Here is a 114,756-nt window from a genome sequence, read left to right on the forward strand (position 1 = left end):
GGCAGGGCTATATTATGCCTCCTTTGAGAGGAAGGGGGCGATCCAGCCTTGACTGGGGGTTGGTGCTGCTGCCAGCCCGAAAACGGGGAGAAGAGCCCAGCCACGGGATGCCTGCGTTACCTTCACTGAGCCAGGAGCTGGTTTACGGGAGAGAGGAAAAAGACAGCAGTCTGGAGCTGTCTCAAACCGCTCTGAGCAAGCGTGGTTTGTATGCGAGGGACCGTCCGTGGCTTCCCTGCACTCAAACACCGCTTCCAGCAGCAGGTGCTATCGGCTCCGCAGGGATGCTCCGGGCCAGGGAAAAATGCCCGGGGCGGGGCGGGGCTGGGGCGAGTGGGGCTTCCCCGAGCCTCCTTCCCCGTGGGGGTTCGTAGGCTGGGGCGGTCGTGCCCCACTGGGGAATGGAGCGGGGCTGGGAGGATGGAGGGAGCGGGGGGTGGGTGCGGGGTGGGTAGTTGAGTGGATTGGGGAGGATGGCTGGAGGGGGGGAAAGGATGGAGAGGAGGGAAGCGTGGACGGGAGGAAAAGGATGAAGAGGGGTAAAAGGATAGCAGGGGAAAGGATGAAGAGGGAAAGGATAGATGGAGGGGATGGAAGGAGGAGGGGGGGACGGAGGAGATATGGGGGGGGAGAAGGCGGGAGGAGGAATGGGGGAGGAGGGCGAGGAAGGCGCAAAGAGGGACCAAGGGCACTGGAAAGGGAGTGGGGGATACGAAAGGGGGGGCACGCGAAAGGCGGGGGCGGAGGACAGGGCAGCCCGCTGCGCCTTTAAATGTTCGCGACTTAGGCTTCCGTGCTGCTTCCACTCCCCACCCCCCCACCCCCCCGGAGCCACCGGCATTGCTCCGCGGCAGAGGATGCCTGCGCGCGCCCGCCCCGCCCCGCCCCGGCCGGCCCGGCCCGGCCCAGCCCAGCTCCGCGCGCCTCCGGCCGTGCGGGGCCCCGGCGCCGGGCGCCGCCACCGCCCCCCGACGGGCCGCGCGCGGGGCAGGGCGGGGGCGCGCCGCGGCGCTGACCGTCCCCGAGCCGGCACCGCCGCCTGCCCAGCCCGCTGCTCCGGGTCCGGCTGCCACGCCCGCGCTCCCGTGCCCCTGGAGGGGCTTGTAGGGCCGGGCTCGTTCGCGAGGGGCGAAGGCGGCGGCGGCCCCCCGGGACCATGCTCTGAGCGCCCGGGGCAGCCAGCGAGCGAAGTTGCGGTGGAAGATGAACAACGCCGGTAAGTGCGCGGGTCCGCCGGGATGGCTGTCCGTCTCCGGACATCTTTTTCCCCAGGGCCGGCAAACGCCGGGCGGGTTTCCTTCCTCCGGTACCGGCACCCTCCTTCGCTCGGGCCGGCACGCCCCGTCCCCGGGGCCAGTATCACTGGGATGGCACCCCTCGTCCAGGCTCTGCTTCTCCGGGGCTTGCACGCGCACAGCCCCCTGCCCCGTCCCGGCACCCCTCCCTCGGGGCCGGCAGCTCCTGGGCCGTGCCACCGGGACTGGCACCTTTGCTCCAGGCCCTCCTCATCCCCCGGCTCAGCAGGTGCTCGCTGGCTCTCCGCGGGGCGCCGCGCACCCCGGGGCTGTGCATCCCCATCGCTCTCCCCGCCGGGACGGGCACAAGCAGCAAGCCCGGGCGCGGCGCGGGTTCCGGGGACAACCAGGCTGGCGGCTCGGGAGGGCTGCGCCCGCTGAGGGCTGCGGCTCTGTGCCCGCTCATGCCTCGGACACACTCAACGAAGCCCTCAGGGTATTTGCTGTGACTTTCTTTCCGAAAGTCTGGGTTTTGAGGAGGTAATGTTTTTTGCAGAATTTTCTCTCCAAGGCAAACCCAGACCCCTCCTCCTTTCTTCTGTGAACTTCCCAGAATTTTTCCTTGATAGAAACTGGGAAGGTGAAAGAGATGGGACGAGAAGGGAGCAGATATGAAAGACAGGACGTTTAACAGTTAAACATTAAAAGAAGTCACTGGAAAATCGGGGCAAACCTTAAATTCTCCATCAACACTTTCTGATATTCAGGGGTGAGGCATGTGTGTAAAAAAGATAAGAATCCAGCAAACAATTATTACTAACGCAGGAGTTACTTAGAAAAATCTAGTGCTGCATCTAGAACTAGAGAGGAAGGGGAATGGTCTTTTTGTGTTAGCCCTGAAATTTTCCGCTTTGTTTAGTTCCAGAAGGTGAATGTTGCTGGGCATCTCACTTGCACAGGTACTTCCCAAAGCCCAGAGATTTCACCGCTACATACCTTGCCCTACAACTGTTGTGTTGGGAGACTGAATCATTGTTTGCCAAAGTGCAGGGAACATAGGATTGGAAAGGATCTTTTAGGTCAAAGCTAGCCCTCTGCTGTTGTATCAGTGTGTCATACCACTCCTCTGAGTTTAAAGCAAAAGGTTCTTTTTCCCCTTGGAGCGGAGAGCAAGACACTCTCCTACCCCAAAAGTGGTGACATTTCCATTCTGTTTTCTGATTCTGTCTGGACTGGACCCTGTCCCTCCATTTGAAAGCTAAGTGAGCCAGCCAAAAATTGCTTGAGCTGTGATGCTCCAACCTCTCTTTCTTCATCTCTCCGTTATTTAGAACTGACTGGCTCAATCTGATCCTGTTGTCTGTGGATGTGCAGTGTAAGGAATATCGGATGTATCCATTTGTAAAGACTTGAATTTCACTAGCAGCTTTTATTTTTCAGAAAGGTAGGACTGAACAGGACTACCTTCGTTACCAAAAGCAGTACCTGTTGTTACAGAACACAAAGTCCATATTACTCCTTCTATTAATTCACCAAATTATATCTTCAGCTAGAACTTTTTAGGTAGCTCTCCTGATAGTCCTCTCACAAAACTGAGAACCTCTTTCCACTGCTAGTTCTAGTTTCCAGACCAGATCCATCTCCATTTATTCTTGTGATTACATTGTCCTTTTGCTTAAAAATAGTTCTTTTCCTCCTCTGGTGTTTACCTCCTGGTTGTATTTATAGAGTGCTCATATCCCTTCTCAGCCTTTTTGTTTTGTACATTCACACAATGCAAGGAATGTCTCTCCCATCAGTGCAAAGCAGAACTTCCTACTGAATCTGGAGGAGAGGGCTATTTATTAACTGGGACAACTCAGGGACCAGCATTAGTGATCTTTGTATTACAGTAAGTAATACATAGCCCCAGTAAGCAGAGTCGTATCTGCACGCGTATATGGTAGCCTTGATCCCACAGAAGTTGAAATAACAGCAGACAGAAAACAGGAAGGGAGATATGGATTATCCTCAGAGATGCGGAACTGATATGAAAAGAAAGATGAAGCAATCCACCCAAGGTCACAGGAAATCTGTGGTAAGAGACAAGAGACAGACCCCCATCTCTCAGCCTCATACATAGGACCTTCCAGCCTCTAAGCACCGACTTGTTTGCCAGGTGCTGAGACGATGCTGCCCATAGGAAGAATGTACAGATGTTAGACTACAGATTGTTCAGAGGTGTAAGCAGACTGTATATTCTTTCAGCTGCTACTGAAAATGTTATAGGAAAAGCTGCCATATGTACCTGTCAGAGAGTTTTAACCAGTATCTTCTTTGGCTCCTAGGAGGCAATATATGAAACAACAGGTGAATATAAGCTGTCCACTGTAGTGTAAAGTTCCTGTTGTGAAGTCATAGCCAAATTGCAAACATCACAAACACTTACAGTTACATTAAAAAGAAATAAAAGCCAGTAGTTTAGAACCAAGATTATTTTGTTGTTGTGTACCTGCAGTTTTTCATAACCAAGTCCCCCAGTCCTACCAAAACTTGTATGTACAGTCTGCTAGAGACAGTGAAAATGCCAGAGAATTTTCAGGATCAAGATTTTTTTGGGTCAAAATCCATCCTTTTCTGATTATATTGTCTTTAGATTTTTTTTTCCCTTCCTCAGCAGTGTTTCTCTGTGAGGTGTTACGCTGTTGTATTATATTTACAGATGTCTGCAATAAAGTTATATAGTAAGAGGAATTTGTAAGCTATTGATCTGGTATCCCAGAGTCATAATGCATTGATCTAATCATAGAGGATGGATTCCAGTAACTGTACAGAACAGCATTTTATTTCTGCAGAGAGGGATGTGCTCGACAGCCCAGTTGTTAATAGTTCAATTAAGATTTGTAAGAAGACAAAAATCCCATGGGATAGTTACTACTGACTATAGGTCTGTCTTCACACTGGTGGAGCCTTCTTGCTATATACAGAGTACTTTTGATCACACATTTGAATAAGAGAGGATAGATGTTTTTAAATATATGAGACTTAAGCAGAAGCTGAAATGCCATTTTCACAAATGCCTGAGGCATTTAGGGGCCAATGATCTGCTGACTTTGAACAGGGTTTCATATCTCAAGTGCCTAAAGTCCCAGTTTTCAGAAGACACTTAAGTACCTGATTCCTGTTCAAGTCAAAGTGGGAGCTGATACCTAAATCTGGACTGAGTTCCCATTTGGAAAGAAGACTTGCACTCCTACATTATTAGAAAATCTGAGTCTAAATACCTTTTCCATTTCAAGTGACTCCCATGCAACTGCTTTCATTTCTTATTTAACTTTCATAATTTCAGACTTTTCTCTGATCATGTGAAGTGATGCATTTACATGCTGTAAAACAAAGAGAACTACTTTTGCAGCTCATACTGCAAAATTAATGATATCTTGGTTATTTATAGTACATTCTGAGATCCTACGAGTAACAGCACTGGTGTTTTATGAGTTGAACCCCTCAAAAGGGTTTATACTTTCCTTGTAAATCATGCTACCTCATCTATTTAATCTCTAACATACTGAAGCAGGTTGCACAGCTTATGCTGGGTACTTAATTCAGAATGACATTGCAGTGGCTTATCTATATAGGCAGCTTTACACACCCTCACTGTCTGACTTGGACAGCTGGCAGAATTGTAATTACAGGTTGGAACCTACTGCTTCTTGTACTGGAAATGTAATACATGAGTTTTAGGAGAGACTCTGCTTGGCTTGCCTTACGTTCCTAGTAGCATTACAATAGTGGTTGGTGCCCATGTTTTGGCCAGGTCCAAAGCCAGCTCTTCCTCTGAAAAGAAGAGCTGTCCATTTCACTTACAGTGAAGCTCCATGTGTTACTTTGATAGGAAGCTCTTGTCTACCACTCTCTCAGTAAGGAGTAAGCACCATGGTCAAAACACAAACCAGCCTGTTAGACAAGCTGCAATAGACACAGGTATAGAATTTCCTCTCTGTCCTGCTTTGTAAGAGCTTGGTGGTGTTTGGTAGCTGAGGTATGGAAGCTTCTACCTATGACTGTACAGTGCAGTCACACTGTTTCCATGAGTTTCTGGGTTTGTGCAGCATTTGGCACATGTGGCTTTTGTCAATGGTATGAGCTCTTAGCACTGTCATGCTTTGACGTGAGAGGAAGTGTGAACATGTTGGCTGCTGGTACAGGGTAGGTTCTTTGTTGTTTCATCTTGTTGCCTGGTTCATAAAATAGAAATGCTACCATGAAATAACTTCTGTCCTTCCTGGTCCGAAGAATTTTTATGTCTGTCATAGTGTTTTGGCAAGTGACATGTAAATTAATTCCTCTATTTGCTGCTGTTCTTATGGTTGCTTATTCCCTCAGTGGTGGGACTTTGCTTTCTTCAAACAGGGAATTTGATCCCAGTCTTTGGAAGAAGTTACAGACTTTCTTGATAAAGGCAACGGTATAGATACAAAGACATACATTGATGCCTATGTAGTATTTTAGTAGCACATTCGGATTTAAAAGAAAAGCATTTATATAACAGAAATAAAGTCTGCTAATTGGCAGTAGTGAATTTCTGTAGTAGTTCTCTCTGTAACGTTATCAAATGGTGGTATGCACAGTCCTGGGACCAAGATTATGTTGATACTGTCCAACATTTCCTTGGTAGGAAAGCAAACAGAAAAGCATCAGATGACAAAGTTCACTTTATGATGTGAAGATTGGTGAAAAGGTAATTAACATAGGAGGCAGGGCAATTATATAAACAGATCTGGATCATTAAGTTGGATCCATTCTAACAAATTACACTTATTGCATATTATAAAGCTATCAGTTTAGAGGCAATGAACAGGTAACACAGCCTTGGGAACACTTTAGAGGTCATAATGGACAAGCAATTTAACCTTATAAAGTAACAAGCTAAAATGGAGAATAGTGAGAACTGGATCTAAGAAAGTACTGAACTCTGTAGACAGCATTATCAGTACCCACTGTGAAATTCATCCCGTAGGTCTGCCCTGTGTATTTTATAGGGGCTATTGGAAAATTGGAAAAGGTTCAGAAAAAATCCAAAAGAAAAGACTGCAAAGATCTAACGAGTTAATTTGTTTAGTTTACCAGAAAGAAGAATGTACCAAGACATAGCTGTAGGGAAGTATAGGTCTTCCCTAAAGAAATACCGAATAATAAAAAGAGTCTTCAACTCAGTGGAAGAAACAATAACAGATGTTGGAGATAGAAGCCAGGCAGCACTAACTGGAAATAAGAGCTTTATTTTAAAAATGAGCAATTTATTACAGGAATCAGATAAGGATGATATTAAGGTATATAGTCCACCTTTTGCTGACTTCAGACCAAAGCTGTGTAGATGGCAAGTTTTAATATAGCTCGGTGAAATTCTACAGCTCCTGATCAGAGCTGAATAAGTCTTTCTGATGCCCTTGTCTGGCTGTTCTCCTTCTACCTCCTGTTTCTTAGGCACTTTCCATCTGTGGATTTCAGTCCCTTCCTCCTGGTCAGAAGCAGTGACAAACAGGACTTGTGTGCATTGGTTCCCACTGGGATTCTAGGTTTGGTGCAGTCTCATCCCACTGTTGCAGTGTGGTCCCTCCACCTGCGTTGTCACTTCCATCCATAAGCTCTGTAGATCCCTGAACTATGCAGTGCATTTCTGTCCTTTGTCCTCAGTGTCTCTCCTATTTTAACATATGTCTGAGCTGAATTAATGCCAAAGGCCTGAAGAAAACACAGGTCTACAAAAGTTTGTTGGTTAGAAAAAGCTACTTTCAGCAACTTAAGAGATGCCTGAACTGAATTGTGGCACCACCCAAGGCTGGAACTAGTATCTGCAGTGTAGAGCTGAGTAATTTCCTGGGCAACTATCAAAACCCATGGGCCTGGGGCATGTCTACAAATATTCCTGCAAATGTGAAATCTCAGTGTTTAACTAGGTCTTCACCCAAAAACCAGCTGCTTGATAGGGGTGTGTTGGTGTTAGTACATATGGTCCCTTAAAAGCCTTAATTAAATTCTAGGCTAATTCCTAAATCTGGAGAACATTTCAAAGTGGGTAGTTGCAGTGTCTCAGGCAATACCCCACTACAAAATGTTTATTGTTTCTAATAAACGCTTTGAACAGTGAGGGCTGTATGGGTTGATTGTCATTCCAGGAGAGCTGCTAGGCTACTTTTCACCGCTTAGAAACTTGGTGGGGAGGAGAGTAATGTCATTTCATATGGGCCATGGCAGGAATGGAACCATGCTGAAGTGCAGTTTTGCCTGAAGGAAGGTGGGTAAGGAGAGGAAAAGGTCCTTGTCAGTACAAGGAAGCATCGAACAATAAGGGGAGGAGCAGGCTAAAGAAATTCCTATTCCCTAAGAGTTTCCTTTTAAGCACAAGGTGGGTGTGTCTCCCTCCAACATAAACCACATCCTAAAATAAACATGCACAATTATTTGTGAACATACACATTCCTTATGGTGCAGTGTTGTTTTGTGTCCATTTGGAAGTTACAGCCAGAACCTTTCAAGTGCCTCAGACAACAAAAGAAGCAGAAATTTAAGCAGAATGAAATTGAGTTGATAAAAGGCAAAGAGCTGTGCTTTCTTTTCAGTAATTGGGTTATTTTTTTAAACAAACACTTGTACTCTTCCCACTGCCTCCCCCTTCCCCTAAAAAAAACAAACACCCCCCCCCCCAAAAAAAACCCCAAAACCAAAAAAAACACAACCAAAAAAAAAAAAAAAGAAAAAACTTGGTTAAGGAGCCTCGTGAAAGAAGGGCAAGATCAATGCACGGAACAGTTAGGAAAAAACTGGAAGGAATCAGTAGTGACCAGTAGCTGGCACAAGTGGGTCAGAGTAGGACATCACAATGCCTATTATTACCGTACTATGAAAGGGTCCATTACCATAAGTGCTCTTCTTCTAGCAATGTTACTGAAGGTAGCAGAAGGAAAAACTCAGGATTACTTGGTTCCTTTTGCTGTATAAAATTATCACTGGAGGGAAAGTAAGTAACTGTGTTTAAGCTATTTATTTTTTTAAGTGTGTCTGCATGGTTATTTTACATAAAGAAAATGACTTCATTACATTATTTTATTTCAAATTTGTTCCTAAGACAAAGCCTGGGAGATCCTAGCATTCTCTGCAGTCCAGTCTTTTTCTTATTACTCAGTGTTTCAGTACAGACACTCCATCTGACAAGAGGATGGGAATGCAGAGACTGTGCTCAAGCCTTGTCACATCCCAGGAATGGAGTAGGTATATTTGTGTCCTGCTCTTGGACAGACATTCCTAGGAAAAGCCAGACACTGTAGGAAGTGGTGTAATACCTCCAAAGTGATTTTTCTTCCTTGAGGTTAGTCCTAAAAATGCCTCATTATGGTGCTAAGGGGTGCATTGCACATTTCTGGTGGAAAAGGTGTAAGGAATCAGTTCTAGCTAATCAAAATTTCATGCATTTTACTACCAGAAAGTTAGTTTAGGATGTTCAGTCATTGCAATAACTGATTTAAAAATCCAAAAGGTAGATCTGGCTGGGGAGCCAGGCTTACAAGACACTCAGCCCACTTCAATTCCTTCCCTGTGTTTTAACAGTTTTCAGCACTCTGCAGCCTTTAATTGCTGCAGACTTGCTGCTGGCTGCAACAGAAGCAACGGTACTTCAGCAGTGGTGGAGTGTTTGGCATGTAACATTTCTGAAATAATCTGGAGGGAAAGATTAGCTACCCATTCTGTGATTTCAATAGTTAGACAGATACTGTGCAGCTCAAAGCAGCAGTGGATACTGTGAAACAAGAGTACACACTACAGTACTGGAGACTGACGAATACGCGGTTCTCTCCCTCCTTTTCCACAAGTTGTTTTAAGCCTCCCACATTTGAAGCTGGATCAGATAAAACCCCAGATACAGAATAATTCTTAATCAGTATATGCAATAAGGTGCCTTATTAGAACAGACTTTTCATTCCTGGGCTGAGCTGAGCTCACTGACTCAGTTTTTAGCTTACATGAAATCTCTCTGGTGTCTCATAATTCTAGAAACACTGTGGTCTGGTTTATCAGAATGCCAAATTGCCAGCATCTTTCTGAGTATTGGAAGAAATTTCAGCAAGGTTAAGAAGATCTGAAGAAACAGCCTCTTGTATCTCCCAGAGTAATGAAACAAGTATGCCAGTATTAGTTCAATAAAAATTACTTCAGTCGGACTAAGATAAAAATAGGAAAAGTACTGTGACACCAAATATCATAACAATCAGAAAATAATTTTTAAGCAGTTTGTATTCAGTATTACTCTGTTATTAGTATGAAGCACAGCTGAATTGTAATTGTTTTCAGTTCCAGATGTCAAAAGTCTGCATTCCAAAATACTCAAAATGTAACAGCACAGTAGCTACACTTTCTGAAACATGATTTAGGATAGGATTTCACACAGGAACCGTGTCCTAAATGGTATCTCTTGAGATGCTGTTTCCTTATTTCCTGTGTGTAGGGCATGAGGATTTTGCACAAGGACTTGTTCCTGGCTCTCATGATGAAACTGTCCTGTGCTTTTCCTTGCAATGGGGAGCTCCCCTTTTTCCACTAAAATGTGTTAATTAAAATTATAAAAAGATATTTCTGATTAATTAACTATGTAATTACCTATTGATGGCTAGGAGACATTATAAGAGCAAAACCCCTTCTCTTTACTTGTTACCATCTGTAACCATTTGGTGCACTGGCTTCTTTACATATTTCATCTCATCTAAAATCTCATGAGGGAGGATCCCTATTGTTGCCTATTTTTGCAGCCTTTCAGCATTTCATTTAGTTAGTTAAAGAATATAAATTTCAGGACCAAGACAGCGGGAAATGGCTGTGGCACATAAACTGTACTGTGAGTAAAATGGCCATACATGACGTAATTAATCTAGTTTCAATCTAGTTTATTGTCAATCTATTTGAATTCCCCTACATGTGTCAGCACTTCCGCTAGAAATAGTTAAGAGACTCTGGCTGGCCTTATTTTGCACGATAATTCACTTTTTTAACAGCATATTTTGACATTCAGAGAAGATTATACCTGCAAGGGGTCCTGGCATTTACAGGAGGATGGGAGACCTTTTGACTGAAGAAAGGACTGAAGAAGCTGTATACTGAAAACTGAACTTAAGTTTAAACCAGTAACTCTTTTCATGTTTTGGGCTGAAGTATTTCATTCAGTGCATTGTAACTCAGCTACATAATCAATGGAAAGTATTAGCTGAGCTTTCAGCAGACCATCTTACGCCTTATGATTATGTTGTTTGACAAATAAAATGTAACTCCATATTTTGTTCCATGGTAGTGGCGGATGGGAAGGCTGTGTGTCTGGGCACCAAGCGCTCACTTGAATTTAGCTGAAGAACTCCTTCATTTCCCTTTTCAGAGCTGAGCATTTTATTGGCTGGAATCCTTCTGCATTAGAAGTCATTGGTATAAGATAAAGTGTGATGTAGGATATATTCTGATGGCTTTTTTAAGAAACCAAGATGACTAACATGGCTTTTCTCTCTTTTCTCCAGAAATCACAAAGCCACCACTAGCACCGAAACCAAAGATTATTGGTCATCTTTCTCCAGTAGCTGTCTCCAAATTTTCTCCTTCACTGCCAAGGGCTGATACTCTTCATAACCTGAGCTCTATGTCTAGGGGTCCCAAACCACCTATTGCTCCCAAGCCAAAATTCTCAGCTGACAGTGAGGGCAAATCCAGTGTTTATACCAACAATAACTTAAATAAATGCTCAAATGGGAAACTGGTGTGTCTTGATGGAGAGCTGTATGAAGGAAACCAGTGCAATGCTGATTGCCCAGAATCTGAGGCGGATAATGAATACATTGTAGTTCCTGAAACTCAGCTGACCAGCAAAGACTGTAATGACTTGGAACATGAGCATGATCTGAACCTAGATTCCTCTGAGGAAAATGAAGTCTTGGAAACTCCAGAAGAGGTAGGGAGGGAAAAGGATAACATTGCTAATGATGAGGATACCAGCAATCGAGACGTTACCGAAGATGAGCACTGTAACTCTTCAGATATTGCTGAACCAATGGAACCAGACTCTGAAGAGTCAACCAGAGACTGTGACCAGTCTGAAGCACTTTGTGAGGAGTCCTCAGATGCCCCCGATGGGGATAAAGATGCTTTCAAGAATGTAGATGAAGATGAGGATGTTGTAAGTGATTGTAGTGAAACAAAAAACAAGGAGGCAACTCCTAACAACCTGGAACTCTTTACAGACAACAGTGATTGTAAGACTGACAGTGATAACATTTTGAGTAGAGATGAGGAACTAAAGGGTGATATCTGTAAAGATACAATTTTAATGCCACTACCTGAAGATGAATCGATCCCAGGTTGTGAGAAGGCAGGGCAGGAAGAACGGCCCGCGATTTTAGAAAAGGGAGATGAGTGTCTAGCACATGATGGTGACCACGGTGTGCATGCAGAGCTTGATTTGAACATGGAGGGGGAGTTAGAAAATGATGACTGTGCAAGCCCTGACGTGCTGCCTGATGAGGCCAGTGAAGAAGCAGCTCCTGGCTTAGAACCATGTGAAAATCAACCCAGCACTGAAAATGGTTTAGGAGAATCCATCCATCAAGCAGCAGCCGAAGAGGAGGAAGCAGACACAGATGAGCACAGTAATACAAACACAGGAAATGCCAGTGATACCTGCCAGATCACTGAGAGGAGAGGTGAGGAGAAGACACCAGAGGTAGCCTGTGAAGCAAGCGAAGACTCTGGGAAAGAGGAGGAAGAAACTGTGAATGCAGAGAATACGGATGCTGCCTGTCAGATTGCTCCTTGTGAGAATGAATGTGGTGAGGGAGTACCCATGGAACATTCAGATGAGAATCTTCAAACAGAAGGGACCTCTCTGGATGAAGAGGGTGTGATCTCCAATAGTCTACCTAGTAGTCCAGGGATGGACCCAGAGCTGGAAGATACGCCTGCTGAAGAGCACAGTGAAAATATTGTGGAAACCTCTAAGTCAGATGAGCTGCAACTTGAAGACAATGAGTTGGAAGCAAACAGCCTCAGCAAACGTGTCCCAAGTCCACCTCAACAGGTCCCACTTGAGGAAGAGTTAGAAGTCCGTAAGCATGGGAAAATGAATGCAGAATGTGGGACCAAACACATCTTGCATGAAAATCTAGCAGTCCCTGAAGTGGTCATTGTGCCTGAAGATTCAGAGGAAAGAGAAACTAGCAGTGATTCCTTAGATGACCCTTATGTGCTTCCTGCAGAAAATGAAATTGCTCATGATGGGCAGACTGATTTAGGAACTGATTACAGTAAAAGGGATGGATTGGGCATGGATGGTGAAAACAACTTGCTGCCCGTTGATTGTAAAAGCATTGTCACTAGAACACGGTCGCTCTCTGGGAAAATGCCAGGCTATGTCCCAGAAACTGTTCCAGAAGAAGCTGGACCTGAAACTGATTTACCATCTTCCTGCAATGGCTCTGGGACAGAAGTTGTAAGCAATAATTTACTGTCAGTGGAAGGAAAACCAACGGAAGCCAACAGAGCATTACCAACCAAGTCAAGACGTTTCATTTTATATCCTCGATCTTATTCTGTTGAAGGGAGAGAGATACCTGTCTCTGTTTACAGAGAAAGTGATGGCTGTGTACTGGATGATGGTAGAATAAAAAGGACAGAAGACAACTTGTCTTTGCCTTGTGTCAATGGTTCCTCAGGTAGTTTTTCCCAGAGAAATCACCTTTCATCATGTGGCTTATCTACTCCATCCTCAGTTGTTGATATACCACCTCCTTTTGAACTTGCCTACATCACCAAAAAGCCAATCACTAAAAGTTCCCCTTCACTTTTGATAGAGAATGACTCACCTGATAAGTATTCCAAGAAAAAGAAATCTTCCTTTAAGAGGTTCCTCACTCTAAAATTCAAGAAGAAAACTGAAAGTAAAGTCCATGTAGATGTTAATGTTTCCTCTTCAAGGTCCTCGTCAGAGTCCAGCTATCACGGGCCTCCAAGGCTGATGGACCTGGACAGGAGGAGCCTAAGTAGTTCACCTCAACTAAAATCACATGTGGGGAAGCTCCGTGCATCTGAGTCTCCCTCAGCTGTTCTTTTCTATAAGGATGGTAAAAGAAAAGGAACGCCCAAGTCCTTCAGCAAGAGTGTTTCAAGGGTGGAGTCCTTTGAGGACAGGTCCAGGCCTCCTTTCATGCCACTCCCATTAACAAAACCTAGGTCCATTTCTTTTCCCAATGCTGACACATCTGACTATGAGAACATTCCTGCTATGAGCTCTGACTATGAAAACATACAGATTCCTCCTCGAAGATCCACCAGAGCAGGAACTTTTACTGAGTTTTTTGAAGATCCCAGCAGGGCATTGTCTGCTGCTAATGAGAATGACGGCTATGTGGATATGAGCAGCTTTACTGGCTTTGAGAACAAGCAGCAAACCACAGACCAGGAAACAGAAAGGTACTGTAATAAATTATTATGTAAGACCTGCTAACCCTGGCCAAACAGGCAAGGCCTCCCCTGCTAGGTGTCATAGGCAGGTCCTCCATGTTGCTTGGCTTATACCCCTTCTCAGGAAATGCTTACAAGACAGTTTGGAAGAACACAAGATAAGCCTTTTTCAGTGAAAATAAAAAGACACCAGATTAACTCTTTACCTTGTAAATGTATGCTAGCAAGTCCAGTGGATCTGGACCCTATGGTTTATAAATACAAACCAAAGAATGTTTAAAAACATTTATTTTATCCAACGGATCTAATTTTTTGTGGCTTGTGGGGTGGGGGCAGGGGGAAAAGCTTGCTTTGTTCTTCAGTAAGAAACATTTCTGTCTTGACTGAATGAAAAAAGAGCCTATTTGCTGGAAGGGTTCCTGCTTCAATTTTTCATTCCTGTCAATTTCTCAAAGCAACACTATATATGTAACTTCTCTTTCCAAGTACATCAGTTAAGTGTAGACCAGAAAACCCCAAATCATGAACTAAGACTAGACAATTTTAGAAGTTGCTTTAAAACCTATCATTATGCCCCTTTGACAGAGCTGCTGGTTTATAAATTAATTAAATAGCTCTGTCTGAAATCACATTCATTGCTAACATTAATAACAATCTGTGATCCTATTCCATTAGATTATTTGCAAACAATAAAATGTCCTTTTCATAGTTACACAGGAGCAATGCATTCAAGACCTTTGAATTTGTCATCAGATTATAGCATATAATCAGTGGAGTGCAGAGGTGTAAGAAGAGTGTTTTCCATTAAGTTCATGTTAAACAGGTAATGAGAAAACAAGGTGCAAAGCAAATGAATGAAAAGGAATGTCTTTAATGCAGTTATATTTTGTTAGAGCTGTGTAAAAAAGATAAAACATCTTAAAAGCAAGGTTTTCCTGTCCATTTTCATCTATAATTCTAAAGATTTAATACTCCTGCTTTTTTGCAACATTTATTTTTTCTGCTCCTCTCCCTTGTCATTATGAATGGAAAAAACCATGGGCATTTCACACATCCCTCTTTTGATATTTCAGACTTGGGGAGTAAAAGAACTTTTCTTTAACACCTCTGAGTGAGTCTTGCAAACCATTCCTAAAACAAGAATGATGTACAGTGCTTTGTCTTTCTGAGAGGCAAGAACTGGCAGGGGAGGGGGAGGTATGACAAAGGGACAGAGATTGCATCAGTGGTTAAGCTGTCGATCAAAACATGTCTGAAGCTGAGGGGTCTGGGATGCAGGTCTGTGGTTTAGCTTCGGAGATGTTGGCTGCCTCCAGCGTTGGGAGCCCCAGTGGTGTTGACACTGGGACATGGTGGGGTACAGTGCAGCTTCACAAAGCACACAGCTACATCCCTAGAGCTCTGCTTGGAAAAGCCGGTCAGTTCTTTGTGTCCATTAAATGCCACCCATTTTAGGTAGTTCTTGAAGAACCAAGTTTAAAATATTAAAACTATGTCAGTTGCTGTGACTTGGGCCCATTTATGAACTTCTGGTGGAAGCCTGTTTTTTCAAAGGGAGAGCCAATCCAAACTGGTTCAGGAAGCCTCAAGGTCAAAAAGTGAACATAGTTTTTCAGTCTGCTGCTTGTTGTGCATGTAGTTTTTGCTGTTGGGGGAGAAATGAAGGCTAGGCTCCTGAACAACCCCTTTATCAAGATAATCAGGATGGAGGGGAAGAACATCAGGCAGGCAGCGATATACGTGCATTGCTGCTGAGGTACCTCTTATTTGCTGTATTTGTTGGGATGTTTCGGCCAGAGACATACCTGAAAAGGTTTGATGAAATGTAAATGGGTAATACACATCCAGTGGCATAATATACTTGGAGAAACAGTGTATGGTCTAATCGTAAAGCAAAGCAAACTGTACAAGTGCACGTACATGAACCTATTTACACATGCATATATGATGTATAGACATGGATGTTTTATTTCCTGCTAAGGCAGTTCTGCCTAAAATCTCTCTCAATGGATTTGAGCTTTCTAATATGAATGCCTATCAAACACAGCTCTACCACAACCACACCGGGATAAAAGTTACTTTGAACTCAAGCCTCGGGATATGAGCAGGCTGATTTCAACCATTTGAGAGTACAAGTGTGTTGGATTAAACCGTTGCAATACATGAGACTTGAGCCCATGAACTTCCCTTTGGTGCATTCACCTGCAGAGCCCTGGTGTTTAGCATCTGCTGATACCTTGTGGAATTGCTACGTTTTTGATGAATGGCCAAGTACAACTCTTTTTATTACACTTCAGAGAACAGAATGTGAGAGTGCTATTAAAGATTATAATAATATGGGAACCTCCACTACTGTGTGTGATTGGGGAAAAGCGGGGCAAGTGGGGGCCTTACATAAATTGACAGAATGAGAAGAGTCACTGTTCAATTTTCTTGCTTAAAAGGAAAGACCACGTGGAGTAGATTTAAGATAATTTCTAATTAGAGGCAATCAAGTTTATAGAAAAAGTCAATAGCAAAAGGGTTCTAGAAATATATCTTAGAATTACCATTGCCAGAATAGAACTTGGAATATTGTCCCCTGAAGGGCAGTTATTGTGTATCCCCAAAATTTAGTTATCTGGTATTAACAATTAAACTCTGATTTGAGTGTATGACAATATAGGTAATCATTAGTATTCTGTACAGTGAAGAAATAATGGGACAGAAGTGGAATTGGACAAAATTCCCCTGATCTTTCCCCAGTCCACATAGCCTATATCAGACTCAATTTTCATTTGTTTTTGAAAAGTCACTTTCCAGCCCCCTTTCTCTGAAGAGCTGCCCTACAAAGTACAAAGCAACACAAACCAGTTGTTCAGGCTGAAAGCAAGACAGCTGTGCCCCACCTCTGGAACAGCACACTGTAAACTGTAGCATTGCCTTGACCCTCAACAGCTACAAGTCAGAGCAATTTCACCAAAGTTACTTGCTAAACTTTCATCGGATGAGAGTCAGTTAGAATTAAAGTACTCTGGCACGTCTTAAAAAATTGCTTCACTAACCCAGCTTGACCTTCAGAGCATTAGCTGCGCATATGGCAGTGTGATAAACATCAAGGGGATGGGAAAGCGATACCTCAAACACTTATTTCATAGTCTACCACAGTACCATTTCCAGTGCTTTTAGGAGAGATTGAGAGAGTCTTTTATCAGGGTTTAGATAAGATCAGGAAGATGGCATGGGTTGGGTGTTTTCAGTTCATTTCCCCTTTTTGCTTTCTACTTAGTCCATGATTTGGATTTACCAGGTGTGCTAAGTCTCAATCCTTCTTTCTGCTAAGATGCTCAAAACCCAGAAAGGAAAAAAGATAGGGAGAAGAGAGGAATAAAAGGAATATACCTGCAGTTCCACAGATAATGCCACTGTGATGTTGAACATTCATAAGAAATGAGCTAAAAGCCCATGTTGCTGTTACCTGTACAGTCCTATACCCTTCTACATAAAATGGTCATCTATACATACTAGAAGAACCTCAGTCTCATCATTGTACTTAAACAACAGCAGGACTTGATTAGACTTTGACTGTCAAGGGAATTCTTGAGGGCCAGTGTGGGGATTCCAGTGCTCTGTGCAATGACACGAAGGCTCATGGTAATTCCCAGTAAGTCTCTAGTCTCATGCCTTGCAGTCTTATGCCTGTAAATTACTCCCAAGGCTCTGACTTTCCACTCCTTTTCAAGACATATGGTACCTGATTCTTCTCAGCTTTAGTACAGTCAAGAAAACTGATAACCTCTTCAGTATCCTGTTCCTTTGTAAATGTGTTTTATTCCCAAGGCATGTGCTTCTTTAAGGAAAAGATGGAGAAAAATTTGTCTTTGGTAGAAAGTCAGGGAAAAAACACAGTTTATGCGTGTCAGGCAAGTGATACTTTTCCTTTAATTTGGCCAGACAAAGCAGGAATGCACAGGTGCTTAGAGACTGATAGAACACTGTCAGTACCTGAACTGCTAGCGTTGGAGAGGATGCTTCATGGGTAAGCAGCTACATTAAAAGATTTGTAAGCAACCCTCTTTGCACACAGCCATAGTCAGTCTGCGCTTCTGCCAGGCCTACGCACAAGATCACAGATTATATCAGTGCAGATCAATTCCAAAATGTATACCAAAATTGTATTATAGATAGACAGCAATAGAACCACTGCCTGTGGTTGATGGGCCATAGAGAGTTCAAATACCCCTCCTTTAAAAGGAGAAAAATCCAGTGGATGAGCAGTTACTTCTCCTCCAATGAGTATTTAGCTGTCCCCTTGCTCACAACTGGATTCATCAACCTGCGTTCTGTCAAATTATGCCACTTAAATGATTATATCCTCTGTGCTGCCTGCAGGTCATCAGTCACTGATCAGCTCCAAGACTGCAGTCAGGGACAGTCTGTATGACCATCTATTCTCTACCCTTCTGTAACATACACCAAAAAAAGCCTAACAAAAGCTAAGCATAATCAACATCTTCAAACATGAATTCTCCACCTAAAAATGGTCTGAATAATATGCTACTCAGACCTTCATATGCCCTTAAGCTTAAGGTGAAAATTAAACCATTAGAGTCAATTTCCTCCAAAACAGTACATGTTTTTAACCAATAAAATCAAGATGTCATATTCCTGGCGCGCTCTGCTCCTTCAAATGAGAAGCACATATGTTATATAAGATTAAATCACCAGCACTTAAGAGAGGCACAGTGTGGTATCTAGGCACAGTGTAGGAAGGATAAGGTGAAAGTCTAGAGATAATTATGTAATGGAAGCTTCAGTATAAATAGTTCACACATCAAAATAATAGTGACCAAGAAAAGACAATCAGTGTTGTCATGTTTAAAATACACAGAAATGTACAGGAATATTAATTCATCTTTTGTTAAAATTGTGAATCAATGTCATTTATATAACTTCAAGAAAATTCACAGTGCTCTAATTTACATAAAAGACCAATAAGTTTCCAAATAAAAAGAAAGTTCTTAGAAAATCCAACACAGCAATACTGTTTGTCAAAGTGGCAGCATGTCAGAGGTGCTCAGATACTGTAGTGAAAGACAGATGGGCAAGCCAGAAGAGAGATGCTTATTTGAGGAGAAACGCTTATGAAGTTCATAAGTGTACCTGATGTGATTTGAGAATAACTATGGAAAGAATTCATCAACTCTTCGACAAAGGCGGATGCAGAATTGAGCTCTGCTCTTGATCCACATCTCTAACGTTTAAAAATTAAGTTCTTGCTGAGCTAAGGCTCAGTAAGGGTGTCAGTTAACCTACAAGGCTGATATTTAATGCTTAGCGCAGAGAGGCACAATTTGAAAGTCTGATGCATACAAGGGCAGAAGCAAAACTTCAGGACCATTCTATGAAGTCCAGCGGAGTAAAGTGAATTAAACCTGCATGCACCCATTAAAGCAGGGGGAAACTGAAGATGCCGCCTCTTCATTTCTTTAAATTCGTTGAATAAATCAGGTTTTCTTCACCAGTTTCTTCACCTTACTGTCCTCCATTTTCTTTCAATTATTGAAGACATTTGAAACAATATAACTTCTAAATAATACCCGCACCAGAGTGTTAAATCTCCAAGCATGATATGACTGAAGCCTTTAAGAGTGTCTGCTTTCAAATGCCTGCCATAGATCATAGTCTTTGTATACTTTCCTCATTGCCAAAAAGTTGTGGAAATAAGTATGTTGGAAGGTTGTGGCTCACATATTCCATCAGTCATTCAAGAAAATGTAGCTATGATTGTGGTTCATAAAACAACTCTGTTCTCCTATTAGAAAAAAACCCAGAACTGTTTCTAAAAAGGTGGGTTGTTTTACTGCTACTTCATATTCTTCAAATTCACACACTTAAGCCCATTCCAAGCTTATGAGAAAGCTGGAAGTGTTTCTCTAAAGGATACTAGAAGAGTTTAGGAAGTCTCTAAGTCTCTTCACAATTGGTTAGAGATCTCTTTCATTCAAATATTGATCAGACAATCAACAAAGAATTAAAAGGATTTTAGTGAAGATGGCTGAGATTAGAGTCTGGCTCAGTGGATCTCTATTGCTTGTAAGCAGAAAGCACTTTTTTTTATAATAAATGTCATTACCATTCTTTTCCGTTAAAGACTTTTACCCTTTAATAAGAGGGTAAGTAGACAAAACTTTCCTCCCCAATGGTGATCACTGGCCCCCATGTGCTGTTGTCACAGATAGGCAAGTTTGTAAAAGCCTATGTAAGAAGATGGGTGAGAAAGAAAAAGTGCATAGATTAAAAGAGGAGATCATCTGCGTGCTAGGGAATTAATTGTTGAGCTAATACCGTCCAGTGTCTATGGCTGAACTATGTGGCACTCAAAAGTCCTTAAATACAAAACACAGTCTGTCAGTAAAACATGAACATAGAGATGCTAACTCCCTGCTACTTTGAATGCAGTGATGAGTAGCTGAGCTTGGCCCTCAGACAGTCATTCTTCTATAGACACTTGAAGTTTGGACAGTCAGTGGAGCTGATGGTGGAGTGGAGATTTTGCCTGTGTTTCTGTCAGGAACACTGTGTGCAACTCTGGAGCACAGAATCAAGCTTTTCGACAGGTTTCAGTGAATGCATCTTGCCAAATGCAAAAACATCTTCCCACTGTCTCTTGTGGTTTATATTGCATTTGGAAGGGAAGTGCCAATTTGTGACCTGATTTAAATAAGGCAAAGGGCAAGAGGTAAAACAGCCAGATACAGTGATCTGACCTTAGATCATTGTCTAAGTAAGGACTTTTCAGGTAAGAAAGCAGGTAGATGTGCCCTCTGCAGGCGACCATGCTGCTTTCCCAAATAATTCTTGTTGCAATTTGTGTTTCCCTGTCATTCTGGGGACATTAACTGCGGATCCCAGCACACACCGAAGTTTTTGGGGAGATCACTGGGGTAAGGGAGCAAAAAGCCTTTCCAAGACAGTAATTGTAGTTGCACATTAGTTTTACTGTTACTGCTGAACTCCCAGGCTCAGGGAAGGAGTGGTCCTTAAAATTGTGCATTTACTGACCCCATATACCATCTCGATTGCAGATCAAAAGTTCCCCATGACCACTCCCTGAGGGTGTGGCAGGTTATTGTCTGTGTAGGTCCTGTTTCTCCCCTGGTGTCTGATTCTTGCAGCAGTTCTACAGTGCACAGGCTTTCTGTGAAAACAAAGGAGCAGGTAGAGTGGGTCCAAGCAGGAGTCACCACTTTGGCAAAGAACATAATTGCTTATCACAAAAGGATTACAGCTTTTTGGTAAAGTCTAACCAAGTAGCACAAGCAGATATGACAATGGTTTAGCATTTGAAGTGTGCTACTACGCAGCTGGCAGAAGAATCCTAACAGCAATGTCACCATTTTGATCAATTCTGAGAAATACAGCTGTGATATTGCAACAGATAAGCACGGCAAATAGCCACTAGAAACTCCTGAAGCCTTTCACTCCTTGGATAAATGCAGCAGCAATAGGTATGGCTAAAGCACCTGATTGCTTTTGATACAGATGCAACCTGCCCCTTCCATTGATAATTAATTCAGTTGAACTGTGGCCCTAAGAAAACCATAAGGCTATGGTTGTTTCTGCCTCAGCAAAGAGCAAACGAGGGGGAAGAAATCTAAAGAGAGAAGCAAGAGAGTCTCATACACAAGGAAGACTTGTGAAAGGAGAAGCAGCACCAAATTTCCAGATGTTTCTGACATTTTCTAGAAGACAGAGGCAGAAGAAAGGCACATGATTTGTTAGCCAAAGAACAAGATTTGCTCTGTAATATGCTTGCCCATATGTTGCCCATATCCATACTATTCTCATCCCAAAGAGCAGCCCAGTTACTTGTTTCTTGCCAAGGGTAAAACTCAAAGATAATTTTCTCAAGAAGATAAAATCAACTCATGCTTTGTTTTTTCTACTTGTCCCAGCTAGAGCTACTCAGTACAGGCATGACTGTCAGAGAGTATCCAGAAAAGACCCCCATTTTCAACACTGTTCAAACTGTCTTTTGGCTTACTGCTGTATACAATAATACCAATGCTACCGATAGTTCATGCTGTTTTACTCTGCATTTGGAGCAGGAGCAAGGTAATTCTAGGCTAGACCTGGAGACAAACCTAAGCAAAGTAGCCTCTCAAGGCACCTGGATTTGGGAGGAAAGTTAAGCCCAGAGCTACAGATTCAGCCTGGATTTCAGATAATTGTTTTAGGAAAGATGTTTCCATCCTTTCCTCTTTTTGCTTTCTCAGAGAAACAAATCCTGGCTGCTGATGCTACTAATTTCCTAGTTCTCTGCCCCATAAAGCCCTGCCCTGTGCCTACATTAAGCTAGCATGCACCCGTAGCAGTGATGAGAAGCTTTACAAGGGGGAGAATTTCCTTTTTGTAGGTCGAGTGCTTCCTAGGGCGGGTGACAATGTTAATTATGTAGGTAGGACAGAAGTGGTCTACTACTGGGGCTCAGGTCCCTTAAAGACCTGTATGGGTCTATTGTGTGGAATTCTGCTGACAGTTTTTAAGCCAAGGAGAAATGTGGTGATCATAGGCATTGTGATAAGGTATTTAAAGAAACATAATTTATTTTTACAAAATTATACATATATATAAAAATATACGTACCTTTTCATTATGTCAGTGTGGAACACATGCGGTGCTCTGGATCGGTGCAGTTGGGAGAAAGTCCCATAAAAATGCTGTAACAGAGGGAAGGAGGATCAGGGGATTGAGCCTAGAGACCAGGGAAAGAGACATTTTCACTTCTGAGCTGGTGAACATGATGGAAAATAAAATCTCAGAAGTTTTCATCAGTTGTTGCATTTTGCAGCATAAAGCTGAAACAAAGTTTTTTAACTTAATTGCAGAGCAAGGGATCCCAGTGCTATACCTTAACTTCAGGCTGTGCACAGCCTATTGAAATTCTTGACAATAGCCACAGCCAGCTCTGAAATGAGTCATGTCTTTATTTCTGTTTACTTTAGTATTGTCTGAATTGCCACAGGGAGTTAGAAGGTGATAGTGGTTCACGCAGGATTTCCAGCTGCTCAGAGACAGGGAGCAGTCTGTGGGAGATAACCCGTCGCTGCTTAGGTCTGGGCACAAGGCATGCTTCACCTTGTATGTTCAGGCAAGAGAGGAGTGGGGAACTGCCTTTCCAAGACAGCAAGGACAGAAAAACAGCTTTGGTGGTGGAGCTTTTCAAACAAGCACCTTTGAGAAGTGTCTTTGGGCAGTATTGTTAATGTCTTGTTAATACTGAAGAAGGAGAGATTTTAATACATTGTCCAGATTTAGGTAATAATCTTGCAGCAGCTCCATGCCTGCTCTCCTGTTTCCTCATATCCATGGAGCTGTTTGTCCTGGTTCAAGCTGAGGCTGCAGGTATGGGGAGAGAGTACAGTCAGGAAGACAATATGATCCCCCGTCAGAGTTTTGCCTTGCACCTCACCATCACACAGTAGGTGCATCCCAACATAGCCTCCGAGGGCTGCCACTGCTCAGCCACAACATGCTGAATCTAACTCTGGCTTTGTTTATCATAGAATCACAGTCCCATATACCTCCCAGGAAATGGTCCCAAGTCCTCAGTAGATGTTGGCTTTATTAGCAGCTGGACTCTATTCTGATGACTACTTTTCTGATCAAATTACAGTGCAGAGGAGGAATGTATACATGTGGCCATCTTTATGTCCTGAGGGCTTATATGCCTAGGTAGAGTTCTTTGTCTTCTATTTCCATTACATGAACCAAAAATGTATTTCAGTGGAGTTACACAAGAGGAGAGAGTCTGCTGTGTATTGCAGGTTTGCCCTGGATGATGTTTATGGGGCACAGAAGTGATACTGGTGAGATTTAAGCATTCCTGGCACCACAGAAAAAAAAGCATGCACTGCAGACAGGGTGGTGAGAGTACAGATTGGCAAAATGCAGCCTGTTCGAAATGGTCGGGTCTTTTACTGTCAATGAGTGTTCTATGTATGCCTTTCTCCTCTCCCACCCCCACCCTGAGCCTTACTGAGAAGATTTATTGAATGAGAGATTGCACATTACAATTCTGCAGCCTTTCCAGAATCCACTGCTCAATGATATGGGGTATGTCTCTAGATTAGATTTGTAACAAACCCAACAGAATGCTATAGCATTTTAAATGCAAATCTAATCTAGTAGTTTATGGTTTGTTGTGTCACCCAGCAAAGTTATTTATAATGTACAGTGCATTTTTAATTATCCTACAAGAATTCTTCTTTTACAGGACCCAAAGGCAGTTAATGTAAAAACTGCCTTAAAGATTTGCTGTTTGGTGGCATACAACAATTAATTTTATCTTAATCGACCAATTAGAGTTAACAGATGGAAGAACATAAGTAAGAGGCACTGTGTTTTGCCAGGACCCCTCTTAAAGAGCTTATCTATAAAAGGACCCTTTCACTTGGATTAATTAGATGCTATCTTTCAAAGGCCTAGAGTAAGCAGTTTTAGACCTACCATCAGTGAACACCTTGTGGTGTTCTGACTCATGCTACACCAGCTTTATCAGTATCACAGGGATGCCCTCAGACTTCTTTTTCTCAAAGGAAATACAGCTAGGTACTGATGAACTGAGACACGTGATAGTTGCTTGGGTCTGTGTTCAGCAGTCTCCATCCAGCCATTCTCAGCTGTTTCAAATTAAATACCCCTTCAGTCTGTTGGCACTTCATCCTTATGTCTTGAATACATTTAGTAAATTTGGACCAAGAACTCGGGTGTTAACCCACTGCATCTCCCTGATGGGTCCTCTAGGCAGGCAGACCTATTAAAAATAGCCAGTTTGGCGTTTCTGATGAAAGTTTCTCAGTGAGGCTCGTTGACCCTCTTACATTTCAGGTATCAGACTGCATTCTTAGTTCTGAGAGTTGGCTAGGAGAGCTCAGAAAGGTTGCAGAAAGTAATGGATTGTATACAGCATGACATATCTTTGAAGTCAAATCTTCTGGTCCTTAAATAGATAAGGACAATATGTGAGCTAAAACTGAGCACCTCAAAATCCTTCCTTTAAACTTTTTGCTTTCACATTGTCAGGCTTAAAAAGTCCATACAATGGCAGTGAAATAAAAACACATCACAGTAAATACACTCAGGCTAAAGAGCCACAATGAAAGTGACATATCGTAAGATGACAAAAATGTAAAAACATATTATAATCTGTGCTGGACAAACAATTTATCATGCCATTTGATTGCAGTTCTAAGGAAAAGCATTGCTTCAGTGGCTTCACGAGAAATGAAATATGTGTGCCTAACTGAAAAGGCCATGAAAAAAACCCCAGCAAACAAAGGAATTCTGTAGTTCCCAACATTTTTTCTGATTGTTTAATTTGCAAGTAAAGAAAAAAAAAGAGATACTGAAGTAAATTGTGAACTAAAACATACTTTTGAATTGCAGAATTAAGATGGTTTTGATTTTCCAGAATTGGGGGGGCTGGGGGGGGGTGAGAATTAATTAATAGTTTATAATCCCAGCCAAATGTCACATATCTATGTGATTTTCAGTCACGACAAGCCTCGTTTCTCAACTAAAAAAGCCTCAGCCAAGCAGAAGTTCAGCCAGCTCTGATTTTAATCTGGGAACTGAAACTGATGTTTTAGGAGACAGAGGAGAGCCAATGAGCAGATTCATTCAGCCCGATGTATTAGCAGTTAAACTCTGTTTCTCTCTTTCTGGAAATACTCTGCTTTAACAACCGAGTGAATCTCTAAAATGCAAAACAATTCAGTTCACTTGATATTTCCCCCAAACATCAGGGAAGAAAAGCCAGATACAAGGTCTTGGTTAGTTTAGAATTCCAGGAGCTCTGTTTCCTGGTAGGTCTGCAGGATAACTGAGTTTCAAATCCAGTATGCGCATTCAAGTCCAAAGGGAATACCTGCTGGAAGGACAACCATGAATATAAGAGGTTTCTTAGTAGTGTCAGTTCCTTTCATATGTCCTCAGATCTCTCTGAAAACTGATAGGAAAAGCTGCCAAACCTCCCTGCCCTTCTGATAGGGAGGTGTTTTTGCACACTCAGCTTGCAGGAGCTCAGAAACTTTAAAACCCAAGAGACTGGGCACTGCTTTGTTCAGGACTCATTTTTGTTTGGGGGAGAGCAGCATTCTGGACAGTCTCCCTCACACTGTCTGAGGTCACTGACACTTGCAGTACCAGCACTAAGAAACACTATTAAAATGATGCAGGAAAAAAATCGCACTTTTCAGTGTTTTCCTACCACACGACCAAATGACAGGACAAGCATATGCTGGCCTTAGAGCAACAGACAGCTGTTTTCAACTTGTGTTTCAAGGGATCTGCTATCCAAAACTCCCCAACTGTTCCCTTGTAGGAAAATGATGTTGAGGTCTTTGCATGAGGCTAAGGCATATTTAGCACAAATTGCCACTGCTTCAGAAAGTCTCTGTGGGAGGGATTTAGCCCAGGGCTGACCATTCATAAAAATGGCCCTCAAGAGTAAAGGACATTTTTATCGATAGCAAGAAAGGTTGAATAATCTGCACAAATGCCTTTGTGGCTCTGGCAACACAAACAGCTGGAGTAATGCTGCCAGCAGTAAGAGGGGTGTTCGTTGGGTCTCACTCCAGTCAAAAATACTTTGTTCTATTGTTTGGTTTTTTTTAATAGGGAATATTACTTCTGTCATCTAGACAGGTTTCCTTCTGATCTAGCTTCACTGCATTTTTCCCCTGGTTTGTTACCAGAACCTAGCTACATGGTATTGGTAAAGCAGCTGATCCTGCTAGTACAAGGAAATGACAACTCCCCTTCTACGTTAAGAGTCCTGCAAAGCAGCATGGTGTTCATTATGTTGAATTTACTGTGAGTATTTTCCATGAAAAGTATGGAATAATGAACTGGCAATAAAATGAAAATAGAACATAAAGACTCTGGTTCCAAGTTTTCGTGACTATGTTACACTGCCAAAAATAAACAAAGAAAGAATAATCAGGATCATCCCCTTGATTTCTGACCTACAATATGTGCCATGTCATCAGACAGTTTCTTTTTGTGTCATGTATCATCTTTTTCTAACTAGATCCAGAACTCATAGTCAGAAAACCATTTTTAAATGTATCATAGTCAGAAAAGTTCCGATATAAGTGGAATCTGGATAAGAAAACGATACTGTGTCAGATGCTTATTTGGGGTACAGGGCTATACTCTGTTGATTTGTACATCTGAGGATCTGAACAGCTGTTTATGATTTGATTGCCCTGATAATTCAGACTACCACCTGAAAACAGAGTACGCTGAAACATTTTCCGAAAGGGAAGAATTCACAAAAGCATTCTGTGTGAACAATGTGTCTATTTTGACAAACTCTAAGGGAAACTCCTATATGCTGTAGCCTAAGATACAGAAAACCCAGCCTCTGCTTCTCCCAGGTCTGGTTTTCATCCCAGATCACTTTCAATCAGTCAGCTCTGGGAGTTAGATTCTGAGTTTCTCACAACTCAGTGCCTAAAACACCAGTCACAGAGAGAAAGAAATACTCACCGGTTTTGATCTCAGGACAATCAAAACCGGACACAGTTCTTCTTCATTTCTAGAACATCTGAAATAATTTATTTTCAGTTTTCTGAGGCTCAAAAATTTTTTCTAAGCTTCTGGTGTGCACCAAAGAAAAACAGTTGTCTCCTGGTAAAGTCCTCTACAAATTGAACAGTTCAGATTCTGCCGTAATCAGTTTGCCATTCTACATGTAGCAGATAAAATACTTTTTTCATCACTGCTTTAAGCTGTAAAGGAGTTCAGAGTGTTTGACTTTCAGAATCTGTGTAAAAGTAAGTGTCTCAGATGAAAAGCTGTGTGAATGTGATGACAATTCAACCAAAAAGCTTCAAGGCATAAAGAGGAGCAATACTATAGCAGGATGCTATTCTAAAAGATATCTGAGGACTTTTCACATAGGTCAACATGGCATCACTTGAACCATGAAATCTGTGTGACAGACCAGAGAATTCAGAGAAGGGGACCATGACAGGAAGTTGGGAAGATTTGTTGGAAAGTCTTGAAGCATGTCCTACTTAAAGGTACTGATTTTCATTTCAGTGATAAGTGAACAGATTGTTTAGGGCAGAGAACAGCATACCTGCTGCAAAACATCATGCTATACTATATGGTACTGGGCCAGACAAGATCTTTTGAGTGGTTAGAGTTATCTCGTGACCTTTCACAACCTTTTTTTTGCCAGTGGCTCCAACACCACAGTCTATAAAGCAATGCCTGCCTTCAAAGGGGTTGTTGAGCACATCAGTGATTTCCCCATGTCAGCCAGCTATTTTCCTATGTCAGTCATGTAGCCAACCTACTGGGAGTGTATGAATCACTCACTCAGGTTACCACATCACTTATTCTGCCAGTGTACCTTCATTCCCAGAGTAGGGAGACAACTAACATCCATGCTTTGATACAGCAGGCAGAGGCAGCTGCAGAGAACGACCAACACCAAATGGTAACAAGGCATACCTGGATACTTTCAAATCTGTAAAGAGACTAGGCAGCTTCACTGCATTTTCCACAGCTCATATGGATCCTATCTTTCCTTGCACTAGTCTCCTTCCTGATGCACTGTAGGATACAGGTCTTCATGCCCACAGTGTACTCTTAAAAGTAAACGGCACAAAGTGGTTGCAGAATACACTGCAGTGGTAAGCAGGACTGTGCACACACCAGGACATACTGGTGTGTGTATACCCCCATGGCTCCATGGACTTGTGCACCCCACATTAAAGTCCAGACTATGGTGTTAAAACAATTTAAGCTAATATATTCTGCTACTGCCTAGTCCATCCTCCTCCTTGACCCTCACCATGTCCTCTTCCTCTACATTGTTCCAGGGGCTTGTTTCACCCTGTTCAGAAAGCTAAATAGGCAAAACCTATTCACTCTTCTGGTGCTGAGCTAGTTTCAGGTTGAGGGCCCAGGCCATGCACACTAGCTTTATTGGTCAAATGGAAATGGAAGAACAGCCTGACTCTCCATCCTACAGCTATGCTGTCAGATGTCTGACTGTAATATACACATACAAAGAGAAAGTGTTTTGCCCCCTGGAAAGTGAAACAATAAATGTGGAGCAGATCCTAAATCTGCCTGTACATAGAACACTTTATTACAGAGATAGAAGCGAGATTAAGCCACAGAAAACCGCTTGATGAGGGCCAGCTCTTGTCTTTTGTATCCCTGCTTCAAGCTGTCATAACTGGGCCATGGCTTCTGGCCACATCATTACACAACCTCCCTGGGATGACAGTTCTGATGCTGTGTATATTGCTGGCTGCTTCTTCTTGCCCCCAGAGCAGAAGCCTGGGCTACACTTTCCACACTGGTCTGCTGCTGAGCTCTCTGCAACGTCAGCAAAGAATCAGTGCTAGTTTAGCCTGTGTGGGAGGTGTAAGGACAGGATGATTTGATCTGGAGGGGGACAGAGGAACACTGTCAGTCTCTCTATAGAGTCTAGAGGAATAAGGGAGGCTGTATTTAAAATGGTTCTGAGGCTTGTTCCTCTACTCTTCTTGCATGGAGTGCTGTTTCATAACACAGCTCATTCCTCATCTTTTCTTGTTCTTTCACAGTTTATAAGACGTGATTTTACTTGTCTTAGTCCTAGGTCAAGAAGTCTGCCACAAATTGTCTGTCTGTCTAGGCATTTAGACTTGTTTGTTGCCTTAATACATACAGTAGAGGAAAGTTCTAGCCACCACTTGAAAAGATTCCCTGACACATTTAACATACAAGCATTAAGGTTTCAAGTTTTGGGAATTTTTTCTATGTCAGTATTCCAGTTCTGGAGCTCAACAGTAAAGATGCAGGAGTGCTAAACATCTGATTTCAAGCAACAAGGTTTTGTGTACCTGTGTCATTGTAATCTGCTTGTTATTTGAGAGCCATGAAAAAATCTCTTTCCATTTTCCATTAAAATTTGATGTCAAGCAAACATACAGATCAAAATAGATAGAAATTTTTTACCTTCTCACATTACTCTAGCAACTTTGATGGACTTGACAGTTTTGAGGAAAATGTAGAATATGGCTATTAGGGCTTGAATTTGAAAGGAATAGGCTAATAGGTTTACAGTATTTTATCCTGAAATTTTTAAATGTCACTTTGGGGCCCCACCCAAACTGAAATTCTTGGATTTAAAATTAGCACCTGAACTTCATCCTATAAATCCACCTCATTATGGCTTTTTTTCTATGAAGTTTACTTCTGAGGTCCATAAAGTTTATTTTTAGGGTCCATTAATAATTTGGAACCTTAAATCATTCATCAAGCCTCAGGAAGCCTGAGAGAGCCCAACCAAATTATTGTTTCGTTTTATTGTAAATTGAAGCCAGTCCCATACACATATGTACAATCCTGCATGGGAGCTACTGGTTCATTCTTTCTTTTTCTGCAGAGTTGGTAGCTTGGGATGCAGTTTGACACCTTATCAGCATCCACTGTTCCTATACTTTTCCCTTAACTCCCCTCTAACCTCAGTACCATTCTCAGCCTGAGGCACATGTCAAATGAAAGGTTTATGCTGAGTTACTGAAAGGTTAATTCTTTGTGGGACAGTAATATGTAAATCACTGTGACATCCCCTTGCGTGCTGCTACCGAAGGCACTCACACTGCACACTTGGGCACTCTTGTACTGCTGGGTCTGAAAGACTGATGTCACTGCGTTGAAAGGGACACCTTAATTGACATACATTACAAGCACTTTGGAAATGGCAGTTACAAATCACAAGTATCCTACTGTTCCTAATACCGCTTTTGAAATTGCGTGTTCTGCCCTTACTCCCCCATGTGCATAACCAACTGTTATTCTACTTATGCACAAATGAAATTGAAATCAGTAGTGCTATGAAAATGCTTAGAGAAAACTCTCATATTTGAACTCATCATGTAAGTTGTTTGTAACTTCTAAGCAAGGCAGTACTTGCAAGAAATTTGTGTATTGTCTGAATATTGTAGCAGATTCGGACTTTGTGAAGTTATAGTGGTGCTAATTAGCTGCTACTTCTCCTAATTTAAGAACAAAATCTGTGTTTTTTTAAAAAAAAAGAACTGAAAACTGTCATTACCAGCTTTAGAAGTATAATTTTCTCTGTTATCTAAAAGGCTTTAGGAATACTAATTTTAAGTCTTTTCCTGACATAACTCCAGAAAACTTAAAAAAAAATCCAAGAGTGTTTCCCACAACAAAACCAAGCCCTCTGTCTTCCACCAGTTCTGCTGTCTTTTGGAATCCGGTGCCAAGAATTCATATTTCTATTAATAAGTAGATCACTAAAAATTCTGGGTGCAGCAGATGATGATTGATTCAAGTTCAGTTTTCTGTTTGTCTTTCACTGACACCATTTCCAAGCTGGCATCCTCCTTTGAGTGTTCACTTCTATTATCACTTAAGAATTATGCTAAACTGGATCTTCTCAAAGGATTGTAATGAGTTGGATCCATGCACCGCTGTAATGATCACATTTGCCTAATTGACACCTAATCACATCTCAGTCCAGGCTAGATTCCAGAATCAATAGTTTAGTCCCAGCTGTACTCTTGAGTCTCAGGACTGTATGTGCAGAAGTACAGAGCAGCTGCTGTATTGTACAAACCTAAAGACACTAAGGAGTAGGACTTGTAAAGATATTCTAGGTCTGTGTAGCTCAGCTCATTGTGCAGCCATGAGACTCATCTGGACCCAGATTCTTACATATTTAAAACTTTAAAACTCTATTATGCTTGTAAGACAGGAGAGCCCACTGTGTGTAACAAACATGCCTTTGTTCTGCCTAGCTCCATTTGCAAAACTCCCACAGCATGATTTATCCAGACCTTTTTGTAAAGGGTCTACCCACCATTTTTTTATAAATTGCAATTCCTTGCGCAAGTGGCACTACCTCAATCTTCCATTGTTGGTGTTCTTCTCCAGTGTGTGCCATTGTGCAGAAATCATGCCAGCTTGGCTGCTTGAAAGCAACTGAGAGGCTGTAACTCGAGAACACACACCCCCAGCAGAAAACAGCAACGCTAGCAAACATGACTGTTAAATAGTTCCAGGTAGATCTCTGCATCTCAGCTTGGCTACAAGAATGTATACATTATTCTATGCCTTAATTTAAATAAGCATGGGCATGATTCTGGGGGTACCCAACCCTCGTTGACTTAAGGGCTGGACCATAATAGTGAAATCCTTTTTAGTTTGCAATCAACAGGAAGAACAGAAGCAAAACTGTATCCTAAGGGAGATGAACTGAGCAGTTCTGTTTTAGATGCTGGTAGGGATCTACAGTGTCCAAAGCCTTCAGTCTTAGCTGTATTTTAAATATATTACTCTGGGATTAACCATTTACACAAATGACAGCCAATGCACAAAGAATTTAAGAAACATGTCGAAGATAATAACAAAGAATTTGTAGTAGGGCAGGGGTTTCAGCTTTGCTTCCCAGATGGTGGTCTCCCCACAGAGGTGTATGTCTCAGAGTCTGAGATGACTACCAGGTGACTAGCTGAAGATCACTTCTTACAGAGGACATCTTTCCTTTCTCCTTATTAATGCAGTTCTAGGTGGTTGGCTTATTCTGTCACTGATCTATGAGAGGAATAAATCTTACAGAGGATTCAGAGTGAAATCAGAGGGTCTTATTCTGCTCAAAGATCACAAGTATAAATATAAAGTGACTCCACTGGAGTCAGGATGAATTCCTCCCAGTTTTACACCACTGCATCCAAAGTCAGACTGTCACTAAGATAAGTCATTTTATAGAGGCAAACAGGGCAAAAGTGCTGACTGGTTTAATTGTCAGGCCATTTGTGCTGTGACTAGGAGTTGCTCAGCAAATCACTTGAAACCCATCCTGATGATTAGTGGATGTTTTCCTTATCTTCTGTCTCTTGACAGATGTGCAGTATGGAAAGTTTCAACATGATGCAGATATATGGCCTGCATGGTCTGGGAAGGAAGAAGAGTTTCACAGCACAAAATGGAGACTTTTGTCATTGCCAAGCACTCAGGTCTTCATTTTGCCCCTCTTGGTTCAGGTTTCCAAGCATTGCAAGGATTCAACATAGCATAGGTTACCCAAGATGGGAAACAATAGGGTGCTGAAGAATAACAGGGCTGTGATTCAGCAAGGGAAAGAAGAAAAAGAGAAGCCTAAAGAAGAGCTGTGCTGATGCCTTAAGGAAAACCTCTGCTGGTGCTGTTTTATGGAAAACTTCTAGGTGCCTATGAAGTTAATGATTTAGTGAAAGTAAAAGCTCTGTGGTGGCTCACATGCGATGTAAATAATGTGCTCAAAGCAGTCTATAAACAGCAGGGCTGCCTTTCATAACCTATTATGTATTATCAGCCTCCCCATCGTACCTTCTGGCATGGTGGGGCGTTGGGTGCGGTGCAGCTGAGCGTCAGCCCTTGCTAGTTCATTGCCAGGTCATCTCTGGGGAGGAAGTGTTCCCTGTTTACAGGAAATGCAGGACAAGGGCCGGAGGGCCAGGCTGAGCGCAGGCTGAGGCCACCACAGCTTACTGCCTCTCCAGCGTGCCTGGGAGGGCAGGGAGGGGGTGTGCCACTTGTCCAAGGCCCAAGGACACTGTGTTTTGTTTTCAGGCATGTCCAGCTTTTACTGTTGCTTTGTTTTTTCTAGTGGTTTAAAGCCACAGGATTAGGGAGGGGAATGGTGCTTGCAGACAGTGGTTCACCCCAGGGTACATGTGGCTGAGCCTGAAACATCAGGTTCATCCATCCCAGCACATCTGGGACATGGCTAGTGAAACCTCACCATCAGGTTTTCTCTTATCCCTCCTCTACTTACACTGCCCCACGCTGGGACAGAGAACACTCCCTAAGATGAAGCCCAAAGCCCTGTGTGCACCTCACTGCCTGCATTCCCTTCCAGAACTAGACCTTCACTAGCACCATTGTTCTGTGAGTATGTCTAGGAGCAGTAGTTGAAGGTGGGAGAGTTTTGTACCTAAAGTTGTCCAGAACAGAGTAAAAGCCTTACACACCTGAGCAAAAATCCTCTTCCCCTCTGCTATATCCTGCACCACACCAATGGAAGAAAGAGCAAAATTCAAGCTGAAACATTTGTGGCATGAGGAAAAACTCCTTTCTGGCCTTGACAGGAAAACAGCTATTGCCTCAGAGTGTGAAATGTCATTATTCCTGCATTACCTTGCCTTGTCTGGCTATGTATGTTTTTAGCATGCATCATGTCTTTCCTGCCCTTTTCATACTTCAGCTGCAATACTTGCTTTGATGATCTGCCATAACAGGGAACTGATGGCTAAACACATGCTGCAGTAATAAGCATTTCCTTTTATTGGCTTAAATGCATTTGGACTTTAATTTCCTTTAGTAATGAGTCATTCTTTTGCAGAATGAAATAAAAAAATAATTTACAAATGGATACAAGAAAATAAATAATCAGTTTTAATAAAACAGGGTCATTCAGCACGTTGTTGCCTCTCCCAATTACCATCACTACACTGAGTTCATATTACTTTAATTTTTTGCAGTAAGGATGTCACTGTTCAAGAAAGACGGTTTGAACTAGTAACTGCTGGGCATGTGACCTGAAATAAAGCCAGGGATAGGGGTACTGCATGTAGAAAAAAGTTGCATTCAATCCATTTGTTTCAATAATAGAGGAGGAGTTTGGAGGCTTTTTTTGTGGAGGTTTTTTTCCCTCCCCAGTGGATGGAGCGGATTTTATATATGTGCATAACCCAACTGTGTCCAGGTGAGATTCTTGTCTCCATCTCGTATATATAAATCCAGTATATTATATCCAGCTATAAGCTAAGATCCCTGTGACAGAGGAGTCAGAACGGACACAAGCTGGGGTCTGTGGATGCAGAGGTTATGGCAGCAATTAACTAGTCATTTGTAAACTGGGCATGTCTGAATCTGAGTTGAGATATAGATACCTCACCACTCGGCTTCAGGGAGGTTATACTTGCAGAGGGCATACCCCACAGAGAGAGAATAACTGTACCTTCCTAGGTAGTTCATACAAACCTGATTTGCTGACTTAAGTCAAATAATTGCCAATGCAATCACCAATACACATAGAAAAATATTTAGGGTCATAACTGACATTCATTTCAGAGCTTTGGTGGATCTAGGCATAACTATATGCAACACCACTGCCTCTCTTTAGCAAAGAACTGAAAGAATTGTCTCTTAGCAATTCAGAATTGTGGTTTTGCTAATGAATGGATGAAACATCCTAAAAAAAAAATTATGTCCCCCACAAAAGGCAGAGCAGAAGTCAGCATTTACTCCAGAAACCCAGAGAGTTCACTTCCTATTCCCACTGTATGGAAACAGTGAATATGGTGAGCCATGTGTTGATAATTAGTGGCAAAATCAGATTTTAATAGCAGTTGTTCCACTGTAAGAATGGGACCCAAGGATGTGGTTTCTAGTCTTTCTACTGCTTTCTTCATCTTGTGGTGACATTTTGGACCAAGTACTGCTTTCATCTTTACTTGCAGGCACTTTTGAAACCATAAGAAGAAATTTTCAGAAAATAAACCAGGGGGCTCTTTGGCTCTTCAAGTATGTTAATGGTGCTTAAGTTGCATCATGTAATTTGCAGTTTGCAACAGATGCAAAGAAAAGAAATTAGCAGGATCTCTAGAAAAAAAGGTTCTGTTCTCCTCCCATGTGTCCCCTCACCCCCCAGTTAAAGACAGTGTCAAATATTCTTCTCTCTTTCTCTGTCCTGGCACTGACTGGGGATGTAGAGTGAAGGACAACAAGGAGGTGGCAGGGAGCTAATCCAGTTGTCATTAACTGAATGCTGCCACAATGGTTAAAACCTGAGCAATCCCTAGACTCTGTTTCTGGAAATCATTAAGCAAGGTATCCTTTGCCTGACCTCTAAGTATTATTAGCTGTATATTTACACTATATATACCTTATGGAGACAAATTATGGGTTCAGTTCAAATATGAACACAGCAGAGGTTCCTTAAGTCCTCCACTTGTTCATACCATTCTTTAAACTGGAAGTATGTTGAAACTGACTTCCAAAAGAAACAAATTTACTCCAAGGAACATAACTCAGGCTGGCTGGTGATGGTGTGTCACACTCCTGAGATTAATGATAAGCCACCCAGTCTCGTTGTCCAGAAACTGCATTTTGGAATACTGAAATCCAATTTTAGAAGAAGTCCTCTGTCCATGAAGGGACACATGAAAATGAAGGAGGTGCTCAGGAGCTGCAATGAGGCAGTCTGGATGTCTTCACTGGCCACATCACACTTGCTTTGCCCTGGAGATGGGTCCAGTCACAGGAGTATCCCACTGGCCCACTCCATCCCATATGATTAACATGCGGGGAATCACTGTGGCACTAAAACTGCACAGCATCTGAATGCTACCCAAATGCTTATGGCTACAGGGAGATGCTGAACTGCTTTTGACTGACCAACAAATTTCTAGCACATTTACACTGTCTGAGCAGGTTCAGTTGCAAGGCAGAAGTACATTTTAAGTCTGTCCCAACACACATGATCATACCTTATAGACACTGTGATGGATCTACTGCACTGGCATTTGAAGGGGCATTGCCAGCACATCTTAACAGCCTAACCAGCTTCATTTCAGATGTATAAAGAGCCACTTGATGGAAAGGATGGATACTCCAATTCCACAGGTATCATAAAGCATAACTGAGAGCTCCAGGGATATATTAATATAAATACCCTACAGGAAAGAGCACTCCCTTTCTCCCCTCCTGATCAGTGCTGAAGCATAGACCATGAAGCAAAAGGCAAATCACTTTTGTGAGCCTTTCTCTAGGATGCATCACTTGATGCACAAATTTATCGAAAGCAAACTGCAGGCAATCTAATCCTTACTGGTAGAGAGGACTTACATCAAGTGGGGGAAGTGACAGACCTTAAGTCTGAATTTCCACCAACTCAGCTTATGTGTATGGCCAAGAGACGAGCCTATAGCTAAGAGCATTTGTGGTGTTATGCAAAAAAAAAATCATGGTCTTCCTTGGCTTTTATTATAATAACCTTGGCTGGGTATTTTGCCACTGTTAAATTTCCCAGTTAAATTCTTACATCACTAATGCTGACTGAATAACTTCTGAAAATCCTAAATAATTGATGTGATCATTGCTGAGGAATGGGGTAAAACTTGCATGGTCATTTGAAGGATAGGTGCAGAATTAAAAAAATGGCAAGTAACTCTTTGAGAATTGCACATTCAAGCTAGACAAAATACAGTATTTGTCAGGCTGTGAATCATGAGCTGTCACACCTGTTGTATATCTCCACAGTGGTCCATCACTAACCTTGCACATACCATCTGTGCTCAGACTTGTCCCAACCTGTGCTATGGAGGGATCATAGGTAGCAGAGACTTGTGTCTTGACTTCATTAACGAAGGAGCTAGCACTATTGCAATGATCAGTTCAGCTTCCCTCCTTGATAGTTTCATCCTCCACTTAGTTCACAGATCCTTTGCCTTTGAGATAAAATGTAAACATCACTATAGGGGCAGGATAACCAGAGAGTCTGTAGACTCCAGAACACCTTTTTCCAGATGTACCAATACGTGTTCACAGGTGAAGGTACATAGATAATGGCTTCTCCCTACTCTGTACGTAATCAGCAGCTGTGCTAATTTCAATGTAGCTGGTACTAAGTAAAAGACTTGTGTTGCACTGCATCCTCCTGCATTTATTCAGTTAATTTAAGGTTAGACTGTCCCAGAAGGCCCATTGCTTTCTTTTTCCTGCTGGCTAACTCCTGGAATGACTACAGACAATTGCTGGAGGAGCAGCAGGTAATGTGTCTGCACACTGCTCTTACTCAGCCATGTCATTGCTACAAGGAAGAGAGTTGGGAATTACCTTGTCTGTTGAGAGACCAGGGACTCAGGCTATTTCTCCCTTTATTCTTCACACCCACACTTCTATTAGCATCTTCCATTGCATTAAAGTTTGTTGCTTGCAGCATGTTTATTTAGCAGTGTTTTTAATGAGCTAAATATGATTTAGCAGAATAAAGAAACACAAGGTTTTGAACATTTATGACATATATATAATTACAGATTATATATGCATAATCTGTATAATTATAATGGTTAAATGTATAGAAAACCTTAGCCTTGTTGCAGGTTAGTTTCAGGTAATGAATTTAGCATGGTGTCATCTTACATGCCCTTAGATAGACCCTGTAAGTCATATAAAGTGCTAGGATACATTTGGACTCAGGGACGAGGAGAAAACTGCTGTAGCTGATGAACAACAGGGTAGTTTCAATAAACACTGATGTGATTAAAGGTACTGGGTCTTGAGGAGGAATAAGAAGGAAAATGAAGGTAAGGTTTCCCTGAATAGGTTGAGAAAAGACAGAAGGGAAGTTCTTAATGAGCTGTCAGGGGGTAGCGGTGTCCTGCTTGATCTGGATTCAAGGGAAGAAGCAAAAATGAAATTGCAAGTGACTAGGACAACAACTAGCAATTTGTTGTGTCCCAGGTTTATGCAAGAGGCAGAGTTCGTAGTTCAGACCGCTGAGACTTGCTGGTGAGGTGCATAACTACATTCTTTACTGATCATGTCTGCAGCTCTACCTGTGCACACTTCACTCCTTCTATCAAACTCCTCCACTTATTCCTGCCCAGTCAAGGCAGGAACAGACAGGCAATCATTATGAAATCTGGCCTGTATCCCCAGTTGCAATGACCTAATCACTGATTTAGAGGTAGTTTCCCTTATTGTGTTCTGTCTGTGATTTTTTTTAGTTCTAGACCCTACTAACCACAGGAACATTACTGAGAGTTTCAGCACAAAACTAGACAAAAGCACCTTCAGCAGTGTAAGCTTGCACTACCAGACATTTAAACGAACTGAAAATCAATGGGATTTTAGTGCTTAACTGCCTTAGGTTACTTTGCAAATCCCACCTGCACTTTCCTGTTACCAGTAGAGAAGCAGCATCAGCATTAGAATCTTTTGCCTGTATCTGTTTTCCCCATTTTCCTGCAATATACTAAAAATAGCTGAACAAATTCTGGGATTTCTATCAGGATGTGCATTGGGCTGGAAGATGCTTTAGTAGGGCCTGTTGTGATAGGACAAGGGGTAATGGTTTTAAACTAAAAGATTTAGACTAGATATAAGGAAGAAAGTTTTTGCAATGAGGGTCATGAAACCCTGGAACAGGTTGCCCAGAGAAGTGGTAGATGCCCCATCCCTGGAAACATTCAAGGTCAGGTTGGACAGGGCTTTGAGCAACCTGATCTAGTTGAAGATGCCCCTGCTTCCTGCAGGAGGGCTGGACTAGGGCACCTTTAAAGGTCCCATCCAACCCAAACTATTCTGTGATTCTACGATTTCCATTCTTTGTTCATGAGATCACTGCACCCATCACTCTTCTTTCCTAGTCTATATCATCTTACAGTTTCATAGGGTCTTTTATTCAAGAGCGTGTTAGGAACTCATAGGCAAAGATCACACAGTTTCTGAAATGAAGCTTCTCAAATACAACAGTTGTTTTAATTCAGCATTTGTGTATCCTCTTACAAAAAGTAATATCTCTTCTCAGTTTGTGTGCATTTTTAAGATTGCGTACTAATGGTGCTCTCAGAAACTGCCATTGCAAGCCAGTAAGTACCATCTGTGGCTGTGGGGTTTGTGGTCTGGATACGTGTCCTGAGGGAGATGGGCTGGCAATCCCTGTCCTGTCCAGCAGAGTTCTCTCCTTGTGCTATCCTGGATTGCAGTTTGCAATTTAACACAGTGATTCTGCTTTACCACAGCTTTATAAAGTTAGGTTACTCTTTGTCCATAAAAGGGTTATTCTTTGCAAAACCACACTGAAAGGTACTTCACAGACACCTAAAATCAAGGTGCCCAGAGGACGGCTAATGGTATCCTGGGCTGCATTAGACAAAGTGTTGCCAGCAGGTTGAGGGAGGGGATCCTTCCCCTCTACTCAGCACTGGTGAGGCCACATCTGAAATGCTGTGTCCGGTGTCAGGCTCCCCAGTACATACTGGAGAGGGTCCAACAAAGGCCATGAAGATGATGAAGGGACTGGAGCAGGTCTCCTGTGAGGAAACGCTGAGAGAGCTGGGACTGTTCAGCCTGGAGAAGCGAAGGCTCAGGGGGGATCTCATCGATGTATGTAAATACCTGAAGGGAGGGTACAAAGAAGATGGAGCCAGGTTGTTTCTCAGTGGTGCCCAGTGACAGGACCAGAGGCAATAGGCACAAACTGAAACACAGGAGGTTCTCTCAAACATCAGGAAACACTTTTTTTTTTTTTTTGTCACTCTGAGGGTGACTGAGCACTGGCACACATTGCCCTGGGAGCTTGTGGAGTCTCCATCCTTGGAGATACTCAAAAGCTGCTGGACATGGTCCTGGGCAGCTGGCCCTGGGTGGCCCTGCAAAGGCAGGAGGGTTGGACCAGATGGCCTTCAGAGGCCCCTTCCAACCTCAGCTAGTCTGTAATCCTGTGATCAATGGAGATTCAACTGCTTTAGAAGAACTGTAGTGCATGAAGTTGACTGTGACCACTTCCCTAGTATTAGAAATGGACTCTTGTCATGATCAGTGGTTACAGCTCATTAATCTCAATGACTCTATTATATTAAGAAAGCAGTTTATTTTTCTGTTCTCAAACATCAAGTTGGAAGGTTCCTCCAGTATTAGCAGTTTACCAACATCAAAAGTAACCTACATAGTCTCTTGGAAAATGCTAAAATATATACAGCTCGTTTTCACAGGGTGCATGCACAGAAGCTTGTACTAGATAAAAGACCAAAGCCTTTTATCTTAGTGCATACCATAACTGCAGATATGGTAACTGTCTGGGCATACTTGAAGGGTTTGTTTTGTGGGTAAGACCTTGCCCTGCATTATTCTTCATACTGTCCTTTTATAAAATTTCCCAAAACCTATTGTGCCTTAGAAGTCACCTGCCACCTATCTCTGCATCGTTGGTGTCTTCTTTCAGGCACCTGGCAGTGGGATCAGTGAAGACCAAGCTGCCCAGGGCACCTTCACCTGGTGACCAGTTCCTAGGCTTAGTTCAAGTATTCAGGAGCTAGGATTGCTAGGAGACTGCAAGAGCATAGACATATAAAATGAATAAAAGGATGTGAATTTGTTGGAGTAAAACACATGCTGGGTGTCAGGAAAGGTGTACTGCCCAGGAGCTCTATGCCAATATAGAAGAGTCTCAGAAGTGAAGACCTGCATGCTGCGGAAGTGGCTGGAGAAGGGCAGGATGGGGAGGGTGGCACAAAAATGCCCGTGCCCATTCTATGTGCAAATGAGAAACGTAACATTTCAGGACTTCTCTTTAAACACAAACCAGTGCCACTGGACCACAGGCCTACTATAAATGAAGCCCATGCAACAGTTCAGCAATATGGCAAGTTTTGCTGCTGTATGAGTCTTTAATAATGCCATTCATAATGATTACCAGACTAATATATGGAGGCGTTCTTCCCAAATTATAATGTGTTCTTACATTAACATAATGCAGTTATTATCGGAGAGAGAAGGAGGGAGAGAGGGAGGGAGGGACTTAATTTCACATCTGCTGGGGCAAACAATTACAAATTGCAGAAACGCTGTGCAAGTAAGGAAGGAGACTGGCTAAACTATTAATAAGCCTCCCAAGCTGTTCCTGTATCTGCCTTGCTCTTGCTTTCACTTGTGCTGAGGCCCCTTTGTTGTTGTAGCTAGGCAGGTTTTCGGAAGTGCTGTGATGCTGCCCACACTGGAAAACTGCAGACACTAGTAACAAACAAGAGAAGGCAATGGTGAGGAACAGTGCTGCTGCTTGGCCCTTTGCCCAGCCGTAGCAAATGCACCGGGCAGCTTCCAAGAGCTCCTTGACTCTGAGTGTGAAGGAAAAGCTGGCAACATCAAAGAAAGGCTGGCAGCCGCACCTCCATGGGGAGACACAGAGCCCTGTTTGCAGTTTGGAAGTGTATGCAGATATGAAGGGAGTTTCCTTCCCAAGAGGAAATACAAATCTAGTCAGTGCCTGTGGGAGTCTCTTTGTTCGTTGCTCTGCCAATTACATTAACGCAACTTTGCCCAGCCTCCTATCACTCTATCATTGGCTTTGAAGCTTCTGGTTTGTTCATATCTGGGATCCCCAAGTGGGAGATCAAACAAAAATAAAGAGATGAGGCAGAACTGTGAAAGTAATGAAAAATATTTCAGAGGAAATGAGAAGAAGCCATATACACTGAGAAAGCTAGGCCCACATTACAGACTGACCTGGCTGGCCAAGATGTCTACTGGAACACATGGAGATGTTAGATTTTGTTTCTCAAGACAACAGACTTGCCCTGTTGGCTGAATGCTGGAACTTACCTCCAGAAATGTAAAAGGCTTGGGGCCACTGTGGTGTATAATCTGTATATAAGCTCCCAGAATGATAGTGTGGCCAAAAATACTGATCTGATCCTTGAATGTAAAAACACAGTAAAGTCAGGTAGGAATAGATGGGTATTACTACTGGTATACTTGACACTATTTTGCCAGTGCCAGAATATTGAGTTTTATTTTGCAGTACCAAGAACAGCACTAAAACTGGCTGGTAGTAAAAACTGGTGCTAAAATGGTTAGTAAATTCATTAATGCTAATGGATAACTGAATAAAGTTCAGAGATTTTAGAACAGTTACATGATATGAGGCATGACATAGTAAGACACCAAGACCTTCACCTATTTCATACAAAAGACAAATTGAGAGGACAACCTGAACCAGCCTGTGAGTACCTGCACAGTAAGAAAATTTGGAAGACTGCCTCCAATTCAGCAGACTAAGATTCAGTATCTGGAATTTAGAGGTAGGCATATTCAGCATATTCAGCCATAAAAGACAACTTTCTAAGGTAAAGGGCCAGCACCACCTGGAGAACCTACCTCTAGTCATGCTTTGTGGAAGTTTTGGAATCACTGGCAACTTTAATTAAAAAAAATTAATATTTTTTTTCTGAAAGGAAATGTTGGGAAGCCACTGGCCCATATTATACACCAGATCCAGTACATGGCTTTCTCTGGGTTTGTGGAGCTGAATTCAGACTTCCTTGAAACAACTCAAGGATTCTGAGATCTGACTAGCTTGTGCTTTGATTGATGCTATTGGTCTTACAATTACACTTTTCTCATCCTTTTGATGTTTTCCCAGAAAAGCCATTGTTACAATATCTTAACTTCTATTTTTAATGAGCACTGAGATGTTAGTATGATTTTATTACATCCATTTTGAGGGGTTGACTAGGGAGGAACAAAGCAGTTCTGGTTGCAACTAAACATGAACTTTTTACTCCAAACTGAGCCAGAACATTGATCTTTTAGGGTAGCCTGAACAAGTTCAGTTAACTTCCCACTGTTCATTTCAGATCCTTCTACTTGCCTAAATGGTTGCTGTTGAACCTGGCAGGAAAAAGCCAAAGCCTGAGAAATCTTGTTTTCCAAGCCCAGCAGGTCTGCAGGGATTCCCTGCCCCTGACTGGTTACCTCTGGGAAATGTGTGGATTCATTATGTCTGAGCAATACCGAGTGTCTGGGAATAACACCAGTGAGCTAGTTTATTCTTTCTCTCTGCAGTGCCTATACTGAGCCGTACAAAGTGTGCCCAGTGTCTGTGATACCAATGGAGGTCGTCACATCAGATGAGGAACAGAAGAGTTCAGAAGATGACGAGACCAGCCCAGGTGATTCCAGCCTCATCAACAAGGTAAAAGAGCTGAAAATGGGGAATGTGTGAAATCTGGAGAGGGAGAAACAATGTACAGAAGAACCTGGATTCTCAGATCTCTCTGCTTATTGCCTGGTGCTCATTTAGAAATGCCAGAGCCGTTGATCCTTTACTCCCCCAGTGCACCAGCAACAATTTGCCCCTATAACGTGCAAAGCCAAAGACCTGGAGTCTTAAGATGGACAGCAGAGGCAACAGCCAGCAGGAAAGGCCTTACTTGAATGTCAGGAAAAATGTCTCACTCAGAAGAGAGATATAGCTGTGATCTTGAGAATTTTAAAACTACGTTGAATAAAACAATGAGAAATAACATACTGGGACCAGTTCTGTGTTGGCTGGGAGATGGAGTAAATTGTCTAACAGGTCTCTGCCATCTCAAAATTCTCTCATCATGGGAAAATGTACTCGTGTTTGGGTTTATTTTACTGATGTCTAATGAGTACAACAGATCTTAAACAAATTATGGAGAAGACCATGGAAATGTGACCACAGCTTAAGACCATACGAGGCTGTTTTCTCCAGAACAGTTCAGTGGCTAAAGAAATGGAATTGAGTATCTTTGTTTTTCACAGATCTGTGTGAGTGTGTGTGTGTTCTTAAAACCAGGACCCTAAGAATCTAATAATGTGTCTCTGAGTACAAGCACCCCAGTGCATAGCCCATTTGGTATGCATGCAGCAAAGGGATATGTTCTTCTGAAGTCTTCCAATTTGAGACCCAGGAACTAAGGCTGCATAGGAAAATAGCAAATCTTCATTTCCTACACCTCTCTCTGTCTTTCACTTTGGCCTGGTCTCTCAGTGTCAGCACAGCTATGTGGCTTCCTTATTGTAGATGGCTTGTATCTGGTCATGGATGCGTGTCAGAACCTGCAAAGGTCTGTGCACATGCCCCTTCAAAATCAAGTGATGGCTGAGTGAGGGTAAACTCTTGTCAAGAAGCATAAGTACATTGATTCTAGGAAGATTAGATCTCTTCAAGTGTTTCCAGAATGTGAAGCTTTATTCAAGGGCAGCTATAGAGAGTGGGGAGCAGAATTTTCCCCTTACAAGGACACCATTTCTTGAGAAACAGAAAAAGAAACTGCAAGCTGAATGACAGTGAAAACAAAGGAAATTGCTGTTGCTCTTATCTCTGAGGGAGAATAGCTTCCTTTGATTTCCCTGTATGCTGTACCACTTTCAAGTCTACTCTGCGTGGTGCTGAGCTGCCTCTGGTACCAGTGGAAAAAACTGGTTTGATCTTCTAACTGACATGAAACAAATTAAACAATTGCAAAAACCCTTCTTTCCTCTAAAATTCATGAAATTTTGTTGTTTGTTTTCACTTTTTTTCCGAAAGGGAAAAGACTTCAAATTTCTGACATTCCCTGTTAAATGAAAAATATTTTTCCTTTCAGTTATATTAGCTGACAAACCACTAGCACTTATAGAGCATGCACTCGTGTGTTATTTAAGCTGGTCAGGTTTCTCAGCATCTCTTAGTTGTGATGCCGGTGGAGAATTGACAAGAAAATTGTGACTTGAGTTCACAAGGGTTATGCACACAAGTGCTGTGCACTTGGAAGCAAATTCAAGACTGCTAAAACCAATTTTATTGCCATTTTTGTAGGGGTTTACTCAAGACACTAGGATATTACAGTTTTCTAAATGTCTCCTTTACTGCATCTCATGTATTTTAATTATACTGTTGTGCTGGGACAACCAACTGTGTGGCTGTCACAGAGGAAGTCAGGACTCAGAGAACAAGCATGTGCTTCCGAGTCTGACTGGAGGTATCCCTCTCACTCTTCAGGTGAACACAAACAAAATATCTGTACAGACCTGAGAAAGAACATCAGAACAGGTCTGGTGGTTTGGTTGGCCTTTGCTTACCAAACTAATTGTCAGCAAGGAACACAGTACCCAGGACCAGCCTTTCACAAGCTCCTGGGGAGCTTTCTTAAAACAGCTCCATCTGAGTACAGGCCATATTTCCAAGCTGGCTGATGAATTAGTGCACATGGCTATTCACCTTGCCAAGAAGCAGGCCAGGAAAGCAGACATAACCTGATGTGCCTGTTATAATTCTGGCTGTAGGAACATCACCCCCTCTGCAATCTACTGGGCTCTAGCTACAGACTCTAAAAAGGGGCTGAAGCAGCAATAATTTCATGCCTGGATAAGCTATTTGCTTAGTAAGCCAAGTCAGGGGGGCTATGCATGTATGTGGGACCAAGAGAAGATCTAGAGATGACAAGTGGCACTGAGACACCTTAGAGCATCTTTGTTCTTGTAGCCTCATTAGGGCACACATCCCTTTGGACAAACTAAAGGGTCCTGGGAACCATCCTGTCAAACCTTGCATGTCCCAGATGTCCCCAGGATCCAATCTGTTAAAGGAGACACCTGATTTGGGCTGTCAGAGGTCACCTAGCATCAGGACTCTTGCTACTCTGTGACAGTCTCAGAATCATGGCTGCAGGCTGTGTGAAGCAATAATGAAAAGATGGACAGGGAAGACTCAATTTCTGAGGGAAGACAGTGCAGGTTCTGACATGAAGGATGCAATATATTTAACTGTTGTCTGCTCCCTATGTTCAGATACATGATTTTCATTTGCGTTGAGCTGGATTCTACCTGCTGCCTTTCACTGTCATGAACAAATTCCTGTATCAAAATGCAAGCAGCATGCTTTCATTTATCTCACCTGCTTTCTCCCAGCCTGCTTGCTAGAGAACTGCCAGACTTCCAGTTTGCAGAATTTTTTCCTCTGGTGTTTCTTTTTAAGGCTCATTTTTATAAGTAAATATAATTCTAAAAATCAGCTTTGTACACACATTTCCTGTTATTGTTTCAACAGCTCTTCTCCTTTAAACCCCTGCTCTCCTGGTGACCAGATTCACATGAGCGTGGCAAAATTTTTAGGGCATACTGGAATCCGTTCTGTAAACAATTTGAGAATCATAGCCAATAATATATGTTGAGGTATTTTTTACATTATTTGCTTTATTTTAAAGAGCAAACAAAGACAGGCTTTCATCTCCATTGGGTTACAGGAATTTTTATTACTAAAAACCTACTGGAATGGGACAAGTATACAAATGTAAAAGAGGAGGTGGGTTTCAAATTTTTGCCTTTATTCCACTTGGGAGTACCTCAAACCCTGAGAAGCTGAGCATTTCTCATCAGAAGTCACCTGGTGGTTTTTATTCTTCTATACAGAACTAAGAGTGAAAATTCATTCTTTCTGGTTAAATAAGCACTTTATTTCCTTCCTTTCAGTCCACTGGCATATGATAACAATCTAGAGAACTCAGAGGCAGGGAATGCTGTAAGTTCTCTCAACCTTTGTGATTCTGCTTGGTTATATTACAAAAAGCAATGCCCTCCACTTACACTACTGATAGAGATTCACTCTTTTTCTTCCTGCTAAGCTAATTTAGAAGAACTCCTGGACCATCTCTCATTCATGCATCTTTTATATATGTTCATTTAATTAAATTCCTCCCAGCTTATCAGAAGGTGACACATGACTTTCCTGTATTGGGCTCTGAAGGTTATATGATGGCATCTGAGCTATCTACAGGAAAAAAAAAAACCACCACAAAACAAAACAAAACAAAGGAATTAGGGATTTCAGTTAGGGACAAAAAACTTCTATCAAATAAAATAAGGACCTTCTCTTTATCTCCTGCCTCTGAACCATCACTCGTTAGACAAATGTTCAAAGTCCAGGATGCAGAACCCCGGATTTTTTCTCTCATCATTGACCTGGATTTAAGCCTGAATTTTGTGATTGTTTTTTACTGCTAAAACCAGGTAAATCCATCTTGGACACACCCAGCTAAGAAGCATTAAAGGAATTAAAGGGGAAATGAGCGTAATAGTTCAGATTTGACTAGACACCAACTTCAAACCAAGTTCCCTTTGGCAGAACTTAGTTTTTGTAGCAGTCTCAGAAATTCCAGTTTTAAAAAGTTCACAAACAGAGACAATATAATCTTGAAAGTCTGCTTTAAGAAGCTCAGCTCCATGGTTTGAAATGGACTAAAATTAACACATGCTGGTCAGTTTCACCTGTTGCTGGTTATGATCTGAGTTTTTTAATTGCCTCAGTAGTTTGAAGAAGATGCTGCATCAACTACCCCTCCATAGCTTCTACCTCTCATTTTATTGTCAGAATCTTCAAGCAAGAGTCTTCAGACAGTTCCTTTCTTGTAGGTACGTTTTAGGACTGGATCTTCTGGCCGGTTGGTCCCTTTTGTCACTAACCTCCTACAACTTCCAATTGTTACAAAACTGAAAGGAGCTCCAAGACAATTATTTTACCACATGTATCTGTCTGACTGAAGACAGGACCCAGAAGGGAGGAGTGATTTTTATGCTGTCTTCAGAGGAGGGACAGCTGATGCAGATTAGAGATCAGATGTGCAGACAAGGCAGAAAGCTAGCTGCTAGCCTTTAGGTTCATTGTGGGAACATCAAGCCTTTCAAGGGATTCAGTGAGCTGATAGCATCAGGAATGCATCTGCCTTCCTACTACATTAACGGCTCTACTTGGGGATGTAGGTTAGGCTTGGTGAAGGGCACAAACGTTTGGGACAAACCACAGCAGGGAGATGCAGCAGAGGCCCCATGGTGGTGCAAAGATTTTCTGAAAAAATACACGGAAATGAAGCACAGGTTTTGGGTTCTGTGGGGATGGGTAAGGGGCAGGAACCCATCCACTAATTTAAGAATTTGTTTTTCCAGCATCTTGCAGAGCACCATGCAGACAGTCCTGTAACACTGCTATAAAACATTGCCTTGGACTGGACTTCAAGAGCTATATCCATCACACTGCTTGATCCAGACTGTGTCACACACATGATAAAGTTATGATGATCAAACAAAATGACAGGCTTAAAAATAACCCCAATAGTAAATGGAAGGCATTTAGACTGCAATCAATTGCACAGTTTGCACCACAGTGATAATAGACTGAGTCTTCCTTTACAGAGTGCCTTTGGAAGGAGAAAGCAGTGGCTGGGTAAATGTGGTGCTAGGAATATTGTAGCAACGTCAGCTATTTTAAGAACTCTCTTATAGTTAGGAATGTCATATAGCAAACCCTACATTAAGCTACTAGGCAAAGGAACAATTAAAAATGCTGTTTGTAAACACAGGAGGGAGTTTGATCTGAAGAACTGAGTGGAATCTCAGAAGAATAGTAAGAAAAGAATGTGATTAATCTGTGTGAATACCTGTAATTATTACAGTCTATAAAGCATTCAGGAAATAAATTAATACAAATCCTAGACAAGTAATAAAGCCATAGCTAGAACACAAAGACATTTCTTTCATCCAGAACACAGATCTGTTTGCCAGTTAACCGTATGGGAAATCCAAAAGTATATGAATCTGTACGCAAATACTACTGAATTCAGTCTAAAACCAGCAATGTGTTACAAGGAACTGTATACAGCCAGCGTACAAGAGATGTGATCTTACCCTGGTGGCAAAATGTGAAAGTCTGTAATGAGGTGAATAGCCTGTAACCAGAGTAACATGGTATAAAAGAAAGGGAATTCAGACCAGATGTGGCTGGATTGTAGGCCAGTGAAAACCCAAAGCATTCTGGCTAGTCATTTAGGGCTTTAGGTTTAATATATCTAGTACTAGCCAGACTGGAGGGGTGCTTATTACCATTATATGGGGATGTGCTGGGGCAGGGGGGAGCATGAAGGGGAACTTCATACAGAAACATCCCTAATGCTGTGCTTGTGAGAGGGCAGCACTAGAGGCAAGATGCTCCACCCTTCTCCCAGGTATCAAAATAAAAGGCAGTGGATGAAAAGGGGTCAGCGACCCAGTATGGCAGATAGAGGGGACCTGCACCCCACACAAACAGGGAACACTAAGCTTAGCCACAAACGTCTTGCAACAAACAAGGCAGCTACTGACGCATGGCAGCGGCACATAAAATTGCCTTTGCTGCACTTTATCCATTTCCACTGGGTGGGCTTGGTTTTCAGACTCTACATTAATCATTCTGTTTTGCAAACCTTTAACTTTCATATATTAAAACAAACAAACACACACACAAACTGAAACATGCTGGAGCTGGGAATGACAGATTTGTGTGCTTTGAGGAAGCACCTAATTCAGATGCCTTTTCAAGGGACAGCTCTTGATTGACATAATTCCCCAGGAGAGCTGCAATCTAGCTCTTCAAGGAAGGGGCCTCAGAGACAGGAGGTGTGGACTGCTTTTCCTTCTCTCTCACTGATTCACAGAGCCAGCCTGAAAAAGTCACTTGTTCTTGTGTTGCCTCAGTTTACTGTTGGCACCACTGTGACATCACTGTGAACTGCTACATAGTTCATAATAATACAAAAAGGGTATTATGAAGTCGTTCAGCTCAGAGGCTGAAGCTTGGAGGCTGCTGTCAGCCTCTGACTGTGACAGAAGTGCTCCTGTGCTGGGTACCATCCAGCTGCAATGCACCTGTCTTGAGGAGTCTGTGAAATAAGACACATACACATAGGAAAATGGACGAAGAGATGCAGTTTGTCCACATCAGCATGGCAAGCCAGTGGCACACAGAAGAAGGGAGCTGCTGCTTCTGTGTCTTGTTAATCTGCTTTTCAAATGCAAGGGGTTACTCCTGCATTGTATCTGGAGTACTCCAGATTAGTGACTTGGACAGTACTAATGCTTTAGTTTTAGTGAGCTGTTCTGTGAACTACTTGTGCTGCTTTTAGGCCATACAAGCTCATTCCAGCCTCACGGAGAGAGATTCGCCCCTGGCCCACAATTTTTTAAGCTGGATCAGGAGACCACTCTGGTTCTGATCAAGGTCCTGCAAACATCTGGGTCAGCACAACTGAGAGTTGGCACTGGACTCATAGGGAAGTGACTGGCACTGTCAATAAAGTACCATCTAATGAAAGCATGGCCTGTTAGGGCCCACCTAACCCTAACCCACCCCTACATTAATGGGATCACTACTACACAGAGAAGGGAATCCTGCAACAGTGAAGTGCCATATTAGCACACTCAGCATGGGCCATTAGCCACCTTTCTCCACTGTTCACTGTTTCCCCCTTCTCAGCCCAAATGTTTGTTCTGTTAGAAGGCACAAAAGGGATGTGAAAGCTAAAGTTTCTCAGTTTGAACTGCCTAAGACTAGTACTTAACTGCAGCTGTGCTCATACATGTGCCCTGTAAAGAGCTGCAGGCTTTTAGGTATTTATTGTTCTGAACAAAAGCTTTCTGGTGGTGGTGTGCTTCATTATATATTGGGAAACATCAGCTGTTGGAGAAGGAGAAACTGTGCAAGTCACAAGTCATCTCTAGGTCTTAGTTTTCAATTTGGAGGTATGCATTTGGAGGAGGGCTGTAGGGCTTAATTTGTTAGTCAATGGAGAGATGATTGCACAGTATCATCTTTGCTTCACAAATTACGCTAATCAGCTGAGCTGCAGCAACTGTACAAGCTTCTAACCTGGTTGAAGTGCTTTTGTGTTTGTGACCTTCCTGACACCAGCATGTTCTTCAGAATGGAGAGAATGGGGAGATACTTCAGTTACATATTGCAATTTTACATTGTATATTGCAAGCATTTTATTAAGCATTTGGGTTTGGGGAGGATGGGGTGATGAGGCTATAAGACAAGAAGACTAAGTGAAGCAGAAAGCCATGGGTCATCACATGGCTCCATGGCCTCCATCTGCTAAGCAGAGGCATGCAGTAAGGCCTGGAAACTGGAAAGGAACCATACTGCGAGGCTGGACACAAGACCGGGTGTGCAGGGAATAAAGATTACTGAAACGGTTGCAGCTTGGCAGTGTTATAATAATCACTTGGACTTAAGTTTCAGAAACTTGGTGCTTGAGGGACCTGCACCCTCTCTATCCCCAATTCCCAGAAGTCTGTCTCCAGACACTGTCGTCAATCTCAGAGTTCATTTCCTGGTTAAACAAACAGCAATTAAATAACACAAGACAGGCAACGCCTAGAGACACTGTCTCAAACTTGCCCTAGACAGGCCATGTGACACTGGGGTCCCTGTGTTTTCTCTCTTGGCCAAGATGTATTAATCATAAGAGGAATTACAGAGTGTGACAATGTGTATATGCAAAGGGAAAGTGGGCCTGGCCTGCTGGGGAAATGCACTCTGCTTCTTGGCACTCCAAAGCCAGGCTTGTCTACAGAAGATGTGTTGAGCAGCAAGCATTGGGCCACGTGACCCGGAAGGAAACACACCCCTTTCAGCTGTTCTGCTATGCCTATGTAGAGAAAATAAGAGAGAACAGAAAACTCAGTGCCTCTAGTGTGTTCCTACAGCAGTTGGGACAACCAGGAGAGGCACACCATTCTCTTCAAGAGGTGTTCACAAAGTCGAACCGGGGGAAAAGGGGCAATCAAATATTTCCTCCCAGCAGGAAAGTGAAACTAGGGAAAAAATGTAAGATCTTTCTAGTGCATGCTACAAAACTGTAGTGTAGTTCTCCAGAAGTAAGTGATTCAAAGCATGCTCCTTGGCACCCATCAGCCAGAAGGAACAAAGTACCAGGGGACATACCCTCAGACTCCTGGTGCTAAAGGAAAGATGGGTTAGACATCTAAGACTGATGAATAGTTCACTCTGTATCTCATTTGGCTTTTGCAATTTTCAGTTGCCTCCCAGCAAAAGTACACAGAAATAAAGATGAAAAAGAGGTCACTGTGACCCTTCATTTTCTATACATAAACGTCATTCATTTAACCCATCATCATCAGGATTCAAGAACTTTTTCACTCATACTGACTATTGACTAGATCATAATCCTCCTTGGGGTCCATCACTCCCAGGGTGAAAACTCACAGAGCAGCAAGGGATCTTGCTTGTGTGCAGTCAGTACTGGCATCTATTTGCAACATGCTTTTACTGGCCCCTGGTTCCTCTGAAATAGACAGTGGTGATTTCATTTGCTGGTGCTTGAATTCCTTGCTTTTGTAATGAATGCCTGAAGTTATTAAAACTGGAAGAATCTTAAAAATGTAACTTCTGTTCCATCACATATTCCTCTTCTAATTTACAGATGTTGGGCAGTGAAATAGCTTCAATTATGTTTCAGTTGACCTTGCTACTGGGTTTGTTACACTCGAGGTATCCACATGACTGAATTCAGCTTCCAGCGCTTCAGGGAATGTTTCGTTCTTTCCTACACTATTTGCAGCTTACTGCAGGCAGAATGAACCAGAAGCTTAGAGAGGGAAAGAAAATCCTGAAATCCAGAAACTGATCCCTCTGTAGAGACAAATGGTGCAGATGGTTCACTGTGATGATGAAATGGGACTTCGAGCAACTCAGATACTTCTATCATGTTCCAGAACACCTGCATCCCAAGGGGATGCTAATGATGAGGAAGGACAGAGAGTAAAACGCCTATAGTACATTTACTTGAAAGCACTTAGGCATTTTTTACTGCTCAGTCTCTGCTATGAAAATCCCAATCATGTAACTGATCTATCAGGTGTGATTTGGGAAGTCAGCATTTGTGGGAAGTCAAATTTGGGTTTAGGGTCCCATCAATACTTTTTATGAGAGGTCCCAATTAAGCTTTGCGCTCCCTGACCCCTAGCAGCCCTCTCATGCAGAATTTATGGAGGAAATAACAGCCACAAACTTCCCACCTGACTCATATCATTGTACCTCAGCAAGTCCCAGTATCTCCTAAGTAGGCTTTCAGAAACAGATTGGTAAGCAATGAGTTTCCAGCATACCTGGTCTGGCAAACAACGTCGCAAAGTCTTGCTGCTGAACCCATCTACCCAGAGTCCACTTTAGGTCACTGAGGGCTGCTTTTCTTTACTACTACTAGACTATTGTTTTAGTTCCCTACTTCACCATTGCTAAATATGTCAAACACTTCCCAGTTGATTTCTTTCAGTGAATATTGCCATGCTTTGGTTCTTTCTTACTTAAGGACAAGTCATGAATAGGAGCAAAGTATCCGGATTAGCCATTTGCACCTCAAAGCCATACGCTTTGCTTCTTTCCTACCAGTTAAGTAGATACCACTGAGATTTCAGACAATGTTGTCTGCTGGAGTACTGAACTGTTTGCTTTCTGGAGATATTTATGGCCATTTAGCTTAGATATTTTGTTTAGCATGCAATAAAGCCCTTCGCCCCATTTGCATCCACAGGTCTCTCAGCAGTCAGAACAGTTTGGAATATGACCATGATAAAGTACTCCATTTTTCATGTTATTAAGAGTACTAAATACATGGTATGAGCCTCAACAGCCAAGAGGCTATTCAAAGCTAAGCACTTTCTGCTTCTCTGATAAATTTTGGACCTGTGAAAAATCAACAGAAAATTCCTCTCCTTCTTCAATAAGAACACATTTTTCAAACTTGACATCTGCCTTAGCAGCTACTATATTGTACTATATTACTGGTATTTGAATAGCGGAAACACCCTGTCATGGAAAGGACTCCAGGATGCTAGAAACTGAACAGCAAAGAATAAAAGCCTGGTCACTGTTTTTACTGAAGGAATATGTCAGTTTAAAGTGTTCTCTAACTCTGCTTTACTTCTTGGAATGAGACATCCCTTAACTGTCTCTGGTTTTTGCTGTTGACAGAAAGAAGGCCAGTCCAGAGCTTACCTCATTGCCCAGGAGCTGATGTCTTCAGAAAAAGTGTGAGTTCATTGTTATGACCTATCTGTTGCTCTCCTAAAAGTGAAGCTATGCAGTCCACCCTTCAACAATGATTTGATGGCAATTAATAAAAGTTTGTCTCTTTCCTCAGATACGTGGAGATGCTCCAACTGTTACATACGGTAAGTAAATAATTTTAATCACTGAAATCTAATTGCCCTTTCACTTAGCTGCAATTTAGAAGACATAAAAGCACTGAAGGGATTGACATGAATTTGAGGAGGAATGGCTTACTGTGAACCATTGCAAAGGAATATGACTGCCACTAATCTGCTCTTGCTACAGATCCTCAAATCTAGCATTTGTCATCCACAGGGAAGAGTGTCGGCCAACAGTGTTGCTGAGGCTCTGAGACTGGTGTAAGATGCAGAATAAGCCTAGCACAAAGAAGGAGATGGTGATAAAGAGGGGTGAACCCTGTCTCTTCAGAGAGAGAGAGACAGGAGAAGAGCTATGAAGAATGGGGATTTGGTTTGAATGGATTCACTCTGCTTCCTTTTAATCTTCTTTTTTCTGATACTACAATATCAGTAATATCTAGCATGGCCTGAATATCCACAGGTAGTCACCATGGACAAAATACAGACTCAGTGTCAGAAACTCATGAGGGAACACACGAAGAATCACTGGAAGTGCCTGTTAGAGAGCTCTTGCATGGTATAAACCCACCGGTGGCTTTGTCTCAGAAGACTTTGTGCCCCTTTAACAGAGCTGCCACTGCTTTCCTGGAGACTGGTAAACAGCTTAGGTAGCCTTGCTCCCAACATCTTTCTTGGCTATTAGTTGCAAGGCAGTAGGGAATATAGCCGCCACACAAAGCATGCCCCTTACTGCTTGGGAAGAAATTACCTGAGAAGGCAAAAAGTAGCCTCAGGTTGTCCTTGGAGTACACCCCAAACCCTAGCAGCAAACAGGAACTCTGATGGAGAGAAAAGTAACGAGGTCAGCACTGTATGGCTGCCTGCTCATTGTGCCTCTCAAGCAGCCTGCTAAAGCTTAAGAGCCTTCTCAAGCTTGGGCAGAAGAAGCAGGAGAGGAGCCTTAAATGTGACAATCACCTTGCAGTCAGTTGCATTTCAACGAATCAGAAAGTGCCAAGCTGGTCAGCTCGGAACCAAACACTTTAAGGGGCGTAGCTGGAGTCTGCCAAGATTTTGATAAATTGATGATAACCTGCCCAGCCATTTGCCTCATCTGTCCTGGCTTTCCTCTGGTTTTTGCACAGCTAAACACATTATTTGACACAAGTGAGACATAGTTGTAGTTATATTGACATCTGGGGAAGCCAGAGTGGTTTCTTCACCTGCGGACTACAGGGCTTCTGGTTATTAAGAATACCCACAAACCTTACTGAAATCAAGATTTCCAAAGGTATCCTCAAGAAAAAAAAAGAGGAAAGGCTCTGTCAGCTTCTAAATCAAAATAGAAGAGAAATATACACACAGGAAATCACCATGCACAGAGAGTATTAGCCACTCTGCATCTTTGTTAGATGCATCTAATTAAAACATACTTAATGTATTTAATTTTCCATTTCCAAGTACATTTGTATTTTGGTACATTATGGACAGCATGTAAAGGCAGGGTTGAACTGGAATGCATGTACAGTGCACTGTATTTAGTGGAGGTGTCTAGGAGAGGCCTTTCCTTTGCATTGTATCCTAGCATTTTCCATATACCTCTAGGACATAAAAGTGTCTCACTAACATAGCCTGAAAAATCTTCAAAATATAGACCCAGATCTTGCAATGCACTTCAGCAGCTTTAGCCACAGAATGAATGGCTGCGCAGCCTCATGGCTGCTATAGCATCATGTTACTGTCAGGCTGCCTTACCTATGCTGTTGCTGGGCCAGAAAAGGGATGCTTCAGAACTTTCCCAGTCCTTTCAGGACTTACTTTGCCCTTTTCTCCCTCCTCTGTTAAATCCCTGTGTAGTGAATTTGGCTCTGAAGCTATATGTGTAAATGAGAAATTTTCACAATAATCCTATTTTCTGCCTGTAGAAATCATGTGGAAGGAACAGGAAATGTCATTGTTTGCTCTCTTTTCCAAGCTGACAACTTGGGAATGGGACAGGGATTCTGGTTTATATCTTTGCTAATTTTTTTTTAGTTTAGAAACACTTGTGCATGCAAGTGCGTGCTGCTCCCCTCCAGCTGGATGGACTCCAAACTGTTGGTAATCCCTTATGAAAAGAACCTTCACAAAAATTACAGCTCATAGGTTAGTTAGGGAAAAACTCTGCTCAACTGCTAATTTTATCTAACGCAGTGCTCCAGAGCCGGCTCAAAGATATGAGGGAATGAAAACAGAGTTTTCCTGGCTTGACTCAAAAATGTAACTACTCCCTGCTCTCCTGTTGGGGAACTCAAGACACTTTCTAAGCAGAAATGTTTATTACAGAAAATAAGAAACATTACCTGGAGCTTCACCTGACAATTCTGGAATTAAGGTTTCAAGGCATGAGGGAAATTGGCTCTGTTTTAATCATACTTATCATTAGGTTTGGATCAGCTGATTAATATATCAGGGCAAAGATACCAGTAATAGCATTTCTATGACTAGGTAAGTTCTTCTGTTTCTGTCAGTCAATTGTAATTGAAAGCACTTGTTTGTTTTTTACATATGTTTCAGTCCTGTAACGGAATATTCCACTGAATCCTGTTTTGCTGGGATTTTGTTTCCCTGACTGTGCATCCCACTAAAGTGATAGGATTTTATGAGTGGTTTGCATATGCTTATTATTTCCTTAATTATGAAAGTTAGTGCACCAAAAGAGGAGTTAAAATTTCAAATTAAAAAAAGAGATGGGCCCAAATTAAACCCTTGAATGAATGCATTGGTTTGCAAAGTTAAGCCAGTTGTAGGTCATGTAATGTCAGAATTACTGTAACCATGCACTCTTCACTTTCCTTTTCCTAGTTCCCACTGTCTCAAGTCAGAAAGTTCAGAAAGATCTGCATCAATTTTAGGATGAGATTTTGGGTGCAAAATTTTGATTAATGATTTTCTTCTGCAGAGGAAAAATACCCTTCTTGCCCCATCACCAAATGCATACACTCCTTTAGAGCCTACTGAAGGTTTTTTTCAGCAGTCAACAAGCAAGCTTCTCAAGTAAGATTTAATCGTTCTATGAATTGGCTTTTTAAGTAGTGAGGATGTATGAATGCACCTGGGTTAGAGACTGAGGGAGAAGAGAGGAACAGCTGGTCTGTTTTCACACTTGACTGCTAGTTCAGGTACTTCTTAGTTTAGCCAAGATCAAAAATCTTTACAGGAACACGATCAGAGGGTTCATTTCTGTGTTTTGTCAGGTGCCTATAGCCCTAGCATATCCCATCTCCAGTGCTACAGACTGATGTTGGCATGATAGCTACCTACTGCAGTGGCATTCAGAAACACTCTGCAGGTTTCTCTGTTGTAATCATGTTCGATCTAGAAAGCCACAGTCCCAGCACTGTTATGTTTCCCACCCCAACTACTGTTGGATCTTTATATTCACCTCTTGCCCAGTGTACTACTGTGGAAATCTAGAGAAACCATTACCAATTTCACAACTTAGAAGTCCCTCAGACTATGGGGGTATTTTCTTTTCAATACTGTGATAGTGCAAAAAGTTACAATGAACTAATTACTCCTATTTGCATATTTGAATAGTGTTAGGAATAGCCATATCAGTAAAAAATTGTGCTTCACTGTCCACTCACTGTTGACACCAGTCCCACTGGCAGATGTCACAAGCAACCACCAGCGATGACAGTCGCCAAACTGTCCTCAAAGTACAACACCCCATTCATGGCCAGTTAGAACCAAAGGCTTCCTCGACAGCATACCTCACCTCAGGCAAACATTCCTCTCTGTTTTCCATCACCAGCTTTCTCAAGAAAGCAGTTTCTAAATGCTCATCTTTAGGTCTCAAGCCCCATCTTCTTATATAAATCCAAATGTAGTAAGAAAGGCAAGGAACTAAGCCACACCCTATCTGGTTTCAGAAAGAAAAAAAAAGGTTTTTCTTAAGTCTGCAGCAGGAGCAGTTTCCCATCTCATTTCCAGGCTTGGCTGGAGCTGCTATTCATTCAGCATAACAGAATCTGTTTGGCCTTTCAGCAGAGACTTTAATAAATTGATTGATTGCCAAAACGATGACATTTCCATACACCCACTCTGCTATTGAACTGAAAGAGTGGAAACATTGTGTTAGCTCGCAAATTCGGTATCAGTTGGTGTGGTAGTAGTGATAATAATCTAAAGGGTTAGCTGTTATTTGCCCTACTCAAAGGTAATGCAATTCTCTGGAGCAGGGAGTTCAGAACTCATTCTGGACTGAGCAGATGGGACTGGCAGGGCCTTGCAGTCCAAGTCCCTGATCTCTTGGTACTCACAATTTAGTTTTCCACAGTTGATTAGTCTCTGTGTTGCCTTCAGGATCACTTAATCCTCAAACTTTGTCATTCTTTTCTCCTATTTTAATTCCCCAGTAATGCAGTCTGCACTTGTCATCTTTTTCTTAGTGCTTGCTCCTGAACTAAAATGCTGCAGGTTGCTTTCTCAGCCTAATGTTTCACATATCACCTTTGAGGACCAAGAATCCAGTTTATTCCCTTCCCTTCAGCCAGTCTGTTTCAAATTACTTTACTAGATGCACACAAATCAAACTCAGTGTGGCTCTGCCTCATGATCCCAGCCAGTATGGGATCAAGCATTTGCTTAATAGCGTACTATGTTCACATTTATTTTGTCTTTGGCTTTTGTACATAAAATAACCTTTTTCTCTGCATAAACCTCTTTGAAGTCATTATTAGTTCCCTCTGAGGCATTTACTGAATTAAGGTACCTAAAAGGACAGCTGTGCACTGAAAAAACACCAGCCCCAACACAACCCTGTTCAAAGAAAGCTGATCCTGGTTCCTGTTTTCTATTTCTTCATAACAATGGGCCACAATTCTTAGAAGCACCAAGACTCAGATTTATGGTTCCTCAGCATTTGAAAATATGGGTATGGATACGACATGAACAGATATAACATCTGCCAGTTCTCCAGCCTTTGGAGCAGTTTGGGTTCCAACACTGCACTTGGCATCCCAAGGCTTCTGATGATAAAGTGTATCTTCAGAAATAAAAAAGAACAGAATCATCTCAGTGCTTAAGTCACTAACTCAAAGGTACCTAAATGCGTATTATCATGAAGTCAGGCTCACTGGTTAAACTCTACTTTCAGAAGTCTTGTGGGCAGCAAGTTCTCAAGAAGAAAAAATAAACATCTAATTTAGGAGCCAGTATTACATGTTAGACAAAACAGAACTCCATCTTTCTAATTATTTACACTTCCAGTGAATGATTGGCTGAGACTTTTTTACTACTGTGAATTTCTTGGATGATATTCAAAGTTCTGCTGGACAAACCAAGTCATTACTTCCCTAATTAAATGCTTTAGTGAATGGAACATGCTGGCTAAATGAAGAGCAAGCTCACTGTCAGACCCTCTGAAGCTTTTATAAAAGGCTGAAGATGCACTGTTACAAAAGAATAGTCTGCCCTCACAGTAGGCTGGGGGTTTTTCTCATTTATTTATTCATTGTCATCTTCATCGGCAGTGGGAAAATAGCTATGTATTGGACAGGGAGCTTCTGCAGTGGGAATGTTGAGCCAAAGTAGCTTTCAGATAATCTGTATATCTCTTAAAAAGAGAGGGAAGTCACACTAGCACATTTGGCATCAAGACAATTCCCTGGTAACAAGCCCCACAGATACAGTATTTGCAATGCATACTCTACAGCTTGCCAGTTCTGAATGATCATTATTTTCTGCTGTTCATCTGGTGTTGTTTCTGCTGACCTCAGTAATGAGAAATTTGGGAAGATCACTGTTCAGTGCAGATCAAGGGTCGCTCACTCCACTGCAGGAGATGTGCCACTTTTTAATTCAGGGGTGCCACTTTCACTTTCATCATTAGGCTCTCCTAATCATTAGGAACTCCTAATCATTAGGCTGCTGGCCGTAATGAAGTTACCTCCAAGAACCACCCGTGAGTCACATGTACATACTGTATAGCATCTCCTGCCTTCATTCAGCTTTAATATAGACTTTCTTCTCCTCCTTTGAACTCTTCAGCCTCCCCTCAGGTGTAATGCCTAGATGTCCAAAAGAGCCTAGAATCCTGCAATCTTCAGTATCTGTTGAATCCACCTTCATTTTAGAAGTGAAAGTGGTTGTAATAGGCTGCACCATTTTACACAATCCATGTAGACTTCAGTGGTCTTAAGTTTGGGCTTGCAGTAAGACTTCCTGTTGTCCTCCCTGGCCCACTCACTGAGGGGTCAAATGCTTACTTCCCAATATTACCAGTTCATTAAAATACCAGCTTGACTCAGGAAGCAATTACAATTCTAATACACAGGCAAAATGATTTTTGGATGCATGTGTGTTTCATTATTTATTGAAAACTATAGAAGTCTAGATGCTAGGTGGGAGTTATGGCATGAGCAAGGTGAATATGCTCTGTGCAGGCATAATTTCTGCAGCTGAAGTGCCAGTATCCCCACCTGGGGACTGAGACAGAAAAATGGCCGTGGTTTTCCACCAAGGCATCTGCTCTGTACACTCCCTTTTTAGTTTTTTCCCTCAGCTCCATTCCATAATGGAAATTCACACATTTCCCCAGCCAGAATTCTCCTTGAAAACTGTAGAAATACCCTAGGTGAATTTACTCACCTTCAGTCCTTTCCTGTTCTTAACACAGGGTAGAGGTATAAGCAGGGAAGGTGATTCAGCCACAAAAGCATTAGAGGTCAGACCTTTGGTTGGTATAAATTTACATAGTTTTTCTCTGGCAGGTGACTGAAAGAACAGCAGGTGATTAGCTTCTTTAAAGCACTGCATTAGACTCATTTTCAGTTAAGATTTCTTTCCCTCATTGTCAACATCATTAAGATACTTCAGAATCTAGGAAGCAGTTGAACTTTAGTCTGCTATGTACATAATTGCAGGCAATTCCTGCAATTCCTGTGAAACAATGCAACAACACAGAGCGGGCAGAGACTTTGCTTCAACACCCAACATTTGAACATACTACTTAGAATGCAAGGCATTCAGAGTTCTTCTAATCCAGCCACAGAGTCTAGCAATCTGGTCCTTCTAGTATAAAGCGCACTTTTTGGTCACAGAAATACTTTTCCTTTCAGATATTTCTCTTGAACTGTTGAAGTGTGGCTTTGCTCTACAATCACCATCTGCTACTAGAAATTCACAATTTCTGGCGCAAGTGCAGGCCTAATGCTGGGAACAGAGTGCTGAGCGCCACTGAGAAGGAACCTTCCATTCCCATCTACAGAACAACTGCTAGTCAAACTGTAGGACTATAAATTACTATTGGCAAAGCAAATATAATGGTGTACTCCTGTCTCCTTCTGTTCTCCTGCCGTTGTAGTCAATACACAAGAACTAGGATTTCCATTATGAATGGATCAGTATCTTATACATTGCTGCTTTAGAAGAGGAAGAAATAACAACAGAAAACTAAGAAATAAATCTAACAACTGATCAGCATTTCTTGTCCAATTTTAGAAGGTTTTCTTTCAAATAGAGCTATCTGTTTTGCTAAACCTTTGAGTCAAAATCTTGACATTCTCTCCTACAGTCTACTCACCTTTCTACATAGCTGCTTTCAGCCTGTTGCAGGTGGCAGAACCATCAGCTTTTTACAGTGAAGGTAGAAACTGATTTCAGTCCTGTATTTCCTAACTGCCCTTACTAGACTGGTTGCAGTAGCCCCTGGTTCCCCAGGGATCCACATGCCATTGGATGAACTGATCTAACTTGGCCTATTCTGTTATACACAGAAAAAGCAAACAGATATTCTAGATCCAGACTGAATTACTGTGCTCTGGATTATTTTCAAGTAGAAGTTAAAGAAGAGAAATCACCCAACATAACAAATATATATATATACACACATCAAGGTTTTTCTCCTGGGTAAACTAGTGGCCTGAAGCAGTAGTTTAGCTGACAAAAGATTAGTTTTCCATCCTTTCAATAGTGTCCTTCAAGGTTAAATGTTCTCAGGCTAATAAAGGCTAAAGGACCACAGTATGTATGGGATGTATCCCATCTTGCAAAATGGTTGTTGATATGCATACAGGATTGCTACAATTGATTTTTGCAGCTGGACTCCAAAGCATATTCAGCCCAATTGTTGGAGAGATTTAATACACAATCTCACTGTTTCTGCATCTGCTTACAAAATCCTGGAAGTAAAATCCAGAACTAACTCTTGTCCCATTAACTGCCCCTTTTGCCTTTGTATTAGAATATCACATTTCACATAGATGTTGACTCCTGCAGCGAACTTCCTTGCTTAGTGTTCTACCAAAAACCTCTGGCTGCTGGCATTGTTGACTCCTTTGAAAGAGTCCCTGTAGACAATTACCTGCTACAAAGGTTTCCACGTTGCTGATCCCAGGTAAATTGGGCTGTCTTTCTGTAGCCCTGAGTCAGGTAACCAAGTATTTTTTTTTCCAGCACTTTCCTGTAATCACTGTTTCCTCTCAGCGCTGGCAGGCACTGCCAGCCTCTCTAAAGCATCTCATAGCCCAGCACCCTACAGTAAGCCTCATCACCTCACAGAGGGTATCAGATTCCAGGAGCCAAGCATGTGACAGTTAGGCAGTGCTCCACATAAACTGTAAGATCTTGTTGAAGCTAACCCTGCATTCCTTCTTGTCTCATGCCCTATAACAAGCTCCAGGTTACAGTCCCCATTTCTAGCAGAGAACAGAAGTTCTTCAGAGGCCTTTTTGGGTAAAAAAATATGAAGTGTGTGTGTTAGTGATGGGCACAAACAAAAGAAAGGAAAAAAAAACCAACCAGCTTTTGTGGCTGTGGGTTTTGATCCTATTTGTTTCACTTAATTATTTGTAGGGCTTATTTCAGGGACGTTAGGGATTTGGCCGTTGCATGGCTATAAAAGGCTTATTTATGGGTGCCCAAAATGTAATGAGAAGTTTTATGTTTCAAAAATGTATTTTTATGTCACAGTTCCTAATCTTCTGTGCCACCTAGCCAGCTTGGGTTATGCTTTTACATGCGCACACAAACACTGCTGCAGGTATAGGCATAAGACAGGAGTGAGATCAGTAGGCTTATATGCCCCTGGATGAGACTGAACTCTGTGGCCATCAGAGCCTTGAACTTGAATGACTTCAGTTCATGCTGCTCTTTTCAGAAAGTTTTAACCCAGCAGGGAATTATATGAACTCAGCATTTGGTACCCTCTGTTTTTAGACATGGGGACTGGGGGACAGACTTGCAGACCTTCAGGTGCCATGATTGATTAGAGTTAGGGAGACTGCAAAAGCACTTTGCATTTGATTAATGGCTTCCCAAGCACTCAGCATTTTCAAGTGACTTTTTTTTTAATGGATGTTTATAGTGATTACTGTTATGCTGCAAGTTTTTTATTAATCATTAGGAAGCTGGCTATCCACGCAACTGGAATGAAATAATTTGTCTGAGAATTCATTATAATCAAAGGGGCAGGCAATTAATGACTGATTAAATCCACTGAGATCCTGTGGGAAAGGGGTGTTAATCTTGTTGCTCAGCTATGGTGGAAAGTGGGCAGATAAAGAACTGTTTGATGTTAACTTGGAAAAGATGACATTTCTGTAACATAGTAGGTTACTTCAGTAGTGAACTAGTAGTGAACTAGTAGGCACATCAGTAGTGAACTTACTACAGCTATTCACTTCCCCAGACACAATAAGCTGAAAGAACCCTTTGGATTCTTTCCCTTTCCCCAATCTGGATTAATTACGATGGCTGAGGACTTCGAAAAGTTGCAGATTCCTTTAAGTTAGAAAAAGCATTGTGAGGATGGATTGACTGTTTTAGTTGGATGGAAAGCATCTGGAGCACACACTGGCTGAAATATGTAGTTACAAAGGCTTACTCACACACCAGAAAAAATAGGAGCTGCAGTAGCATAACATGGGCATTATTTGTGGTACCAGGGCAGACACATTGTGGAAACCAGACCCAGGTAATTAGGAAACACAATAATACTCCTTAAAAAAAAAAATTATGATCTTGTTTTATCCATTATATACTTAGTCAAAAGGAAAATTGTCATCATGATCTTTTTTTTACCTAATTACAGTGGCTTTTCAGAAAACAAATGCTTCATCTGACACAATTGCTAAAAAAACATAGTGTATGTGTGACTTTCCTTTCAGCTAGTATCTATTAGATTTTCCAGTCATTCCAGTTCATAGTGAGAGCCAGTGTGTACATTGCAGTTACACAGTGTTACAACAGGAAAAAACAGGAATTAATCTGAGGAGAATAAAATCTGCTCTTGCCTGGAGTCAGTTCCTACTGGTGTAGAGAGAGGAATTTTGAAGTTCTTTGCCCAGAGGCTCTCCTGCTCCTTATAGAACCTTTCAGCAGGACCACAGTCATACCAACTAGATCTCCAGCATGCTGGAATCATGACAGCTACTTTGATTTAACCAAACTGAAGTGGACTATCTAATGTAAAATATGGATCCCCAGTGAAACGTACTCTATTGAGTTGCTCATACCTGGACATGAGCAAGTTTCATGGAAATCAGTTCTCTCAGACTCCTTAATTACTCCATGTACTTATAAAACTTCACTAGACAGAAGGTAGAGTCATGAGAAATGCCATGGTAAATCCCAGTGCAGCCCAGGAAAGTTCATAAGATTCTCCCTAAAAGTTCAGGGAACAGAACTTGACTTTTTGGCAATAGGTTTCATGATCACTAGATCCTGACAGAGGAAGATACTCAACCTATCCCATCCTGGTTCAGGGCCAGATAGAAACAGTTTGGTATCTTTCAATGAGCTGTGCAACCTTAGAGATTTCTTTTTATCAAGCCCCTGCTTCCTTTCACAGCGTATTTGGCTACGTCACATACAGTGGAGTAGGAGGCCAGGAAATGGTCTCTGAGTGGAAAATCTAACTGCCATTTCTATTAACTCATCCAGCAGAATCACCTTCTCAGTGATTGTTAAAGCAGCTGCATTTTTTTTCTGATGAATTGGCTTCTATGGGTAGACAGAGAATGTTTTTAATATATCTTTGAAAAAACCACCGTGTTAATAATAGCTCACTGCTTGCAGAGTAGCATGTGAAAAAATACATTGATAGCATGGATCTGGCCAAACTGGTCAGACACTAAAGCTTTTTGTCACACTAGATCTTGGGCTGAAGCAGAGCTCAGTGTGAACCTGCTGGAAGAACAACTCCTGGTGTGATGGTCTTAGTCTGACAGGATGCAACCAGGGCTTTACTACCAGCTCTGCTTTGACTAGATGCTTGGGCTTTCTATGTCATTATGAGCTACCTGATCCTTCATGAGAACACCAAAAGCCCCTTTTGGCACTTTTTTTTTTTTCCTCAGGATGCAGTGTTAGCATATCCATAATGTGGTAAATTCTGTCCTAAATCAAAGTTGGTTGTTTTCCTAGTAATGCTATATTCTAGTAAGTCTTGCAGTCTGTACTACTGACCAGACCACACTTGATCATATCATATCAATATGGTCCCTCTTGGCTTCAAAGTCAATGAATCTAAGTATATTCAACTACAAAGCCTCCATTCAAATATTTTTATTGCTGAATTGAAAAACAATACCTGATTTGAGGTACTTACTGGAAAAAAACAGTGTGTGTAGGCTGACTAGAAATCAGAGAGGATGCTGTACCCCCCTAGTGTTACCCTCACACACACACCCCCCCAAAAAAAAAAAAAAAAAAAGGTCAGGTAAGGACAAATGGGGTTTTTATAAGGAAGGGAGCTCTGCAATCTCCTAGTCTGCAGCTGCTGTACCAAAATGAGTTTCAGGAGCTTTCAAACCTCACAGTTAATGTGGCCTCTTTACTGAGCTGTTTTGATTATTTACTCTAGTTTTCACTCTTACCCCTTTTTTCCTCATCTTGTGCAATAAAAAACTCCATGCACTTCATGGCTTACTGGGACGCAGAAAAAGATTGGAAAAGGCACTCACAGAACTAGTTCATAATAATTGTATATGAATGCCCAGTTTCTGCTCTCATCACAAACTGGGATGCACTTAGGTTTCTAATTGTTCACTTATTTTCATAGAAAAACTGAGATTCAGACACTTTGCCCATGAAAGCCTGACTAACGGAAATGAAAAATGTAACAGTAAGGAGCCCAAGCTGACCCTGATGGAGGAACAGATCTCCTTACAAGGAATACAGAGCAGAATTAAACTTGTAACAGTGCAGCAGGACCATGCCCAGGCAATCACTGAATACTATACTAACACTTTTCAATTACTTGTACTTTGTAGCAATACTGATGAAGCAGATGCTGAAATCACATCCTTTCCATTTCATTGAATGAAGGCTCCTGCTTTTGAACACCAGATACGCTATGAAGACAATCACTAGTTACAGTGCCCCAGCTCCTGGCAAAGGCAGCCAGAACCCCTGGGTTTGGGTTCTCATGCCACTGAGCAGCAAAGCCTTAGTTATAAGCTTTCCTGCATTGCGTTGTGCATTGCCTTGCACCCCATTGCCACAGTTTGCATTCAGACCTCCACAAAGCCCAGGCAGCTTTAAATGCCTGAGCTTCTCTAGCCACTGCCTGTGAAGAGGGGCTGTGTCTGGCAGCAGCAGGCAGGGGAAACAGCAATGGCTGGTAAAAGCCTGAAAGGGGCCATGGCACCACAGGGGCCGAAGTTTCTTGAGCATACTCAGGTGCCAGCAAAGGCTCCTTTACAAGTCTGAAGCAGAGAAGATGGAGCCTGTAGGAATAAGGCTTCGACCTGAAAACATTTCAGCATCCAGAGCTCTGGATGAAGGAGACTTCAAATAATGTTTTACACATAAAATATTTGTGGCTGCTGTTGGGATGGTTTTCTAATGCCTGGGAATCTTAACACAAATTATTACTGCTGTTTCAGATGGAGGCCTTATTCCTCACTTCCAAGTCAAAGCTGGGGAAACATTTTGCTACACAGTCTTAAACAGGTGCTCTATTATGTACCAGAGCTGGCCACATTTTAATATAGAGGAAATTACTTGTGTGCCCACCACTTCAGGATCAAAACCATTTCTAAGATGAGGAAAAAATGTCTCAGTTAGGTTTCATAGGGAAAATGATTTGTTGCATAGCTTAAATTTATAGCTTCTTCCTTTCTTTAAGTTCAGATTTGGAGACAAGTGTTGCAAAGTTTAGCACAAGACATGTAGGCACTGATGTTTTTCATGTCAAGCTGTTGGACTCAATGAAGTAACTAAAAAATCTCATCTTTCATTTTTTAAAATTATGTTTATGGTTAAGAAACACTATAAAAATGAGACCAACTACACCCAGAAAAGCAGGAAAAAAAGGCAAGGTAAATAAAGATTTCAAACTCATTTTATGCATAAGGGTCTGATGGCTTGGTCAGGTGAAATGTTCAATTTTGGGTTGACAGGATGGTGGAATTCAGCTGAAAACGTGTATGCACTAATGGATGGAAGAACACATATGCTATGATTGCCTTGCTATGCTGAGCACACTCTATGACTATTGATGGCATATATTACAATTCCAAGAAAGTATCATTTAGGAGTCAAGAAATTGTAATGATAATTTCAGAAAACAGTTGTCTTTTAAGTCTGTTTGCCTTATTTCTGTATTGTTGTTCACAGGATTTCTATGAAGGTATCTTGAAAGTGCTTGGAGAAGAAGATGAAAATGAACAGGAAGAAGTTAAACTCAAGCAGGGCTTACGTGAACTCCCTGAAATTTATGAATTACACCAAGACATCCTGGGAGAACTGGAAGAAAGAGTCCTTAAATGGCAAGTATGGAATGGCATGGTTTGATGGCCTTAATGTACCCTGCACAGAAGGTGGGTGAACTTATCAGTGTCCCCTTGACCCCACTAGCAGGGAGGCTGGGATTCTAGCAGAGATGAAAGGAGTAAAACCTGAACTACTTCAGCTGATTTTGCATACAGGCGGGCAGGAAGTAAATGTAGAGGCTATCAGGCTAAGAAACCAAATACTGAAACATTTGTGCATGACTCCAAAATGGCCCTGTCAGTCAAGTGTGAGGACAGCCTGCTTAATATGCATTATCCTGATGCTAGTTCATAGTCATCACCAAGCAGCTTCACACTCATGGCCTGAAGGTCACAGGCTGATGCCACGAGAGGCAGGAACAGCAGACATCAAAATCGATCCCAAGGATCATCTGCTTACAGAAATCTACGTAGCAACTGCATAGCTCTCAGATAAGGGACACCCCTCACTTCCAGCACCAAGGCGGCTCTGCACAGGCTAGGCTTCCAAGCCAAACAGACACCGTCAGTCTGCTGAGGGACTCCACCTAAGCCAAACATCCTTACAGGGCAAAGTCTTTCCATGAGAAAATAAGACCATGCCTAGGTCAGACAAAGCTCAAAAATTCATTCAGTTAAGACCTCTGAGTTAAGCCAGGCTGCCAGGCCCTAGACTATAAAACTGCCAGAACAAGAATGTCTAAGAGAAATTACCACTGCAGTCCCAACCGACTAAACCTACCACAACCAGTGCAGCCCCTGACCTAGATGGAGCTACTCTGTCGATGATGGATGATGCAGCCTCACACCTCCACCCTGTGGGACTCCAGGAGACAGTGGTTTCTGACAGTGGCTGATCCTATCCCAGCCCTGCCACTGCACAGTTAAGGAAGTCAATTAGAACAGGAGAACTTTTCAGTAACAACCCTAAATGCAGGGCACAGCTCTCCTTGTCAGCTCTGCACTTTCAAGTCAAAGCTCACAAGGAAAGAAAAGGCTAAAGGTAGCTGTAAATGGGTTTGTGTCCACCAAGGGACTGTCACAAACAACAGAAAGACTTTAAAAATGTCATCAATGAGTTATGATTCATGCACTCATAACACAAAGAGAAACGGTGTGACTTGTTTCTAAAGAATTCACAGCCCTACTCTAGCAGCATGCTGTATGTTCACAAAGACAAAAGGGACACAACTGAAAATGCCCTAAGGTTCTGTGAGAACAACTCTGTGGCACTGAGGAAAAAAGAGGGCCGTGTTGCAAATGCTGCCGACACAATAATGACATACGGCATAGGGCTGTGCTCATACAGGTTCCGAAGTCACCACCACCTCTGAATCTTCCAGTAAGTCCTTCCCTGTGCCTGCGCTCCCCCAGACAATCTGTTGCTCTGACATCCCCAGGAACTCATGCTCCTCCCTAACTATGATTATTCATTTGCAATCTCAGATTTTGTCATGTTCTCGTACATGCTTCGTAAATATTTCAGTGCTGTGCAACTGGGTGCTGAGACAGATGATGGTGGGGCAGTGCTAAGAAGGGGGCAATGAAGGAAGAGCTGAAGATATGATATTACATCTGAAGACATTATACTGTCCCCCATAACCAGTGCTCAAAGCGCTGCAGCAACTAAAGTCTCCGTAAAGGAGACATCCTACCCGCTACAGACACACAGTGCTGCCATGGCAAAAGCACAGCCAAAGGATCAGCCTCTCGTGGTGCCCATTCTACAGCAGCCTGTTTTGTTGTCCAGTATGTCAGTGAAGCACTCCCTTCTTCCTGCCATTTAACTTATGTTTTAGGTGCACAATGTCCTTAGCCCCTGTGGGTCTAATACAATGAGAAACAAGAATAGCTTTTATTTAATTTTTATTTATTTATATATTTGCCTCTTCTTTTCTTTCTGTGGCCTTAGGAAGGAACAGCAGAAAGTTGCTGATGTTTTTGTCTCCAGAAAATCAAGGCTGAATCACCACACAGCATACATCATGCAGTTTGATAAGAATTTGGCTTTGCTGGATGAAACCTGCCTTAAATATTCCCAACTGGCTACCATAATTCAGGAGTTTGAGGTAACGCTCCCATGTTTTTTTACCTGCACTAATGCATAGCTGTGCCACAGGGCTTACTCACAGCATACTTTTTATGCAACTCCACCAGTATTCACAGGGTAGAATGGGAAAAAAGCTCTTTTCACACATCCTAGTGCTAAAACTGAAGTGAGATGTTCACATATGAATAATGTTTTTCTGTGTCTGTTTGATGCCTACACACCCCTGTGTATGCACATATAGAATGTTTGTGAATTTACAGATTTGTAAGTATATTTTGCTGAAATGTATGCACATAGTGGAGTAGTTTCTCAGTCACATATTAACTTATCAAGCTCTTTGAGGATGTGTTTGAGTTAATAACTATTATTATTACTATCTCTTCATATCTTCTCTTCTTTCACTGCATTTTCTATCCTTTCTTTTGTACTGGGTCTGGCCAGGATGAAATTATGTTTAGCCTCTATGTGTGCTTAGCTGCTGGCAGGGATCAACCCACAACATCTTTACAACTGGCATTTCTCTGCATTTTTAAATGCCTGTTAACTACTTCCTCTGTTTAGAGGATGTTGTGACAGGCAACACTGAACTGCACAGGAAAACACAAACTCCACTGGCCAGACACGTGCAGCGTTCTTTTCATCTAGACTCCCTGAATGCTCTGTAGCCTCTGGCCCTGTAGCAAGGAGCATGTATTTTCCAGTTGTGTTAACTCAGTCATCCATGCCGAATAACTGGAAAACACCATCAAGATACATGTGACAGAAATTCCATGATTCCCGGTTACATTTTAAAGCACTGGCAATGTGGCCACTTCACATAATTTCAAAAGCATAAACCCATATGTGGATGGGAAAGTTCAGTTGGGCCACACTGATTCCATTGAGCTAAAATGATTAAAAGCTATGCTGCTTTATTGTGGGTCTAGAAAATCTGTTTCTTATTATCCTTGTATGTTAAGAGAAATAACAATGTTTACTTGGGTGGCAGAGGGGCTGTAAGGATAAATTAGTGATCAGACCTTAATGGTTATTTAGAATGCCAGCTCTGTGGGGTATGGATTATATTTTTCTCTGCAGCACATGTGAAATATTAAGGATAGCCATTAATTTCAAAAGACATTTGGAAGTCAGCATTTACAAACAGATACCTTGCAGTCACCACAATTACTTCCTGTTAGCAGCTGAGGGGAGCTCTGATGTCTCACACTGCTCTGAACATAAACTTGGCAAATGCAGGCTTTCTACTGGCAGCCTGTATTCCCAGCATCCCTCCCAGCCACATGCCTATACACTTCTGTCTTAACTATCAATACTGAGAATTAGCATTTATTTCTAAGAAAGTAGATGAGGCTTTTCCTAGGATAAGTTCAGCAGGATTTTGCCCTAGAATCAGTGAGCTCTGTAACTTCTTGCCCTCTTGCAAGCATGCATACATGGACAAATGATGGGGAGGTGTCTCTCAGTCCTTTCCTATTTATTTATTTATTTATTTATTTAATGACCGCTATTAGCTTTCCAGTCTAACACCACAGAATTTAGGGCCTCATCTTGTTTCTGGCACCTTTGACTTGAGTGTGGGGGACTGGGAATGCTAAGCACAATCTTGAATGTAAATTTGGTGAGAGCAGTCAGCCCCTCGAGTTTTACATTCCTTTCCAGTTCTCCTCCCCATCCCTCTGGGTGGTGAGGGAGTGAGCGAGCAGCTGCGTGGCACTTCATTGCTGGTCGGGGTAATGTCTCTGGACATTGAGTTCCAACTCAACCACAGGGAGATGCTTTGCTGTATTTTGCTCAGTTGCTGAAATAAGATACTAAAATGTTTCAGCCAGAAGACACTTTACTTTCAGTCCAAAAAAGGAACTTCAATGACAAACTTCATTGAGATCTCAATACCTGTCTTCAGATGCCACCCTAAAACCTTTATCCAACCTTTACCTTCTAAATGGTATTTGCTTTCCTCCTTTTCCTTCTGAGTCCAAACTATTTGTGAATGATGCCATAGGAAATAAATTGTTTACAGTACTTACTTACAGTCACAATATATACACACACAACGTATATCCTGAGCAAGCTGGGTAAATTGGGAATGGTTCAATGAAATTTATGCATGCAACTGGTAGCAAAATTCCATAGTATACATCAGGTGGAGACAACAGTTTGCTTCTGAGCTCACACATCCCTGATCTTTGTGTTTCCTTTCACTTCCATTGAGGACAGCAGAACTCTGATGGCAGCCCTCAGAGTGTGAAACACCAGCTTTTGAAAGTGGTGCAGCGTGTCTTCCAGTATCGTGTGCTGCTCACAGGTCAGTAAAATTACTCTCAAAGGTACTCAGTGGAAACCCTCCCATGATGTTCTGTGCTTCCACTGTGCCACACACTGATGCCAAGACAGCTAAAATAAGACTGAAGCAGTGTGGGATTTCCTAGGAACTCCAGTATGCTTAGTACAGGATTCAGGAAATGTCCTGGAGCCTGGAAAGGAGCAGGCACTTCTTCAGCACAACCAAGCTGAAAGGTCACAAAAAAAGTGTGAAGTCAGTGCTTTTAGCCATTCCTTCTTGGCTTTCTCCTTCTGTGAATTAGGAGAGGTGGAGTTCAGCCTCACTTCCAGCAAACAAATTTGATTTTATTTACATCAAGGGCAATTATCAGAGACAGTAGGAGACAGCAGTCCCCAGAAAGGGGGCTCTGCAGTGCATCCTGTGTGACAGTGGCAAGCATCATCTCCTTCTACTCCATCAACAAAGCAGCTATACTTAGTACTGCACCCTAAGCTCTATGAGCAGTACACCTAAGGCTACTGATAACTTTAAGTCAAAATCCCAGTCCAATTCCTCTGCATTGCAGGAGAGAGATATCCAAATTTACATTAACAGTACATTTACAGATGTAAATGTCATATACTGTACATTTACAGTAACAACTTCCCTTTACATTCAGGACCATATATATATCACTCCCACCTGGAGTTTCTCTGAGTGGAGTTGTGTTCCTGCTTGTGGGTCATTCTTTACAAGCCACAGCAAATCTAGCAAGTGTGAACCTGTGAGGGGAGCAAGCTTTCTGAAGCAGGATGTGGCCCCTGGAAAGAATTGTGAAGTTTAGGTTTGTAACTGATGAACTGGTTGGGGAAGGAAATGGTGAAATGTAACAATGAATCTCAGTGTTGTCAAGTAGTTTAGTCAGATCAGAACACAAAAGAGCAAGGATCTGTAGACATAAAGATGTAGAAATGCTTTGGGACTCTGTATATGTGTGGGTGGAGAGGGATGCAAGATGAGTTATGTGTGAGACAGTAAAAAGGAAGCTAAACACCCTGCCCGTGCTCGACAGTCAATGAAGGGCACGGCATATTTGAAGGGACTCCTATAAATGCAGAACAAAGTGACCATATTAAATTTTTATTCTCAGCACAGATTAGCAGCAGTTTCTTCTTGCTCTAGACACTTTGATCAAGGATGCAACTCATTATTCACAGCTGGTTTTGCTTTTTTAGTACGAGCAATACAAATGCCAATAGTAGGACATATTTTCTGTGTGACTTGCTTCCCTCTCTGGGTGTGTCTACATTAAGGGCAACTTTCCAGATTTGTGGGTTGCAGTACTTGGTAGTCTCACACGATCCTTACAGTGGTTTTAGTGCATGTGCACAAATATTGCATCTAAGAAAAAGGACTTGGCATGACCCTGCCAGCAATACCCGTACTGTGCTCCATTTACTCTGCCCATTTCTGTGGTCGACAAGGTAAATTGCAAACATGAAGTGTGGTATTTTGTGAGGAGAGCTGGAAGGGTTTCAGTGCAGCTCCAATGGTTGTATTCCATTTATGCTTGAAGCAGCTTGAGCTCCTCCTTGTCCCAGTTACAGGTACTAACGGGGAAAATGAAAGCTCTTGTGTGTAGTGAGATAAAGTCTGCTGGATTAAGATATTCCAGAAAATAGGTTTACTGCTTCAGCTCCTCACCTCAAGAAACCAAGCCACTCTTCGCCTGCTAGGATAGAGGTCTGGAACAGTGCAGTCCTTCAGATTCTCTAGATAGAGTAAAAAAAAATTAAAATATGTAGGTGTACTTGTGTGTCCATAACTGGCTGTTTCTACCACATAAGGAAGGGTATTTTATGAGGATATTGGTTGTACTACAGCCAAAAGGAGTTGCCCACTCAGTTGAATGTCCACAGCCAAGGACAGATCTTGCAGCTGTGAAAAGGAATGATAAATACTGCCTGATAACACCGCACAACCCCTTCCTGCCTGACTTGAGTACAGGCAGATGCTTTCCTGAATGCAGGTAAAAACCAGGAAGATTTCAGGATGCCAGGGAGGGCATAGCACTAGAAGGAGAAACATATATGGATAGAACGTTCAGTGGAACGCATATCCATGCACAGCACCATTCTCAGCATGGAGGCCTGATTCTTGGATGTAGAATTTAGTAGCCTGGATCTATCAGAAAGAAAAGAACAAAGTCTTTCAGGATTAGGCTTTTTAATGGTAGCACTCGTATACTGCAGTCATTAAAAGCATAAAGACTTAGACAAAGAACAGTCAGATGATCCAAGGCCAGTAGTCCAAGGAAAACTGACAGATTAAAGGTTTGTATATAATGCAAATAAAATTCCTGTAAGTGTAAGTCCTATTGTGTGCATGTTACAGAACCTATTTTCAGAATGTGATTGAGTTCAGTAGTAATCATTGAACTCTGCATGCACAGAACCATAGTCTTCCTTCCTGTGTCTATAAACCGCATATAATTAATCTGCTATAAATAGAGAAAATCAGTCGTTGCAGCCAACACTGTTCATTCAGATGGGAAAATAGAATTCATTAGAAAAACAATTATTTGTAAAATGGGGCTACTCAGCAGTTCTCTTGGCTGAGAAACAAAGCAATATTTTTGTCACTCTCCATTTATTCGTTTGTACCTGCCAAGTTATGTGATGAGTCCGAATCTGTATCAGTGCTTTTGCATTGATTCTGAAAGTAGAATGCAGTCAAAGATGAGTTTTGCTGTGGAAAGAGGCTATACACAATTATTTGGGAATAAAGTGATACGAGACATTACTGTGGGTGCCTGGAAGTGCTCAAGACCAGGTTGGATGAGGTTTTGAGCAACCTGATCTAGTGGAAGATGTCCCTGCTCATGGCAGGGGGGTTGAATTAGATGATCTTTAAGGTCCCTTCCAACCCAAACCATTCTGTGATTCCATGATTCTGTGATTTTATGTTTTAGCTAATATTACAAATTATGTGGGTCTGTATTCTGATTACTGGATGTCTCTGTTTGATTATTTTCTACAGATTACTTGAATAATCTTTGCCCTGATTCTACAGAGTATGAAGCCACACAAGGTAAAATGAAATGGGTAGCACAAAAGTTCTGCTTTGCTAACTCTGCTTCTAAAGAGGTACAGGATCTATACTGGTAGTATATGCAAGCGGATTATTTTCAACACTTTGTGTTAATAGATTAGCCATAACATCTCTAAGAACTGATTACTAATTTAGACAAATTATTTAGGTCAATATTATTATTTAGGGCAATAATTACTTTTTTCACTGAAACATGTGGGCTTCCTATAATTTTGACACAATGAATTTACAGAAGAAGAAATTATCATCTATACAAGCATGGTGCAGATATTGTAGTTCTGCCCCAGTCATCAGGGAAATCCTAGTCCCTTTTGGCTCCATCCATATTTGGCTTAGTCATTTGTCATGGTTTAACCCTGGCCAGCAACCAAGCACCACACAGTGGCTCGCTCATTCTCCCCCTGGTGGGATGGCGGAAGAATCAAAGAGTAAAAGTGAGAAAACTCATGGGTTGAGATGAAGACAGTTTAATAGGTAAAGTAAAAGCTCCACACGCAAGCAAAGCAAAACAAGGAATTCATTCACCACTTCCCATCGGCAGGCATTCAGCCATCTCCAGGAAAACAGGCCTTCATCACGTGTAACGGTTACTTGGGAAGACAAATGCCATAATGCCAAACATACCTCCCTACCTTCTTTCCCCAGTTTACATATACTCAGCATGACATTCATATGGTATGGAATATCCCTTTGGCTAGTTTGGGTCAGCTGTCTTGGCTGTGTCCCCTCCCAAGTTCTTGTGCCCCTCCAGCCTTCTTGCTGGCAGGGCCTGAGAAGCTGAAAAGTCCTTGATTTAGTATAAATGTTACCCAGCAACAACCGAAAACATCAGTGTGTTATCAGCATTGTTCTCACGAGCACTGCACCAGCTACTAAGAAGAAAAATAACTCATCTCAGCTGAAACCAGGACATCATTGTAAAGTCAGTTGGGATGGCTCCATCTGCTTGTTTGTGTACCATTATCTACGGTATGCCTGCTGGGCTCTGTGAACTTTGGAGAAACCCAGGAGGTTTGAACTGTCTATCTGTATTCTGGATTCCTTAAGCCTAAGTAAACTGAAAAGACATTGCAGAAAAATCAGTCCTGCACAATCAAGAACAAATCCAGACGTTCAACTGCTAACACCATCCTTTCCAGCACATCAGATAGATAAAGCAGAAGTCTCTTACTCCGACTGAAGTCAAAGCAAGGTTTAGCTTTGGCCTCAGTGGGAGTAGCTTCCAGGCTGGAGTAAGCAGAAATAACCTTGTATTAATGAAACCAGTTCACCTCTATTACATTGTGTGAATCCAAACCAACTGGTAGCAATGTCTGTGGCTGACTGAAGGTCAATCTGTTCTGACCAAGAGTAGAGTTTTGTGCGAGATTTAAGATCCTAGTCACTGACAGTAGGACTACAGCTATACCAGTAATTTAAATAAGGCCAGGGCAGATACTCAAGCTCTGTGGCCACAATTGCCTATCTTGTTTGTGTTTGGCACACGCTTGACACATTTCAGGCCAGCAACAGCTAGCGTGCTCCCAGATTATGTCCAGAAACGGATAGGATGCCCTGTTCCATAGGGGAAGAGACTTGAGATAAGGACCTGAGCCATGTTACACCACTGCTCTCAGGGACAGCAAACACACTCTGGCCCAGGTTATTTGCCAGTGGAGAATCCAGGCGTTAATTCATGTCACCACTTCATACTTACTTCTGTCAGAAAGGGATGACCTGTCCTCTCTCTTGGCAGTAAAAGGAAACAAATCACCTTAGATTGAAATGCTTTTGTATGGCTAAAGCTGGGTTACATTAATCTCTCCTACCACAAGCTCCAACTGCTGAAAGTCTGCAACTAGAAAACATCACAAAAAAATTTTGTGTTACGCTAGGTGTTTAAAAGGGACCTCATGAGCTCTCCTGGTCAGCACAAGTACAATGCAGAGTTTCACAGAATAGGATGATGAAGGGAAGGGGAACTGACAGCACTGTGCCATGTCATAAATTTGCTGGGCAGTTTTTTTCTGAAGGTACCGAAGTAGTTGAAGGAGCTGCTGGTGGGGATGCCTGCTTTTTTTTAAAGATGCTCTTGCAAACAGAAGGGATTTGAATTATTTTCCTACTCTTTTATGTGATTTATAGTGTTTGTTTTGCTTCATTCTTCAGCTGCTTTATTCATTGTTTCTGAAATCACGGACCGAGCCAATGACAGCATGCTCCAAGCGGTGAGTCCTACTGTGACACATGCTCTCCTGATCGATAGTATCTTTTCTGCACATCTGCTGAAGTGAATACGTATCTCTGCTAAATTCTGAAGCTTCCTCCAGGGTGACACTCAAAGGTTTATACAGATCTGGTTTACAGTGTTGCAGATGCACTTAAGTGCAGCTGTGCAAGATGTAAGTCACTGTAGCAAGCAGCACAAAGGGGTTTTTTCCATCTTGGGGTTGCTGAAATGGTATGTGGAGCAATGAAGTGAGAGATGGGAATTTTCACAGTTCTGTTTCTAGCCTGGGTTATATGAAATGTTGAAGACATCACAAATGTACTGTCAAAGACACATTCTGAGCTCATTTACATAACTTTTCCACAATTCTGGAATCCCATTTTACTTCAAAAGAATAGGTCACGGTTTACAGTCTTGCAAATGATCACACAACCAAATAGACTGGCCAAAACTTTCATAGGCTACAGCTCATGTCTAAACTCAGATTTAGGTATCTAAATATGTTATATAGTTTCCCAAAGTAATGAACAGTTTCTTTCAGGTCAGTGTGATTTATTGCTTACATGATATTATAGTCCTAATTTACAGTCAAAGATAGCCTGCATATAGCTGGTTTAATGACCATTTGTTTCCAAGGATCTAGGTCTGATTTCTATCTAAGATGATGGGAATATTCTACTGACATTAGTAAGAAGCAGTGTCAGGAGACATAGCAGGCAGTAGAGAAACTGCCGGACATGGGATCCAGCAGGTTCCAGAGGAATTCAACTTGGTGGACCTCTGGGTGATAATTAAAGGCAGTGCCTTTCTTTTTTTCATACTTGCCACCCACACCTGCAGCTAAACTCTCTCCTGAGGTCCATGTTTGCTTTTGCTACACAGACCTAGCATTCAGCTCAAGTAGTTAGAAAGAAGTACCTACGGTCTTTGCAGTCTAATGAAATCTTGCTCCATAAGTCCATAGTCTCAGTCATTCTGCAGTGGCCAGGTGACATTTCTTCTTATGATTAAATTCTAGGCTTGCTAGACCTAGAAAGTAGTCATAATAAAGCCAAAATTTTTAAAAATGGCATTTTTTAGCACTTATTTTCAAGTCATTTGGATTACCAAGGAGGTTTGTGTTCCATAGCACATATGTTAGAGAACAAAGCACCTCATTCCAGGCATCCTGCATTTCATCCAGTTGTGAGTGGTTTCACTAAAGTGTTTCTTTCTCAAAAGGTGTCTCATCTTAAGTATTTTATCATTGCATTGAGTCACGGGGATTTCAAGTGATTGGGAATGTATTATATTTTTGGGGAAGCTATCACATTTTACTTCTTATGAGAACATTGCTGAATTTAACATCCTGCACGGGATTTTACTGTGCTTTTGCTAAATTAAAGATCTCTTTGGCATTGCAAACATTCTTCCCTTGGTTAATTACTGATGGCATTCAACTAATTTCTTTATTATTTCATTTACTGAGAAGAGGGTGGATTGTTAATAATCATTCAGGCATCAAAACACAAAATTCAAGAAACAAAGAAAAAACACCTTGGCATCAATGGAGACAAAGGGAAGGCATGAACCATCCTCCTTAGTAAGAGCTTGTTTTTAGGTAGGATTTTAAGGTTGAAAGAATGAATGGACAGGAATTGTTAGGGAAAGATACATGCTGAAAGCCACTACAGCTACACACCAGCACTGCTGACTCAGCACATTCCCTTTAATGCCTTTGCCCTCTGGCTGCAGGGGAACAAAAGCACTGGGTGAAATGGTGAATTCAGACTGTGTCATGGCAAAAATGCAGTAGGTCAGCTAGATGAAGGATGTTTTTTTGCAACAGCTTGGGAGGTAAGAATGAAGGAGTCTCAAAACCCAGAGTGCCCTTCATATGTTAAAACTGAAGCTTTCATGCTTTGTTCAGAGAAGTGGAAGCATCTGCTTGCAGCAAGTGAACCCAAGAGCCAAGAATAACAACTTTTGCTCACATCTGGAAATCTCTGCTGCTCAGGTTTAAAAGCCATGTCTCTGATATCTGTGCCAGGGTCATAAATGGAGCCCATGTGTTCATGGGCTGTTTCAGAGCACTAAGTTCAGTGATGATCTCCTCATGACCAGCAACAGACAAAACCCAAGCCTTCTAACATTTGAATCAGAAAGAGATAAGTTATAGTTAAAACTACCTAACTATTTCCTGAAGAGAGAAGCCTGTCTTCGCGGATCTGCCTGCTTCCTCATCTGATAGCTAAAAGCAGAGACTGAGGCTCTGAACCTACTTCTCCTGAAGCCACTGACAAAATTACCACAGCGTGAAGTCCAACTGGTGGGTTCCTGGTTTTGTGCCAACATGATCTCAAGCCATGACAACAGATCAAGATTTTGAGCATTCTGAAGGTCAAGGTTTTTAAGGTCAGAACTCAAAAATCAGATTTGCCTTTTCACTCAATGCAAACTTAAAAAAGCTTGGACCTATTGATTTGGTTTAAGTCCATTTCTGCTTTTCTGCTCCAAGATTTGCCACCCCCAACCCCATCCTGGCACATCTACCTCAGAACACATTCTGTCTTCATACAATAACATCAGCCCTTTTGCTGCGTTGATATGGCTCTGTGACAACCCAAAATCTTCAAGCCTTCATTTTAAAGACAGCACTTTTTTTACTCCTCCTAATTGCTAAGGAAAAGTTGCAAACATGAATCATTGTAAACAAAGCAGCACACTCTGTTTCAGCCAGCAGACAGCCTGAGCACCTTTGCTGAATGTAAACTATCAGCTATGCTGATCTCTTTTGTTGCTTACTCTCAACTTTATTTAAAGATACTTTGGGCATCGGCACAAACTATTTTGTCATCAGCCATTATAGTAGCTAGGATAAGGACAAAAGTTAGAAGGGAAGTTTTTGTAGATGAAATGGTAGTTGCATTACAGCCAAATGTAATGGTGAAGGAGGAGAAGGAAAGGAGAGACAAAGAAGCATAACAGAAAAGCAGCGTGCATGGAAACAATGATGTTCATACAGACTAATTCTGAGTGATGTTAAGTATTGACAGCAATAACCACTAGTTAATTAATACATAAACACTATTGTGTCACCAAGACAAAAGAACAGATGTAGATTGCAGAGAGGATGTAGTCTAGCAAGCCTAGAGTTTTATCATAAAAAGAAATGTAATCTGGCCCCTCTACAGAATGACTGTGAAACTATAGACTTAGCAAAGGTTTCAACAGGTTTGATTCTGACTTTCTTTCTCCTCATGCAAAGAATTTATAATCATACTTTTCCATTATTAAAGCATTCTTTTTACCAAAATAATAAAGCTTTCATCATAAAACAGATCTCAGGAAAAGCTTCCACAGTAATCTCACAGCTTTAGGGATACCTGTATTAGAGATTGAGAACTATAAGAGCTAAGTTCCTAACAATTCCATTGCAAATTCCACATAGATTTTTACACTTAATTTTTTATCATATCATCAGAGCACATCTGCTCTTTCTCAAAACTATGGCCTGGAAGAAATAAAAGAAAATTTCCTTCTTTCCCATCTGTGTGAATGCTGTGGGTTTTGTGAAGGTGCAGGTTCATGAGATACTCTGCTAAATCAAAGGCTGTCCTCCTGAATTAATATCCCATCCACAAAAGCCACAACAAGCAGTTATTTTCTTTTCTCAGATTTTTAAAAATGCAGAGAATTTAATACTCTAATTACAGAACAAACTGAACAGTGCCACTCAAGATAAAGCATGATTAACTTGTCATGTACCTGGTTAAAGTTCTAAGCAATAATTTAGACTTGGCATGTACCTGGAAGGAGGAAGATTTCTGCTGCCACTTATCAACTCATCAAACTACTCTCCAAAAATCTGACAGGAGCATTGAATTATGGTCTACATTTTCTGCAGAATATCAGTGAATCATTATTAGCTTTTTTTGTTTTATGATAATAACACTCAAGCAGTTTTTCCATGGAAACTATTAATGCAGGATTTGCAGACGCATTATGATATTAACTATCTCCACAGCATTTTCATCAAGTTGGAAAATACTGTTCACAATTTACAGATGTACAAACAGAGGCATAAGAAATGCCATCACCACATAGCATTAAGTCTGTCTGTAACTCTAGGAGACATTCACTACTTGAACTATGCAGGATCTGTATTGCTCTCTGAATTTCTATGATCTGTCAGAGGCCCTGAGATGCTAAGAGCTATAAATCATTGTTGCTGTTAACAGCTGGTGAATTCCTTGGGGAGGTGTTCCTCCTGCATAGACATAATGATAATATGATGCAAGCTGCAGTTCACTGCTAGAATGGCCAGAGAAGGATTTCAGCCACCCACATCTGCAGTACTAGTTGGGTGGAGCTTTGTTTTCATTTTCTAATTGTGTTTGTAAAGGATATTTTAATGGAGAATGATTATAGTTTTAAGGAGAATGAAGAAAACGGAATTTTAGGGGAACTGTAGGGAAACTATACCCCTCTCAGCTGCTCACATTCCCAGATAAATCACTGTCCTTCACATGTGATGGCTGTTTGACTTCCTGCAGGAAATGAGTTTGATACATCTCTGTCCATTTCCTGGTGAACATGTGTCCATACTGCAAACATCAGCATTACAACAGGCACCTCTGCCAGCAGTCCTAAGAAAAGCTGAGGTGCATCTCAGCTGCAGCAGCTTCTCTTCTCACTCTTACAGAAAACCCAATGAGTAGTACTAGCACTGGCTGTGAGTGTGCCTCACAGGAGGGCACTGCCTTTTCTGTGGATTTCTGTGAAGAATGGGTTTCCATTGTGGAAGCTGTCAATTTGACAAGTTTTGCCAAGGCTAAAATGCCCTTTAGTGATGGGAAAGTCCTTTGCAAATGTCTTTTGCAAATGTCTGCTGTCCCATGATCCCTGGTATTTCCTGTGCTATTAGTTTATACATTCTGTTTCCATTTTGCTGGCCTACAGTATTTTAGATGTGACCTAAAAAATTCCATTTGCCACTTCCTGCATTGCAAAAATGATACTTGATGGCTAAAATTCTTGAAAATGTGTCAACTGCCAGTTATATTGCATGGTCACAATGCAGCCCTGTGCTGGTCAGGCCTTGTAGGTGTTTCCATATGTTTGATATGCAGTTACCAATTAAGAACTAAACTTAGCATCATGCTAAACAAGTGTAACATTTCACCAAGGCAGTAACATATGGAGGTATTTCAGGCTTATCTCAAAAAGAGATAGGTATATTAATTGTATTAGCTGAAATCCAGGGTAAATTAGCCTTGACAGACCATCATGTTGACATGGATATGCTCATTCTGGTATCTGTGATAGCTTTCTTAATTAGCTGATTCTGTAGACAGCACTGATTTGTATCAGGCAGATACACTGCATGAATCTAACTAAGCCCAGGAGTATCTTAATGCCAGTCAATGGAGCACAGGAAAACAGACCATTATCTGTCATAGCAGAAAGCTGTAGTCAAAGGCTGCCAGGTCATGAAGCTGTGTCAAATATGGTCCGTAGTCTGGGTGTGTAACTGAGGATTTCTGATACAATGGCTAACTTAGACAAGAGACTCCTAATTTTTAGACATATTCCAGTGATGACTCATTGCGGCTGTGCAGCCCATTCTACTATCCTGACCAGATACAACCACAAGCCTCCGTTTTAGCAGCCTCACCTGCTAAATGGAAAGAGATCTGAAAAGACTCTAGCAATATTGCAAAGGTACAGACATCCCTTCTTCCTCCTTTGTATCTCCATCTAGTACCATCTTGTTTTAATGAGAGCATAGGCTTAGCTAGATTAATCTTATTTACCATCTTCACAGATAAATTCGTGTCACATGCCAGTGCCCACTGACTGTGTGCTTTAAGGCCAAGTAGGCAGTTAATAGTATCAGAGTTTGATAATGAAGTTCCTGATTTTTGCAAAGCATCAAAAGAGAGATGCAGCTTCATTGCCTGCTTACTAGTTAACCTTCTAAATCCCCTATTGCAAAGTCATTAATCTGTTGTCACAGAATATAAACCTCCAGATAATCCTAGCAAGAGTTTTACAGTATTAAAACATTCTTTGGATTATCCATGTCTTGCTACTAATGCAGAGGCCTTTGGAGCAGATACTGTACTTTGTCTCTGCTCCCAGTTTATGAGTTCCCAGAGCAAGAAAGTCAGCAAAGAAGCCAATATATTTATACACTTGGGACATATGGAGTTAGCAGGCCCTTTTGAAGATGAACCGAGCTATCAAGAGGTAACAGGACTGTAGAAGGCCATAGCAGATGTGAAGGGATGCGAGGAGATTTTGTAAAACCAGTAAGGCTGGAAGACTTCTAAGTGTGAAATCCCTGGGCTCAGTTCTCTCTGAAAGCTAATTCTGCAAAACCACAAAAGAGAAATAAAATGGTGAGAAGGGGTGAGGGAAGGTTTGCCTGCTTGTCTAAAGAATAGTCACCATGTGGTCTAAACGCTGTTTCTCTCCCCCAGGAAAACTTGCAGAAGCTGGTGCACATTGAGCACAGTGTGAGAGGGCAGAGTGGCCTCCTGCAGCCAGGAAGGGTGAGTGCTGCAGGCAGACCTATGCTGATAAGGACATTGTTTCCGGCCAGCTATATCTCTGATTGTGTGGATAGCCAGATTTCAGATGTCTACAGGTGTTGTTTACTGAGATACTGATAAGAGTTGGAGCACTGGGTTGTGTAAAAAACCATCACTCTGGCAGTGCACAAAAAGATGTGCCGAGAGCCTCAGGCTGGGAAAGACATGCGTTGCCCCTGCTTTTACACAGAGTAGCCATCTGACTTTTCACTCCAGCTGTCCTCAGCCACACCATGTGTAATGTGTTTTGTTGGAGATGCTGTTTTCCTCCCTATATAGTACTGCTGAAAGGTTGTAACACTAGCAGGAATTGCTTGCAGCCTGGAAAGTCTCAGAGTTTTATTCGGCTGGCTAAGAACCTTAAATCAGGGGAAATTATTTGTTTTCAAATTTTTATTCTCCCAATTCCCCAGTGTTGCTTTTCAAGCAAGATACCATTTTTAAGCAATACATGAAAAGAAATATGGCAGAGTGTATAGCTCTGTTTTGCCATCCACATCAAATGTAAATTTCTTCTCCTGGCTTTCAAACCTATCCAGTTTCCTCAGCTCCAACCTGCCTTTACACTTTGAAAGATTTCTTTCTTGAGTTCTGCAACTCTAGATTTCCCTTCAGCCCACCAGTATCTTTAGCAAAACTCATGAAGCACTTTTCAAGTCATGCATACTCATGGCATAAGGATCCTCATCAGGTACACACTGCAGTCAACCTCTATTTTTTCCTCTAATATTCTCACTTGTCCTTGGTCAGGAAGTGCTTTAACAAATTCTGCAAAGCCCAGAGTACAGAATTTGTGGGATTGGTCTCTTCAATTATAAATTATTCTAGAGTAGAAAACTACACCAGATTCTGTTCTCCATCCAAAAAGAGAAGATGACTGTTAATCCACTCACATTATTCTAGACCTTTTCAAACAGTAATGCAATCAAATTCTTATTATGCTGGTTTAGCTGCTTACATACATAGTCCTATCTACATACATAGTAAAAATATGGACCGACAAAGTACTGTGTTTGCAAACACATACAGATTATGTATGCAAGCATAGCTATGCGGATGTAGCGAGGCTTCAGCTTTTCTTTTTGGTCTATCTATTTTAGAAGATTTTTAAATACAAGATTTCTTTTCTGAAGCCCATTAATGTTAGCTTTGCAATCTGTGACGGTCACCTCTGAGCACAATCCACAGTAAAGGAGCACTGGGCTGAGGACAAGTGGGTTTCAAACGCTAGCACAGGGGTCCTCAAACTTTTTAAACAGGGGGCTGGCGTGTATCCGGCCCACGGGCCGTAGTTTGAGGACCCCTGCCCTAGCAGTACTGATACAAATGTAAGCCATGAAGAGCAGCAGGGCTAACTCAGGCAAAGACTAAGCCAGATCATAAGAAGTAAGGCTAGAAGCAAGTGTTGAGGTATCTATCTGTTCCTGTGCTGATAAACGCAGCTAGAGTACCTGTTTCCCCAGAGGAATATTCTTTTCTCACTAAGATTCAGAATTAGAAGCCTCAGGATTACAATCTGCTGTTTTCTCCTTCAGATCTTTGTTAAAGAAGGAACACTGATGAAAGTTGCTGGCAAAAACAGACACCCTCGGCACTTGTTCTTGGTAAGATTTCCTTTATATTTTTACTGTCTCTCTTGTATCTTCTGCACTTATGCAGCCCTGGACCCTGGCAGAAAATTCCAGGCTGCAAGTTATTTAACCATCAGCAGTGATGTGGTGGATCAGTTTCTCTTACTAACAGGGCTGTAGCCCTTTTTACATGTCCCATTGGCCCTGCATACAGGAATATGGGCTGTGCAGCCCTCCATTTGTGCCACAGCTACATACAGCCTTGACTAGGCCATAATTCTGCAAAAGAGTGAAAGTTTCCAAGGTGATCAGGAGGATGGGAGCTCCCGAATACTTTGAGCAAGTAAGCTTCACACTTGAAAGTCCAAACCAAAGGCCTTATGAGACCTGATTAGAAGCAACAAGGGCACCCTACTGCTAAAGTTTATGAAAGCTTTCTTTGGATTCACTTGGGTGAGATTTGTATCCTTGAAGCTTAAGGACTGGGTTTTAGTTCCTGCTGTCCACATCTATGTAAATTACCTGATAATTGTGTGAATTGCCTCGTATAGTCCCTCTGAACATACACCTCCAGCTTCCTGTTGATTAGAGCAACAGTTTTCAATGATGGTTTGCAAAATTCTTCTAAGATAGGTAAGAAAAATGAACCTTTCATCAGTTGGTTGAAATACCCTTCACAAGGGTCCACAACCCTACCATAAAAATTGCAAGTATTTGCAAATCAAAACACATGAAACCCCACTGTTTTAGAAATATGCTATTAATATGCTATTCATGCTTTCTGTTTTGCATTACACACTACACTGAGCAGTTACAGAGTATGTAAGATTCCAGGCTCCTGAGCTCTGTTCTTTTCAGATAGCTTATTGTGTAACCACTGGCATTTTTATGCATTTATTGGTATGAAGGGGAAAATAATACTTGCCTGTGTCGTTGGGGTTTGTTACCTGGTTACCCATTCATGTTTGAAAAATTCTTTAGAGCTCCTTCCCAGAAAAGAACCCTAAAGAACTGAGCATTACTGCTACTATTAACATTAAAGTACTGTTTGCAGAATTTATTTTAAAATAAATGGCTTGTATGTCTGGAATATGTATTTGCTGTAGCCTCTGTAAGTGCTGACAAGCTTTTCACCCTGGGATCATTGTGAGGAGAAGAGATGGCTTATAACAGAAGTCATATATTTTGCCATTAATTCTTACTTCTTCCTCTTAATGCCTCCTCAACCATGTATGGCAGTCATAATGAAAGATCAGATGGGATGGACACAGTGCTGGCACTGCACTTTTCTGATGGCTTTGTTGGTTTCTGTGAAAATTCAGACTTTCATGTACTGAAAGTGATGGATTTCACTCAAATCTTCAAATATGAGATTGCTGCAGTGCTGTTCTATTGAGTCAGCAGCAATGGACTGTAACAACAGCAATAAATGGCAAAATCATGACTTTGTTGCAGCTAAGGGAAAATGGCAATGCCAGAATTTCCAGGAGCTGTTCTTAAGAAACAGTGTTCTCAGCAGCAGTAACACGTAAGCCTACTGATGACTACATCATAAAGTACTTGCTTGCTTACTGATCTCTTTTCTGAAACACTTTCCCTCACTAGTATTACAAAAACATTTTGGAGTTGTGCCTAAAGATGGGACCAGTGTGTTCATAACTGCCATTCTAATTCACTATGACAAATACTGAAGTGTCACAAACCTAGCTATTATAATTGATATAGAGAATTTAAGAGGATCAGAAATCAGGTTGATAATAAACATTGAGGGGAAAGTAATATAAACCTGGGATAAACTGAGATAAATTTCAAGTAGTCCAAAATGGTTGTATCAGCTTGAAGGTCACAAGACACTGAAAGTATTACTGGAACAAAGAAAGCACAGAAATTAGTTTCTGGCACTTGCTAGTTTAGGAACTATTTTTGATTCCTGGGGAGAGTTCAGCTGCTCAAACCCAGATGTTAACTGCAAAGAGCAAAGTGTCTCTTGGCAGCTGCAGACATTAAAGTAGCCAATGTCCTGTTGTTAATAGATGCTCTCAGTATTCAGAAACAGAGGTTTTTTCTTCTTTTCAGTCAGAAAGGCAAACTATGACCAAATGTGCTGTCATGCAAAGTATGTGGTGGAGCTAGACTAAACCATAGTGGTCACTTTCAAGAACTAAGAGACACATAAAACTGGCTGCCTTCCAGTTCTTAACACAGTGAAGCTGCAACCTCTTCAGGCTTCCTATATTATGTCTCCTGTTGGAGTGGGGTGCAGGTGAGTGGGTCTTAGAAACAGTTTGAAACTTACTGGCAAACATCTGCCTTTGGGTTCAGTGAATTTTTCACTCAGTCTTTACCCTGAAAGCTCCTCAGGTTGCAAAGCAATGCCATGTATGGTGAAACTGAGTCACTGCAATATGGTCATTCCTGCATTAACACCTGAATGGTTTTGCATTATCTGCTTGTCACTGCTAATGCTGTGGATTCTCTGTTGAACCACAACCACCACCACCATTCATGCATTGCTGAATGGACTATGTACCCTGTGGATACATAACTGTTGTGCAGCTATAGCAATATATTTGCATCTTGGCATATAGCACCTTTACTGCATCAGTCTTAAGGCCCTACCAACCATCACTGCCAATACCTTTTGCAACAGCCAAGGCCTGCATGAACATACCCTTCCCGCTGATAGTGCATCTAGCCCAACCCATGTGCTGTCTTGATTCTGATGCCTGAGGACACTGTGTGGAAAAAAAACCCAACCCAAACCCACAAAACACAAGATTAGAATAATCTCCTAAACACTGTCTCTTTAAAACCCACACTAATTTAAAGCCCATATCTTCTAAGGACCATATCATAATCCTTTGAAACCAGTGGCAAAACTAAGGTAGGATAAGAATTTGTCCTAATGTATTAATCAAAAAAACTCTTCACAAGTGGCACTTTTTTTTGATACTTCTTCACATGTCAGCTGCCATTCAAAAAGATCACCAGAAGCTTAGATGTATAGGTGTAGTTTGGTTTAGCTTTGCATTAAATAAGTGTATTTACCCTAGCTACCCAAACCAGACTTTTACATTAACAGCATTTTCTTAAGTTCTTAGTAGTGAACTTACTCTCACTGAAGCTAAATCAAGCCTAGGACCTGGACAGACTTTCAGTGGAAGAGTAAACACTGAAGGATAACCCTGCTAATTAAACCCCTACACATCCTAAATGAGCCCATCAAAGTAAAGCTGTATTAGAACATGCTATAAGAATTGGGTGCATGCCAGACTCCTGCTTGGCCTGTGCATTCAGGGTGTGCTTTCGTAGTGTGTGCGCTTGTGCTTTGAGTATATGCCTATTAGGACCATTGTATGTCTATGCACAGTCCATATAGGCATGAGTATATAGGACACACATTTAGGGGCTTTTGATGTGCCTATGTTTCGGCAGGTGTATGTTGTGTGTATCACAAGGTTACTTGAGCTGGCTCTTTTGTGCAGGCTGCTGGTATTGTTGAATCTGGTGTTTCCTGGCAGGATGTTTGGTGAGTTCTGCTCTGCGCCTGTTTCCTGAGTCCATTCTCTGTTTACAAGGATGTTGGGGCCTCTTTGCAGCTCAGTACAGGCTGCTGACACTGGCAGGCCCCCTAACTGCCCCCCAACCACAGGACTTTGCAACTCAGACAGGGTCTCTTATCTCACCCTTCCAAGAATTTCTCTACAAAGGCTGCTTGTATTGCAAGTGGGGTGCAGGAAGCTGCTATCAAATGGGAGGCTGTTTAATGCTCTAGCTGGCAGGGCTGCAGTATAGGAGGTTTCAGAGTCAGAGCTTGGAAAATGCAGCCCAGCACACATTCAGGCTGCTCCGCTGACATTCAGGGGATGTTTAATACAGACTTCAATAGATAAGACAGGGTTCATAATGAACTACCCTTTAAAACATTGAGAAAAAACGAACAAGTGGTAGGAGCTTTTAGACAGAGTACATTACGTATGGATGCCAGCAGTTCAGCAGGGCATAGATAAACTTTCTTGGATCAATAAATTTGGACACTGTAGGGTAGAAAACTTGCAATGACCTCTAATGTTACTGGGTTCCCATCACAACAGAGGGGATTATAAAAGAAGGGGGGAAAAAGAAAAGTAGTAACAGAAAAAAAATCAAAGAGCAGATGTATCCTTCTTTCTCTGAGTTATCAGCTGGTGTTTCAGGGACTGTGTGTGTGCGTGGAGCAGTGCAGAATAGGAATATTTGCTCCCATATAAATATCTGAGCAGTTTGGGGATCCCAGTTATTCAGAAGTTTTCTGGCAAACAGGAAGTGGGTCTGAAGCCCCAGGACTTCTGGGAACTCTCCTTCAGGTTGTAGCAGTCAATCTCTTCTACCACAGATTCCTGAGGGGCTGCAACATTAGCCTTTGTCATGGCCCAGTCCTCACTGCTTCAGGGGACACTGTGCAGTGTGAAGCAGGACAATGCCTGAAACTGCTGGTACTAATGCTAGCTCCATTCATACCATTCATATAGCCACCACTCACATCTCCAGTGTAGATGTGGCAAAGTAGACAGCAGCAAGTGCAAACCCCTTCTTTCTTCATGAATATGTATGCCTTGCTTAGCAAGCTTTGAAACATTTGTCATGATTTCATTGTATCAAGCTGTGGCTGGTGGGACCTCCCACAGCTCACCACTATATACTATGGGGGAGAAAAACAGGAGGAGAGAAAAATCCTCCAATGGACAATTATAAAGCAGTCATCATGAATGTTTAATAAAATCTTGGGATATTAACCAAAGCCGTTGTGACAATGGTATACACCAGGATGTCATCCTTAACCAACAGTAATAAAAGAATGAGCTGCTTTTAAAAAATATATATACAGCTTTACATAATAGATGGACTTTGCTGTTCAAGAAACCCAGTAGCACATTATGCCAGAATCCTGAGCTTCTCTCTTAGGAGTTCACTTCTTTGGGCTTAGTGCCCATAACTAGTTACCTTTCTTTGGACTTAGTGCCCATAACTAGTTAGTTACCTTTTATTGTGGTTTGAAACAAGCCTTAAGTACTGGCACTGTTGTGTGGCAGAGGAAGTCCTGTTTTCTCATATAATCCTTCAAACATTCAGGAGATAGCAGAATCGCCAGACAAATATGAGATTTCATTAGTGCTCTTCTATTTCACAGAGTATTTTCTTAATGTTAGCAATAAAGTGTGCCTGCCTTTTTACCTTTTTCCTACCTGGCTGCTGCAGTTCTAGTTGCTACAGGTAATATCAAGTGAAAATGTCTTTCATCTGCTTTTCACTGAAAGGTTTATATTTGCTCAGTTTTTTCTACCTTAGCCTCCTAGATACTTAGTGTACAGTAGGTTGGGATGATTTTTCCAGTGTTGCATAGCCCTGGTTAAACTGGGAATCATCGTGTGGTCAGTACTGTGCAGATGTCACTGTGCTGACTGGATTAATGTTAGCGTGGAGTGTAATTTATGGTGCAATAAGTAAATCACAGAAAAACTCTTTGACAAACCATTTGTCACCTTATTCTAAGGAAATTGTATTATGCTGTTGCAAAGGAGTAAATACTTTAGACTACAGAGAAGACAGCATGAGGCTCCTATTCAGACTCGACAGTATGCTTTTATATCATCAATTGAGAAGTGTTATATTAAAAATGCTTTAAACTCCACATGACTGAAGACTTACTAGAAGGATGCAGAAAAATACACATTATAGTGGCCAGTGCAGGAGAGAATGGGAGTCTTTTTGTTAAAATGTTAGAATGGAATGTTTCAGCATTTTCTACAAAAATATTGGCTGATCCTATTCAGTAAACCCAAATCAATTTTTAAAAGTAGTAAGATTTGAAGTGAAAGTTTTGGTGAAAGTCACCTTTTGGTATGCTTTGAATCACGTTAATGGGAATCTGAATTTTAAAGGTGGGAGCTAAAGCACATAAGACTGATTTACTGTGAATCAGACAGCTACTTAATGAATCGGTGTCCACGAGTGAACTCACGACCCTAATAAAGGCAACAACAGTTTTGCTGTTAAGTCCAAGGTGATAAGAATTTAATCCCATGAGTGTTAATTCCATGTCATTTTTCTTTAACCATTGTTTCTGCTCTGTAAGAAAGCTGAACAGAAAAAAGAAACCCTTTAACAAAAAATCCATAAGGCTCCGCTTTCTGGTTTTTTTCAGGCAAGCAAATGAGTGAAGATTTTACACCAGCAGTTTTAGGTGGTCAGGCAGTACTATCAAGACCCCAACAATTCTAGTTATACAGGATACATTATTTTTTTGCCAAATCATTCTTTAGTTTCCTCCCTTGTTCTCTGCATCTCTTTCTCATAGTTTTCCTTCCACAATATAGTATTACCATCCAATTGTCTATATTTAAATGTCTTGGTCACAAAGGAATCCAAGTGAAGCTGGTTTTTGTCTACTTTTCAATTTCATGAAAATTTTTACATTTAAGATGCCTTTTCCCTGGCATCACACAGTATTACCTATGGCTTGGTTTTACATGCCTTGCACATCTTTGTTCATAGTATCCCAGTACAGTAATCAAGGAGCTGACTGAGTTTATGCATATTGGTGCTGATGTGGGAGGTCTGGAAAGACAGGAGAACATGACCTGCTTATTCAAGCAAAGAAGAGAATGCATACATATAAGTGTTACTTTGGCAATGTTAAGACCCACTGATACTTTATTCCTTCTAGCAGTAAGAGAAGGAGAGGCCAGCAAAGACCTACAAGGTCCAGTTCTGTTGTTTCATTTGTTTGTCGGCACAAAGGTAAAAGGCTGCAGTAATATCTATCATTAAGCTAGGAAAATGGCAGAGAAGATCTGATCCTATTTACTATAAACTTTGAAAAACATGCCCTCCGCAAGCAGCTGTGAGAAGTATGGAAATATTTGGAGTGTTAATTTACAGATTATTTTTCCTCATAAAATGAAAAACGTTTCTCATTTTTGCCCTTTCATGGTCTCTGCTGTGGCCCACAGGCTCACCAAAGCCATCTGATGTCGAGGCGAGTTTTGCTAGCAGTACAGTTACTACTCTTAAATATCCAAACCATTCCTCCCTGAATTGTTCCTCCAGACTGTGGCACCTCTCTTCACCCCCGCTTCCTTTTTGTCCAGAAAATGGAAGTCTGTGAAGGCGAGCCCTACCCCTGGGCTCACTGCCGTTTCACTGTCAGGGGCACCCTGTGAGAGTCAGAGTTGCAGCATTCTAGGCAGTTAGTTGGTACTGCCAGGTAGTAAATGCAGGGCCTGTCTTCTCAACTTGAACATGGTGTTGCGCTTAAAACAAGCAGTTGTTTCACCCAACCTGAATGTAAAAGAGCTGATTATCTACTTGCTTAGCCACCAGCAACAGTCAAAAATGGGAAGACATCAAAGTCCTGGATGCAGACGCCCCAGAGTTTTGTGGAAATGCAGGTCTTAATCTAATCTGTGAGGCTTGGGCCTGTCTTTCTAACAAGTCCTAGCAGTTCATCAAGTTACTGCTTGTTCTGGGTATTCTCCCCAGGAGTAATGGGCAAGCCTGTAAGCCATATTGCAAATTATTGATTTTGTCTTTCTTTTCATATAGATGAATGATGTTCTGCTGTACACATATCCCCAGAAGGATGGCAAATACCGACTGAAAAACACCTTGGCTGTGTCAGGCATGAAGGTAATGCCTCATCTGTATTGTAGTCTGGAATTAAAGTTGTATAGTGGGCTGTTAGTGCTTTGCTGGTTTATGTCTCATATAGAGCAAGGGGAAAGAGGCGATGGACCTGTTGTCAGGGTATTCCCTTGCCTCTTACAGGAGACAGAAGGAAAAATAATATAAAGCAAACATAAAAGATTATCTATAAGGCTGTGACTTAGAATGACAGCCTTATTCAGGCTACATAAATAATACAAGCCAAAATCAGATTTGCCATCTGATAATGAAACTGGAGACAGAAAAGATTTATTACCCTGTTTTGTCCATTCCCTTCTTCATGTCTCCAGCCAATGCATGGTTGTTCCCTACAATATATTCACTAGGCCTTAGTCTGCCTGGTCTTAAAATCCCACCATTCAAAATTTAAATAAGCTTTCACTTGTTTGGTTTTCATGTGCCCTTTAACTGTTTTCATCAAAAGCATTAATGTGTTCAAAAAGTGATTAGCCAACTTCACAGGGAAAAGGTATATTGGGAGCTATTACATGCAATGATATAAACACAGTCTCTTCTTCAGTAGATTTCTAAATTGCAAATTACAGAAACTGAACAAAATTGTACTGCTCTTACACTCTTTCCCTAAGCATTTACTGGCACCAGTACCTGTGCAACAGGAGATATTGGTCTGGAGGCGTCTTTGCTTCTTACCTAGCCATCCATTATGTACCTCCCACCAAGAACATTCATAACTGTTCTATAGCTAATGTGCCAAGTTGTATTTGTGTGAAAGAGGACTTGAAGTGGCAAGTCAGAAGTCTGGAGAGCTAGGAAACATGCAAGATGACTATTACTAATCATTAATTCCAATGGAATGACATGGGTGGGTTGAGGTGTTAGGAAAAGGTGGGAGGGATCTGTTAGTCTGAAACTAACTGTGAGTTCCCAGCAAGGGCAGGAATCACCAAAACACTCTACCATTAAGTGAAAACGAGTTGCAGCGCAGATACTTGTCAGGGTACATTTGAAATGCTCAGTCACTGGCACAACAGATGCTAGTAACAACATATCAGTACCATGAAGCTACCTTTCTCCCATGTGGCTGTTGCTATTAGTAGGCAAGTAACACACTACATGGCAGGGAATAGTTTTTAGCTGAGCTGTAGCTTTTAAGTTTGGGGTTTTTTTGCTCTTAAAGAGCCTTGCTGCAGACAGCTGTTCACTAAAGGGCTTCACTGTATAATGTCTGCATGTCAGGAGGAAAGTTATTTCCATTCATTAAAGAATAGCCAAAACTTTTGCCCAAATTAGTCTATCGCTTGTCAGACTAAACATCTCCTAAGCTTGTCAAAACTGAACCCTGACTGATACTTTATCCTTACCTTTACAGTTGGATTATCTTTTCATTTAGCACCACCACCTTATTGAAATAGAGAGCTTTTTTCCTCATTACACCAGCAATATAAAAGACAGAAAACCCTGTCTGCCCACCTCTTTGCATTGAAATAGGAAACAGGTGGCTGGGACGTCATAGTTCCATAAGCATTAAGACTTATATGATATACTGGTTATAGACAGTTTAACTCATGTCCACATTCACGTTCATGGCATTTATTTCTAGGTCAGCCGCCCAGTGACAGAAAAAGCCCAAAACGTCCTGAAGATTGAATGTGATGAATATTGCCTGACCCTGTCAGCAAGGTACTGTCCCCAAACAGCCATGGCAGAGGGTGTTAAACTCTAGAGCTGTGTCTCTAGATTAGTCTAACCAATACCCAAGACTTAACTGGTGTCTTTTTTAACTCAGTTTCAGTCTGTGCTATTGTGACAGACAATGGCTGAGTGCTTGATTACACAATGAAGATATTCATTATAAATGCAAAGCTCATAAACTGTAACTAATTCAACTCGTATGCTGAATAAAGATTAGAAGGTGGCTTTTGATGATGTCTTAAAGAGAAAGGAAAGAGAAGAAAGTGTGTTACTAAGAGGCCTGAGACCTTTTCATTATCTTTTCACACTTTTCATCACACTTGTTCCTTGTAACACTAATAGTGTGTTATATCTCCCTTCCATAAGTTCACTTGTTGTCTCATACCACTAGGGTTGTAAAACTGCTGGAGAAAATAGTAAAAATACCATGCAACAGATAGAAAAGCATTTAATAGTGCTTAAATGTTGTTATTTATTAATTATTAAGCCAAAATGAAACCTTACTGGCAACCTCATTTGTCTTTCTAATAAAAGGAATTTCACTGATTAGTTTGTGTAGTATTTTCACTCTGCAACTGGGAGTCAGGATCTCTGTCCTGGGATCACAAGTGAACACCAGAAAGAGAATGTAGTTTCTGATAAGAAGATAGTGGTGTACTGTATTTTTGCATGCTTCTAGCCCTGAATAATCCTGCAAATTTACCTAGAGCTACAGTAGAAAGGTGGCTGGCTTGATTTTCAGGTGTAGTTTACTACAAAAGACATAGCACACTAGCAGTGGTATTAAAATTACAACTTCCAAATAACAAGGTCTTCGATGCTTTTAAGCTGACTTTCCCACCATCAGTCTCCAAGTACAACTTGGCTCGAAACACAGCAGACCTCCCTAAGTTACACAGTGCAGTAGAAAGACAGGGAGGGTGCTTTCTTATTCAGAATCAGAATTTGGGGCTCTCAACCTTCTCAGAGCACTTGCCATCTGAGGGCAGTGTTCAGATACCTGTCAAAGCCTTTTTGTCTATTTCCTTTTATAACCAGCAAATGAGACAATACCTGAGATTTTCTTAGAACTGCACACTTGTCATGACCCTCAAAATATACACACAGTACTTCTGAATTAGCCAGTTACAAAATCAGGATGCGTACAGCCTTTTTGTATTGCAGAGGGGAAATAGCTCCTGCATGTCTCCTTTATTCAGGGAAACTGAAGTTGGCATCCCTAATGAGAAGCCTGGGATGTTCTGCTTGCATTGTTATGTTGTTTCTTTGCCTTTTGTACTCATACCAGGTCTGTGCTTGGTTAGCCTAAGCAACCACATGAGGCCACTGGAAGCTGTGTTTCTTTGGTAGTAGATAGAACCAGGGCCTGGGACTAAGCTTTCCTTTCTGATAACAGCCAGTGGGAGACTGCCTCTTACCAGAGCACTGGGGTAGAGCCCCTTTCCCTTCCTTGTGCTGCTCATTCTGGGACCAATCTGCCATAAGTCATCCAAGAATGTCTCTTCCTCTCCCTTTCTGTACTGGCTCGCAGAGCTGATGAGACACCAGTGGGACGGCTTGCTCTCCTAACCCCACTGCACAACATCCTTGGCTACTTTCACTGAAAGGAGCATCAAAGACAGAAAAGTACCATCAAGCGTCCCTAAAGACTGTATCTTTTACCGCTTACACCCAAGTGCTGCAAATTTGCACAATCGCAACCCAGACCTCAATGTCTTTACACTTGTACGAGACAAGGTGAATGCATTGAGGAAATACATCATGACTGCCAGGCAGTAAAGACAGTAGAATGAGGATGACCAAAGCTTAGAAGACAGCATGGCTATATGAGCAGATGGCACTGTAAAGTCTTTACATCTCCTGCTGAAAATAGCTCACTCATCCAAAGAGCCATGTTATTGGCTTGCAGTGAGCTGGTAGCAGATCTGAGCACAGAGCCTTTATGGAGATGGCTTATACTGCTCTTAGACCTTTTTTTTTGCATTTCAAAAATGTTCTTCTTGGACACAGGGGTAACTATGTGGTGCTCATATAAAATACTAAAGCACTGGGAGAATGTAGCCAGTGCTGCCACCCTTTTAAGGCTAATTCAGAGTCACAGATAGCACTGTGACAAGACAAAATCCCATCCCAGTCCAGACCACTTTCTGTGTTCCATAGATGCCTCCTGCTGTCCTCTCTATATGCTTAAGGATGCTCTGAGCCTTCATGCAACCAGTGAAATAGCTAATTAAGAATAGGCCAGTGCCAACTGACATAATTTATCTTACTCATCAGCAAACAGGTGTTATTGCCACATTTAGACCTTAATTACCTGTGATTACTGCCTACAGATGTTTAATGGAGTGGAGAAGAGGTTAAAGGGGCCAGTTAGGTATCAGGCTTTTAACAGCAGATTGTCTCTCTTATCTGTCCTTTCCAAAGTGGCTTTAATTTACATCAGTATATGGGCCATGATTTCCTCTGATTTTTGTAAATCATTACTTAATTCTCAAATTAAGAGAATTTCCAAGAAAGAATTAGGAAGAGACAGGTTAAAGCTAGGACTTCTTTTAGTGCTTTGCAGGTTGTGAACATGATTTGTCCGGAAGATACAGACATCTTCAGCTTTCTTAGAAAGTGTAATTTAACAGGACTTTTGGTAGTAATAAGGACTGACTAGTAGTGTGACTCTTGCCAGAGATGATCTCCTACAATATAGCCCCTTGGCTTGCAGAAATTAGACTATATGCAGTAGATACACTGGTTCAGTTTCTGCTCCAGGCTTCTTGAATTTTAGAGGCTGGTGTATTTCAGACAAGGGATTATGCTCTTGGTGCTCTTGATGCAAAGTCAGAGATCATTGATAAAATCTGGCATTTCCTCTCTTTTTGTCCTTTTTTTTTCTTTTCTTTTTTTTTTTTTTTTAAGACTACAAAATATAAATTGTTCTCAGATGTCTTGCTTGGTGGCCTTCATGAGGACAGTGTGAGGAAATCACAGCTGAACAGCAGCTGGCAATGATGCCACTGCTAATTTTTACAACAAAATCTAGTGGGTAGCTTTAATGTGAATGTCTAGTATGATTTGGGGAGGGAAGACCACACTGAGTTGCATTCCCTCCTGTGACTGATGCTGGGAACAGCTAGAGCTGTGCAGTTTCAGATGGACAGGAAGTGCACAGCTTGAAGTCACAGCAGGAAAACCAGCTAACACAGGCAGGACAGCTTATGGCTGTAACAGAGCAAATGCGTCTGGTAAGTAACAGAGAGTAAAATCCCTGCTGCTTTTCTGGGATATCTAGACTAGCAGGGAAGCACAACGCGCTCGCTGTTTTGCCTTGTGCAAAGGGAGCATCTAGAGGCCAGTCTGGAGAACTACTGGCCTCCATCCGTAACTGCAACTAGAGGGAATGCAGAACTTCCTTCCAAATTGCTGTCCTGGCCTCTTGCTGGGAGACTGGAGATTGTCTGTGATGAAGCTAGAGGAAGATGAAAGTATTCACATATCTACCATAGGTGACAGATTTCCGCATTTCCCAAACACACAGATCATCTAAGCATCCCACTGTAGAGATAAGCATTAACATGCTTACTTTGCACAACCCCTGCAAATACTACATGCATGGAGTGCCTAAAACCTAGGGCAGAAATGACGGAAAAAAAAGAGACATTTCATATTGTCCTGTGTGATCTAGGATTGAGCACTAGGATCTACACTAATCATCCTGCTTAGTAAGTCCAACAGTCAATTTTCTTCCTGGTCAGAAAATTACCAGATCAACACAGCAGTGCAGAAAAGCAAACATTCATAAAGTGAAGCTTTTCTCCTCTGATCCAGAAACAGCTTGTTTCAGTCCCTGCTGTGCATGGCACTGACTGCTCTGCTGTATTTCGTTCCACAGCTCTTGCTCAGAAAGGGATGACTGGTACAGCTGCATCAGCAGACACATCCCAGATGACTACAAAGCTCACACCACTTCCACTTTCCACAGCAGCGTGGAGGTAAGAGGAGGCCAAGTCTTTCAATGCTTGAAAAAGAAGGGAGAGGGTGGAGAGAGAGAGAGGAAAGGAGGAGAGCTGTAAAATGCAGTGTTCCTAGCGGCAAGACTTCTTACTGTTTCCACTTAAACCAACATGCCAAGCTCAAACAATGAAGTTCATCACAGCTCATGGGCCACCTCTGAAATGTTAATCACACTCTATACTCCGTGGTCTTCGCTTAAACAGGAGCTCTTCTGGAGGAAGACTGTTTTGTCCTAAAGGGTGACTATTTTGGATGAACTAAATATAGCTACAAACTTCACAGATTTTGAGAAAACCAACCTACACATTACTTAGAGTTATATCATATACACAATGAAGTCCCTGCCTCTACAAGCCCCACAGCAATATTCAATTTGTACCAACACAGCTGATGTATGTTATTGTTATCCCATTAATTTCAGTTGTACTGCTCCCAGTTAAGAAGGCAAAGAATGCATCTGACAAAAAGTAAAAATGCTATTTCAGGTTATGTTGAACACCACTTTTATTAAATAGGCTAATTGGGGAAAAAAAAAAGAGTGCTGGTGAGGGCACACCTGGAGTGCTGTGTTCAGTGCTAGGTTCCCCACTGCAAGACTGACATGGACATACTGGAGAGAGTCCAACAAAGGCCACGAAGATGATGGAAGGGACTGGAGCAGCTCTTCTGTGAGGAAGCGCTGAGAGAGCTGGGACTGTTCAGCCTGGAGGAGGGAAGGCTCAGGGGGGATCTCATCGATGTATGTAAATACCTGAAGGGAGGGTACAAAGAAGATGGAGCCAGGCTGCTTCTCAGTGGTGCCCAGTGACAGGACCAGAGGCAACAAGCACAAACTGAAACACAGGAGGTTCCCTCAAACATCAGGAAACACTTTTTTTTTTTTTTGTCACTCTGAGGGTGACTGAGCACTGGCACACATTGCCCCGGGACTTGTGGAGTCTCCATCCTTGGAGATACTCAAAAGCTGCTGGACAAGGTCCTGGGCAGCTGGCCCTGGGTGGCCCTGCCTGAGCAGGGGGGTTGGACTAGATGATGTCCAGAGGCCCCTTCCAACCCCAACCAGTCTGTGATTCTGTGATTTAATTTTTGAAGACTTCAGAAAGTAAAAAATTAATTAAACCCAACAAAACAGGATTTTCCTTCTGGCCTGAAGCCAATATACTTCCAAATATTTAACAAGAAAAAATTAGAAATTAGTTAATATAGCTACCTAAACCAGATCCTTTTTCAACAAATGAAAAAATACTTTATTTTGTAACTCTTCTTCTCATGTAAACGTGAATGTGCACAAAGAGTAGTTTGATGTTTCTGTGTTTCAATCCTGTTTGTCTGCAGAAGCCTGATTTCCCCACAGAAAACCCTCCTGACAAACAGTTCTTCAACAGCACAAGAGCTTGCACTACTTGCGCCAAACACTAAGCTGCTGTGAACTGACAGTGAGGTACCTGTAATACTTTGGTGCTGAACCTGCAGTAACACAGCTTCTCAGCACAGTTCATTAGATTGTATTCAGTTCCACATCGAGCATGGCTCCCTTGCTTGGAGCAAAGGCACCTGTACAGCACAGTAACGTGGTGCATTCTAAGAAACAGGAACAGTGAATACGTTTTCTAAAGCTGCTTACCTATATTCAGATCAGCCATGGAAAGCACGCATCAGATTTGGATTGTGTGGGGATAAATTTAGTTTTACTGTTTTCTGTACTCTCTTGTCCCTGACCTGTCTCAAGGTGTGATGACACAGAGCTCAGACCCTTTTCAACTGAAACCTATAGAACTTTTAAAAGATATTATTTCAATAGCTGTTAATAAAAAGATGGCTTTCACTTATGTTCTCACCTGCAGTGAACCAGATCCTTGTCTGATGTGGAAGAGTGTCAGTGCCTGACCAGTAATAGATCTACATGGATTTTTACCTGTTGTGACCCTGGCTTTAACAGCACCATGAACTGACTGGTCACAGTCTTTCCGTGCTGAAGCAGCTGTATCTAACTTACAAGGTGCATTAGGAATTAGAAAATATGGGTATCTTAGCAGGTGAAGGACTGAAATGAGAGGAGAATTGTATGTAATGGAGTAGGGCTGACTGAATGCACTTCAGACAATTTGTCTTGTTTGATTTTAAGCTAAGAGAAAGACTTGGAATACCCTTGGGTGAGAGGCCTCCTACTTTGGTGCCTGTGTCCCATGTCATGATGTGCATGAACTGTGGCTGTGACTTTACCCTCACATTGAGGAGACATCATTGCCATGCCTGTGGGAAGGTAAGACCAGTACAAGCTTCTCAGGGAGTCTTTATTCACACTTCTATGACCCTGGCTGCCACTGCTGTAACTTCTGCAAACTTGTAGCATCATCAAGACCAGAATTTGATTTGTCACAGAACCTGTTAGTCCTTTGCTAAATTAGTAATTAGGTTTCTAATGACTCTAGTAGGAAAAACAGTAACCTTCTCTTGAGGGTCAAATTAATTCCCAAGGGTTCGTAGTTGAAGGCTTACAGGATAATTGTTGCTGAGTCTAGCCAGTACATCTGATATACAGTTAGCTCTAGAGACAATGAAACAATACAGTAAAAATACAGTCTCTGTTCTGGACAGGGCAGTAGCACATCTAGTCCATTTCCTGTCCCTGAGAGTAGCTGGTAAAATTATCTTCCAAGAAAAGTGAAGAAACTCAGCAGTAGAGCATGGTTTGGTCAGTGACCAAAGGGATAGTTTCCTCTGTGCTCCACAGAAGAGCTGCTGCCTTTTGCCCTAAAGCCAAGGGGATTTATAAGCTTTCTTGGTTTTCTCCCTTTATCACTGACTCTGGAGATTGTGTGTACACATAAACCTGCAGTCCTGTTTTAAACCATAGCTGTCTTTTAGCCTCAGTGATTTTTATTTTTTTTAATCAAACTACCAGTGATTTTTGTCAGTATGAGAAAGCATTTACTTTATCTTTTTTCTAATTCCACAGAGAAAATCAGCCTGTACTTATGCAGGGACAGTAGGAACATGCAAGCTTCCTTAGGAAAACAATGTTACTAACAAAGCTAAGAAAACAGAAGTAATACTAAAATGGTCTTTCTGTAATTCACTGGTAGAGAAGGTATAAGTTCCTGGGGAGATGGGCATAGCAGTGGTGTGTAACCAAATACAGTGATCAATTCTGCTTGGCTTACAACAGGGTAAAGCAATCACATTTCATCCAGTAGACTTACCCTGACTGACACAGTTGTAGGAGAGGGAGTCGTCTAGTCTACTATGCATCTTCCTCCCCCAGCCAGTTCTGAGGATTTTTTTTTTGTATAAGCATATATATATATACACACATTTAAATTATATTTACATGCATTTCTCCTTGCTGAAACAGATTGTATGCCGAAATTGTTCAAGAAACAAATACCCTATGAAGTACCTCAAAGATCAAGCAGCCAAAGTCTGCGATAGCTGCTATGTGGAACTTAAGAAAAGAGGTAAGATTCCTTCATTCTTGGCAAAACTGACAAACCCACTTCCTGCCTGAATAATGGGGAGGCTTTAGGATTTGCTTAGCATGTTGTGTTTTGTTAAAGAGGATTTCTCATTTCAAGCATGAGACATGTGTATTGAGGTCCCAGGAGCACCAGACTTGTACCGCAGCTAAAACTGTTTTAGCAAGCCAGGCTCGCTGAGGGCTCCCCCGGTCTTTTGATAAACCAGAATAATGATAAGAACTATGTCCTCTGAGGAGCAGCTGAGGACATGGGGTTTGTCTCACTTGGAGAAAAGGAGGCTGAGAGGTGACATAATTGCTTTCTGCAGCTTCCTGAGGCGGCAACATGGAAAGGGAGGTGCTGATCACTTCTCCCTGGGATACAGGGACAGGATGCCTAGGAATGCTTCAAAGCTGTGCCAGGGAAGGTTCTGATTTGACATGAGGAAACATTTCTTTACCCAGAGGTTGGTCAGACACTGGAACAGGCTTTCTAGAGAGGTGGTCGATGCCCCATGCCTGTCAGTGTTTAAGAGATGTTTGGACAATGCCATTAATAACATGGTTTAGCTTTTGGGCAACCCTGAATTGGTCAGGCAGTTGGACTAGACAGTTGTAAGGTCCTTCTAACTGAACTGTTCTATTCTGTGATGTAATTATAAGTGATAGCTCCTCACCATAATTTCAAATGAATTATCCATTAAAGTAAAACAATGGCTTTACTGTTCCTTACTGTCCTCATCCCTGTTGTAGCTTTTACAAAAAGAAATGCTGAGGTAAAGTGCAGAGTCACTAAGAGCTTTTCTACATGGGGAATTAATCTGGTTACAAATGAAAGCATGAATTCAAAGCAGAAGAGCTACTGCCTAACTAGAACTCTGTATTATTGTCCTATTATATGTCCCTTTCCTGATTTAGATACATACCCAAATCAAAGATAAAAGGGGGGGGGGGGGGGGGGCAGGTGTTACATAGATATGAACAGAGAATGAACAGGAAATAAAGTTCTTGCACAACTATTCATGCAGACAGTCTCTGAAAGTAGGCATATTGTACTGTTAAGGATGAAAAGGTGGGGACAGATGAAGTTTAGTTGTTTCATTCTGATTAAAGAAATTCACACTAGCCAAGCAAATACATGAACAGATACTGTCACAACAGCCAAAACCACATACCCAAGCTTTCTTGCGTCCAAGAAATGATAACTCAGATTTGTGTTAAAACAATGCTGTGCTTTATACTAAGAGCTTCCAGATAATATGTGTTGCCAGAAGTGAGATCATGAAGATATAAACTCAGATGAGTGGGGTTAATGTAGATTGATAGTGACAGAATAACTGTCTTCCATGCGGAACTCAAAGAGAATGGGTCATACAGAAAGAATGTCCTATTAGTGAATCTACCCTGCAAAGGTGTTACAGAACATCGGGGGTATAGACAGAAAAGCCATTTGTTTAATGCTGATTTTAAATTAGAAGAAAACAAGCTGTGTTTTGTGCTTTGTCAGCTGTCTTGCAGGTTTCTTTCAAGTAGCTGTAGGTTATTGCCATTAACCTAGGTTGCTATGAAGCCCACCCATCTAATCAGACTTAAAGGGGTGATTGGAAAGAAAAGCTAAAATAAAAACTGGCTGTGGAAGAGGCACTGTATTTTCCTTAGTTATCTGCATTAGTGTGTTGTGTGTCTTTTACCCTTAGTCTGATATATACTGATTCATCCATTTCCCCCTTTCCCTTTCTGAATTTTCTTAATCTTTCAGAGCGGCCACTAAGTGTGAGCTTCCCTCCAACTTCATCCAGGTGTTCAAGCAGTGCCTTCTCCTCTGTCTTCCACAATATTCATTATACATCTTTTAAGAAACAGAAGAAGATCCCTTCAGCTCTTACAGAGGTAGGACCAAGCTGTCTGAGAAAGGCAATGAACTGCAGAGAACTGTGTACTCATACTTCAACAGCTACGTTTATAATTCATTCTGTGTGCAGTGGGCTCAGCCCATTTTCATCATGCAATTATTTTTTCTGTTTTTCATAATAGTGTTTAAAATGCAAGCTTCCTGAGCCCACTGAGATATCCAGTTAGAACAGTGTACTGTAGTTTGCTCATCAACATGTGAAGTCTTTAGAAAACTTAAGATGACTTCAAAGTACTACACAGTACAAGGCAGATCACAGACAATGACAACTATCAAATGAGCATGAGATACTGTTGACTTGTTACCTTTTTTTGATAAGACCCTTACTTGTGAAATCTTACTTTGATTTCAAGAGAAATAAAATACCACTTAGGAAATAGCATCTGGTCTTTGGCAATCAATTCAGGAGCATACATGTTTAAGCAGGTACTTTCCTGCCACCCCACACCAAACTATTTCAAATCAGATGGGTAAAATCTTGATCCCACCAACATAAACAAAACTTCCACCAATTTCAATGGGGCCAGGATTTCTCCAGCTATATTAGTTTTCTTTCCAGGAACAAGGTGCCAATCATGTTGATGTAGTCTCAGTAGCCAAGCTGCCCATTGAACTCAAGCACAGTAAGGTACTTCCATTTCACTGAAATCAGCAGGTATTTATCGTTGTATTAGAGAACAGGGTGCACATGTCTTGCTGAACTCATTGTACAGCCAAGACACTGGAATTTCTTGACGTGTGTTTACGTTGAGGTGAAACTGAGCCAGAGATACAAGCATGTAATACAAACACACAAATCAAATACTGAAAGAACTGGCAGGCAAAATTTCAGTCCCGTTAGGAAAAAAGCATTGCCTTTCTACCACAAGGGGGCAGCACATGTTTGTTAAGATGGACTGTCGCACAATAGCAGTGCTCTGGAACTCTTGCTAACTTGCTTTACCCTGGTCCTGAAACATTTCCGTTCTCCAGCAAAACACTGCTATAGTACTGCTCAGTTTTCTGTCTGTGACACAAAAGCTGGTTTTGAATCTCTGCCCATTGTTTCCAAGTGCAATACTATCGCGATTTACTCCTGTAACAAATAACATACACTGCAGTGTTTGTGCGTGTATAGTTCCATCTACTCGAACTCCAGATCTTTAAGAACATTAAGCACTTAAATCTCAAAATACTTCTGTGAGAGGGTTTACTTTTCTCAGAAATATTATTTCACAAATGAAACCAAGTCATAGTCAAGTGATTAACATAAACTGATATAAAACCATTGCAAAGTCCTAAATATACCCACATCGTAAAAGTGTTCAGCCACAAGACTGTAAGTCTTGTTTGGAAGCATGTACTTTTAATATACCCAAAAAAACAGACCTGGGAAAAGGGACAAGTCTGGCTTCTCAGAACACAGCTGTAAACTTGCTGACCTCAATAATAACTCAACTGTGTATTTTCCATCAGAGTTACTGAGAACTAAGTTTAACCAGAATCTTCAATTAAAAAGAACTGTAATACTATGCTTATATTTTTCCTGTCTCGATATTTTTAATGGTCTACTTACAGTTTCAGGGACATAGACCTGATTGTCTGGTGTGATGTGAAGACACTTAATCAGGAGGGAAAAAGCCTTTGTTGTTACAAATCCTAATTTCTCCTACTCTGCTCTAGGTGGCAGCCTCAGGAGAGGGAGCTACCATCAGTGGTTACCTCAGCAGATGTAAGAGAGGCAAAAGACACTGGAAGAAACGGTGGTTTGTTATCAAAGGCAAAGTCCTCTACACCTACACAGCAAATGAGGTACTGTGCAAACTGACTTGAAATAGTTTCCTATCTGTGTTCCCTTCTTTACTCTCTACAGGCAGCACAAAGAAATGTGAAAGGTGTAAATGGCAGTTTTCACAACTACCCGCCTTCTGAGTCCTGGTCCTAACAGACCGAGTCCCCAGGCAGCAGTCCTTGTCTCAAGGGGCCCAGCCACAGCCTTAGCTGGGTCTTGGCAACCTCTTCACAAACAGCCCCTCGTTATTTGACTTTTTGCTATACAGGCTATTACAAACTGTCACCCACTGTGAACCTTAGTCTACATATTCACACCCAAAGACTTCAAGATCCTTAGGGATTTTCTGGTGCACTGGGTAACTGCCAGCTATTTTGTAGATAGATGGTGCTGTGATCCATTTCTGGTGGGAAGGAGAATCTTGTAGTTTTGCAAGTATAAACAGGACATATTTGTCCTACCAGTACCAACAGTGAAAGACAGCAGGCAGTCTGCAGAAGTGAGAAGAATGCCTTCTGTATTGGCCTGTAAACTCTTCCTTACAGCCAAGGAGGTTTGATATCAACTACATTTATGTATTTTGTCTCTTCCCAGTCCCTTTTCATATTTTAATTTCTTGCCCTTTTTGAACAGCTGCAATATAAATAAACTTAAAGTGTGACATAAAGTTTGGTTATAACTGACCAAATTCATAAGCAAAGCATAAAAATTCATTTTACTGAACAAAGGACACATAGTGCCAGAACTGTTGCAACAGCAATATTTGGTATTTTAAGCCCTCTGAAGACTTCGCAAACATCAATTATTTAAACTCAAATCATCACCACGGTGGTTGCACGAAGCAACATTATCCTCTTTAAACAGATGAGGAGAATGAGGCAGAAAAGACCATGATTTGGCCAGCAATTTAGACCATTAGCATCAAATTCCGTATCCAATACATTTACCTTACACCTCTGCTAATCTTAAAAGCGATCATTTCTGGTTCAACAACAGGGAAAAAGCAACAGATGGCTAATTACACTTTGCATTCCCAGTTTGAAATTTAGGTCCTAAAAGCAGAGGCAAGGGCAACATACACTTATGGAAAACATTACCTAAATACGGTGACCAAAACTGCTTCTATCAGTAACATCTAAACTGCAATTCGGTTAAAGCTTATTGTTGTTTTGTTTTTTTTAACTTGTACAAAGCAGCCTCTGGCAAGCAAAATTCATTACCAGCTCAGAAATTTCAAAGCAGCATTTTGGGAAGCAAGTGTGCTGTTTGAGACTGCAGATTTCTAAGAAAGTTGCTAGTGCTATGAAAGGAAACGACAAGGTACCAAAAAGACTACTACTCATACTCAGCAGATAGAAATAGTGAAAAGGAACAAAACTGGGAATGGTAGCTGCTATACTGTCTCACACTCTCAGTAACCTCTAGTTGGCCTCCTGGACCATTACATCAAAGACAGTCATTACAGTAACGGCTAATATGACCTTCATGGTCATGTGGATGATCACGAAGAACTGGACTTTTGGAGGTGGTATCAGAGTTCAGGATTAAGACTAGATAAAAAAGTGCAGTACACCGGCATTTCTTCTGTTTGGGTGTGACCCACCAGTGCAGCAACAGAATCACACTACTGCTTATGTAGCCCTGTCAGGTAGGGGTTGTATCATTATTTGGTTTTCAGAAACAGCCCTCAAACTGTTCCAAGCCTTCTCTCAAAATCTTGTTCACTTCTTGTTTGCTTTCAGGACAAAGTTGCGACAGAAAGTTTGCCTTTGTTGGGTTTCACCATTGCCCCAGAAAAGGAGGAAGGAAGTATGGATACAGTTTTCCATCTCTACCACAAGCAGACTCTCTTTTATAGCTTCCGAGCAGAGGATAACAATTCAGCACAGAGGTATGGAGGCAGACTTCCACACCAGCCAGTGCACAGGTCCGGAAGCTTATGTAGGGCTTTTCCCTCCTCTTCAGAACGCCTTCATGACAGAGGAAACAGCTTTCAGAGTACTGATTAAGCCCAACTGCATCTGACTGGCCTGGGTGACATTAAAAATCTACCTGGTGCTTTTTAGTTCCTTCAGGAAGGGGAATCTGCTCCCTTGTATAGGTAAAGAAGAGGCTGCGTCTCAAGAGTCATGCCTAGAAGTCTGTCAAATGTGACTACTGTACAGAAACTTCTCTGATTTATGTGTTCTATTTATCTGTCTCTTCATTTCCTCATAAACAAATTCTTTTTTAGATTTTCCATTCTAATGCTACTCTTTCCACATAATAAAATAGTTAATGAAATTAGTAATAAAAATGCCAGAACCTCAAGACACACAGGGAAGGAATGAGTGTTTCTGGGAGGTTTTGTTGCTTTTAGACATACTTTAGTGGTTTGATCTTTCCTATTCTAAGACAGCACTTGTACTATCTTTGAGATTTTACAATAAATTGTTGGTTAAGTTTGTACTAGAATGCAAAATCCTAGTACCCAGTTCCCTGCTTTAATCATAAAACTATAGTTTCTCATTAGAGTTGGGATGGCAAATACAGTCCTCTTCAGGCTTTATGTTCTTAAGATACTTACTTTTCTTAAGATACCCATGTTCCTAAAGCGTATATAATTTGTACCACTTTTTCTTTCCTGCCCTTTTTAGGTGGATTGAAGCCATGGAAGAAGCATCCATATTATAGCAGCTATCATTCAATGAACTTGGAATAAGTGATCAGATTTCTATACACTTCCAGCAATCCTCTTCTGTCTTACAAAACTGAACAGTGTATTTCAGACAAACTGGCTACATACACTGGATATGAACTGTTTCCAGATTGCTCTTTTTGCTTCCTTCCTTTACATCCAAATTTTTTGCAAATAGAAACTTTTAAATAGAGAATATTTATGGTGATCTTTATGTCCATGCAAGTTCAGCCTATGCTATAAGCTTCTTCTCTGGTCCCACAGTAAACCAAGTCTAACATCAAGACAAGAAAATACATGAAAATACTGACTACAGTAAGTAATGGGCTCAATTTTACTTACTCTAGAGCACTATCATATTTCATTGGGTTGGTTTTGATGTCTATCATGAAATGAGAAAAAAGGCAGTAAACAACAAATGCTCATTTAAAGCACTTTATTTTTTTATTGAACCACAGATTCATTTTTTTCATGTTTCTAAAGAGTTCTGTGGCCTGATTAATTACTCATCCATTAACAAGTGCCAGCATGAAATTTTGCCCCATGTATGCTAAATTGTTTCCACAAAAAATGAATGAACACTACATTCAATTTACCTGGTCTACCAACACTTCACTGGCTATAATCCAGGATAATTACTTTCTATCAATTTATAATTTTACACAGATCACTGTATAATTTATGTTAAAGTGTTTAATTTCATAGCACTGTAGTACTCTGAAATGCACTCCAGTAGCTCTACAAATCCAGACACTAAATTACATCACTTCTCCCTAAATACTGCATCAGACTCAAACCCAAAGGTTATTTTTAATTTATTATAAACCTACAGACAGTTTTTATTTAACACTAGTCTACCTAATAGTGTTAAGATTTTTATCTTCTATTTAAATAGTCTATATTTTCAAAGCTCCTGTTGTTTCTGCTGTTCTTGTTATGAAAACTGTCATAAGAAGTTTAATATAACCAGCACACCATTTGAAATATGCTGGTCGGCTGAAATGCACTTGTCTGAACCTGCTCTGCTGGAGTGCTTTGGAGCTCCTGTGGCTAAACGTATCTTACACCAGACTGCTGTTGTGCACTACATCTCCCAGGCTGAATTCTCAGCAGCCAAGTATCTGTATGACTTCAAAGATACTGTGCTGCTTTACACCAGCTGAGGATACAGATCTCTGGAGTTTGGGGGGTTGGTTTTTTTGTTGTTTTGTTGGGTTGGGGTTTTTTTAGTGTTTTGTTGTGTTTTTTTTTTATAAAGATGGTTGAGAAGTGGTATTCTAATCATTGCAATAAAATGGTTTTATGTCCTATATTTGTCATAATATTTGACTGAAGAATAGAATGGCATTTATGATTAAAATATATCTTTGTATAAAAATACCATGTTCAAGAATTTACTTACATTAACATATATTGGTGGGATTTTTATTACTTTGATTTTTCCCTTTCTTCAAGAAGTTTAATGGATATCTGAATTTTTAACCCTAAAAACTGTTTAGAATTGTCCATATTTTTAAAGGTCTATAATATGTATCCAAATGATAAAGATAGTTCAATTTATCAGCTGGAAAAACAAGCTTAAAACAACAAATACATACCTACCACTAAATAAAAATACAGTTGTTTGGGGGTTTGTTGATACATCTGAGTCTCATATTTTCCTAAAGCAGAGATTATCAAACAGAAACAAGTATGAGAAAAGTAAAAGTTCCATAATCTTTAGTTAATGGATGAACACCAATGTTAACTCTTGGTTTGATGTTAGAACCATGGCCTTGCTACCAATACATTGTAAATGTTTATCCCCCCTTAAAAAGATTTTGCACTGAGAAAAAAATATGAGAATGTTGAATACATTGTAAGATCTCTAACCATGGTCCCAAACAAAACAAAACTGCACTATAGAACAACAGTATTAGGAAGATTTAGGTGCTGACATTTAGTGACTGTTATATGAAGTTTTCAGTTATAAGCAGGAAATGAATACATAAAAATATTTTGTTGTAAAAAATAAGTTACAGTGCTATTAAACATTGTTTTAAGTAATGTGAAAAATAAAAGAGCAAAACATAACTGCAGTTCTACAGGCTATTCCTTTACATTATTTTTACCTTCTTGAATTCCAGTTCTAGTTACTGTAAACGGACATCTATTAACAAATTCTCTGACAAACTAAGGAAAAGCATCAGATCAGAAGATGGTAGAAGAAGCCTTCTGGCAGAAATAGGATTTAGACCTAATTGCTATGATGAAGTCTTTCTGTCCGCACCACATTTACCTTCACTAAAGCCCACCCACCAGTCAACTCAGCTTCAGTTACAGATATAAATGGTCTCAGTACAGCACAAAGAGAGAAAAATAAAAATGTCTTCACAATTTCAGTCCAACTATTAATTTAACTTGAGCAAAGCTAAGCACCAGAGACAGAAATTATCTTCATTTCACAAGTTAATCCAGTAATCACTTTTTAGAAAATTTTAACATCTTAGAATAGAGGTATATAGATACTCACTTTACTATATGCCATTTACTTACAAACAGCTCTTTCTTCCTAACTTGTAGCTAGTATTACTCCTCCAAAACAGATTTTGTTCAACACCTTCACAAAAGTTTCAAAAAAATAATTCAGTAGTAAGTCACAGTGTACTAGCTACTCAGAACAGCACAGCTGCAAGCTGAGCTCATTTGTTTTTTCAGCATTTTCCTGCTTATTTTGTTACTTATTAGAAAGCATTATTAGCTATTATCTGCAACTATTATTTAGATCTATCTTACAGTATATGCCTACTTAAAATATGTTTTTTTAACAGTTATTAAATTATTTTTCCAAATCAAAGTACAAGTCATTCAGAGCTGGAAACTATTCAGACATGACGAGATCCCATGCCATTTACACAAGCACTGCTGGTTTAGCCCTGGGACTACTACCCTTCCCGAGTTGATTCTGCATTGCTTTTACAATTGATGAAAACCCGACAGCTATGAATGCCAGCCAGGCTTTTCCTGTTTGCTTGCTACATTGGTACAAAAGCAATAAAGACTAGTTTGGCTGTAACCACATTCCGTGAATATCACTGGTTGTGAAGGTAAAAAAAAAAAAGTGAAGGGAAAGGGTATTCTCTTGTCACTTGCTGAACCTCCTACATGCTACACTTAAAAACAGTAGTCTAGCTTCACAAGTAACTTGGGAACATTAACATACAGACTTCTATTAAAAATAGTGAGATCCTTCAATCTGGGTAACACTGAGGCACCACATTTGAGCAAGTTTTACAATAAAGTTTCTAGACTCCAGGGCAGGTTTACAGTTCCTTTCAGAGAGACCCAATTATTTTTTTTTAATTATTTATCTTTCCTTAAAGAACTATTTCACAAATATTCAGAACATAAAGCACCCATGAAACAGCACTGTTATTCTTCGCCATGCTTTCTTTATATTATTACTAAATGACAAGGGTTTCACATTCTTTTGATTCTTTTCAAATCAAACTTCCTAAAGAAGTGTTGCAGATTGTTTCTAATATATATGCTTTGGAAAGGCAGGGAATATATTTTACATAAATATGCTCTGATTTTTTCATCTTTTTACTTGTAGTACTGTATTTCTATGTCCTTTCCTCACTCCTCTAAGTTACAATAAACCAGAGGATAGTTTAAACAGCCTAGTAGCTGTCTATATTTTCATTTCACATACTATATGCCACATTATTAACTGTAGTACTTGCCAGCAGACAAATGTGGTCTTAAAGAAAGCACCACAGAACTGGAATTACTTTCTATCCATACTGACAGTTCTTACAGAGTAGTCAGTTCCTGCAGTAATAAATGAGTATGACATATTGAGAGGTCACTTTAGGTGAATTTTGGGGCAGGTTTAGGATTTTGCACTGCTCTTGTTTTTCAGTCTTCAATATACAGCAGTTGTATATTGGTCTTAAAACTGCTTTTTATAAATATTAATGAATAAAAATTTATCTATATTAAATTTCTTAAATAAAATTGAAAATGCTTTCTAGTTTATTCTCTGCAAAATTTCACTTCATAGTACAGCCACTACATGAGAAACATCAACTCTTGGATCAACAAGTTTTATCCTCTACAATCAGAAATACAATTCTCTTGAGTAGCAGAGTGCACAACAAAGTAAGTACAGCATGACTATGCAGCCACAAGACTGCACCAGGATCTGAACCATACGCCTTCTCAGACTACTCTGAGGTCTCAGGTACACGATACTTTCCATATTCCTGCATGCCTTCTAGAATTTTTTGCCTTCCTTCTGATCTGTCCAAAACCAACCGCAATATGCTGGCAGGCCTAACAGAGCTGCAGTCAGTGTGGGATTTCACTGCTGAGCAAGATCACAAAAGAATGCCCAGTCATTAACACAAAGTGATGTAAATCTTAAAAAAAAACCAAAACAAACACCCCCCCACACACATATACCTATATAAAGTCTGCTAAATCCATCAACTTTCACAGCACTTAGTTGAGATTCCTAACATTCCATTTCAGTGCCCAGTGATGTTAGGGTCTGCAGACGAGTTAGTTGACTTTAAAGACTTAGTTGTGTACCTTTAAGACAGCCACAAAGATGTCAAGTATGTAAACATGATGCAAGAAACCGGAACTTAGAACCACAGCACAGAGGCAGGTACAGCAAAAGCAAATAGCAAGCAAGAAGAAGACAGAAAGCCTATCAGCATCTAACACATGTACTATCTAAGAGATATAAGCAATATGTAAAAATAATAAACGCCATTTTGGCCATTTTGTCTGAACCCAACCACATAGATAGAGTGCTTTTGTGTCTATCTCGACTTGAGTCACCACACAGCGATAAATTTTTCACCACAGTGGCAAGAAAGAGTGATTCTGAAAGCATTTAACCACATTACAGGAAACCTTAATCCAACTCTGGTTTTTCATGAATTTGTATTTTGCCTGAGAAATCTTGACTCTGCTGATTCTGCATTAGAACGAAATAAATCTTTGCTCTACCACGTAACTGCCTTCGTCTCAAATAATGACAAACTCCATTTAAAAAAAAGGTCAGTCCACTTCTACTTTCACCAGCTACAGCCCAGTATCAAATAAAAAGACCATGGCCACACACATGTCTGAATGTGCACACAGCACAACTATGCCCTGACCTCAGTACCAAAAGGAGAGCCAAACAGCTTGGTGCACAAGACAAAGGGATCAGGTGAGCTCCACTGTTGTCAATTACATGGTGGAAAACAGCAACTGTTACTCAAGCTTCTGAAGAATAAGCAAGTCCAGTGGCACTATAAACATGGCATTTCAGGATGGAGGGAAGACATTGTGTTCTTTAGTGTTCTCAATATCCTTGTAGCATACTGTCTCAGTAGACAGTGTGCCCTCTATTACTTTAAACTAAACCTAACTGCACATAACGCTCACAGGTTCACTAGAGAAAAGTTCAAAGGCAAATGCCACAGATTGAACCAAGACACCATTGCATTCTGTCCTTGCATATTCTGCAGAGAACAGCAGATACCTTATAACAGATAAGATACAGAAACTTCATTTAAGATGCATCTTTTACTCATTGAAATGTTTAATTCTGACTACCACCTGAGCATCATGAGCGCACGGAATAATGCCACATGCCAATAGCTAAACAACCACTTCCAAATAAACCAGTAGAACTATTCAGAACTCAGGCTGAAGTGAGAATTTTCTGCAGTTGACAAAGCCTAGAGCAGACCGCAAACCCCCTTTTACTGAGACAGCTACTGAGAAATGAGGGCAAAAACCCCACAGGACAGAGGTCGCTAGCTTCACTCAGCACTGCCC

General features: G+C 41.4%; 1 protein-coding gene across 2 annotated transcripts; it reads left to right on the forward strand.

The window, feature by feature from the left end:
* Positions 1 to 895: 895 nt before the first annotated feature.
* On the forward strand, positions 896 to 111,009 carry FGD5 (FYVE, RhoGEF and PH domain containing 5). Of its 2 annotated transcripts, none has more exons than XM_056334432.1 (21): positions 896 to 1,216; positions 10,772 to 13,712; positions 43,335 to 43,464; positions 54,082 to 54,140; positions 54,251 to 54,281; positions 67,845 to 68,000; positions 69,895 to 70,047; positions 72,246 to 72,333; positions 75,331 to 75,381; positions 77,551 to 77,609; positions 84,076 to 84,147; positions 85,722 to 85,790; positions 93,342 to 93,425; positions 95,023 to 95,102; positions 98,998 to 99,097; positions 101,245 to 101,382; positions 102,475 to 102,577; positions 104,336 to 104,466; positions 106,151 to 106,279; positions 108,002 to 108,150; positions 108,896 to 111,009. In XM_056334432.1, the coding sequence occupies exons 1-21, from the start codon at positions 1,204 to 1,206 to the stop codon at positions 108,930 to 108,932; spliced, it is 4,773 nt and encodes a 1,590-aa protein (XP_056190407.1). In that variant the 5' UTR covers positions 896 to 1,203; the 3' UTR covers positions 108,933 to 111,009. The 2 variants fall into 2 exon arrangements, with proteins under 2 accessions (XP_056190407.1, XP_056190408.1); XM_056334433.1 differs by having other exon boundaries at positions 72,249 to 72,333.
* Positions 111,010 to 114,756: the final 3,747 nt, after the last annotated feature.

Source organism: Falco biarmicus, chromosome 4 (genome assembly GCF_023638135.1).
Source record: "Falco biarmicus isolate bFalBia1 chromosome 4, bFalBia1.pri, whole genome shotgun sequence".
Classification (NCBI taxonomy): domain Eukaryota; kingdom Metazoa; phylum Chordata; class Aves; order Falconiformes; family Falconidae; genus Falco; species Falco biarmicus.

Bases quoted from the DNA above. Each gene is read 5' to 3' on its own strand.
- FGD5 (XM_056334432.1), top strand. The intron at 93,426-95,022 runs GTAATGCCTCAT...ATTTATTTCTAG, and splicing joins TGGCTGTGTCAGGCATGAAG to GTCAGCCGCCCAGTGACAGA. The intron at 108,151-108,895 runs GTATGGAGGCAG...TGCCCTTTTTAG, and splicing joins GATAACAATTCAGCACAGAG to GTGGATTGAAGCCATGGAAG.